This window comes from Salmo trutta, chromosome 10 (assembly GCF_901001165.1).
Source record: "Salmo trutta chromosome 10, fSalTru1.1, whole genome shotgun sequence".
NCBI lineage: Eukaryota > Metazoa > Chordata > Actinopteri > Salmoniformes > Salmonidae > Salmo > Salmo trutta.
Genome location: NC_042966.1, coordinates 10047551 through 10191729, shown reverse-complemented (window position 1 = coordinate 10191729; position 144179 = coordinate 10047551). Strand labels below are relative to the sequence as shown.

Here is a 144179-nt window from a genome sequence, read left to right as displayed (position 1 = left end):
TTTTATGGTTATTGCACAGATGTGAAGGCTGAGCCCATACAACCAACATGTAGAACTGTAGTTGAGCTTGACCTTATGGACTTTCCATAGAGGGTTTCCCAGATCTTGTGGGAGGGCCCCGCATAGCTCTAGTACACCACTAGCACACACACACACATATAATCACAAACTTACTACCCATGTTGATGCTGCCAATATGATGGTCCCTTTTAGCTAAAGGTCTTCAACGGGCCAACGCTGTCTTAACCTGTCATGTCAACCAAACACACAGACAAATAATTGTGTCTCCAGGTATAAAAAAATGCACTCATTAATGGTAAACAAGACAAACCTTCTGGCCGCGGGATGCCTTCACTTGACCAGTTGATGTGGGGGTCAGGATATATTAATTATGCCATATTTCAACATGGAAGTTAGAACCATGGCTGGCCAAGAAAACCTCTCAGTGGGCGATTCTGCATTGTTTTATATACAGTGCTAGTCGAAAGTGTGGACACACCTACTCATTTAAGAGTTTTTCTTTATTTTTACTATTTTCTACATTGTAGAATAATAGTGAAGACATCAACACTATGAAATAACACATATGGGAATCATGTAGTAACCAAAAAAGTGTTAAACAAATAAAAATAGATTTTAGATTCTTCAAAGTAGCCACCCTTTGCCTTGATGACAGCTTTGCACACTCTTCGCATTCTCTCAACCAGCTACATGAGGAATGCTTTTCCAACAGAGTTCCCACATATGCTGAACACTTGTTGGCTGCTTTTCCTTCACTCTGCGGTCCAACTCATCCCAAACTATTTCAATTGGGTTGAGTTCGTGTGATTGTGGAGGCCAGGTCATCTGATGCAGCACTCCATCACTCTCCTTCTTGGTCAAACAGCCCTTACACAGCCTGGAGGTGTGTTGGGTCATTGTCCTGTTGAAAAACAAATGATAGTCCCACTAAGCGCAAACCAGATGGGATGGCGTATCGCTGCAGAATGCTGTGGTTGCCATGCTGGTTAAGTGTGCCTTGAATTCTAAATAAATCACTGAGTGTCAGCAGCAAAGCACCATCACACCTCCTCCTCCAGGCTTCACGGTGGGAACCACACATGAAGAGATTATTTGTTCACCTACTCTGTGTCTCACAAAGACAAGGCGGTTGGAACCAAAAATCTCAAATTTGGACCGGTCTAATGTCCATTGCTCGTGTTTCTTGGCCCAAGCAAGTCTCTTCTTATTATTGGTGTCCTTTAGTAGTGGTTTCTTTGCAGCAAGTCGACCATGGAGGCCTGATTTCACTCAGTCTCCTCTGAACAGTTGTTGTTGAGATGTGTCTGTTACTTGAACTCTGAAGCATTTATTTGGGCTGCAATCTGAGGTGCAATTAGCCTCTAATGAAATTTTCCTCTGCAGCAGAGGTAACTCTGGGTCTTCCTTTCCTGTTGCGATCCTCATGAGAGAGTTTCATCGTAGGCTTGATGGTTTTTGTGACTGCACTTGAAGAAACTTTCAAAGTTCCTGAAACTTTCCGGCTTGACCGACCATGTCTTAAAGTAATGATGGACTGTCGTTTCTCTTTGCTTATTTGAGCTGTTCTTGCCATAATATGGACTTGGTCTTTTACCAAATAGGGCTGTCTTCTGTATACCACCCCTACCTTGTCACAACACAACTGATTGGCTCAAAAGCATTAAGAAGGAATGAAATTCCACAAATTAACTTTTAACAAGGCACACCTGTTAAAAAAAAAAATGCATCCCAGCTGACAACCTCATGAAGCTGGTTGAGAGAAGGCGAAGAGTGTGCAAAGCTTTCATCAAGGCAAAGGTGGCTACTTTGAAGAATATAAAATATGTTTTGATTTGTTTAACACTTTTTTGGTTACTACATGATTACATATGTGTTAATTCGTAGTTTTGATGTCTTCACTATTATTCTACAATGTAGAAAATAGTAAAAATAAAGAAAAACCCTTGAATGAGTAGGTGTGACAAAACTTTTGACTGGTACTGTACGTACTGTACATGTGTTTGCATTTCATTGAAAACACATACTTTAACTCCCCCAAACAAAGATATTTGGGGGAGTTTTACTGGCTTTGCTAGGTCTCCGGAATTGTCCAGAAGTTGTCCAGAATTGAATGACCCTAGTGTTCATTCTCAATCAAAAGAAACGTTGAGCCCCTCACAGGGAAAAAGAGAAACAAAATAAAACCTTATTAGTTGAACATATTGCACAGGTGTGAAGGCTGAGCCCATACTACCAACATGTAGTTGAGCTTGACTTTATGGACTGTCCATAGAGGGTGATTGACCGGAGCTCTATCCCTCAGTGTGTTCAGAAGACTACGAGACGCTCAATTACACTCTCGGATTAAAATGCTGAATTCACAGACTGACTCCCTCTGAGAAATACCGGTGACCTTTAGCCAACCGCCAAACTCCAAACAACAGCATCAACTAGAGATTTGCCATCGACAGCAAAACACTTCAGTAAGTCGAACACAGGTTCTCGTTACCAAAAGGGCACGAGATATAGAATTTCACAAAATGACCAAATAATATTTAGTTGTTTATTTCTGTTTTGGTTGGAAGGAGATTCATCCATTCATGCCATGTGTGCATCAGATTCTCATGAGCCATTAATACACATTAGAATAATAATAATTGTGTGTATATAGCAGCTTATGAATCATTAATCCCCATGGTTTCCATCTGGGGGTTTCTGTGGGGGGGGGGCCCCAGCGGACAAGCCAGCGCGATGAAAGAGGAAGAGATATATGGATAGTGAGAGGAAGAAACAGGGATACAGCCTACAGGGATGCATTACATTGTGAAACAGTCAATGTATCCTCTATAGCACTCACCTCTGAATATCATGTGCCATATGAACTTGTAAAGGATATCGATTTTAATTTTTTTTAATTGAATATCTATTTCATGAATATTTATTCATCGTTTTCTTTGTAACTGGGAATGGAGAACCATTAGCCGTGTTTATACCTGGTGCTAACATGCGTCCTTTGTCCTAATCTTATCCACATTCTGATTGTGTCCACATTTTAAGACCGGTGTCGACGATTGAAAGACGCATTGTGATCTAAAGATACATTGTGATCTAAATGTGATCAGATCTTCCTGCCCACCTCCGGAGCTAGTGTATGTGGATCTGGACAGTGAAACCATTCAAATCATCATCATCCCGCCCTCTAAAATCATTGACAACTGGCACCATTGACTTAATGGCGTCAATATGAGTATTAAAGTAAATGTATATTATTTTGAAAGAATATCTGTCTTATAATTTGCATACGGGGAGGGACAAGGAAATCTGGTCACAATGCAGACAGTGGATGGATAAAATTCACATTTTAACACCATGTGTATGTAACCGATGTGAAATGGCTAGTTAGTTAGCGGTGGTGCGCGCTAATAGCGTTTCAATCAGTGATGTCACTCGCTCTGAGACCTGAAGTGGTTGTTCCCCTTGCGTTGCAAGGGCCGCGGCTTTTGTGGCACGATGGGTAACGATGCTTCGTGGGGTGTCAGTTGTTGATGTGTGCAAGGGTCCCTGGTTCGAGCCCAGGTTGGGGCAAAGAGAGGGACGGAAGCTACACTGTTACATGTAGACACGTCTGAAAATGCGGACACAGTCAGAATGTGGACAACATCAAGATACAAGACACTGGATGCATGTTAGAACCAGGTATAAATGAGGCCATTAAATTCTCCACAAATGCTGAAGTACTTCTTGTGGTTGAAGGTCAAGCGAGAAAATGTTTTTAGAGCTTCATGCAACTAGTTTAATGGCGGTGATACACATTTTCTTCAGTAAGAATGAATCAGAAAGTTCACTAAGAGTGAGAAATGCCTCTCCTTAGGCAGTAGGCAACAATAGGTCATGAAGGAAAGAAAAGAGCATTTGTTTAAACAAACTAGTACTCTTACTATTGTACCCTCACCATGAATACAACATTTTCATTCTAAATGAATTCCCTCTTGAACGGTACTAATAAAAACAATGGAAATGCCTGGGGATGCCTAGAGCCTTCAGTATTTGTGGTTGAACAATTCTGCTATAGCCTTGAGTCCTCATTCACTTGTATGGTGGTTATGAGTAAATAGCCTATAGTATGCATCCGGCTCTCATTGTGTTTAAATGGGCAATCTGCGGTTGCTACATCCATTTTTGGACTTTTAAATTCATGTTACATGTATGTACTCATTGATTCTTTATGAATATAACTTATGAGCTTAGTTCAACTGTCTTACCCCATCAGAACCCAAAATATAAGCTTTTTTTTCTGAACAAACACTGTATAGTCTCAAAACATGGTTAAAACTATCATTTTGATATCATGGATGGTCAGTGCTTGTATCCATAGCTCCGTATCTCTGTCTATGAATTTAAGCTACACACAAATAGACACAGACATATATTTCAAATGAATTACAAATAAAAAGTTGAAAAGTCTTGGGAAATGTCTTGGGTCAATAAGTATTCAACCCATTTGTTATGGCAAGCCTAAATAAGTTCAGGAGTAAAAATGTGCTTAACAAGTAACATAATAAATTGTATAGACTCACTCTGTGTGCAATAATAGTGTTTAACATGATATTTGAATGACTACCTCATCTCTGTACGCCACACGTACAATTATCTGAAAGGTCCTTCAGTTGAGCAGCAGTGAATTTGAAACACTGATTCAACCACAAAGACCAGGGAGGTTTTCCAATGACTCGCAAAGGGTACTTATTATTATATGGGTAAAATTCAAAAAGCAGACATTGAATATCCCTTTAAGCATGGTAAAGTTATAGTATATATAACTTTGGGAGGCTTCCAGGCTTCCTTCCTAACTCAGTTGCCGGAGAGGAAGAAAATCGCTCATGGATTTCACCATGAGGAAAAAGGTGACTTTAACAGAGTGTGTAGCCCTTTCCTGCAATCAAATGAACAAATCACCCTCTAGTGACCTCATGGATGGAATGTTATGAATATATTTCATAATTAATACCTTTTTTTTCATTTTTCTATCTGGCGTTTCTTTGACATATAAAGTGTAATATTGTGATGGAAACTTAAAATGAAATACATTTAAACTCTATATAATACAAATATTCCAGAACATGTATTCTGTTTGCAACAAGGCACTAAAGTACAACTGCAAAAAATGTGACAAAGCAATTAACTTTTTGTCCTGAACGCAAAGTGTTATGTTTGGGGCAAATCCAATACAACACATTACTGAGTATCACTCTCCATTTTCAAGAATAGTGGTGGCTACATCATGTTATGGGTATGCTTGTAACCGTTAAGGACTGGGGAGTTTTTCAGGATAAAAAAGAAATGGAATGGAGCGAAGCACAGCCAAATCCTAGGAAAACCTTGTTCAGTCTGCTTTCCACCAGACACTGGGAGATGAATTCACTTTTAAGCAGGACAATAACCTAAAACACAAGGCCAAATCTACTCTGGAGTTGCTTACCAAGAAGACAATGATTTTTCCTGAGTGGCCAAGTTACAGTTTTTACTTAAATCTATGGCAACACATGAAAATGGTTGTCTAGCAATGATCAACGACCAATTCGACAGAGCTTGAAGAATTTTGAAAATAATAATGGGTAAATGTTGCACAATCCAAGTGTGGAAGCTCTTACAGACTTACTCACAAAGACTCACAGCTGTAATCACTGCCCAAGGTGTTTCTACAAAGTATTAACTCAGGGGTGTGAATACTTGTGTAAGTGAGATTTCTGTATTTCATTTTCAATAAATTAGCAAGTAATTCCAAAAACATGTTTTCACTTTCATTATGGGGTATTGTGTGTAGATGGGTTAGAAAATATTTCATTCAGGCTGTAACACAAGAAGATGTTGAATATGTCAACGGGTATGAATACTTTCTGAATGCACTGTACATTCAAATACAGGAAGGTATTACTAACATGTAATAATATGTATAAAGAACTTAGTGAAACTTATATGAAACTGTTTTTTATAATCAAACCTTGTTCATATCATGAATCATTGCTGCAATATTCATATCAACAGCATGAAATCACGTGTCATCCACACAGTAGGAAGCCCTTAGTTACCAAGGTTATCTTTACCAAGGGATGGAAAGATTCTATTTTAAACCAAGTCACAATAATTTGTTCATATTTAGAAATGGGATACAGTATGAGTATATGCACACTCTGACACACATTGATACTCAGACAGATGAGGAAGGGATGAAACCTTCCTGAGTGCATTGCGTCTCATTAAAAAAAAGGCCCTACTTTATCTGTACTGTAGCAAAACCAGAGAATGCTGGGAAGGCGAGGTCAGCGGATCATCCGTCAAAGAGGCTCCTCGTTGATGGATGGCACTCCGAGCACCGCCGTACCCACCGTAGCCCTAACCGGCAAAAAGGCCTTCGCGGCAACTAAATAAATAAATAAACAGGGCACATCAAAGGGATTTTCTAAAAGAAAAACAAAGCCAGCACACGTTTGTTCGCAAACACACACACACTCACTCACACACACATGTGGAGAGAGAGAGAGGGGAAAAAAAACTCAAAGAGCTGAAAACGTACACATAGTTTACTCTCCGATGACACCCAACTTGAAGAAAATACCAGACAAAACAAAACAGAGTGGCGAGAATTGTGTGTTTGATTCGATATTCGGTTTGAGAGGCGGCTCAAAGCGAGAAATTGGGCCAAAACAGATGGTTGCCATGTTCTCTTTTTCATGAAACGTACAGTAAAGGTACTTACAATCATCTTCATCCTCAATCCGCACGTCTCATATTGATGAGGTCAGTCACTATTTATCCCAGTAGACAGAAAATATCACAACACAGTAGGCTACTGTAATAATGTAGTTCCCTGTTGGTTTACTAAATCAAAGCCATCTGCTCAAGCACAGTCAAACACAACAACACTCAGAATATTGAACTGTTTAATTGCTCTAAACACCTAATAATATGGAAAGTTATCAATGCATACCATGGTGTACAATTATACTCAAATTCTGTTGAAGTTGCTATTGAAGTTGTGTGAGCCTGAAGCCTCAATGGTTGGTTAAGCGTAAGTCATTATATTGTGTTTTGGGTGAAAACACAGTCTGTCAGATTGTTGCAAATTGGAGGTAACTGTGTTGTTTTTTTCCTAGTTGTTTATGGGGTACCATGGAGCCTGTGTTCCAGGTTTGTGCTCTTGGTTTGGTTGGCTTTGAGAAGCTCCGTTGGGGCTGTATGAAATATTGAGAAAGCTGTGGACTTGTTTAACTATACTTATAGGAAACAAACAAAAATTGGACGAACTGGGGACATTTTGTTAATCCCCACAAGATCAAATGATATGGGTTTAGGGTTAGAGCTAGGGTTAGTTTTTGGGTTAAGGTTAGGATAAGGGTAAATAGGATTTTGAATGGGACTGAATTTTGTGTCCCCACAAGGTTAGTTGTACAAGAGTGTGTGTGTGTGTGTGTGTGTGTGTGTGTGTGTGTTTGTGTGGGTGTTTTCCTACATTATCAGGACCCCAATGTCCAAAGAATTCACCCAAATGTCCTGAAAAGGTAGGATAACTTTTTTCAGGTCCTGCATTTGCTATTTTAGTTAGGTTAGGGAAAATAGGATTTTTAAAAGTCACATTTTTTTACACTCCATGTTCACGAAACAAAGCTGTGTGTGTTTGTTTGTATTATGTGAGGGCAGACTGTTTAGGCCCCTGCACGCTCTTAAGAGCAGAAGAATGGATGGCCATATCTTCCATCACTGTAAACCTATTGATATGGATTAGCATGCTCTCTACAGAATTACTCTCTCTCTTCCCCTCTCTTCCCCCTTTTCTCTTTTTGTCCTCGACACCCTCTCTCATACACTTACATATTTAGCTCCCATAGATTTAATTGTGCTCTTCTCATTCCCACCCCCTTAAACTATACATTTCTTTACGCTTTTCCAACTCTCATATCATATGTATATCCCTCCCTTTATCTCCTTTCTCACCTCCTCTCTCTGTCTATCCCTCGGTCTCTCCCTCGTTCTTAATCAGCTGACAGTAGCCTGCCTGTAGTCAGTGAGCCTGGCTTAGTTTAGTACAGTTGAAAGAACACATCAGATTTCTACTGCTTTCTCTGAGGGCTGATAATATGGGTTCTCTTACCTGTTAGGAGCTAGTGAGGCGTCCCTCCTCCCTTTAAATGAACTTCAGAGGGGGGAGATTGACAGAAACACAGAGAGAGCCGGCCCGTTTGACTGGCGGCCCTGTCAAAGTGCACCCAGAGGCGCTCCCCTACACTCCGTTCCACTCCCTGCCTCCCTGAGTTGATTTGGTCTTAATGGTACAATAATGACCAGACCGAAGCAAACAGTCCTTGGTCCCCCACCCCCCCACAAGCACATACCGTAAAACATAAATTAAATGCAGTCTAAATGAATTGTTTACGAGGTTACCATGAATTGTTTGTTTGATTTGTTGCATTGAATAATCCAGCAATGACTCAAAAAAATTATGGCAATAATCAGTTTTTATTGCCAATAAGAAACTGCTTGCCATTGGCTGGTAACAGCTGAGAACTAACTGGCAAGCACAAAAACAGTCAACAACTTTGGGAGTACAGACCCCCAGAAATCGTCCGATCATCCTCTATCCTACTAACGTGAAATTAAAAACTGTAATAATTTATGTTTCACCGAGTCGTAGCTGAACGACGACATGGATAACATAGCTGGCTGGGTTTTTGGTCCATCGGAAAGATAGAACAGCTGCCTCCGGTAAGAGAAGGGGAGGTGGTCTGTGTCTATTAGTAAATAACAGCTGGGGCACGAAATCTAATATTAAGGAAGTCTCGAGGTTTTGCTCGCCTGAGGTAGAGTATCTCATGATAAGCTGTAGACCACACTTTTAAACCAAGAGAGTTTTCATCTATATTTTTTGTAGCTGTCTATTTACTACCACGAACTGATGTAGGCACTAAGACGGCATTCAACGAGCTGTATAAGGCCAGCAGCAAACAAGAAAATGCTCATCCAGAGGCGGCGCTCCTAGTGGCCAGGGACTTTAATGCAGGGAAACTTACACCCGTTGAAAAAAAAAATTGGACCACCCTTTCTCCACACACAGAGACACGTACAAAACTCTCCCTCGCCCTCCATTTGGCAAATCTGACCATAACTCTATCCTCCTGATACCTGCTTACAAGCAAAAACCAAAGCAGGAAGTACCAGTGACTCGCTCAATAAGGAAGTGGTCACATGAAGGAAAAGGAGGACCAAGTACACCCCAATTCTCATCGACGAGGCTGTAGTGGAGCAGGTTGAGAGCTTCAAATTCCTTGGTGTCCACATCACCAACAAACTATCATGGTCCAAACCCACTAAGACAGTCGTGAAGAGGGCACGACAACACCTATTCCCCCTCAGGAGACTGAAAAGATTTGGCAGGGGTTCTCAGATCCTCAAAAACTTCTACAGCTGCACCATCAAGAGCATCCTGACTGGTTGCAACTGATCGGTTTCCGACCGCAAGGCACTACAGAGGGTAGTGCGTACAGCCCAGTACATCACTGGGTCCAAGCTTCCTGCCATCCAGGACCTCTATACCTGGCGGTGTCAGAGGAAGGTCCTGAAAATGTACAAAGACTCCAGCCACCCTTGTCATAGTCTGTTCTCTCTGCTACCGCACAGCAAGCGGTACCGGAGCACCAAATCTAGATCCAAAAGGCTTCAAAACAGCTTCTACCCCCAAGCCATAAGACTCCTGAACAGCTAATCAAATGGATACTCGTACTATTTGCATTGTCCCACCCCCATTTTTACGCTGCTGCTACTCTCTGTTTATTACCCATGCATAGTCACTTTACCTCTACCTACATGTACATATTATCACAGTTACCTCGACTAACCTGTGCCCCCACACATTGACTCTGTACCGGTATCCCATGTATATAGCCTCGCTACTGTTATTTTATTGTTTCTCCTTAATAATTTTTTTTTTAATACTAATTTTTTATTTTTTAATGTATTTATTACTTCAGTTTATTGTAGTAAATACTTTCTTAACCAACAATGCAGTTAAGAAAAATAAGTGTTAAGTGCTTGTAAGTAAGCATTTCACTGTAAGGTCTAACTACACCTGTTGTATTCGGCGCATGTGACAAATAACATTTGATTTGATTTGATAAAGGCGAAAGAAAGAACTGCCGAAAATGCACAGTCAAAGAGGAGAATAATTATTCTGTCAAGGAAAAGTTTTTTATAATTTTCTTTATAGATGCATACTAACACAAAATAAATGTGACACAGTATGTAAATGATAACACTTTAGTGCAGGAAATGAAGAAATTGATTAAAATGCTTGCAGTGAATGCAATTCACTATGCTAATGTAAAAAAAAGCTATGTGCATTAAGAAATAGAAGTCTGTCTCTAATAATTGCCTGTTTTGTTCAGTGATTTAAGCAAATAAACACCCAGGCTATTATTTTAAGTTTTACGGTATGTATAGAGACTATAAGCTTGAAAAACAGAAGTGGGGCTAAACTTAACTGAAATGCATATCACTGTAATCTTTTTTAACGATCTTTCTTTAGTTGTTATTCATCTCTGTCTGTAAGTGTGGGAGATACAGGAGGGAGATAAGAGTTAGTTGAAGCACTGAGAGAGTGTGGCCCAGGTTCCTTACTGATGCAGCATAGTAATAAAGCCTGGGAAGTGTCTCTTCACCACTGAGAGCCCTAATAGCCTGTATGATGACACTTTATCTGTAGTTTGGGCATATAATCACTAAACTAAAGGGTGAGACCTCGGGGGCTCGGGTTCACCGGCTGACATTTGACATCTTTATAATTAACTCGGAAGGTCTAATATCATCCTTCAAATGACGTGCAGCTATATGCCATTTAATATGCTTATAAGCGGCATGTATTATTCAAACATGCAAATGAGACACCGTTAGAAAACAGACTTTTTGACACAGGTTTCTCCGATCACGGGGACTCTGGATATTAGTGCACAGAGTGAGGCGTGGGAGCAACAGCACTTCTGAAATGTTCGTTCTCTGCAAATGACAATAACAAACTTTTTTCCCCCCCTTTTCCTTCTTTGTCTTTCTCTTACCTCACTTTGGGTGTGTTTAAAATGCAAGAGAGTTCAGAGAATTTAAATAAGGCGCCTCTAACGATCAAATGTGATTTTCAGTTCAATGACACACACCTGTCCCCCAAGGGCGTAGGAGACGGGCAAGACAGAGAGGAAGCAGGTAAATGGGGTACTTACCTGAAGGGGTCTTTAAAGATGGCGGCGTAATCGATGGCCGCCGTTTTGCAATCTCCGACCCAACTTTGCTATTTTGTGATTCTTTTGGCTTTATTTTCACAATGCATCCGCTATAATTTCTTATAACCGACAGGAACTTTTGAACATCAGATCGGTTACTTACCTCAATGCTGGCTTCAACTTCGACACATCTGCCCTGGGCTCTTTCTGTAATTCCAACCCAATTTTGCGGATTTGCTACCAACGTTACTCTCGTAGCTGTAATATTCTCTGCTTTTCTGAAACATTGCTTTCGGACTAATACCCCCCATGGCTATCCAACATGCATCAGATCAGTTTAAGAGTATCTGTCTTGAGTTCAACTTGACTCAACTGATAATGAAACCCACTCTAATTAGTGCAAAAAACCTAGCAAACTCCTCATTGATTAACCTTATCCTGACTAACTGTACCCATAAGTATTTGGCTAGTGGTGTTTTTGCAAATGATACTCTATCAGCGATCACTGCCCAATTGGTGAGAGCGGTGATGGATTGGCCCCAACCTACGGCCGGAGTGCAGCTGCAACATTTCTTAGGATTTTCCAATTTCTATTGTCGTTTTATCCGGAGTTACAGCACCCTGGCTTCCCCCGTCAGCACTCCCATTTTGATCCATCTGGACCCGTCCCGTCAGTTCGTGGTGGAGGTAGACGCTTCGGATGTCAGAGTGGGGGCCGTCCTGTCCCTGCGTTTTGCCCTGGACCTTAAGCTGCATCCCTGTGCCGCCTTCTCCCATCACTTTAACGCCACTGAGAGGAATTATGATATATGGGAACCGAGAACTACTCGCGGTGAAGATGGCCTTGGAGGAGTGGAAACACTGGTTAGAGGGGGCAGAGCTTCCATTCATAGTGTGGATGGATCACAAGAACCTGGAATTTCTCCGCACTGCCAAGTGTCTCAATTCCAGGCAAGTTCGATGGTCCCTATTGTTCATCCGGTTCATCTTCACCATCTCCTACCACCCGGGGTCTAAGAATGTTAAGCCGGACGCGCTTTCACGCCACTATTGCCCCACTTCTACACCCTCGGACCCCGAGTCCATTCTTCCTACCTCGTGCCTGGCGGCTACCCTCATCTGGGGGGGTATCGGGTCCGTGAGGCGCAGCAATCCCAGCCGGACCCGATGGGGGGGGCGGCTAACCGGATGTTTGTCCCAGATGCTCCCCGGTCTTGGAATGGGCTCTTCCCCAGTCAAAAGCCCTGGATTAACACAGAGGTTGGCACTAAAATAAAGGACAGGGTTACAGCACACAGGGCTATCAAGACAACCCTGAGGCTACAGTTGAGGACAGGAACAAGTACAAGAAGTCCCGCTACGATCTCCGCAGAGTCATCAAACGAGCAAAAGGACAATATAGGAATAAAGTGGAATGATACTACACAGGCTCTGATGCCTGCTGCCTGTGGCAGGTGCTACAGTCCATTACGGATTACAAAGAAAGACCAAGCCATGATCTGCCCAACGATGCCTCTCTTCCAGACAAACTCAATGCATTTTATGCACGCTTCGACAATAACAACACCGTACCATGTGTGAGGGCCCCCACCCGCCTAGAGGACTGGGTGATCTTGCTCTCCGAGGCCGACATGAGTAAGGTCTTTAATCAGGTCAACACTCGCAAGAACGTGGGGCCAGATGGTATTCCAGGGCACATTCTCAGAGCATGCGCAGATCAGCTTTCAGGCATATTCATTGTAATTTTCAATCTCTCCTTATCCTTGTTGGTAATCCTTACATGTCTTAAGATGACTAGCATCATTCCTTTTCCTAAGAACTCTAAGGCTTCCTGCCACAATTTTTACCACCCTGTTGCACTCATTTATGTAATCATGAAGTGCTTTAAAAGGCTTGTTATGTCACACATCAACTCCATCATCCCAGACAACCTAGATCCACTCCAATTTCCATACATCCCCAACAGATCCATAGACGACGCAATCTCAAATGCACTCAACACTGCCCTGAACACTGCCCTCAACACTGCCCAACACCTTTGTCCACTACAAGCTCATCACTAAGCTTAGGACCCTGCAACTGGATCCTGGACTTCCTGATGGGCGACACCAAGTGGTGAGGGTAGGCAACATCACCTCCACATGCTGACCCTCAACACAGGGGCCCCATAGGGGTGTGTGCTTAGTTCCCTTCTGTACTCGCTAGTCACCCATGACTGCATGGCTACGCACCACTCCAACATCATCAAGTTGGCTGACGACACGACGTTGGTAGGCCTGATCACCGGCAACGATGAGACAGCCTACAGTCACCCATTGAGAATGTTTGGGATACTCTGGATCGACGTGTACAACAGCATGTTCCAGTTCCCGCCAATATCCAGCAACTTACAGTCTGGGACAACATTCCACCGTCCACAATCAACAGCCTGATGATGTGTTATGCTGCATGAGGCAAATGGTGGTCACACCAGATACTGACTGGTTTTCTGATCCATGCCCCTACCTTTTTTTTAAAGGTATATGTGACCAACAGATGCATATCTGTATTCTCAGACATGTGAAATCAATAGATTAGGGCCTAAAGAATTTTCAATTGACTGATTTCCTTATATGAACTGTAACTCAGTAAAATCTTTGAAAATGTTGCATGTTGCATTTTTGTCCAGTGTAGTTTCTTACTTTCTCGTGCTCTTCCTATTTCTTATTTTTATTTCTTGTGTGTTTTGTTGTACCTTATGTTATTTTTAGTGCTACTGTACGTTGATATTGATTACTGCATTATTGGGTTTGGAGCTTGCAAGAAAGGCATTTCACTGTACTTGTACACGTGACATTAGAACTAGACTTGAAATGGTCCCCCCCCAATACATTTTTTTTTTTAAGTATAATTTCAAAAATATATATATTTTAAATGTGTCCCCAGATTCGTTGAGAGATGTTGTTTTGAAAAGGCCTCCTCTGCTGCAACGTGTGTCCCTTCCCCCGCCCCCACTGACTGCTTTGTTCTCACTCTTGGTTGTTACAAGCAGTGTGGCAGTGTGTGAGTCAGAGAAAAAGCACTGTGCACCACCACCATCATTACTCACCGAACCGAGGAAAGTCATTGTTGGCAACAACAAAGTTCATTTTTTAGCAACTACATGCTTTCTCCTGGCTAGTAGCTACAGTAGTCAGATTTACATTTGCAATTGAGTCATTTTTAGCTGTGTCAGGTTTTATCTAACACTGGGTAGTTCTGGCTGTGTGAAAAACTGATAGTGAATGTTACATAATTACTGTCTTAGTCTTCATCATAGGTTCAGCAAGTTAGCAATGGATGTACCACCAGTCAAGAAGAGCGAAAATACTACTTTTTCAAAGTAGGATTCTTGGAAACTGCCCAAACACCACCCCTGGCAAACTAGCTGGAAAATTTGATTAAAAAAAAAAATTCTGTGTGTATTTATTAGGGATCCCCATTAGCTGTATACCACCAAACAACAATATTACAATGTACCTGTGTGTAGAGTGTGTGTGCGTATGCGTCTGTACCTGTTTGTATGTGTCTCTTCACAGTCCCCGCTGTTCCATAAGATGTTTTTTTGCTTGCATCAGTAACCTGATGTGGAATAGAGTTCCATGTACTCATGGCTCTATGTAGTACTGTGCGCCTCCCATAGTCTGACCTGGACTTGGGGATTGTGAAGAGACCTCTGGTGGCATGTCTTGTGGGGTATGCATCTGAGCTGTGTGCTAGTAGTTTAAACAGACTGCTCGGTGCATTCCGCTTGTCAACACTTACAAAAACAAGTAGTGATGAAGTCAATCTGTCCTCCATTTTGAGCCATGAGAGATTGACATGCTTATCATTATTGTTAGCTCCCTGTGTACATTAAAGGGCCAGCCGTTCTGACTGAACAGTAGTCCAGGTGCGACAAAACTAGGGCCTGTAGAACCTGCCTTGTTCATAGAGTTGTTAAGAAGGCAGAGCAGCGCTTTATTATAGACGGACTTCTTTATTATAGACAGACTTCCATCTTAGCTACAGTTGTATCAATATCAGTGGTGGTCAGTGCCGTTTATGATGAGGGAGGAAATGTTTTTTTTCCATAAGCATGCCCTTATTTCTATTGCAGAATATTGGATGACTGTCATTCATATTCCATTCACCCAGTTCAATATAACATCGATAGGCTTAGGCTACTACATGATGCTCAAATTTTCCCTATACCCATCATGAGGTTGCTACAACCTAGCCTATGAATGAAAGTTTACAACGTAGGTGCATACAGGTCGAGAGAGAAATTTACTGTGTAAGTCTATGGAAGGAGGTGAGAACCAAGAGCCTCCTAGGCCTCCTAAGTCAATGTACCAAGAGGAGGACGGAAGCTAGCTGTCCTCCGGCTACATCATGGTGCTACCCTACAGAGTGCTGTTGAGGCTACTGTAGACCTTCATTGCAAAACTGTGTGCTGTAATCAATTATTTGGTGACATTAATATATTTAGTATAGTTTTATCTAAAAGGGTTACCTTTCCAATTTTTTCATTTTTTTTTAAATGAAATTCGCTGAGGAGCCTCCACTGATCAATATGTTTTGATGACAGTTTACATTCCATGGTTACTCTAAGCAGTTTAGTCACCTCAACTTGCTAAATTTCCATATTATTCCTTACAAGATTTAGTTGAGGTTTAGGGTTTAGTAAATGATTTGTCCCAAATACAATGCTTTTAGTTTTTTAAATATTTAGGACTAACTTATTCCTTGACACCCATTCTGAAACTAACTGCAGCATTTTGTTAAGTTTTGCATTCATTTCAGTCACTGTAGTAGCTAATGTGTATTGTGTTGAGGCATTCGCATACATAGACACACTGACTTTACTCAAAGACAGTGGCATGTCCTTAGTAAAGATTGAAAAAAGTAAGTGGCCTAGACAGCTGTCCTGGGGAATTCCTGATTCTACCTGGATTATGTTGGAGAGGCTTACATTAAATAACACCCTATGTGTTGATCTGATGAAATGATATCAGCTTAAGTCTAGAGGGTGTATTGCATGTGTTAACTTCATGCAGTAGAGAGGCAGCCATGATTTCACTTTTGGTAATTGTGTAGTGGAGTTTGATTAATTTCAGTTTTACCTTTTTTTTATTAAATCAGTTTTGAACTGTGTATGTTGCTGGTTATTATTACAGTATAAAAACTATATTATAAGTAGAAAATATAACGTTATGTTTCAAACCATATAGTATGTAGAGCAGCAGAAGTAACCACATAGCATAGGGGAAGTGAGGAAAATACAAGGACATCAATCATACAGTAGCATAGAAAGAGTACAAAATGGTTGAATATAACCACATTAACAGTCACACTGGTATTCAGTACAGTATGAATGGTCAAGGCAAGGCCCCCCTTAGCCTTGTAAATTTACCCATTTGTAAGTTAAGATTTGTCTGTATCCTTTTCTGAAAAGTCATTAGAAATGAGTATTTAAAACCTGTGTTTCAAAAAATATTAGCAACATATGCTCTCTCAGTAGCAATATGCCCCCCACCCCATGTCAGAGTTGCTCCTACGCCCCTGTGTCCCCCTAAGACTTTGAATATATTTAAACCAACTCAGTCAAACAGGTTTTTCTTAGGAGGTTTTACTGGTTTGGTTTGAGGTGTTTGGAGTAGGTGGCCATCTTTAGACCAGTTGACCAGAGGATCTTTTTATGGCTGTGGCCGTCTCTAACAAGGGTGAAAGAAAGGACCTCTTATGTTCACTTTTGGGTTGAGTTACTTTTGAGAGCCTGGCGGTCACTGGGCTGATTCTTCACTGAGCCGGTAACCACTACACGAGCCCTCAGTCCTCACATAGGCTATTTAGGAGCAACTATGACTCTGTTCTGACCCACTTAGCTCTGAGTTGTCTAGAAAAACACATTTTGCTCTCCTGGATTGGTTTGAAAAACAGAGCCAAATTGAATGAAATGTTTTAATGACAATTATTTCACTTAAAAATATAACATTTTTACATTTACATTTTTGTCATTTAGCAGACGCTCTTATCCAGAGCGACTTACAGTAGTGAATGCATACATTTCATACATTTTTTATTCTTTTTTTCCCGTAAGGTACATGATGAATTTCAAAAACACTATAATTGTACTTAGCCGATTCCAGTAACACAATATACTGTACTGTAGCAATGTATCTTTTTTTGTCATGCTGCTATACTGTTTGTATGTGTAGTTATATACTGTACTTAAGCTGTATTAGATTTAGGGCCGTTATTTTAGGCCTGAGAAATGCACCGGGGATCGACCTGGTACCTGAATATATGTATCTGGTCAAAAACCCATCTCCGGAACCACTAACCTCACACAACTGTACCTCCTCTGTTTAAACAGCACAATACTGAGGTTCATATTTCCCCTTATATATATATTTAATATTTGCTCACTTAAAAATACTGATCATTTAAAAAAATATTGCTGTCTGCTTTCTGTTTATAAATCTTGCCTACAGGGTTCAGTGATTACATTTCAGACCGGTTAATTGTTACATGCGTGTTTAGGTTCTGTGTTATGTTTTAATGTAGCCCATAAATAATATCATTTCTTTGTGCCTCACATTGCAAGTACACTATAAAGTTGTGTAAAACAATTGCTGTTTATCTTTTTCTATGGATCTGGATACTCTTTATATATTTCTATAGTTATCTCCTTTCCCGCTGTTTAGAACTTCACGAGACCCTCTGTAAAACGGAGGCTTGAGTCAAAACAAACAAACCAACCCAACAGCCCCTCTGCATTCTGTGCTATCCCAATGCTACAGTATTTGGACTTGCAGATATCGAACGGCATTGACAAGTCTTTTTCTGTTCCTTAAAGGATGTAAACATTTGTAAATGAATGCTCACATGTGTCGAGCGGTATCAGGTTTCCTCCTGTCCGTGGGGGTTTATCGAGTGTGTCTATGGTTGATCTGCTCTCTAAATCCTCCCATGCCCTCTCCCTGGCTGGAGCTTCTCTGAGCTCCATGCTGTGCTCTCTCCATCTCCCTCTACCTCTTGCCATCTCTTTTAATACCTTTTCGTCTCTCCTCCTATTCCCTTTATTGTCCTCTTTCCATTTAACCTATTCTCGCTCCATCTACCTATCCTTCTATCTTTCTAGCCACCTGTCCATCTCTTCCTTTGACCTTACTCCTCAGTCTATCGCACTGACCTATACCTATTTGTTTATCTCTTAATATTTCTACACCTCTTTTTTGTTTTCTCTCAGTCTCTCTATGTGTCCCTATGTGGCAGATGGTGAATTGTTGACAGGACAAAATGGAAAGAAAACCTTCCTTTACTCCACTCAGGCCTCTTCTATGACATTACTTCCTGTATTTCAACATTTTCACTTGCACTTTCCCCTTTTTTATGGGGGGACTAAATAGCATGCTAATGAGTCCTCTAAGGCGCCCTAGCCTCCGCCATGCTCTAATAAAGCACACTTTCTATGGTCCCTTTTATGTGGAGAGAGGTTGGGATGCCCAGCTGAAGATGTTAGAGCATAAAAGCTGCCCCGATGTTTTAGAAGTGTTCCAATATACATGACTTGTGGCATCCTTGTTTGTTTAAAATATCCTTGTTTTTAATCTGTGAGTCAAATCCACCTGATGCTGTGCAGACTGGCTTTGTGAATCTTTGTTTCTAGTGAATCTTCTAAGGGAATAAAATCTTCAGAATACACGGCACAGCAATGGACATTGCCTGAATCTAAACTCCAAATACATGGCTCTACAATTGGCATTGGTGGTGCCTGTGGTTTGTATTCCTCCCATAGTTACCAGAAAGCTTCACTTTATGGGTTGAGTGACCCAGACAACATGAGTGGTGTGGGCCAGGCGTGACAGCGTTAAAAGAGGGACTGGACAGACTGTGATGATGTGGATTGTTGTTTGGAATAAACAAAGTAATGTGTCACAGCAACGCGTAATTCACACAAGCATGGGGACAGTACTGTGAAATATCATTCACCCATAAACAAATAACCCAGAATATTTTTTCTGACACCAGTGCCAGTGATCAGTCCAGAGTTGTCCTATTTTTTAGCGTCCAGATTGCCATTGAAAGGGTAGCTGTGTATATATGTGTGTGTGTGTGTGTGTGTGTGTGTGTGTGTGTGTGTGTGCGTGTACGTCAGAGGGCACTGTGCCACATAAGGTGCCCATGCCATGGAGAGCAGATATAGAGCATCTGAAATACAAACGTGTGAATTACCACCCCGTCTCTCCATCTCTCTTTCTCTTCATCCCTCTCTTCTCGTCTCCCTCTCACCCTCGCCATCTCGCCATTGTGCACTCTCTCTCTTTTTCTTTTACCCCTTTCTCTCGCCATCCACCCCCCCCCCCCTCTATTTCATCTTATTAATAAAGCACATGGATTGTCACCGTTATTTACCAGATATAGTCTGACAAAGAAGAAGTGGGAATTTTTACTGATTGAAGATCAAAGTGGCAAAGTCTCCTCCTCTTCTATTAGAACCCCTTAAGAACAGAGGAAAACATCCATTTCTCACACATCAATGGCGGCTTCATAATCAATTGAAAAAGACACTTGTATGGGGATGCAAATCTTATCTTTGTCTTTATTAAAGCTTTTAGAAGATACATGTCGGGATTTAATGTTATTAAATAAAAGAGGTCGGTTTTTTAATCTAAAGATGCAGAGGCGTTGGTAATGGTCTAAATCAAAGCCCAGGGACTCTCTTAATTACCAGAGGAGTTTGCCTATCCTTATTAATATTGATCAAATATACTGGGATCTGATCTCTGGGCTTATGATGCATTTGGGAGTTTGGTTAATGAACAGAAATAGAACATGGGACTCATTTCCCTGAAGTGGATAAAAAGCACAGACCCTGATGGAACAAGGGTCTCCATTTCATTATCATTAACTACATTGGCCAAAATATAACACTATCTGTGCTGTGGTTTATGAGGCCTGATTGTAGTTGGTGAGCACCGGGCAAAACATTAACCTGTGGCTTCAATGGCTTTAAAAGACATGATTGTGTGGGGATTTTGTTCTGTCTTTTTGCCCTGTTTTGGTTCAGGTAACAAATTGCTATATGCTAAAGTCAATTGCATCAAAGGAAATTCAAGGTTGTTGTCAATTGAAACCATTTTGATGGAGTGCACAACTCAACCCACCCAAATTAGCTTTTGCCGAACCACCCAAATTAGCTTTTGTCCTCTATAGGCTTGAGCACGATTCATCCACTGACACAATACAGGGAGAATATCACAAATCACTGAATGCACATTTGAACTGTAAATCGCTAGGGGCATGTTCGAACGTGTAAGTAGACAGTAAGCAAAACAGTTATCAAACATACAGCGAAACACAGGAGAAACCTTACTGGCAATTTTAATCGGGATAAGCGATATAGATAAGTAGTGACCAAAAAAGACTTGACGCCCTTGAACATATGCAATACACCTTAAAACATCATGAACGTGTAGAATTAATTAGGCGTTTATTTAATTCATATAAAAATCCTTCAGCTATAGCTTTCAAAACAAAAGAGAGGCAGTTTCATCCACCCTTGTGAAAAGCATTGATTGGTGTGAGCTTGAAGCCATCATGAATATATTGGACATAAACTTGAGGCCAATTGATTTTCCTGCATTAATTTCTTAATTAGAGTCCTGGTATGGCAACCATGAGGGATGCTGATAATATCACTGGTGGAGTTTAAACACTTGGAAAAGAGGGCATTTGGAGGATGGGGGAGCAATTCAAAACAGTAAACCAGGATACAATACACAGGCCTGGTTAAAATAGATATATACGGCCATTTTGATATGGATCATTTTGATATACTTTCAGGAAAATAAAAGATTTTGACCTAGGGCAGAAGTAATCAATATTGCAAATCATCATGCCCTTAAACTAATTCCCATGATAATAATTTACATCCCGCCAGAACTCTCTAAACTCTCCGATTACGTCATATAATCCATCATTTTGAAGAGTTATGTTCTTTTGTTTACCTGTACTGTATTTGTGCTTATTTTTAGCTCCCTGACTGTATGCACTGTGAGTCAATCTGGATAGGAGAGCCTGTATAATGACTAAAGAGTAAATTTACTGTAAATGTAAAGCCGTGTATTTTGTATTTCACGATTTGTATTTCAAAAATACATCACCTCACCCATTGCGAGTGATTCTAATGGTAATGATCCAATGGTCCCAGGTGGTGAGGGCTACCTCATTTCACCTATCAGATCCCTATGCCAAACTGTCACTGTGTAGATAAAGACTAGCTAATGTGTCTGCTGCATTCATCTTGTGGTTTGCCAGGCATCAACCATAACCCTGCACCCTTAACCTCGAAACCATTCTCTGCCTCCGCCAGTGTATAGGCTCTGATCTTGCATTCATCTGTATCTCTTCACCCACCTGCTGTTTATGAAAACACACACTGAACAAACACAAACCGGTGATAGTCACAAGTAATTGATGAGAAAATGATTTCATTTGCATTGTGAAGCATCTTATTTGACCCAAAGTCGCTATGCCATTGTGGTGGTATTGAATGCCAAGTGAATGTACAGCATAATGCACAATCGTGCCCTCTGCCAAAGCAATTACCGATATTAAAAAACATAGAGAGAAAAACATGTTTTTTTGATGGCTACAGCCATCACTTTGTAAAACAAAAATATTGTGTTATGGCGATAGAAAGTTTTAGGTTAATTAAAAAGCCTTTATTATCTTGCCATTTCTATAGCAGTAATTGAAATGTAGAGCAACAATCATAATGCCATGGCCTCAGTGCTGAGTCCTGTTGCTGGGGTTTTAATTGTTGCCTCTACATTTGAGTTCGTTATATAAAAAAAGGTCAAGAGAATACAGGCTTATTACTTAACCTTTTTCAGGTTCATTCTATACGGTGCCTTGAACATTCTAGGGAACATTCCTAAGTCTATTAAAACATTTTGTGCTTCAAAGTAGTATGGAAGCACATTGCCGACACAAATGATTTTTTTTACATGTTAATACTATCTAAAAATGTTGAGAAACATAAGTCAACGTTTTGAGATACTATTGAAAAATGTCGAGATACTAAGTCGACCCGCAAAAGACCAGTCTCAACATCAACAGTGAAGAGGCTACTCCGGGATGCTGGCCTTCTAGGCAGATTTCCTCTGTCCATTGTCTGTGTTCTTTTGCCCATCTTAATCTTTTCTTTTTTTTGGCCAGTCTGAGAAAAAATTTTTTTTCCCTTTTTCTTCCCAATTTCGTGGTATCCAATTGGTAGTAGTTACAGTCTTGTCTCATCGCTACAACTCCCGCACGGACTCGGGAGAGGTGAAGGTCGAGAGCCATGCGTCCTCCGAAACACAACCCAACCAAGCCGCACTGCTTCTTAACACAGTGCGCATCCAACCCGGAAGCCAGCAGCACCAATGTGTCGGAGGAAACACCGAACACCTAGCGACCTGGTCAGCGCGCACTGCGCCCGGCCCGTCACAGGAGTCGCTAGTGTGCGATGAGACAAGGATATCCCTGCTGGCCAAACCCTCCCTAACCCGGACGACGCTAGGCCAATTGTGCGCCTCCCGGTCGCGGCCGGCTCCGTGAGATATGGCTTTTACTTTGCAACTCTGCCTAGAAGGCCAGCATCCCGGGGGTCGCTTCTTCACTGTTGACTTTGAGACTGGCGTTTTGCAGGGACTATTTAATGAAGCTGCCAGTTGACGACTTGTGAGGCATCTGTTTCTCAAATTAGACACTCTAATGTACTTGTCCTCTTGCTCAGTTGTGCACCGGGGCCTCCCACTCCTCTTTCTATTCTGGTTGTTCTGGTTATTCTGGTTGTTCTGTGAAGGGAGTAGTACACTGCGTTGTACGAGATCTTCAGTTTCTTGGCAATTTCTCACATGGAATAGCCTTAATTTCTCAGAACAGGAATAGACTGACGAGTTTCAGAAGAAAATTATTTGTTTCTGGCCATTTTGAGCCTGTAATCGAACCCACAAATGCTGATGCTCCAGATACTCAACTAGTCTTATGAAGGCCAGGTTTATTGCTTCTTTAATTAGGACAACAGTTTTCAGCTGTGCTAGCATAATTTCAAAAGAGTTTTCTAATGAGAAACTTGGATTAGCTAACACAACGTGCCATTGGAACACAGGAGTGATGGTTGCTGATAATGGACCTCTGTACGCCTATGTAGATATTCCATTAAAAATCCGCCGTTTCCAGCTACAATAGTCATTTACAACATTAACAATGTCTACACTGTATTTTTGATCAATTTGATGTTATTTTAATGGACCAAAAATGTGCTTTTCTTTCAAAAACAAGGACATTTCTAAGTGACCCAAAACTTTTGAACAATAGTGTAAGTAAAATAAAGTTATACCAACTTTAAATTTCAAGGTACTAACTCGACATTTTTTAAGAGTAGAACATTAATGTAAGATATGTTTCTTAATTTGTAGCATTATGTGGCGATTTATTTCCATATATCCACGTTGCAGTGCTTCATAAAGCAAACTCAAATTGTAGTTGTCTAGTTTTTTAAAACCATATGACCTGATTAGAAGAAATCTGGTCCCATCATAGCCCATAAAACTGTTTTACAGCTTATGTATTTCTATTTCATACCCTATAACTAGGGTCTGGAGTTTCCCTGGTTAGGTAGCCTACCAGATCAGGGAAAACTCTGGGCCCCAGGAAAACACTCCTGTGGTGTCACCTATGAAATCACCACATAATGTTACAAATGAAGAAACATATCCTCTAACTACTGTCTACTATCCAAACATTTCGAGTTATTATGTCGAAATTTTGACTTTCATATCTCAGATGTTTTACTTAGTATTTAAAAAAAATGTAATAGTATCTCTAAATTTGTACTTACTGTACGTATCACCAAATGTTGACGTAGTATCTCAAAGTTTTGAGATAGTAACATGACATTTTTTGATAGTATCCCCCCAGAAAATTTGGGATGGCGGAAATGGGTTTCCATAGTAATGGGATTCCATAGTAATGGACTTCTGTTTTGTTTTTTACCTGTATTTCCAGCATTATCCACTAGGTTTGCTCCAGGTAGAAAATCCTAGGAAATGTTCTTTAATTTACACAAGCTGTCTCCAATGAATCACTCAATGTCTGGTTGTGAGTGAATGTTTGGTGGGGGGATCACCTAAGCAAAGGGGAGGCAAAGCTCTACGGATCTTAATTGCACAAAGCACATTATTAGGCAGGGAATACCATTTGTAAATCAGTGATTCTACATCTCATTTTGCTGAAGCTGATCCTTCCCAACAGACTCGGACATTGTAGCTAAAAATGTGTCAATTTCGGGCAGTTTAAGGGAAGAGTCAATGAAACCAACCAAGGAAGTATATTGTAGTGAACTCATGGAGTATCCCCAACCGGGACTCAAATCAAATCAAATTTGTCACATGGTTCGTAAACAACAGGTGTAGACTAACAGTGAAATGCTTAGTTACGGGCCCTTCCCAACAATGCGGAGGAAAAAATACAAATAATATACAAATAATAACTCAAGGAGTAAATACACAATGAGTAAAAATAACTTCGCTATATACACGGGGTACCAGTACTGAGTCGATGTGCAGCGGTACAAGGTAATTGAGGTAGATACACTATGTATACAAAATGATGTGGACACCCATTCAGATTAGTTGATTGTGCTATTTCAGCTGACGTGTATAAAATCAAGCACACAGGCATGCAATCTCCATAGACAAACATTGGCAGTAGAATGGCCTTACTGAAGAGCTCAGTGACATTCAATGTGGCACCATCATAGGATCTCACCTTTCCAACAAGTTTGTCAAATTTCTGCCCTGCTAGAGCTGCCCCGGTCATCTGTAATTGCTGTTATCCAAATGACGAATCTGGGTTTGGCGGATGCCAGGAGAACGCTACCTGCCTGAATGCATAGTACCAACTGTAAAGTTTGGTGGAGGAGAAATAATGGTCTAGGGCTGTTTTTCATGGTTCGGGCTAGGCCCCTTAGTTCCAGTGAAGGGAAATCTTGATGCTACAGCATACAATGACATTCTAGACGATTCTGTGCTTCCAACTTTCTGGCAACAGTATGGGGAAGGCCCTTTCCTGTTTCAGCATGACAATGCCCCTGTGCACAAAGCAAGATCCATACAGAAATGGTTTGTCAAGATTGGTGTGGAAGAACTTGACTGGCCTGCACAGAGCCCTGACCTCAACCCATTGAACGCCTTTGGGATGAATTGGAATGCCGACTGCGAGCCAGGCCTAATCGCCCAACATCAGTGCCCAACCTCACTAATGCTCTTGTGGCTGAACGGAAGCAAGTCCCCGCAGCAATGTTCCAACATCTAGTGGAAAGCGTTCCCAGCCTTCTCCATATTAATGATTTTGGAATGAGATGTTCGACAAGCAGGTGTCCAGATACTTTCGGTCATGTAGTGTATGTACATATAGGTGAGGATAAAGTGACTAGGCAACAGGAGAGATAATAAACAGTAGCAGCAGCATATGTGATGAGTTAAAAGAGTTAGTGTGAAAAGGGTCAACACTCACGCAAAATGATTGATTGATTGATTGATTGGAGACAGGTTGTGTCAATTACAGAACATTTTCTAGGATTTCCTACCTGCAGCAAACCTAGTGGAAAATGCTGGAAATACCGGTCAAAATAAAAACAACAAAATAAAATGTAATAAATAACTGTCCCTATCCATAATACGGCGTTTGTTTTTTCTTGGTACATGCAATGTCCTATTCAAAGAGCAGCTGTACGCAATCAACTGGGGAGCTATACAGCCTCTACCCATGTGAGAGCACCATTACTGTACATCATATGTTTATATATACAAATATGATTGGAAAACAATTCCACAAAGTACGAGAGAGAGACAGAGAGAAAGGGATAGATCGAAAGAGGGAGAATGGAAACACATGATTTGGACAATGAATAAATATCTTCAATAAGCCCCTCTGTATGGAAATCTCATTATCTGACCCCCCCTCCACCATCACCACACACATACACCCTTAAGTCATCAACAAACAGGGGAAATTGCTCTCAGTATGGTTGTAATTATGGGCCATTCTTCTGAATGTCATTGAAACATTGTTCCTGGTTTTCTCCTCCTGGTCAAAGACCTGCTGTTGCTTGCTAAGGAAGCTCCTGAGATTAGGTCCTCATCTCAGAAAACCATAGAGGTAGTGTGGCCCAAAACACAAGCCCATTATTACAAGAGGGATTTCCTTTTTTGTCCGAAACACAAAGTGGGAGTCAGGATAACTGTTTTTTTCCACATGCCTCTTGTGCTTCTCTTTGGACGTGGTTGTTTGTGAGATTTGTGAAAAGATTAGAAGAGACAAAAAGGCTGGTTCTCCATCAGTTTTCTTTGTGGTAATGTCTAGACCCACACCTGACCTGCTGTCAGTAGAAGCCTAATGCTACAAGCCGTGTCAGCATCTTTATAACGACTGCACATGTTTCTTATAAGACCAGAAAAAGAAAAAGGAACTTAACAATAAACTTGAGTCACTCTCCCGCTAAGACGATACTCTCATATTCTGAATGCTGACAATAAGACCACCAGAATGCGGTGGTTTGAATCGTCAAATTTCGCACTAACCCATATATAAATCTATGATGTAGGCCTCCATAGGTTTTCACTTCTCATTCAGTACCATAAAAATACAATAACACCCAACACAAAACTTCTGTGTTGTTGACCTACTATTGACCATTAACCTAATGTTTACAAGCCAGAGCTTGGCTCGCCGTCCAACGAGACGATTTCTCTGACGGACAGGAGTATGCTGCTGTGCCTTGGCTGACATATCGGAGGTGACCACAGGGCTTGAGGACAGCAAACACATGCCCTGACTGTGTACTGTAGCTCCAGGCCCTGCAGTCCTGTCTCAGGTGGGTTCTATGTTTAGAGAGCTCCAGGTCTGCTTCTTCCACTGATTAATGACTATCACATTCATTTTTGAAAAGCCTGCTGTTTGTTTTGGATGAAGGAGGCAGTTCACTTAGTTCCTCTAATATGGTTCCCACGATGCGCTGTTTTGTAACGGTGGACGGGTTGGAGACAGGCAGGTGTTGCCAGCAACCAATACCTACCGAGGTAGAAGTAGAGCTAATAAACCAGAATGTTGCCATTTCATCATGTTAGTCTGACCTGTTACTTGCACACGGCAACTCTTCTTCATATTGTGCTTTTTACTTAGAAACATTCTAATGCCAATATAATGTTATCCTTTGTACAGAGTGCGTATATAGGTTGGGGAATGAATTTATAGTGTTCAATAATCTAATCAATCTACAAATGCTTGGTTAAACAGATTGTTAAAGAAATTGTGGCATGGCGATAGTATTGATTGCATAAGACATCTGTACTCATTTATGCTACTTACTCTCCGACGTTATACTTATGTTTTCTTTTCTGTACTTTTCTGTAGGCCTAATACTTTCTGTATTTTTTCAGCTTTATGGGTTGTATTGTATGTTTGTACTGTACACTGGCAGGAAACATTAAATAACCACATTCACTAAACCAGCTTTTGAAACAAGTTATATTTCTGTGGTCCGATTTGCTTTTACAATAATGATGAATATACATCATAAAAGGATCTTTGCATAATCAAATACATTTTTAAATCAATTTCCCCATTATTGTCCTTTACACAATGTGGAGAGCCATTAGAAACACATAATTGTGGTTAACCATGTCATTATTCATATGATATAATTCATCTGAACTGTACTGGAAAAAACGCTAAAATGGTTAGCAGCGCCTCCCCATACAATGGGGGGAATTTGCAATTGACTAAATGCAAAAAAAAGGTTAAATGCCAAGTTCCACTTGTTAAAGACAGACATCTTTATATTGCTTTATTCATCTAGCTCAGAGGGGATATGGCATGAATCAAGCTGTAGTTACTATTAAACAGGGCTTTAAAATGCACATATTGTTACTATGAAAACAAGCGGTAGACAGACCCTATAATATGCTAATTGAGACCAGAGCCATTTCAGCCTGCATGGTTGAGAATATAGAGGCATTGTGGGTAATTAACCGTTTGCACAAAGAGTTTAGCATGTATGCAGAACTATCTTGCCCGATGTTGGCTGTAAGGACCACTAGGACTATTTTCACTGTAATATCTAGGAAAGAAGAGTGGGTGATCTAATACAGCAGCGTGTATTGCTGTATGCAGTGGTGAAAATGTGAGAAAATGTATAAATCCTATAGATTTGATAACACTCCTCCATAGAAAAATTACGATAACACTCCACACACCCCAATGAACCCTCAGGCACCTGCTGAGGCAATCCAGGAAAGGGCGAGCTTGGAACTCCACTGCTTTGGTCTGGTCTGTGTGGGCTCCAGGTTTGTAGAGCTGGGGAGGGGTGGGGTGCCTCTTCTCTGCTGCTACACAGACATACATGATTACCTAAGAAAAGCATCCTTATAATCCCTCCAGCCCCTACAATGCATCCTTCCTTCCTTCCTTCCTTTGCTACAGGAACTCAATAATTTGATAATATTGTGTAGGTTTCCACCATATTGCTTTCAGCTGATCCAGTCATGCCAGATCAGTGATCATATTGCAGAAGGATGTGCTTTTAAAGAAGCCTGTTCTAAGCGAGTCAATATAGGCTACAGGTTCATTATATAGCCCTTATCTCTGTCATGCAGTAGGTCTATGTGAAATAAATGTTTGTCAACACAGTATTTTGACAACTGAGCAGAAGACAGACTCAAAACAAGTGTATTATGCCATTAAAAAAAAACATTGTGTTACTATAGCTATATATTTTGTTTTTCTGGAAAAAAACATTTTATGATTTATTAAACATCACTTTTATGATTATTAAATAAAATATAGATTTCCCAGGCCTTTGGAGCCCCAGTGGACTACTCACACACACACACACACACACACACACTAGAGTGGTCTTTCTGGAGCAGCCAAGTGAGAGGTGAGGGTCAGCTATAGCCTGTTCATTAAACTGCTTATATATTTCACAATGCTTTTTCATAGGCTACCACCGACAGCTTGTTTGGGGGGGTCATCAAAATAGGAACCCTGGGCTTAAGTAGAGATATACAATTGAATAATTCAATTTCAGAATTAAGAGAAGCCTAAATAAAGAAAATAGTGCAGAAGATCAAATCGAAAGCGGTCGTTTTGTTTCTCCCCTTAATTTATTCAAACACTTGATCGCATTAATGATATTCATCTGCCGTTTGATGTCCGCGTGACCCTGATTGGAATAGAATTTGTGGCGCGAAACCCAAAGAGGTTGATAGAATAATGACTAGTTTTTGAGCTCCAGAGGTTGCTGTTTTTGAACCACATTTGGGAGAGGAAGGTGTGAAAACAAGCAGCGATAAACATTGAGGACTGCAGTCACATATTCCGGTAGGCTATTTTATATTCAATATCATTTAAGTCCAAAGAAGACTACGACAGGCAATTCCTACACTACACCGTAGTAAACTACGGTCAACTGACTGTGACCTGGTGTGGGCCTAGAGCTGTCAAGGAGTTAAGCAGACTAATCTTTTGACAGGGTACATCATTTGTTTTTACACAAACGGTAGATGTTTAGCGTGGCATTCATTAAATTGTTGTACTAAAAATGTCTAGCCAAACTTATAATTAAAACCACTGGATGACCATTATAAATAAACCTGCTCCATAATGTAATGAAACATTTCTTTCGAGTGCCGTTAAGAATTTGCACCCATGACACAAATGAGCTGTACGGTTTTTTGGTGGCATTTTTTAAATTATTTTTTTACTGTGCTTTAGAAATCTGTCAGATTGGAGAAAAGTAACTAGCACAAATTTACCAAGCCCCTGTCTGTTCTTTTATAATGAATAGGCTACAGGTTAGTCCTAAATCTCCGGCCTCATTAGACCCCTCTGCCTGTAGTCTTCCCAACGGTGTGCAGACTGTTAGAGCACGTCTGTACCTTCATCGTCGCGTCCTTTATATTTCACACTCCATGCAAATATAGGCCTATCTTATTAAGTAGAACAACATTTTTTAATGAAAATGCATAGGCTATGGATGCAACCTAATTGAGGATATAGTCTAGAATAGCAGATTATGCAATAGGATATGAAAAATGTACAACAAAAATGTCTAATATAATTGAAATATATTATAGCTTGCTTTAAAAGGGCTAAAGAAAAAAGAAGGAAATGCTTCAAGCTGTCAGTGATCAAAATGGTATTCATACTGCTTCATAGCCTACCCGAAGCAAATGTTGATAGATATAGGCTTATTCAAGTTCATTCTGGAAAGCATGCGCGGTCAACTTTTGGCCCCTGTGTCGTAATTTATCAAAATTGCTACACTGAAACTGGAGAAAATAAGGAAGTGCTCTCTACTCATTTTCAGCGGGAGACCGCCCATATATTGAATCCGTATTTACAAGTAACTCCTGTCTTTCGCTTATTTTGCTACAACAGCACAAAAGCAAACAGGGGCGCTTCACTGTCCCGCGCTCCTCACCAAAACTGCCTTTTCCTCACTCGCTTTTCTAACTGCACACTCGTCCACCGTCTTCCTCCAGCCTTTTTTCTCTCTCCCTATTTATGAAAACGTCACTTCAAGTCCCTCCCTTTTTGAATCTCATTAGTTTCTTGTGTGTTTCTCCCTGTCAATAATCCTGAATCCAGACTCTCTCTATTTCCATCCCTCTCTATCTGTCAATCAGCGCCGCCTTTGAACTGAAAACCACTCCGACCAACTTCAACTCACTCAATCCGAGCGGCTCAGCTCCATCTCCGGCTTCTTTTTCTGCCAAGGTTCCCCTCTTTTTAGTTTGTATAAACCGCCAGTGCTTGGAAAACGCCAATACAGACTCTAAACTTTAACTCGGATTCTAGATCACCAAGATCAAGGGTTTAAAACTTTGTGTTTTTGCCCCCCAAAATTGCTCGGGAAAATGCCGCAGCTCAACGGCGGTGGAGGGGACGATTTGGGTGCGAACGATGAAATGATTTCCTTCAAAGACGAAGGGGAGCAGGAGGAAAAAATTTCGGAGAACTTATCGGCAGAAAGGGATTTAGCAGATGTCAAATCTTCTCTTGTAAATGAATCAGAAACAAATCAAAACAGCTCGTCAGATTCGGAGGTAAGTGAAATAATCGGAATCGATTGGGCATTCGGTAGTTTACAAACATTTACTTATTGTGCGCGAAATGTGCAACCACGGTATATAAAAGTAATGCTTTCCCTATGTTTTTCTTTAATGCAACCCCTGTGTTTCGTTGTTTTTCAAGGCGGAAAGACGGCCTCCGCCTAGGTCTGAAACTTTCAGAGACAAAACAAGAGAAAGTTTAGAGGAGGGTGAGTTTCTGCTTGTCTGTCTCTTAGATTTGTACACAATTGCATATGAGCGTACCGAGTGGGTTTCTAGTAGAATCTCAGATGTATAAAAGTTGTCAAGGCACTTATAAAAGTTTTTCTTCTTTCCCCCCGCCATGTTAGCTGCGAAAAGGCAAGATGGAGGGCTGTTCAAGAGCCCACCGTACCCGGGCTATCCATTTATAATGATCCCCGATCTTACAAGCCCGTACCTTCCGAATGGATCACTTTCTCCAACAGCTCGCACAGTAAGTTCATTTATTTACACCGATGTGCGTACATTAATGGACACACACAATTCACGCAGCCTTGAACAAACGCACATTGACACCCAGCGAGGTGTGTTTAGCTGTTTAAATGTAGACAGAAGTTTCGCAACTTTTCATGAACTGTACAATGGCATGCATGTCGCTTGCAACAGTGTGCCTGCATGTTCCTCTGTAGCCTACAGTAAGTAGAATTCTAGCAATAGGGATAATCAATTCATTTCATCACCTCAAATAAAAAAATGGTATGCAAGGTCATGCGCACATGATGAATATTCCATTTTTTGTACACCTGTGATCAAATTATAGTACAAAATATGAACATTAATTTCAATAATAACATAGCAGTTTATAGTGGACAATTAAAAATTATTATTATTATGCTGCTTCTTCTTGAATGTATTATTCATGTTATTATTATCATGTTATTGTTATTATTATTATTACTGTATTATTATGTGTTTGTTAGGCTACCTCTGGCTCTGATTTCATACCGCCCCCTAATATAATGTTGTACTGAGCCTTCGCTACGTTGTTTTCACAACCTCATTGAAAACGTTTTTTTCTTTAACGCTTAAAACACATGACCCATTTAAACCTTTTTATCCTAAGGCAGTATAATAACACCTAACACAAGTGTCTATAAATATATCAACATACAGGAAACTCAAAAAAGCATTGAGAAAGGACCTTATAAAAACAAAGCCAATGTGTTAATTAGTTTATTTATGTAATTTGCATTGGTCAAACTGCATTGACATTAGCTGAAAGAGGCCTGTCATTGACAGTTACTTTGAATATGCAGACATTCATATTTTTACCTCAAACATTTAAATAAATTTGAAATCATTTATTTATAGGCTGGAAATTGTTTGATTTTTACATGTTGTAGCCCATGTATACCACTCTAGCCTGTAATGGGTAAACCATCGCTCTTAAAAGCATGTGCCATGTAAAACGTTATTTATAAATAAATTCATGTTATTTATTAGAGGCAATCAGCTCAGCTATAATTATGCATACTTACTCATTTACTCGCCACCTCCTAGTCCCACTGGGCAATAGCAATGCTTAGGCGGGATAATTTTATAAACCTTTTTTTTATTTTTTTATTTTTTAAATGGTTGCAATTACAAGTCATTGCTTTAGGACCTGTCATCTCATCTTACAAGGTTAAGGCAAAGACCAGGCATTAGGAAATATGATCTTACCCCCACATATACCTCTGGGTAATGAAACTGATATTTGTTTCCTCAATTTAGTGCACCACACACACCTTGAAAATGAACACACATGTGATAGACAATGTAATGCACCCTTTTGTGTCTGACACATGTTTACTTTTTAAGTATTTTAAGCATGTCTTATAACATGTCTACAAAATAATTGCACATATATGACACTTTATTTATATCTTACCGAATTATCTTGCTATTTGTATATTTTATGATTTGGTGTTTTTATTAAATGTGTGTCTTGTCCGTATTTGAGACCGTTTGACATTCTTTACCATTATTACACAGTAGTGTGTCCCTCATGTTCACAATACTGGTGCATTTGCAGGACTAGTCATCCTTTATTCCCATCAGGGCACACACCCACACTGGGTTTAAGCTGGCTATTTGTTTCAATGGGTTAGTTTCTTTTTGCACATGTTCACTATAGTGCCAGGTCCAGTGCTTGTGCACATAACTTCCACATTAGAATGTGCTTATATACCAAACTGATAAAAACAAAGTCATGGAATGCCCTTGCAGTGTAAGAAGATGCTGCTGTACTTGTCTCAAATCTGATATCAGGTCTGTGTACAGTCTACCTCCTTGTGCCCATTAGTTCAGTGGTTGTCAGAGGTAATTCAAAATCTGGAAGCTTTTCATAGTAGCCTATTTGATCAGTTTTGTTACACACTGTCATTCTGTCATTCTGTCTACTCCACCACCTCCCTGTATGTAAGATAAGATCATCTGCAAAAATAACATTTTAGAAAAACCCAGTGATCCGTGTTTAATTGGTTTACAATGCAAGGAGACGTTGCAAATGTGATCAAATTTATTGCACAATTAAACCTGCACTATAAATGTTCAGTACAGCTTTATTCAAGATCACGTCATACCTTTTTGGCTTATGATGGTTTACCTAGTGCACTAACCAAACCCTCCTCTCAGGTCGGTTACATTTAGCACCGTGTGTGTCCACCCATTAGTGTTTTTTTTGTGTGGCTGTTGTATTCATAAATGTATAGCATCAATAATTCACCTGGGCATTGATTATCTGTCTTCCCCCCTAACTAGTAAGGAAGGCTACAGAATATAACTGGTACTGTGTCTGTGATTAGAAATGGCTAGCTCACTCCATTGTTGTATGGTTCTTTGATATAGCAGGCTTTGTCGGTTGCTTTTTCTCCTCAATCCAATTTTCTCATTTGATCAAGTTTGGGTCTCATTGGTGCAGACGGTTCAGTACTATTATTTTGGAATTCATGATTTGGCATGTGTGTGCAATCTTTTTTTGTTGTTTCCATACTTTTAGACATATAATGGCCCAATGTGATATGATTGTGATGTTAGTGATGTTACAGCCTTGCCACTTGATTTCTCTTTTTTTTGTCAACTGGCCATGATCTTGACATTTTGGGCATGCCTTTCTATGCTTCCTGTGATTCCGTTACTGCATGTCTTTTTTGTGTGTGTGTGTGTGTGTGTGTGTGTGTTTGAATGTGTGGAGGTTAATCTGTCTGACCTCAGACAGCTATAACGAGCGATAGTTTGTTTTTTCCAACCACCTAAGTCTAAAAAGCTGTACAATTTGGGATAATTTAGCAATTTGACATGACGTTATGCCCAGGGTGTTAGGCCTCCTGCCCTCTTCCCCCCCTTTTCCCCTCATCCCTCCATTCCTTCTTCTCCCTCCTTTCTCAACCTCACACAAAGGCCTGCTGGTTCAGTGGGAACAGGTTGAATTGGTGAAGTGGCCTGGCCAGCTAACTCCGGGTGCCATGCTGCTCCTTGCACCTCTCTCTCTCTTTGCGTTTGTGCAGATGCTCATGCTAACATGGGGCTTTCTGAAAAGGCGACGGGTTAACTCCAGTGCTGCTGGCTAACATCACACCTCAACAGGTATGCAGAGAGGAAAGAGAGGGAGCGGGGGCTGGGCGGCCAGCACTCTGGCATAGGGCTGCAGGGCCGTAAATCCGCCGGGTTTATTTACTGCCTCGGACTTATGAATGTTAAGATATTTGACGCCACCCCTGGCCCCATCATTCCTGGGGCCTGCAGACTTTTGGCTGGGGTTTTTGGTTTTGGGTTTCAACATCTAATTATGAGTAGTTTTAAAAAGAAGCAAAAAAGAGAGAGGGAGCGAGAATGCAACACCCTGCATCCCCTGGTCTATTTCGAGTGAAAAAAAGACGCTCTCGAAACCCGTGGCGATTCCACAGCAAGCTTGGCAAGAGGACACGTATGATTGAAACAATAGCCTTTTTCCTATTTTCTTTGTTTCACTTGTATTGTTGCAGCAGTATCTCTTCTATTGTGGTAGACCCACCTATTTAAAAATGAATGGCGCTTGCCTACACAATTAATGACTTACACAATTTTTACATTTTTGGGAGGGAATGGTGGATTTGTGGCAAGATTAGATTAGATCAGATCAGCAGTGGTATTTGTACATTAGCCCAAATGTAATACATAGTGTAATCCTTTGTGTGTATGTAGATGTTCTGGTATGGCCAAAATTGTATAATTGACACATACAGTATCTTTTTAAACATGTTAGCAGAATATGCATAACAATAGTATATCATATGGATTATGTGTCTTCTGGTACAGCTCTGAATGGCTTGTCCCGGCGAGGGGAGGAAAGATATCTTAATGCGGATTTGGGGGATAGACCCACACCTTATCAAATAGGCTTTACATGTTAATAGGGCTTAATTGCAATCCGCAGGGGGTTCATGGCACTACGCGTCCACATTTAGTCTTTCCTCGCAAAATGCACTCCACATTTTTTTAGAAGGCTGTGAAGGACACGCTCTCTTTCTTTTCCCTTCTTTCTCACCCCCCTTCCACTTCTTTATTTTTCTCATCCCATGCAAGGAAAATAAAAGGTACTTATTTTTCTTGAGCTTGATAAACACCCATAAAAAGTGCAATCTGTTTTGGATTTGAGGGAGTAAAGTTGGGAAGTAAAGTTTGGCACCATTAAACTAAAATCGAGGCCTGCTAGACATTAGCGGCGCACTGCACATTCTCCAAGCTTAATTAGTCCGAACTGTAATTGTTCATGGTCTGCCAATAGGAGTAATGCTCAGGAAAAGTGGAGTTGCACTAAATCGGCCCACAGTTTTTAAAACAATAAATCACTTGCATATTTGTGTCGTGATTCAGATGGAGGCTCGACCTCTCCCATCTCGACATGTGGTAAATTGTAAAGTCAATGAATCGCAGATGTAGAGAAAGAGAGAGAGAGGGAGAGTACAGTAAGGTTTTGTTAGTGCCTAGTGAATGACTAGTAAAGATTTGCGATGTAAATATTTACTGATATTTTTTTCTTTCACTGGCAGGACTTAATTGTCTTATGCTGATGATGTTGGCAGGCTAAGCTGTGAAACCATACAAAAATGGCTCTCGGTCAGTTCGTTTGAAACGACACACAACAAAATCAGTCAGTCCAACATGTTTATGGGTGTGTTTTTAATTAGGTTTTTTAAATACTGTGATGGGAGTAGTTCCCTGGTGGTAGTGAACAGAGTTTGAGTGTAGTTTATGCCCAACTGCACAATCAACCCTGGTTTTGTTTTTATTTATTTATCAGACCTATGCAATTGAGCTTTGTGTAATAGAACTACTAATCTGATGTACAATTTCAAATGCGTGTTGTGCTGAATGCACATTTTTTATAAAAATAGGCCTCTAACTGAAATATCTAACTTTTCTTCCTCAATAGAACTGTGGATGGGAAGGCACATTGCATAGACTACTGACAAATACACTTTCCCCCATACTGCAACAACAACCCCCCCCCCCCCCCCAACCTTCCAATTCCCTATCACTGGGCCACACTGCTTTATGCTTTTCTGTCTCAAAAAACAGCATTGGCTTAGCAGCTGTGCACTGGTGCCCCCCTCTTCTCCTTCCCCTCCACTCACCCCCTCTCTCCCATGCATTTCCATAAAGCTCAACACAAAGATCTCACTGTACATCTGGAATGCAACTTTTGTCATCTGTTAAATATAGTCTTACTGCCGGCCCACAGGGCTTGGGGCTCCCTGAAACATGGAAATCAAATTATATCCTATTTGTGTGTTTGCATTTGCATCTATGTACCATATGTGTGCGGCACAGTATGTGCATGCAGTGTGCACTCACATGTTTTATGTTCTATGTACTATGCTCCCTAGATCCGAAGTATGTAAGATGCATGGATGTTCCTTGAATTTCAAGGGGCAGGTCTTAGGATTCTTTGCTCTATTGTCCTTATATCTGTCAAGTGTTCCGATACAAACGCACGTGTTGGGAGTGTTGGTTGCGTTAGCCCTGGACTGCTAGTAGAGATGTCAAGGTTTACCTTGCAGGCAATGACTCCTTAGATGATACTGATAGACAATCTCATCCTTTTATTCTATAATTCGACTGAAGCTCAAAGTTGTTTTCTCTTTCCATCAATTATGGGATCAATATAGTTTAGAGCAGGTGCTAGCAGGGGTTTGTATTCCTTTACAATAGAGCTGTGCTTTTGCACTGCAACCAGTACAAAGATAAGATGTAGCTCTGTAGTATTGAGTGCCTGTTTAAGGATAATTAGACCAATGACCTTTTATAGTGAAAAACTGTTTATGTAGCATTTTTTAAATGCATATGTAAGATAATTTACTGTCTGTTTTTTAGGTAAATAATTATTGATACTTTTATTTGTTCAATTTAAGACTAGGTATATTTATTTTTCGTCTGAGTGTGCATATTTCTGTAAGCCCATTCATTCATTATGCCGTGAGTCTCCAGCAGCGAAAGGAGTTTAACAGCGGACTGGGAGAGAATGTGGGGTTTAAGAAAAGCGGGAAATGCGTCCAGCGACGTGTGTGTGGTTCACACAGGCTGTCTGAATAGGGCGCATAATTGCTGTTAATGCCAGCGCAATGAGAGCAGCGACAGTTCCTGGTTCGATCTCTAAACAATAGTGCCCTCAGGCCTCACATCTATCTCCCCCCCCAAAAACAGCAAGACTAAGAGAAGGGGGTGTTGGGACGAGTTTATTGCCACAGTTGATGTGGACAGGCCATGTGTGTGGCTTTTCCTCTTAATGATTCTGGCCACTTCTCTCCACCTGTTTCATTGCCTCATTATCAAAATGTCGGCCCCAAAAGCGTCATCGAGTGAGAGGATTATTTGATGGTGGAGGAATTTGGTGGTGCTGGGCTTGTTTGGATTGGAGTGTGTTTGGGGAGGGTCAAAGTGCAGGGAGGCTGACATGCTTTCTGTTGGGAAAGGAGCTGCTTCTCTAACCCTTTTATGATGAGAGATAGAAGTGCTTGAGTTTTCCATGGGGGGGGGGTGTAACGTCATCATAGCTCCTCTTAATGATCATGTTGGACTGTATAATGACTAGCCATGCCAATGTGCAGCGAACACCTGTAGTAGGCCAGGCTTGTATGGATGTGTCAGATTGCTCTAGATTGTTCCACTGTGTGGAAATCTTACTCAGGAGAGCTTGGTGTTTTTGGGAGAAGTGATTATGAATCATCACCTGCAATGTCTGGTGAAAATATGTGAACCACCACCACCACCCTTTAGCACTTAATCTTCCCTATACCATCTCACCATTGTTATAAGCTACAACAAACCTACCCGTCTATTTTTAACTTCAAAGGGAAAATACATGGCATATATTAGGACATTGTCATTACAATATTAAATCCTGCATAAAAAGATGCAGCACTCTGACGAGTGTCCTGTTATGGTGATTATCTGCTGTATTTCAGATATTCACAAATGTCAAGGATTTCTGGATTTGTAAGGAGCATAGATAATTTGGTATAGTTTGTGATTGCACATTTGGATTCTGGAACTTTCACATTGTTCAAATAATCTGGACAAAAAACTTTCAGATGCGAGGGACCATTTTGTAATGTGTCACATCATGGAGAAGTGAAAGGTGATAACTCAAGTCCATGTCTTTTTTTATCTTCTAATTCAACTTTTAATTGCAGGAGGATAAGCTCTGCGGAGTGGTTTGTGTGTGTGTGGGAGCGCACTAATGAGGTGATTGTCTGCTTGTTTGCCGTTAAAGGTGCTGGATTTATAACTGCTTGAAAAGGTGAGGGAGCTTTAGAGTCAGAGCAGAAGAAATGTATCTACTAATCTCCAGATTATTGTAGGATTTAGAACAAAATGTTTCAGAGATTACTGTATGTAAAAATGCACAAGGCTAATGAAATGTAAGCCCTTTGCACACACTGTGGAATAGTGAGAGATTTTCCGGGTCTGTGCAACAATGTCCGGAAAAAATAGATTAAGAGAACATTTCCAGTGTCAGCTCTTTAGCTGCCCGTTAGAAATCTATTTACATAAAATAATATTAGCCTACCCCTCTTAAAATAGACAGCTGTCAATTTGTGTACAGTAGATAACATTTCATGAAAATTGCTGGTCACATGGGCACATGCTATGTTGTGTTCTTAGTAGGCAGAAGAGTAGATTGAATACCACATCTGACACTGTTGTGGGATATTGTATGTTGTGGTCTGTGTGTGTGAGTGGTTGGGGGGCTGTTTGTATGAAAACCATAGGTTTAAATGCCCCTAATGCATTCTACTCTCCACTGAGGAATGGTGTCAGCAGTGTTTGGGGTCAATTCCAAAAATGAAGAAATTGACTCCCAGCACTGAATGAATTGTCAATTGGCTCCCCAAGGGGTCAAAGTGAATTGAGTGTCTGTTTGGACAACTGGCCTGAGGTGGGATGAGTGGCCTTCGCTGTCAGCCAGAGGGGACTGATGTGGAATGAGGACCAAATCAACTGACAAGCAGAAGAAATGTAGCACTGTTGAAGTAGAAAACAATTGAATTCAGCATCCCAAGGTATGGGTTGAAATAATGACCTGTTGTTCACGGTGTTAGCAAGTCATATAGTACTAAGATAAATATCTACAGGGAAAAGGATGAAAGTAAAAGATGATTTTCTAGATTAGGCCTATTATAACAGGCTTGATTGACAGTCAATTGAAAGGATTTATACGTAATAATGATAGAAGACAAATATGAAGATCTTTGAACTTAAGTGATTAATGTAGTATTGAAAGTATACTAAGGGGTCTGGATTGTCATCCTGTCCTCTTGCGGGAGTGGCAGGTGAAGATCATGTGACCAGCTTCTGTGACGTCTGCCACGGTGCCCTTTAGAACGACGAGTTTCTTTACCCCCCCCATCTTATTGTTAATCGTCCCATTTACTGCCCCGGTATCTTTATCCGTTGAGCATTCTTCAAATATCAATAAAGATATATTGCTGGCGTTGTCATAACAGGTGACATTGAGTGGCAAGATTTCAGGATGGAAAATTTTCCCAGTGTTAACTCTTGATCTTCTGGTTAGCTCATCTGCCTTTGCCCAGGTGACTAGCCTATAATTTCTGTGAACAAATAAAACCCATTCAGACATTACAGTCGAGGTAAAAATATAATACACCTTTTATGGCCATGCTAAGTCTTTATTGTCAATTCAGTCCAGATTCTGTCTGTCTGTACATATTTATTTGTCTTTGGAGGATTACCCTGAGGACTTTGACTAAACACTGAGCCTGTCTCTGGTCCGTCCTGCACTGAGGCCTCAGTGGAGAGCAGCTGCTCTGGTAGGGCCAGGCGGGCGGAGGAATTCTCTGCTGTTTAAACAGTGGGTCGTCTTAGTGCAGGCCTGAAGGACCGGAGGGAAGGAAGTTCCTCTGTGTTTACATAGCTGAATTGTCCTGTGGGCCCCAGAGTGTCTAATGCACTACTGTTCAAACACTACACAAGTGTAGAGATGACCCCCACCCACACCAGTGTTCACAGCCATAGCCTCGTCTGTCTGTCTCTGTGTGTTTGCATGGTTGCCTACAGGCCTCATTTACTTCCTAGGTACCACAGCCATGGGTTGCTTCAGTCTGGAGGTTTGCATGATTGATATTAAATAATTACAAGGCTCTATTTATCTCAGCAAATGGGAGAGTTGAGAAAGGGTGGGGTTGAGACAGACAGACAGACAGATAGAAGGGCCCTTTGCTCCACCAAGGCCTTGCCTACTGGGCAGCCAGACATTGACATATGGTTGAGTCATCAAACTAATTGTTGTTTGAATTACCTGTTATGATCCGATGACAAATCTCCTGCCATTGGAGCGGAAAATGTAGCCGGGATTGGCATGATGTTAGCAAGTGTGTAAACTGCGCTTCAACAAGATGGATAAATGCAATTATTGGGCAGACCTGGAGAGGGGAAAATCCATTTAAAGTCTGTAACACTACACAGGGACCGTGGTTAATTCATTTGGCCAATTTACGGGTGATGTATGAGTGTCGGGGCACATTAGTCATGGAGGGGAGTTGGGCCTGAGTGTCAGTCTGTGTGTGTGTTCAGGGGGAGGTTGCCGTTGAGATTCACTGCTGTAAAGAAACAGTCTCCTTGGGACCAGACCCCCCTTTCTCCTCCCTACCTCCTCTCCCTCTGCCTGCCATTTCAGCAGATAATACAAATTGACCCTCAGCAGGGAAATGACAAAAAGATACACTGAGTGCAGAAAAGCAGGATTGCTGTGCAAATGAGGCGGGGAAAGGGGCTGTGGTCCGCTGGGCGGTAGAGTGAGCACCGGCAGCATCTCCATACCAGAGACTGCAGCGCTCAATCAGGTCCAGTCCACTGCCCCAGCACCCCCCCCCATTACTAGTGGTATACTGCTGGATTACTTTTCATTCAAGCAACAGTGGTGACAAGCTCACTATATAGCGTAAATATATTATGGCTAAAGAAGTGCTAGCACTAGTAGTAGTAATAGTAGAATGTTTCAAAGTGGCTACAGTGGTGTCAGTTGTAGGCCTAGCTGTTGTTGGACAACAACTCAATTACACCCCCCGACCCAGCTTGACTCTGATACTCTCAGTGAACTCAGGGGAGTTTACAATTAAGTTACAATTACAGCATGGATTCCGATGTTTACTCCAGGCACGCTATCTCCTTCTCACTGTTCTCTTCAAGAGCGATTGCCCTTCAAAACCAACTTCTCGTTTTTAATTTAATCATTGATAATTTTGGTCATAAAGTCAGTCTAGTCCAACCAACAGGGATTTGCGAGATGAAAGGAAAAAATTGTATATTGCGGAATGAAGGGTACCGTAAGAGTTTTCCTTGGGTTGGGTTTATTTCAATCATGACCACAGCTGGCAGCACCCAAGTAATCATCAATTCGGAGCTCAGCTGCACGTGAAGCGATCATAATGCCCATGGTCAATTTGGTTTGATAATCGATATCCCTATGGGGCTAGTTAGGGACCAGCAGTAAATTACACAATGTACATGGGGCATTATTTTTAAACGATAATAGCTTAATATTTCAATGACTAAAAACCCTCAAACCAACTATACACTACTGTTCAAAAGTTTGGGGTCACTTAGAAATGTCCTTGTTTTTAAAAGAAAAGCAAATTTTTTGTCCATTAAAATAACATCAAATTGATCAGAAATACAGTGTAGACATTATTCATGTTGTAAAGGACTATTGTAGCTGGAAACGGCTGATTTTTTATGTAATATCTACATAGGCGTACAGAGGCCCATTATCAGCAACCATCACTCCTGTATTCCAACGGCACGTTGTGTTAGCTAATCCAAGTTTATCGTTTTTAAAGGCTGATCATTAGAAAACCCTTTTGCAATTATGTTAGCGCAGCTGAAAACTGTTGTCCTGATTAAAGAAGCAATACAACTGGCCTTCTTTAGACTAGTTGAGTATCTGGAGCATCAGCATTTGTGGGTTTGATTACAGGCTCAAAATGGCCAGAAACAAATAACTTTCTTCTGAAACTCATCAGTCTGGAGTAGGAGTGGGAGGCCCCGGTGCACAACTGAGCAAGAGGACAAGTACTGTTGACGTTGAGACTTGTGTTTTGTGGGTACTATTTAATGAAGCTACCAGTTGAGGACTTGTGAGGCATCTGTTTCTCAAACTAGACACTCTAATGTACTTGTCCTCTTGTTCAGGTGTGCACCGTGGCTTCCCACTCTTCTTTCTATTCTGGTTAGAGCCAGTTTGCGCTGTTCTGTGAAGGGAGAAGTACACAGCGTTGTGCGAGATCTTCAGTTTCTTGGCAATTTCTCACATGGAATAGCCTTCATTTCTCAAAACAAGAATAGACTGATGAGTTTCAGAAGAAAGTTCTTTGTTTCTGGCCATTTTGAGCCTGTAATCGAACCCACAAATGCTGATGCTCCAGATACTCAACTAGTCTAAAGAAGGACAGTTTTATTGCTTCTTTAACCAGGACAATAGTTTTCAGCTGTGCAAAATGGTTTTCTAATGATCAATTAGCCTTTTAAAATGAGAAACTTGGATTAGCTAACACAACGTGCCATTGGAACACAGGAGTGATGGTTGCAGATAATTGGTCTCTGTACGCCTATGTAGATATTCCATTAAAAAATCAGCCGTTTCAACCTACAATAGTCATTTCCAACATTAACAATGTCTACACTGTATTTCTGATCATTGTGATGTTATTTTAATGGACCAAAAATGTGCTTTTCTTTCAAAAACAAGGACATTTCTGTGACCCCAAACTTTTGAACGGTAGTGTATATTGTATATTGAAAGAATTTAATGAGACAATTAAAAAATGTGCAACATGAACATATTGTCCCATTTACATTGTGTAATTTATTGACAGTCCCTATCTAGCCCCAGAGGTAGGCTATCCAATGTCAAACCAACTTTGCCACAGTCGCGCACCATTCGGCTGATGCTAATTGGCGAAATCAGGAAGTTCCAAGGCCAAATCAGGAAGTTCAGCACCCCTTTAAAGAAGCAACATTACTCAACACTCATAGAAATGTTTATTTTTATACAGTGGACCGAACTTCTTTTTGTCTCTCTCACAATCTGTAGCCTATTTAAAGTTGAAAGATTTGGCCTTCTCTGTACACAGTCATTGTCTCCCGGGAGAGAAACCACTCAACAGTTACGCAAGTCGAGCGGTATGCAAAAATGGTGGTTACAGCGGGGTGGGCGAGAGACTGGGGGAAGCGTTGGTTTATAGCTCCAAGCCACAGATTGAATCAGGGGTTTGATATCTGAGAGACATGAGAGGGTATGGCCTCTCTAGCCATGGTATTGAGGCTTTGTAAGTGGTCTTGATCACACTTAAGTGCCTCTTGGTTAAGATGTTGCTGTGTGTGTGCCTACTGTGTGTGTGCACTGTCAGAGGAGTTGTGGGTTAGTGTTTGTCACCTGACTGCCAGGCAGCGAGCTTCAGGAAACCAGAGTCACTGTGTGAATGCTGGCACTTGTTCGAGACAGGTGTCAGAGCTGCCTGCCATGGCGCCCACCCTGCTACACACACAGCAGCTGGGAGGGCAGGAGTCCATGGCTGTGGTGTGGGGTTAGGAGAAGGTATGGGGTGGAATTCTTCACCCTAATCTCAGCGGGGATTAGTGTTGTTAGCAGGCCGCTAGATGCTACTACTGTGGACCAATATTGGCATTTCATTATTTAATCCAAGGATGTGGGTTAGTTTGCATTATAGACCTTACCGTGAAATGCTTACTTACAAGCCCTTAACCAACAGAAAGGGAAAAAATAATAAAAAGTAACACAATACAATAACGAGGCTATATATCTAGGGGGTACCGGTACCGAGTCACTGTGCAGGGGTACAAGTTAGTCGAGGTAATTTGTACATGTAGGTTTTGCTGAAGTCACTATGCATAGATAATTAACAGCGTAGCAGCAGTGTAAAAAACAAATTGGGGGGGGTGTCAATGTAAATAGTCCGGTGGCCATTTGATTAATTGTTCAGCAGTCTTATGGCTTGAGGGTAGAAGCTGTTTGGTCCTAGACTTGGCGCTCCAGTACAGTCTATGACTTGGGTGACTCGGGTCTCTGACAACCGCCTAGTATATAGGTCCTGGATGGCAGGAAGCTTGGCCCCAGTGATGTACTGGACCATACGCACTACTTCCTCTCAGCCTTACGTTTGCCTGGGATGCTGTCTGTATTTTCCTCCGCCCACCACCCCCACACCTCCTCATCCTGTAACTTGGCCTGTGGCATCGCTTTGCGGACCCCCACATTTTACGAATCCCTCTGGAAGAATCCCTCAATTTCTCAACATGCCATGTGGTTGGTAACATCTAGCCATCTTCCAGAATCCTCCCTCCTACCCCCTCCTCCCTACTTCCTAGTTGCTCACCACTCTCTTGGGAGAACAACTGCTGGCCGCGCTCTGTAGGCCAACGGAATTCCTTACCCCGACTAAAAAAAAACACAGCTTGGAAGTTTTCTATATGTGCTGAGTATCGTTTTACAACATAGGACGTGCCACTAGACGCAACTGTTGTCATTTAGTGGGGAGCTGCCAGTCTTATTAGGGTCATTAGAGGGACAGATATTTTTCACAGCCATTATACTGTATATGGATTCAGACTTGGCCCAGTCTAAATGACTCAACTTGGCGAGTCAGTCTCATATATCCCCCTGAAAGTTCCTGAGCTGATTTAGCCCATGGTGCTCGGTTCTAATCGAGGAGAAGAGGTGGGAGTCGCCATAGTGTTCTTGTTGGGATGGGAAATGTTCTGTTGCATTGATGTCCTCCTTGTCCCTCCGATGGTTAGGGCAGATTTATAGCCCTCCTCCGGCCTGTTGGGCTGCACCCCCCACTAGCACGAGGCTCCAAATAAATGTCGTAGAACATGACACACCAGGGTGCAACCAATCAGGACAAGATATATACCCAACGACCAAACGAGCAGCCAATCAGCCTGGGGATTTACAACCAGTCAGACCCAAGCATTTATCTCTCAAGTTCAAGTATTTATGAGCATCGGTGCAGCAATATTTGTGCTATTAAGTTCTTGCCTAAACTAACCAGGATGTGTTTTTCTTCATTGGTTTTGGCTTTGGCATTTGTAATAGTATCAATATCGAATCAATATCGGTCGGCATCAGTGTTGGTTTGAAGCACGTCTGAGTAGCCAACACTTCGAAATGATGGGCTAGAGATTGAGATGCTTGGGGAGCTGTGGTCAGAGATGCTGGGAAAGCCGACCTCTAATTGTTCACAGAAGCCATTGGCAGGAAGAGCGAAGCATCTGCAGGGCGGACACTGAGCGGAGCTCTCTCACTGCTGGGTTTTCAGGAAAGGAGCCGAGTCCTGGGATGCTCCCCAAAGACAAACTGCCGGGCCCAGAGAGAACCCGTAAACCAAACTCTCTTCCCTCTCTCCTTTTAAGAGACAAACACTTTTCCTCACTTTTAAATTGCCCTTGTTATGTGGTTTACCAAACTAGGCTGTTGGGAGCCGACTTGTTTTGCATAGGCCCATGTTTTTTTTCTTCATGAAAAATAAGGGTCTATTTTCACTGGCACTGATTATAGTATTATAGTTTTTTTAAACTAACACTGTCCTGCACTTGTATTCTTCATTCCTTTTTGATCTCCGTCACAGATGTTTGGCAAGAGGCACATCTGCTTTCTCCCCCCCACCCCACACTTGTAGCACAAATCCTGTTTTGTGGTGTTTTTGTGTGCCATAATTTAGCAAATAACATCAGTAATGATTCAATTGGGCATAAAGTAATTGAGAGGCGGCCTGCTTGCCATCTGTCTCGTGAGATTACTGTTTCTGTGTAATTAAAAGTGTGACCTTGAGGCCGTGGTAGGATGGGCCAGTGGGCTGTCAGAACCACAGGCCCACAGGCCCAGGCTGGGGGGGCGGATGTGTCCTGTATACACACTAGTGATGCGCGGGTTTACTCATAATCCGCAGTCCCTGCAGTTATATCTGCGGGTTTAGGGTCATGAAATATTGTGTGGATGAAGGGCGGGTGGGCGTGCAGGCTGGTTGAATAAAGAGAAAACAATACCTTAAAAAATCCATACATGTATCATTCTTGTGCAATTTTTATCTATACACTGTGGTTTTCTTTCATTATTTTAGGCTATCCGGCATTAGTGCATAAGCCTAAGCTTTAGGGCCTAACTGTACGAGCGCCAAATGGCCTACACGCCAATCGCCAAATGCTTTTGGGAATGGGCAGAAAAAGTTAATGTCGATCCACCGAGGCAAAAAGGCCAATGTCAGAGTTTAATTCAATAAGAGAAAAACTGTGACATGGAGAGATGAAAATAAAGACATGGGCCAGAGAAGTAATTTTGGGGAAAGATTTGGTGAAATGATAAAAGAGGATGATAGCAGTGCAGGCTATGTTATGTGTGACGATTTTGAGCCACTATACCAATTCGACAGTCACAAGACGGGGTCTTCAAATAGGCCAAGGGCACGTCATGGGAACTGTAGCCTGCTGTTCAGATGGGTTAAATGGAAACTGAAATCTGGACACTGACTGTAGGTCTATAACCTTTCACCTCAGCCTTAATATTTACTCATGCAGAATTAAGCATATCTTGCAGTAAAATGATACACCAAATTTAGGCAAAATTTGGACTTGTGATCAGGAGTGGAGAAATATTATTTATTTCTTTCAGCATCTTATGCGAATGCGCAGTTAGATACCGTCTGAAGAGCTGCTGTCTTTATCAGCTGATAGTATTTAGTCCACAAAAATATGTATCCAAGCCAAACTAAAATCTTACCAGAAACATGTTTGGTCGGTTTCTCAGCTTTCTAATTCAGCTTTTCTAAGATAATAAAAAAAAAAAAAATGTTTATTGCATTTTCTCTCTGGTCCCTAAACATCTTTGCTCCACGAAAGTAGCAGAGATCACAGAGAACTTTACTGTTGTCAACTAGAATGACGCGTTCATTCTATCAATATGACATTATTCTGGTGAGTAAGGGTTTATTTAGTCTTCTAGGGCAACATATAAGGACAGAAGAGAAGCTGCATGTATATATTTATTGACAAGTTGACTAACAAATAGCCTTCCAAAATGTCTGAAATTATAAGCAGAAAAATATATAAAAAATCCTGCACCTCCTGTCAAAATAACATTCTGCCGTCTCTGACTTTAGCCTACAGGACATTGTCTATATTTGCGGGTTAGGGTCGGGTGCGGGCCTCAGATTTTCAATTTATCACATATAGTCAGGTGGTTGCGGATGGGTTATTAGCAATTGCGGGCGGGTGCGGGTGAACAAACAGCTGACCCGCGCACCACTAATACACACAAGTACTGGTCCATGTCAAAGCCCCAAAACCTCCTTCAATTTGGAGGGACGAGAGGAGCCCCACAAAGTCATGGTGATCCCTGTGTGCATCCAGTGTAACCACGAGAGGGCGGAGAGATAAGGGAGGTGAGGGGGGCTGAGGTGGGCCGAGGGTGGAGCTGTTTTAACTCTGATTTCACGTCTGGTTTTGTTTTGACTCCTGAGGATCAGTTTCCCTTGGACAGTGTCCAGAGACTACAGAGCCTGCTTTTTTTCACCCTCCTCTGAAATCCCAGAGTGAAGGGTCCTGTAAGGCCCGGAATTGGATTTGAGATTTTATCTTGTTGCATGTAGTAAACAGGACAAGGAGACAAGGGGTGAACTCTGCGTGTGTGTGTGTGTGTGTATGGTATGCATATTCTTTGCATCCCCATTGTGGTAACACGCCTAGATCAGAAAAGGAACTTAACAACTATATCATGATTACACATATACACACACATTCACGTACAAACACAGGATGCATGGCTGAAAAAGACATTAGACGATGTTACCAGTGTGGGCTGGATGGCGTCTTGCAATACTTCCGCTGGGAGCGGTCAGGGGGGAGAGAGAAAAATAAGGCCCAAACAAAAATAACCGTTTTAATTGCTATGGCGCAGCCACAGTGTGGCTGGCAAGGCCCGGGTGAGGTGGCACCAGCCATAGGGGACCATGACCGAGACTGGGCGAGGCTCCAGGGAAATTACAGGGTGCTCAGGGCAAGAAATAGAGCCGGCGGCCTCCACTGCCTGCTACCCCTTCAGCAGTCCGCCTGCTCCACTTCAGCTATCATCCCCAAGTGCTACTGTTGCCATCTCCTACCACTTTCCGCTCACTGTTTCATATTGCTGCTCCAGAGATAATTGGAGAAAGGTACTCCCACATACACAGCGTCTTCCTTCAAGGTATCTTTTCAAAGTTACTTTGTTTCACGTAGTCAGCGTTTCAGTCAATAGACCTGTGTAGCAAGAGGCCTAGACATTCACAATGTGGAAAAAACCCTCCATACTTTCTAGAGTAGCAATATTTGGGCTATGTTTCTAGATTTGAGGTCCTCGTTTTTTTGTTTTTTTTCCCCTTTCAGTGTTTTGTTGTACTCTGTGCTTATTTATTCTAGCCTCTCAGGCTATCTGTTTCTCTTTCTCTCTGCTCTCTCTTTCTTTCTGCTTCACTCTCTCCCTCTTCCTCTCTCCTCCCTCTCCCCCTCCTATCTCACACAGTATGTGCTCTGATTACCTCTCGAAACTGGCAATAAGTTGATTGCTTTACAGAGATGATGTAAGCCCATGCCCTAGGGTACATCAGGTTGGATTTCTCCTGCTTTATCTTGTAAAGCCTAAATTAACAGCTGGTTTGGTTTGAGTTCTTCTGGATCTGACTAAAGGATTAGGCTTCGTCCTCATGTGAGTCAATCTGGTTTGATTTATTGCAGGTCTATCAAAAAAGATCAATGGGAGTCCTTTTGAAAGTAAATCCTTAATGTCATCATTGGGATTTTTTTTCTCTCACACTCTCTCTTTCTTATTCTCTCCCTCCCCCTCTGTCCTCATCTATCCTCCTGTCTTTTCTTCCCTCTAACCCATCGTTGATAAGGAGGGAGCTAGCGATCTGCCCTGTCGATGGTATTCTGTTGTATCACCGGATGGATTTTTCTCTCGCTCATTAGCTATCCATCACGGCGAGGCAGACTGAAGCCGAGCTTTAGCAACACAAGCCCTGATCACACCCCAAACGTGTCACCTTATTTATTTATTTATTTTTTTAAACATTTTAGTGCATTCACCCATTTCTGTATTTTCTCCACAGTTCAGCCATCACTCAGATATGCTCTAGTATGGCTACAGAGCCTGAGCACTAGCCTAACTTTTGTGTGCTTAATTTCTCTCTTGCTGTATGCACTATTTCCCAAAGAAATTCAATGACGTAACCTAACTATTTTTTTAAAAGGTCAATGAAAGCCTGAATGTCTTATACTGTAGATTGGACGTAATGGTTCTGCATGTGAATGAATAGCAACAAAGGCCTTATCCTTCAACTATTCATTTTCAATGGGAAGTGCCCCATCTGTTTTGTGTTTACATACAATACCTTAGCACTTGATGCGAGGGAATAATTTGTAGTTCTATCATAACCTATACGTTCAGCCACTCACATTGCCTAGGCCTACTCGTATTCAGACACACACAAAGACATGGAAATGCAAAAAGTCCAGATTGACCTGGCAGCTGTTGCGAAACAAGATCCAGCCATGTTATATATTCCTCCCTCTCCCCTTCTCTCTCCCCTTCTCTCTCTCTCACTCTCTCTCTCACTTTCTTTCCAGTCTCACGTTCTCCTATTCCTCCAACAACAGGCTCATTATGTTGTACCTCCAGTCTTTTTTCCCCACTCCCTCTCTCAAGGCCATGACTCTTAAGGAATCTGTAACTTGAAGAATAGGGCTGTGGCGGTGACCCAAGGGTAGATGGACAAACACAACTGACATTGATATTGGCTGGGCATTTAGATGTGTGTGTTGGGCGTAAGACTGCTTGTGAGTTGATGTGTTTGTTTGTATGCTATGCAGTGTTCTAGTTGGTTCATGGATGGCAGGGAGAGTAGTTTCTCAGAGTTCTCTCAAGGATGGTTCCTTGTTCTCCCAATCAAGGGGGGAAAAGTGATGGGGGAAAGATTGATACAGTTACATATCAAATCAGATCAAAAATCAAATCACATTTTATTAGTCACGTGCCAAATACAACAGGTGTAGACCTTACCGTGAAATGCTTACTTACAAGCCCTTAACCAACAGTGCAGTTCAAGAAATAGAGTTAAGAAAATATTTACTAAAGGATCAGGATATTATATTGGAAGATATATCGTATCATATCGTTTTGGCAATATCGCAATATCATTTTTGCGCTAGTTGGCTGTACCTGCACAAAAACTTATTTTTAAATAGGGAGACAATTTGTTTTCAGCACTTTTATTTCCATGACTGATCAAAACGAGTTTTCTCATGGCTGTCTCTTGTCCCTCTGCGGAAGACATATGGTGAGAAAGATGTTTCCAACATCGAATCACAACAAAAATTGAGTATCGAATCGTAATACATATAGAATTGTGAGAATCGTGGGTATTGCAATACATATCGTATCGGCACCAAAGTATCATAATAATATTGTATCATGATGTCCCTGGCGATTCCGAGCCCTGCTTTTCATCCATCCTCAACCATACACCTCCCTGAGGTGTCCTCTGCCTTTCGCCACTCTTTTTCTTTGGTTAGGTTTTGTGTGTGTGTCTGTGCACGCAAGTGTGTGTCTGTGTGCAGCAAAAGCTTGGGGCCGATCGATGTCAAGTTCAGGTGTGTCCTCCTCGCAGACTTGGCTAGCTGGCAGACCAGGGGTGGAGGGGCTGTGGGGGGAGATCGACGGGATACGTGGGAACGAAGGGTTTGCTGTCAGCCAGCTGGACCTCTTAATCCTATAGCCTTGGGGAAAGGGTGTGTGTATGTGTCTAGTAAAGGTTTGACAATTTCAGCACACCTGCTACAGTATTTGGCCCAGCTGAGCCCACATTTTGTGTGTGTGTGTTTGTCCATGTCCCGTATTGTGTGTGTGTCTGTGCATTTAATCTCCACTGTGTTTGCTGTAGTCCTCACTTTAACAGCACACTGTATATTTATGTAGAGACGACACAGCCTCACCCCCTTGATGTTCGAAAGGCGATGGGGGTTGGGGGTAGGTACTGCACGGCTGGTTGGGGGATTGGGGGCAGGGTAACAAACACTGCCAGTACCCCCCCCTCCCCCAGTATCAAACAAATGTCTATTCTCTGATTCATACACACATTATTTTCACCTCTCATTGTAGCTAAAACAACATAAGAGAAAGCAGCCGATTGCATCATCTCCCGCCGTTCATTAAAAGCGAAAAATACTATTTAGCCACATTCCTTGCAAGCTTGCTCTCTTTTGCTCTCTCACTCACACCACTCTTTGTCTCTCCCTCTCCCCCTTTCTCTGTCCGTCTCTTTCTCTCTCTCTCTCTCTTTCTCTCTCTCTCTCTCTCTCTCTCTCTCTCTCTCTCTCCCCTGTCTCTTCCTAGCTTGCTCTCTCTTTTTTTGGCGTAGACTTTTGCATATATCACAGGCTGGCAGACTAAGAGCCTGGGACTTCCCCACGCCACACTCCAAGCCTTTGATCCTTTGCTTTGGAGGTAACATCAAAAGGAGAGGCATAGAAAGGCAGCTACTACTGTGAAGTTCAATGTTCAACTTGATGGCTTGGCTGAGGGCTTTTTTTCTCTCCTCCTCCTGCCGCTGCACTGCTTCCCTCAGCTGACAAAAACACACAGTTTGTAGTCAAGGTTTTTTCTAGTCCATGTTAACCTTTATGGAACCTATCTGGAACACAACAAGAACCAAAAAGCACCTCATGAATCTGTATCTACATCTTTTTTTGGTTTATATATAGGTTTATTCATAACCCCTGTATTAAGGTGTGCAGTGTAAATTATTGCCCATGCCAGGACCAATCATTTTCTTAATGCTTGGATGACATGCAGCTCCCAATATTGCAGTGGGTTGCGTCAATGCTGGGCCTCGTTGGCGGATGGGTTCAGAAGAGAGGATAATACTCCATATTGTTTGCTACACGCATGTTCAGATGTATTCATCTGCCTGTTGTTTTTTTTATCTGAGAACTGTCAGAATGTGTTGAGGGGAGGAGAACATCCAGCCTTTCAGGTCCCGTGTTGACTTTGGCGTGCGAGGCACACTATTGTGTTCACTCACTGGTAAACAACACATAACTGATTTAATGATGAACGCTTAGCTTATTATCAGCATCAGTATCTCAAAAATGATCCCTTCGAGGGAGAAAACTATTTCAGAATTTAGCTTATTCTGAATGTGGCCATGTGAAATACCACAAAACTAGTGAGAATATAGGATATATAAGGGCTAAATGGTATAATATAGTGAGACTCTGGCGCTACGGTAAAGTATTTTTTCCTCTCTCTCTTTTTTATCTCTGTCTCATTGCACCAATTAGTAAAGACTTGTGGACTGCTCTCTCTCCTCTCTCTCTCACACATGCACACACACACACTCACACGTGTCATTAGCCCGCCTGCTGTAACGCGGGCGGTTGTGCTGAGCTCTACCTTATCTCCATGTCAATCACAGCGTGTGAACATCAGTGTAAGGATCTCCATCCAGCCTGGCTGTCAGTGTGTGTAACGCCCGCTTTGGCCCCGAGCCGCACCTCCCCAGCTAATAGATGCAAAATGAAACTGATCAATAGATGGCCTCAGCTCGTTATCGACGTATTATCATGGTGTGGGATTTCTGTCTGTTTTTAAGGGGCTCGTAGGAGAGCTATGAAGAAGGGAGTAACAAAGTGTTTTCAGATGTACAGTATATCAGCTCATTGGTGACAAAAATAAATCATTTTTTATTTTTAAGATGATTTTATTTATTTTAAAGTATACAGGGCAGAGGTCACAAACAGCAGGCTTTCTCACACTTTCCTCTGTATCTTTCTCCCTTTCCACAACATTTCCCTTGGCTGGGGGAGACAACACCTAGGAAAACCAAACAGGGACATTTGTAGCAAAGCCAAACAGGGAGTTGGTAAAATACCTTATTAAAGATTCATCAATAATTGGCTTTTGTGCCCATGTTTGTGTGTCGGTGGTGAAGGAGAAGGTCTTCAGAGTCAGACAGATCACCCAGTGATTAAGCAAGGCTGTAATTTGCCGTGTGTGTGCACAAGACAGAGAGGGGTGTGTGTGCAAGGGGGGAGTCATTGGCAGTTGATTTGGAGGTGAGGGGCGGGGGCGCCTGGGTGGGGTACCGAGGGACAGGAGACGGGAAGGAGAAACACCCACGCAGACACAGCCCGGCCCAAGTAGCAGCCTTCCTGACCCTCCCGGGGTCCTATTGTCACGGCAGCGTCCTCCATTTTAATGAGCTCCAATAACCACATCCTTATGACTTATTTATTTATTAAGCCGCGACAGTGAAGAGCTAGTTTCCTACTGCTATATTGTGTGTGTTTAATGGATGAAAAATAATTATTCCTGTATCACAGTCAATAAGATAATATGGCCCTCAGGAACGGCAGATTAGTTGATGTGTTTAAACTAGGCTTAATCTGACTCAATGGAGGTAGGAGGATGTTTTCTGTAGGATACTGTATTAGTACTGAGTATTGCAGCTGCTGTAGCGCAAACTGTCTTCACAGTTTTGGAGGTGTAGGGCTCCATGCCTGTGTCCTGAAACCATTCATGTGTCCTGGAACCATTCTGAATTTTGAGCTGGAGCCCTGGTAATGGGTCTCTGGCCTGCACAGGGAATGGGCCTCATGAATATGGAGTCTAAACTGCTCCAAGGTGTGTGTGTGTGTGTGTGTGTGTGTGTGTGTGTGTGTGTGTGTGTGTGTTGTGTGTGTGTGTGTGTGTGTGTGTGTGTGTGTGTGTGTGTGTGTGTGTGTGTGTGTGTGCAAATGTGTGTGTGTGTGCAAATGTGTGTGTGTGTGCAAATGTGTGTGTGCAAATGTGTAAACCGCATTTCTGTAGGTTGTGTGTTGAAACGGTGTGTGTATGTGATTCCTTTGTGTTGGTTGAGGGTGTAGATGTGTGATGGTTGAGTGTTTTAATGTGTGTGTGTGTGTGTGTGTGTGTGTGTGTACTGTATGTATGTTGAAGCCTTTGTGAGGGTTGAGTGTGTGTGTGTATGTACAGTCGTGGCCAAACGTTTTGAGAATGACACAAATATTAATTTTCACAAAGTTTGCTGCCTCAGTTTGTATGATGGCAATTTGCATATACTCCAGAATGTTATGAAGAGTGATCAGATGAATTAATTAATGAAGTAATTAATTACAAAGTCCCTTGTTGCCATGCATATGAACTGAATCACCCAAAAAACATTTCCACTGCATTGTAGCCCTGCAACAAAAGGACCAGCTGACATCATGTCAGTGATTCTCTCGTTAACACAGGTGTGAGTGTTGACGAGGACAAGGCTGGAGATCACTCTGTCATGCTGATTGAGTTCGAATAACAGACTGGAAGCTTCAAAAGGAGGGTGGTGCTTAGAATCATTGTTCTTCCTCTGTCAAACATGGTTACCTGCAAGGAAACACGTGCCATCATCATTGCTTTGCACAAAAAGGGCTTCACAGGCAAGGATATTGCCGTCAGTAAGATTGCACCTAAATCAACCATTTATCGGATCATCAAGAACTTCAAGGAGAGCGGTTCAATTGTTGTGAAGAAGGCTTCAGGGTGCCCAAGAAAGTCCAGCAAGCGCCAGGACCGTCTCCTAAAGTTGATTCAGCTGCGGGATCGGGGCACCACCAGTACAGAGCTTGCTCAGGAATGGCACCAGGCAGGTGTGAGTACATCTGCACGCACAGTGAGGCAAAAACTTTTGGAGGATGGCCTGGTGTCAAGAAGGGCAGCAAAGAAGCCACTTCTCTCTAGGAAAAACATCAGGGACAGACTGATATTCTGCAAAAGGTACAGGGGTTGGACTGCTGAGGACTGGGGTAAAGTCATTTTCTCTGAATCCCCTTTTCGATTGTTTGGTTGCATCCGGAAAAAAACTTGTCCGGAGAAGAGAAGGTGAGCACTACCATCAGTCCTGTGTCATGCCAACAGTAAAGCATCCTGAGACCGTTCATGTGTGGGGTTGCTTCTCAGCCAAGGGAGTGGGCTCACTCACAATTTTGCCTAAGAACACAGCCATGAATAAAGAATGGTACCAACACATCCTCCGAGAGCAACTTCTCCCAACCATTCAGGAACAGTTTGGTGACGAACAATGCCTTTTCCAGCATGATAGAGCAAGCCAAAAGTGATAACTAAGTGGCTCGGGGAACAAAACATCGATATTTTGGGTCCATGGCCAGGAAACTCCCCAGACCTTAATTCCATTGAGTACTTGTGGTCAATCCTCAAGAGGCGGGTGGACAAACAAAACCCCACAAATTCTGACCAACTCCAAGCATTGATTATGCAAGAATGGGCTGCCATCAGTCAGGATGTGGCCCAGAAGTTAATTGACAGCGTGCCAGGGCGGATTGCAGAGGTCTTGAAAAAGAAGGGTCAACACTGCAAATATTGACGCTTTGCATCAACTTCATGTAATTGTCAATAAAAGCCTTTGACACTTATGAAATGCTTGTAGTTATACTTCAGTATTCCATAGTAACATTTGACAAAAATATCTAAAGACACTGAAGCAGCAAACTTTGTGATAATTAATATTTGTGTGATTCTCAAAACTTTTGGCCACGACTGTACTGTATATATGTGAAGGTTGAGTGTGTGTGTGTGTGTGTGTGTGTGTGTGTGTGTGTGTGTACGCATGTTCTCTATCTGAAGAATGTTATTGCTTCACAAGGTGAGTGTATGCTTCTTCTAAAGGAACCTGCTTTCTTCCCTTAAAATTTAAATATAATTATTCTCCAACCCGATGGCCATGGAACTATATAGTTACCTAAATAGTTACCTAAATTGACAGGTAACCTTCTTGTTGTGTCAGGGTGATATCCATCCAACATCACAAAGCCAATCATCATCAACCTACTCAAGGTGGCTGCAAGTAGAGGCTCCAGGGCTCTAGCTCAACCTTCAACTTCTTATGTTATACTTTTAATATGACCACTTCTCCTAAACAAAGTCATGCATGTACACACAATGTGCACCTATTACCCAAACTTTTCCTACCACAGAGCGAGCTCCTTGCGTAAGGGGCTCAGACACACCTGCTGTGCTAGCTTGCTGAGCTCACGTAGTCGCTAAGTAGGTCAGTGTGTACGAGAATCCACCGGGCAGCAGGACTTGGATCTGACCTGAACTTCTCATCTCAGCCCTGATCTCACTCTCTCTCACTGCCCACACTCACTGTGTTGCTCTGGGCTTCTGTAGACTAGTGTTGCAACAATAATAGTACAGTCATCAAGCAGATGCTTTCATCCAAAGCGACATAGTTTACAAATGATGTGTATTTACTATTTGCTGGAATATGTCTGGGAAGAGGCCCATACATAGACATTGACATTGAGAGATGGGCGGTGGAGAAACGTGAGAAGTAACAGTCAGAGAACTGGAGACAGAAGCTGAGATCGAAGCAGTACCTGAGAGCAGAGCCAGCCAGGAAGGCCTGATGTTAAAGATGCCTGTGCTGTTCATTAGTCTCCCGGTTCTGTCGGAGGAACAGCAGGCCCTGCAGTCCTTAGCCTCCCAGCACTATTTATAGACAGGCCCAGCGATGCCCTTAATGACAGGGAGGCAGAGACAGGGGAGTCAGAGAAGTACAACACTGTTTACTTTCTGAGTCTGTATGCCGTAAATCCACCAAGAATTTGGAGTCTGGGGTGATGTCACATCCTTGGAGAAGATGTGAGTGCCCCAGTATGTCTGTGACTGGTCTTTCTTCTTCCAAGTGGGATTGGATTACTGCAGCTCCAATAGCCAATCAGTTTTGTTTCCCATTGGTTCAGATGCTTTTTGTCTTTCAAATGGAGCATTTTACTGCTGTTATTGATTTTTGTTCATTCCTTAGTTTAGTTAATATGTGTTGCACAATCTTTAGAAACTTTCCGGCAAATCAGCTGGTGTTTGAATAGCGCATTTTGTCCACACCTGTTAAGTAAACAGTGTAGGAGCAAGACTGCACATATCTCATGAACCTGTGTTTGAGACCAGAGTTAACGTCCAGAACAGGACAGATAACGAAAGGGTTCAGGGACACATTTTGAGAAAACAAAGAAAATAATCTATTCCAAAATAAAAATTTTTTTATTGAAGAGTACAATGTCTCAAACTCTTTTGAAACCAGCTTGGCTTTGGCCACGTTGTTTTCAGACAGTTCGTAGAATATGTTTAGAGGATGCAGGAGGCGGGACCGGGGGCCTAAAAAAACGTCCATATAAAAGTGTCAGGTTGAGTTTATCTTGCGCGAGAAGGGGGAGTGGGGGGGTTGGAGTGGGTCGACGGCCCAGCGCTGTCAGGGCCTTGTGGAATCCCCTAACGGTTCTGGCTTTGGAGTAAATACAGGCCCAGCGGACCCCTTTTCCCGCCCCGGGGCACACAAACCCCAGGCCTTCCCACATTCCACTTTTATTTTCCTGCTTGCAAAACGCCTCTGGCTATCAGAGCTGGTGGGACTTTTTTTATTTACTCATAAAATGTGTATTAGAAGAACTAAATCAGTCATGAAGAGCCCTCTCTCGTCGACTAACCTTCTCTCAGTTTTGGTTGGACTTTCTTCCCTCTACTCCCCTCACTTTCTGCCTGCTTATATCGCTCTTCTTCCTTCTCAAATGTGTGGTGTATCCTATAGATTGGGAAAAGGTCTCTCTTTTGACCTGGGGGATTTCAAAGGATCTGGATTGCATTATCCCCCCCAATTACAGAAAATTACTGTTCCCGCCCGAACAATTGGGTGTATGTTTAACCCCTGCACCTGTGGCCTAGACAAAGGAACCCACAAATGTCAAGAAGGAAACACAGTCGCCCATCATTTTCAAGTATTATTTGAATGTAGCAGCTGTCCTTAGAAGAACATGAAGTTAACTAAACAATACTCTTCCTCAGACCATAGTCGAACTCAACCCCAATAGGACATGACACTGGGGCACTGGGATAGTGGGATTGACTCTGTTTCGAATGGGTCTCTCACTTGTTTTGGGCACAGCAAACACAAATAAAGCTCTTTTAAATTTGTTGTTTGATTTGGTGTAATCTGCAAGCTGTCATTCTGATCCCGGGCCCCTGTCCCGAGGGTGTTATTGGACATGATGAACAGTTAACCACAGTGTGTTCTTGTGTGTGAGCATGTGTTCAGTAATGTGTGTGTGTGTGTGTGTGTGTGTGTGTGTGTGTGTGTGTGTGTGTGTGTGTGTGTGTGTGTGTGTGTGTGTGTGTGTGTGTGTGTGTGTGTGTGTGTGTGTGTGTGTGTGTGTGTGTGTGGGGTGAACATGCATGTCTCTTTGTGCATGCAAGTAGCTTTATCATTATCTTTAACTCTGCATTGTTGGAAAATAACCCGTAAGTAAGCATTTCACTGTTAGTCTAAACCTGTTGTTTACAAAGCATGAACCATTTTTTATGTATTTTTTATTTGAGTATATGCGTACATGCATGTGTCACTGTGTGAATGCACATGTGTTGCTCCTTGTAGCCTACATGTCAAAGTGTGTGTTTATGTATGTGTGTGGTACACGCCCACTGCTCCTACTGTATGTCTGGATGGCGGTGGCTGTGTCATGGCTGCACTATGAGGCAGCAGCCCACACGGCCACAGATGGGCCGGGGATCTGCCGAGGTCTCCGGAGCAAGACCCAGGCTCCATATGTTGGCTGTAAATCCGAGCTGCTCTCCCCTCTTTCCCGCTCTCTCTCTCTTCCGTCGATCTCCCCCTAACATTGTTTACGTGGCAGGAATGCCTCTGGACCCCGTTCGGCCTGAGACCGAGATTCACTTCATCCTCTCTCGCAGGCCTGCTGGGAATATTCCCGGTGTTCCAAGCCACTTTGGCACGTTAGGAGACCTATTTGTCTGATTGGGGAAAAGCCTCTGCTGTTAATCCAAACAAATATGAACAAGCCGGTATGTGCCGAGGCTCGGGTTGCTTGTAATAAACACATCAGATGGGGTTTCAACAAGAACAGGTTTCACAGCATTGACCACCTCTAGAATTCAGGGTAGCTGACTCAGTGTACATAGTTTATAGCTAATAAAAGTGCATGAGAATATTTTAATGGATTTGATTTGCTTAGCTTATTTTTCAATAAATACATTTTGGGAGTGCTTTAGTAACATTATGCGTTAGACTAGTGTTAATGACATATGTATCAAAGTATTTCAGGTTAAAATGTTCTAGTAGTCTATTTGTTCTATATTTGAAATAAGAGTCCTCTCATATTCCAAATCAAATATTCAGTACTATCACCCAACTTATGGTGTGGACATGTGAGGATGATGTGTGAGCACTCACAATGCACTCTGTTGTCTCCCGCTGTGTCCTTCTGTATAACGGATGGCACTGGGTTAGCCTCAGCTTCTTTGCATTGTGATGAAAGTTAGTGTGTCTGGGTCACATTCAGCAGCTCATACCATGTCAAGCTGAACTTTTGCATCAGTCACTCAAATATGGCGAGCAGACAGTCCAGCAGTTGGACCTTGGTAGTGAAATGTGGGGGCTTGGGGCTATTTTTTAAGACCACCCTCTTTCCCTCTATCACTCACTCTCACCCCCTTTCTAACCAGTTTGCTTGTCACTATGGGAAATCTCCAGGCGAGAGAGGGAGAGTTCATCCCTCTGTAAGGATTTAGAGGACTCCCTTGTCTTTTACTTCATCAGAGACAATTGAGTCATTCAGCTCCCATTGTGGGGCCCGGCGAGGCGAGGAGGGGCAGAGGGGGAGCGAGAGGGAGGAGAGGGGGAAGCCCCTGATGCACAGTGTGTACTCTGGGTGGCTCTTAGGGGCGAGAGATGGGGGGATGGGGGTAAAGGGAGGAAGAAGAGGTGGGGGGCGAGAGAGTTATCCTGGAACGCCGGAGCAATTTGTCACATTGGAATGGCTCTTGAGTTACCAAGGGGGCCCTAATAGTGGGAGAGTTTTTTGGGTGGGAGGAGGAGGAGCCGGGCGGCAGAGAGGGGTCAGGGGTCACGGCCTACTCAAGCCCAGGCGACGCATCCGTCAGTAGGCGTTGGAGGGGAAATGGGGAGGAGGTGGGGTCGGAAAGCTTGGCACTCGCCTGGGCTCCGTTCTCCTTGGCATGCTTGTAAAACCTCCAGGAGGGATTAGCGTGTGAGAACATTTGCAATAGCAGGCTGAAGTGGAGCCGCCTGTTAGGGCATGTGCACTCTTCCTCTCTCTGCTCCAGCGCCACACTCTGGAGTGTCACCTTTCACCCCCCACCCACCACCTCAAGACAGAGGCTTAAGGGATGTCCCCTCACTGAAGGCCTCCCTGCGGTTGTGTCTGAATATTTGTGTGCATCTGTGTGCTCAGCTTGGACAATCATTTGGCAAGTCTAGTCTATGATAAAACCTTCCCATGACTGGAATCAGAATTTGTAACCTGCCATCCACCAGCCCCTCTTGCACCAGTATAGGCTGTCTTGAGCTACCTCATAGATAACAGTGGTACCATCACTCTCAACACTCCACCCCCCTTCATGGCAATTAATACCCAATATGGGTGGTCTGTAAAAACCAAAAGACCACAACACTGGAGCTTTACAAGTCATACTTTCTACCCTTCGACGCACAAACAAACGCAAACAAAGACAGTTGCAGTAAAAGCCTTGTGGGGGTCATAAATGAGTGGTTGTGGAGCCAGCCAGAGGACGGGAGTCAATAACTCCCTCAAGCACAAGCCACAGCAATGCACCCTGTGGTGAACTCTCTGCTAATTACCACTGATTTAGCCACGGTCTCAGGAAAGGTCGTGACACACACACAAGCACACACACAAATACACACATGCCACATGCTCGCAAACACAAACTCTTGCTGATGTAGTAACAACCACAGACAGGCAGATGCACACAGCAACACAGTGTAGAAGTGTACAGATTTATTCTAGCACAGGCCCATACTTAGAGGACAGAGACTTGCTCTGGACGAGTTCTTTGGCCAGAATCCTAGCTAGCCCAGCGGTTGATGTTCCGATTGCATCAGAGGCCAAGATACAAGGCCAACTTGACTTGTCAGAATTTTCCTTTGGGGGGGGACCCAGTGTGGTATGAGGCGGCATCTTGTGTTTCTACTAGCCAACTCTAATGACTAGGGCTGTGACGATACCAGTATTGTAATATTTGTTTCCATGGCAAAAGTGAAAATACGAAGCAGACCAAACTCTTTGGTACTTTAAAAACCTGTTGTATGTATGTGCTATAAATAAATAAATAAATAAATGTGACTCTGGATGACAACATAATGATGTTTGTTTCCAACATTAGGGCTGTTTTCCTTAAGAAGTTCAATCTGTTTTGTGTTTTGTTTCCTTGCCACGATACTAATGATCGTTCCGGCCCTACTAATGAACCCCTATTTCTTTCACTCTCCTTTTTCTCTTTCATCTCTTAATTTTGTCTTATTGGCTTGGTGTCTGTTTTCCTACCTGACCTTGTTGCGCTCGTTTTCTGTTGCTCTCCCTGTGTATATTTAGTTGTTGTTCATGTTACATGTACATCAACTGTACAGGGTTTTATAGTTCTTTATGACAGTGTATTTTGCCCTCAATATTTGGACTGTCTGCATTCCCATCAGTTTGTGCACAGCCCCACCTGCAAATTCAGGGAACTCCTGTCACTGTTGGACATATTGTTTGCTTACCTATTTGAATGTACTCTCTTGCAGTAAGCGGTATGGAAAGGTCTTACACAGTGTGCCCTGCCATGATATTTAGTAGTTCTATTTTTCACACTGTACAATAAGTGCCTGTTTCACCCGGTTGACCCCCCAGTAACTTAACTAATGTTGGGGGCCTTCTCTGAGCGCAGGCAGCTGAGGTGACCTCAGTCTGTACCCCCTCCGATTAGGTGGCCTTGACATTCGTAAGGGAGACTATGTCACAGCTGATAGCAGGGTCATCCCCTAGGATCACTGGGCCAGAATGGAGTGGGAGCATTAGCTATAGCAAAGGGCAGGCACAGCAAATAGATGTCTAGAAGGGAAAGCATTCAGCTGTGGGTTGTGGAATGAGTGGGGGGGATATTATGCTTTGCATTATAATGTTATTGCATTATGAGTATCCTTGAATCCTTTGAAGGTACATTTTGTCAATATGACCTGTTGACAAGGAAGATATTGGTCACAATACTTAAGATGCTAGGCTTCTTCTTTATGATGGTCTTGCCCCTGTAAGGTTTGTCTTACAGTGGTTTAGACTTTGCTCTCCCTGATGGCTTAGCTCATAATTCAGAGCAACTGTTCTTCCTCCTCCTTCCTTCCTCGTCAGTAAACGAAATATGGTAGACTATGTCGCCAAAGCAATTGGCATATCATCTGATTTAAAGGGCTCTACCAAATTTATGAGAAAATGGTCTATGTCTCGTGTAAGTCTCTCGCTCTTTCTCTCTCTCTCTCTCTCTCTCTCTCTCTCTCTCTCTCTCTCTCAATCTCCTGCTCTCTCACTCCCCCTCCTTCCCTCTCTCTCTCTCTCTCTCTCTCTCTCTCTCTCTCTCTCTCTTTCGCTCTCAATCTCCTGCTCTCTCGCTCCCCCTCCTTCCCTCTCTCTCTCTCTCTCTCTCTCTCTCTCTCTCTCTCTCTGTCTCTCTCTCTCTCAATCTCCTGCTCTCTCGCTCCCCCTCCTTCCCTTCCCGCTCTCTCTCTCTCTCTCCCCCTCCTTCCCTTCTCTCTCTCTCTCTCTCGCTCTCTCTCTCTCTCTCTCGCAATCTCGCTCTCTGTGTATGTGTCACTCAGGCCTAATAAAGCCAAATCAATCATTCACTGGGAAAGTCACTAGGTGGATTCAGACCCATAATAAGGGCCAGTGGATCCACAGTGCACCGTTTTATGAGGCTGAGCAATAAAAGTCATTCAAGTCACCTGGAATCTCAGAGTGGTCACATTTATGACATCAAATCATTCTAAACCCATAATCCACATACAGTAGCCTTCTCAGGCATAGAAGCAGTGATTTAGCTTACCTAAGATTTGGAACGGTTCAAATTCTCGAATGCATGCCCTACAACACAACTACTGTATCCCGTTCAAACTGCAAGGACATGTAGTTCTCTTTTTTAATGTTTATGTATGATATCTGTAATAAATGGTTTCAATCTACTATAGTAGTTTTTTCTGACTAATATGACACCGAAAACATGTTATGAGGCAAAACCCACCATGTGTGTCACCCGCTATGGGATCCCCATCTGCTTGCTTTTGAGTTTGTTTTTACTTTCTAAATCATGTGATCACATTTAGAATGTTGATTCCTTTGTGTTAATGTTTTGGCTTTTAACTTTCTGCATTGGTAACATGTTTTTCTTTCTTTGTCCATTTTGTTTCTTTCTCACCATACAGTACCTACAGATGAAATGGCCCTTGCTAGATGTTAACCACGGAAGTCTTCAAAGTAGACAAGCACTTAAAGATGCCCGGTCCCCGTCACCAGCACACATTGTTGTAAGTAACCTCCTCTTTATTCCTTTACATTTCTCTATCTCCTTTTGCCCCTAAAACAGAAATACTACCCTTCTCCTGTATCCTGTATTGTATACCTCTGTATACCCTCTTTTTCCAACACAAAATCTGTTGAATGGATGTCAGTGACTAACTGAAATACCTAGAGACCAGGGTTGGGATCAATTCGAATTGAAGGCAGTCAAATCAGGAAGTAAACAAAAAGTACAATTCAATAATCAAAATGTTTTTTTATTTATTTTCAATGACTTCAATAAACTGAAAAAATGTCTGAATGTTAAATTCGAATCACTTCCTGAGTTGACTGCCTTATTGAGCCTGAATTGAGCCCAACCCTATTATATGCATTATATTGACTGTATTGATTGCGTAAAGCCAATTGTAAGGGAAAGCTCACTCTGTGAAAGGGATAAGCTGGCAGCTGTAGTGGAGTTGCCAAAGTGGCAGATGGCCATTGCTCTTTGGACGGCCACGCCGCTTCCGACGCAGTGTGTGTGGCGACACAAGGCCCAACCCAGTGCTTACTGTACAGTAGAGTTTGCAGATGGATAATTAGCTTAACCTAATAGGAAAACTATGGAGATGACCCACAACCTCAGAGCAGGAATGTTTACTCTTCTGACTTTATGAGCATAGTGAAGGAGGAGCTATAGCCACATTGTTAACTAACCCACGCTGTTCACTTTCCAAAGAGCATGACCGCCCTGAGCCCGGGCTGGCTACGTGACTGGACAGTGATAGTCTAATAGGGTCCATGTCAATATTTAAAAAGCTAGTTCTCTATTATTAACAGATTTGTCCATGTTTGGCCAATGTAAAGGTGGTATATAATGAAGAATATAAAAAGGTGTGGAATAAAAGTTGGTGTTAGTAAGGTGACTAAAAGTGAGCCAGTATTGGCATGGTGGGTAGCATTGTTTCTAGAGTTGTAATTAGGATAGTTGAGATAACGCCAACGTTAAAGTTCATACATGGTCTCTATACAATAATATCGGACATACACTTAGTTAAGGCTACACTATAGACCCATTGTGCATATGAGTGTCTGATTGATTTAGACTTAACCACATAGCTGACCCCGTGTTGACCCATGGAGCGAATATGTGTAGTCAACATTTGTTTAGGTCATGAGTTTTACACAAGGATGTGAATATTTAGTGGCTTAAATGATGTTAAGGAACTGTCTCCACATGAGTCACTGTTGGTATTTGATAAGTAGAGCTAGTTTTTATGAGCCACAATAAAAAATACTATCATCAATGGTTTCCAGTTCAACAGTAAGAGAAAGTTGGAAAGCCAGCCCTCTTGGTCTTTTGCCTATTTTTGCTAAGTAAAGCTTAAAATAGTCCGTTTTTTAAAGCAGAAACCCTGTCAAAAGTTTTGCTTAAGACAAAGAGATGGCGATGACAGTGCTCTAACGAACACAACAAGCAAACTCAGTAGGACAGGCCCTCCTTATTCTCAGAGAGACGCCAGTGTTATTTTTATACCGTAAAGTTCAGGAGGCCCAACTTGCCTGGTTATTTTAAGACACCATTTCCTCTGAAATCATTAAGCTGGTAGGAGGCAGTTAAGCTGCAGGTAAATGCTTCAGTTTTTATTCCTCCATGAGTCATATGGCTTTAAATACTTATCACCTCACATCTTCCATTGCTCCTTCGTACCGAGGGTTTTAAGAGTTTCGTAAGATGACGTCCAAAACATGGTTACAGTTAAAATGCTTCGCAGTCAGAATGCATTAGCATCTTGTTACTCCAGCAAAAGCGTTTATCTTCATTGTTTATTTATTTGTTTGATAAAAAACGTGGGAGTTGGTAAGATCAGAGGTGTTGCTGCACCTGAATGCACTTACTGTTAGTGTAAGTGATCAAATTGAATGTGAGATGAAGCTTTTATTGTCTTCTCCCTCCTGCCCTCCATTTATCTCCAACTGAGGGGAGTTTTATTAGAAGTTTCCCTGATTTGCATCGTACCAGTGTTAACGGATAGACAGATTGACAGATCGGTTTTGGCGACTCTGGCAATGCCAGACATAACACTTTGGCCCTTCGTATCTCAATCAAACCCCAATCCCCCCCAACCAACATGGTCTATATCAGTGGTATTCATAGTCGGGGGGTGCAACTCCTAGTGGGTTTGTAGGGAAACTCCCAAACAAATTAAGTTTGTACAGATTATTTTAGGGGACAATATACGTTTGAGAAAGATACCTTTGAAAATACAATTTTATTGAGCAAATGTTTACCTATTTTTTTTGGGGGGGGGGCAAAAAATGTATACAGATTATTTTATGGGACAATACAAACTTTTTTTGAGAAATATAAATTAGAAAAATTACACTTTATTGAGTAAGTGCTTTCATTGGTTTCTTTTATAATAGATGAAAATGTAATGAATTCAAGGTTATTTGTTGATGTAAAAATGTATTTTATGGTTGTCATTAGATTTGGGTGGGGTCGTGAGAAATTCTTGCAAAAAAATAAAATTGTCCCCAGAAATTCTTGCGGGAAAAAATGTCACGTTCTTGAAAATGATCGGACCAAGGCGCAGCGTGAGTATAGTTCCACATATTTAAGTGAAACTAACAAAACAAAATAAAACTTACAAAGACCATGAGGACGTATGCCCAAACACACTAACAATCAATATCCCACAAAACACAGGTGGGGAAATTGCTACCTAAATATGATCCCCAATCAGAGGCAACGATAAACAGCTGCCTCTAATTGGGAACCATATTAGCACCAACATAGAAATAGACATACTAGATCACCCCCTAGTCACGCCCTGACCTACTACACCATAGAGAACCAAGGGCTCTCTATGGTCAGGGTGTGACAAAATGGGGTCCCAGGTGAAAAGGTTTCAATGCCACTGGTTTATATGTTCCTTTACATCAGCCCTCCCAAGTAAAAAGAATAATATATATATATATATATATATATATTATTGTTGGACATAAAATACTGTAAAACCACCAGCAAATCAACTCCAAGTGATTTGAATTATGGAAATCTGTTCCAAAGTATTCTCAAGCATACTAGAGATACAGGTAACTGCCAAATCCAAAATAAAGGAAACACCAACATAAAGTGTCTTAATAGGGTGTTGGGCCACCTCGAGCCAGAACGACTTCAATGCACCGTGGCATAGATTCTACAAGTGTCTGGAACTCTACTGGAGGGATGCGACACCATTCTTCCACTGGAAATTCCATAATTTGGTGTTTTGTTGATGGTGGTGGAAAACGCTGTTTCAGGTGCTGCTCCAGAATCTTCCAGAAGTGTTAAGATTGAGATCTGTTGACTGAAATGACCATGGCATATGGTTTACATCGTTCTCATGCTCATCAAACCATTCAGTGACCATTCGTGCCCTATGGATGGGGGCATAGTTATCCTATGGTGGCATAGCCATGGTAGCCAAAATAATGACCAAAATAATAACCTGCCCAGCATTTTTATACATGACCCTAAGCATGATGGGATGTTAATTGCTTAATAAACTCAGGAATTACACCTGTGTGGAAGCACCTGCTTTCAATATACAGTACTTTGTATCCCTCATTTACTCAAGTGTTTCCATTATTTTGGCAGTTACCTGTATATATGATCGTATACAAATGTAAGCAAGGTTTGAAATTAGTATGTTTTAGTCAAATATTATATCTGTTTGGGCTTCTTGCGGTCAATTTTCATTCTACAAATCGACCCATGGCTGAATGTAGTCAATGATCCCTGCTTTACGTAATCCCCTTATAAAAAAATGTGGCCGTAAACAGTCGTTTCTTTTTGCTTTCAAGTGGGAAAAACACCTGGGCACCTTGACCGATCTTTGGCTTGAAATGTGCCATCTGCACCGTAGCGATAAAAGCCAGCCGATAGGCACCAGCGATAAGGAGAGAGCGATCCGAAGTTCAAGTGACCCTTCAACAACTTCAGAAAGTCAGAGAGAGTGAAATAGTAAATAAGACAAAAATATAAAGTTTGAGATATACATACAAATGCTAAATTGAGCAATGAGAGATGGAGAAGGACAAAGACTGATGGACAGATAGACAAAGAGATGGAAATAGACATAGGGGCAGATACACATAGAATCAAACAAAAACATACGGTCTTGTGTAGAATCTATGGATAGGTCCGTTTCTGGGGTAGAAGTAGGTGGAACTCTTGAGGGTCAGCCATGAAGGGAAAGGAGGAAGTGACCTCACAGGGGCTTGTCGTTACGAGGGCGTGCCCCTCTCCTCCATGCCTGCTAAGGAGGCATGCCTGGCCCTTTGATGTGTCTGACCGCCCCGCGGGGCAGCCTCCAAACCGCTGCCGCTGAACTTTTAGACCATTGGCAGAAAGTTATTATTTATTTATGTCTATTGATGTGTATTTTTTTCAAAAAGAAACCCAGGGAGAGACATTTTTGTCTTGTGCTTCACATAGTCAACAGTCTGAGAGAATCTTGTATAAAATAGCCCTCAGTTCGTAGAGTCGTATGCTACAGTATCTTCATTTGACTCATTTTCATACACACATAAACACAGTCAATTCTCAAAACTCAATGAGTTGACAGTCATCTATAAAAAAACTGAAGGTTATCCTTTCTTGTTAAATTGTTGGTGCACCAAATACAGTAGGCCTACATCGGCTGATGTATTATGCCATTTTCCTAGTAGCTTAGAGGTACTCGAAATAGGATTTGTTTTGAGCCACGTGACAGATTTTTGATTTGTTACGGGATCTGTTTCGTGTGTGTGTGTGCCCCCACATCACAGCTGGCAACTGCTGCTACTCAAGCAGGACATTGCTGTGTCCCAGTAGCATAACATGGTGGTGTTCTGGTCATGCCATTTCTTTACACATTCAAGTTGAGAAAGTACTTTACATTTCAACTCTGTAAGGCAAGAATTGTGTAAGGGAATGTAAGAAAGGGTACGTCACTTGTTGTTGGCTTTAAAATATTGAGTCATCTTCTAACTCAGTCATCGGACAACGTAAATGATAGGCTGTCAGTTTTTTTAGGGGGGTTTGGGGGGGGGGGGTAAAATAACACTCCAGGCCACTCTTGAGGTCTAAAACTAGATAGAAAGTATGTAGAAATTATAATGGACCTTTACATTTTCAAATAACTGTCCTCCTTCTGGCCTTCAAATAACTTTTGATGAACAAATCAGTTCAGAATTTTGAAATCCCAATGTGGCCCTCGAGCCATAATTTCTGCCCACCCCTAGGTTAAGTGATGAATAACCTAAATTAGAGGCCACTTTAGAGTTACTATTGTGGTGCAAGTCAAACATTTTTGACAATGTTTCTTAAATTGACATGCTGGGAACTGGGGCAGAAATATGCATATGTTTGCGAGCAAGAGAGTATGCGCACACATACACACACACTCCACACCACACTAGTCCTTTCCTCAGAGTCTGTTCAGGCTGGACAATGTCTCCATTGTTTTCTAGGCTTTCACTGGCAGCAGGGGACGGCTGGAGTGTTAACCATTTCCTAACCAGGCCTCAGTGTAGTGTGTGTCCGTGTTTGTGTGTCAGGAGCAGTGAAGAATGGAACTTGAGGGAGTATAGTGTCCTGTTGTGTGCCTACTCCCAAGTGTATGATAATGAGTGTTGAGTAAGTGATGGAATCTGACCATTACATCTATGTGTGGCAAGACCTCCCACCTGAACCAATGAACACTTGGCTTTCACGTTTTAGGCCAATTTGTCTCTCCATAGAAAAGTGCACTAGAACAAGAGCTACAGAATGGGAGTGGGAGTTGGCTTGAAATTAAGTCTCCTTCCCAATTTTTCAAAAAAGAATAGATTTGTTCAGGAAATGCCCACAATGACTTCTCAGTCCCCCACTGTGGCTAAACAGCTTGGCCGGTCATCCTTAGAAAAGACATGGCCAGTGGTCTCTTGTCCACTCCACGTCCATCTTTGTATGTTGAGAAACGTTAAATAAAGACAAGTCTCCTCCCTATGAATTGCAGTCCACCTGGGCTGTACAGACAATAACTCTGTGGGTTGGAAGCCCTGGTGGGAGAGCCTGGCCTCACTGTTAATGAGCGCCCCCAGGGTCACAGACTGGAGACACACTACCCTCACTGTTTATGAGGGGAGACCTCTCTCTCTCCCTCTGTCTCTCTCCCCCCCCCCCTCTCTCTCGCTCTCTCTCTTCCTCTACCTTGCTCAGATAATCATCCTTACTTTAGTCTGCAAGCTCTGGGTAGACTGAGCAAAGTCAGTGGTAGCATTATCACAGAAGAATGCAATGCTGTCTATTGTTATGGCAGTAGTGCTCTAGACCAGAGCCCCTTCGGCTCTTCTGTTGGTGGGAGACATGGCCTCACCCTTAGACAGGGGGCTTTGTGCCTCTTCTGGCCACCCAACAGGCCTTGGCCCTGTCCATTGTCTCAAACCAGACGTTGCACTGTCATGCTGACATCATAACCATCTTGGGGGCCAAATGTGAGACCAGCTGAGACGTGTGTCAATCATGGGAACTGTGACAAGAGTGGGTAATAGGGGTTTTCTGTTTCACTCAGTGAAAACCAATCTAGACAAAGTCATTGTTTCTCTACAACACTGAATGTCCAGTTGTTTACAGACTTCCCAATGACAGTCAGTGTCTGCTGAGCAGCCAACAAAGGAATGACTGAGCAAGCGACAGTGGAATTTATAGGGATTTATAGAGGAAAAATTCCGTCCAGATTCTGACCTGTAATAGTGCGTAGCCTAGTTTGTTGTACCTTTTCCTTTATTGTTCAATATTTTTTCCTCGGGAATGCACTCTAGGCCTCATCTGATTGCAGGAAGAAATGTGAATAGCGGCTTTTATACGCACATGAATGGTTGAGAGATCATTTGTCCTTTTTACCTCTGGGTGGTATTTAGCATTTATGTAGGCTAACCCCTGTAAACTTAGGCCACCCTGGGTAATGGGCTGATCTAGACTGTGTTTGTGTGCGTGCAAGCAGTCACAACGATAACCACTGTATATACTGTAATCCTGTTGAGAGGAATCTGTCTCCAACGGGGTCAAGCAGTCATAGGGTCAAGCACACAAGACTTATTGACTTTTGTGCAGAGTAGGCTAACCTGTACAGTAACATTATGTGTGAGGTTTCAGTACTGTATATGGTGAAAACACTTTGTCATAACTAACTTAGGTGGTTCAGTAGTTTTTTGGGGTCTGTGTGTTTGTGCCTGAATGATTGTGTGTGAGTTTTTTTGTAAAATGATACATGAACTCTTCATCTCCTTCCCTGTTTCTTTTCCCTTTTCCTCTTTTTTCCTCCCTCTTTCTTTCCATGCATTCCTCTCCTGATTTTAGAGTGATGTAAAACATGATTTGGCTGTTAGCTGCACACCTCCCTAATGCACAGGAATACATCTCCCCATGTTCACCCTAGTGCAAGCTGCATTTACTTAAGAGCCAAAGAAGGCGATGTCTTTGAACCAGCAGCGAGAACAGCTGAGAAACTCCAGTGTATAACAGTATAACAGCCATGTAACCAACCCAAAGCCAACCCATATTCTCATATTCTCTGTGTAATGTGTGTGTATACGGATAGGCATGGCACCCTGGAGAAAGCTGAGGTAGCCATAAGGAAAGGAAATAGAAGGTTAAATAAATGAATAGCCTAGCTAGTGAAAAAAAGCATTAGGCCTATTTCTTTTGGAAAGTGAAAACACACTGCTTTACATTCATGTTCCTGGTAGGCTAGGATGATGTGTGTGTGAGCTGATATAATTGTGTGACTCGGGAACGTCCGTCTTTGCCTTTCAGGGGCCCTTCTGCTTGGAATTCCCCGGACAGTCAGATCTGAGCCTTCACCAATTTCAGTTGGTGAGAACTTTGAATTCCAAGTATCTTGTTAGCTGGTTGATGATGCCAAAATAACAACTGACAAATTATGATGATGTTGATAAAATAAAAAAAAGTAATAATAACAACCATAATCCAAATGATAGCCTAATCATGCTATGTTGTTGTGTTTGCTACTGATTCAGTGCTGCTACTGCTGTGTTGTTGACTTGCTTTGTTGCTCTGAAATGGCAGCTGGTGCAGATATGTCTTGGATACTTTTGACAGCCTTAACCTACTGACCTTTTAGCCATGGTTTTCACACTAAATATGTACTCATGTCTTGTGCAACACATACATTCCTAGTTCTCTGACAATCCTGATTTCCTGAGATGCTTCTAAAAGACTGTGAACTGTGTTCTGTAAGTAACTGGCTTGTAACCCACTAGTGTTGTGATACTTGATGTAGCCCAGCTCAGGTTGCTGACTGTGCTTTGTCTCTGGTGTAGCTAACATCAGATGGTTTAGAATGTTTATTCTTAAGGTAGCATTACGGTCTCCATCGACAGGGATTGTGCCCTTTGGCTTTACAACAGTGCCAAAGTGTCTATTGATTTAAGTCTCTGCTGTTTGAACATGGTATATAATGATGCTTTCAGGTCCATAAAGGTTTCTGTCAAACAGTATAGGTTAAATCCATTTGAATTCAATCACTTTTGACAGCATCCTTTTTGATTTAAATAAAACTTTGCTTACATTTTGCCCATGGAAGAAGTGGTCAGAAAGGGACTTTTTGGACCTGAATGCCAAAACATTTAGGAGATAAAGGTGTTTCAAGGTGACCCATTTCGCATACCCCAACTCAATTGTTTATCTTTTCCAGTGATGAAGACATGGATGTCTCATGGTATGGCCATGAGACATCCATGTCTTCATCATTGGAAAAGATAAACGGTTGAATTTGATGTAATTTAAAAGCTTGCAAACAAGGTTGTCAAACTATTTAACAATGTCTTGGGGGAATTAAAATGTAATACTTTTTTACCTTAAGGTCGATTATCTAAAAACGCATAAACGAGAAAAAAATCATTTTCACATACAGTACCAGTCAAAAGTATGGACACACCTACTCATTCAAGGGTTTTTCTTTATTTGTACTATTTTCTACATTGTAGAATAATAACATATATGCATTCATGTAGTAACCAAAAAAGTCTTAAACAAAACAATATCTTTTTTTTATTCTTCAAAGTAGCTACCCTTTGACTTGATGACAGCTTTGCACACTCTTGGCATTCTCTCAACTAGCTTCATGAGGTAGTCACCTGGAATGCAATTAAATTAACAGGTTGCCTTGTTAAAATGTAATTTGTGGAATTTATTTCCTTAATGCATTTGAGCCAATCAATTGTGTTGTGACAAGGTAGGGGTGGTATACAGAAGAAAGCCCTATTTGGTTAAAGACCAAGTCCATATAATGGCAAGAACAGCTCAAATAAGCAAAGAGAAACGAGAGTCCATCATTACTTTAAGACATGAAAATCATTCAATACGGAAAATGTCAAGAACTTTAAAAGTTTCTTCAATTGCAGTCGCAAAAATCATCAAACGCAATGATGAAACTGTCTCATGAGGACCGCCACAAGAAAGGAAGACCCAGAGTTACCTCTGCTGCAGAGGATAAGTTCATTACAGTTAACTGCACCTCAGATTGCAGACCAAATGAATGCATCACAGAGTTCAAGTAACAGACACATCTCAACATCAACTGTTCAGAGGAGACTGCGTGAGTCAGGCCTTCATGGTCGACTTGCTGTAAAGAAACTGAAGGACACCAATCAGAAGAAGAGACTTGCTTGGGCCAAGAAACACAAGCAATTGACATTAGACCGGTGGAAATCTGTCCTTCGGTTTGATGAGTCCAAATTTGAGATTTTTGGTTCCAATGTGTCTTTGTGAGACGCAGAGTAGGTGAACAGATTATCTCCGCATGTGTGGTTCCCACTGTGAAGCATGGAGGAGGTGTGTTGGTGTGGGGGTGTTTTGCTGGTGACACTGTCTGTGATATATTTAGAATTCAAGGCACACTTAACCAGCATGGCTAAAACAGCATTCTGCAGCAATACGCCATCCCATCTGGTTTGCGCTTAGTGGGACTATCATTTGTTTTCCAACAGGACAATGACCCAACACACCTCCAGGCTGTGTAAGGGCTGTTTGACCAAGAAGGAGCGTGATGGAGTGCTGCATCAGATGACCTGGCCTCCACAATCACCCTACCTCAACCCAATTGAAATAGTTTGGGATGAGTTGGACCGCAGAGTGAAGGAAAAGCAGCCAACAAGTGTTCAGCATATGTGGGAGCTCCTTTGATGTCTTCGTAGTAAAATAAGGAAAACTCTTGAATGAGTAGGTGTGTCCAAACGTTTGACTGGTGCTGTATGTCAGGGGTCGGCAACAGTCGCCAAAACCGGCCCGCAAGCGAGATAAACATCACCAGGAATTCAGCTAAAAATGAATTTTATTTAGGAAATCTGTTCACCAAGTTGTCCCACAAATTAAAAAAGAGACGTGATCGTGTCTCAATGTAATGAAAGTACGAAATTATTATTATTTTCAAATCCAATCTCTTTTTGGGCTTTGTGGTCAATTTGCAGTGTACAAAAAAATCATCCTATCCCTGGCATATGTTGTAGCTTAGACCCTACTTTACATAATCGGTTGAGACACTAAATGCTCTTGAATACAGGGTGGGCGTCATTTCAAACACAGAACTAGAATTCATAGAATGGACTTATCCCTTCAGACCACTGCAATTTAGCTGGTACACCATTTCCATTTCCATTTAGTTGACAATTTAGCTTCTAATTGCTATCACAAAGATGGCCACCGGTCTACCCACCATCGAATGTTAACTTTAATGGTCATGTCTATTCTATTATCTATATTTATATGATTTCAATAGGTTTCCTATGGAGGATTGACAGTATAATTTAAAACAACAGATATTCCCGTTTAAGTCAACATTGTGGCTGAATCCAACCATCTTTGTGGTAACGTTAGAAAGTTGACATTTCAGATTTATTCCCATTTTAGTATATTTTTCAGCCAAAACATGACGCCTACCCTGCATCCAAGAGCATGTTGTGTCTCAACCGATGGCGGCACATCACAAAAACCTCAGATAATGTAAAATAGGGTCTAAGCTACAACATGTGAATATGAAAAAAATTGGCATCTACACATTTTTAGATAATTGACAAAAAAAGTACAAAAAAAATGTTATAAAAAATAAATTCTGAAATGTTTTGACAATTAAATTGTATCAATAATTATCAATAAATATCAATATCTTTTCCAATGATGGACATTGTCTCATGGTATGCAAAATAGGTCAACTTTGAGGACCTTTGTCTTGGCATTCAGGTCCAAAACATCACTTTCTGAGCACTTCTTCAATGGGCAAACATGTATTGAAGGTTTGGTTCAAATCAAAAGGAGTGCTTTGAAAAAGTGATTGAAATCAAATGGATAATGTATATGTTGATCTGAATCTCCATCAGTTCTGAGGATTTTGGTAAACATTTGTCACACATTTTTCCAGTCTTTTGCTGGAGGACTGTACTCTGTATAAATACAAATTTGTTTTTGTGTTTGAATTACCATCCAGGAGAGAGAATCTTTCTGTTCTATTTTAATCTACAGTTGTCTTGAAGAGGATTCTCTATTTTATCAGCATCTGTGGTTGAATGTGAGCCAGCAAGAAGTTAACTAGAAAATGCTGTGCGTGTGTGCGTGTGCGTGTGTGTGTGTGTGTGTGTGTGTGTGTGTGTGTGTGTGTGTGGTCTAAGTGACTGTGTGTGTCTGCCTATGTATTTATGTTGGCGGGGGGGAGGTCGATGTTGAAGACAAGGGACTCGGACGAGACAAGGCTGTCTAGCTTTTCTGAATTGTTCTGCTGTTGTCAGAAGGTGCTTAGAGCCATCCAAGGACCATGAATGGTTTGTTTCACATTTTTATATTACTACCCAGTGTCTCATTTAACTATGGTGTCCTCCTTGACGGACCCAAACAGTCAGGGTTTGAATGGATGGGGACATAATGGTTAGCCTTGGTCTGCAGAGCTGACTGCTGCCAGATCAGTGGGTTAGGCTAGATTATAGCTCATGGTTGCATGGTTAGCCTGATGAAGGGAGTGACAGGAACGGCGGGACATGGGTTGTCATTGAGGAGCCAAGAAGAAAACACATTTTTGTATCCTTTGAAAGGACCCCGGACTCTTGAGTTGCCTGCTTGAATTCCTCCAGCTTATCAATTGCTTGTTGATTTTCCATGCTCCATCAAGACCGTTTTGGTAATAAAGTCATTGCACTTGGAAAAACACTTTTGGAAACAACAACCTTAAATGTCAAGTGGAGAGAGATTTTCCTCCTTCTAGTTTTCCCTCCCTCCCTCCTCTTAAAAGTGTCTGCTAGAACCTGTTTGACTAGGTAGGGCAGGAGCTCTGTTGGGTGTGTCTATGTCTGTGTTTCTGTGTGAGTGCGTCTTAAATATGTGTTTGTCTGCATATTCTTTAGTGTCCGTGTCTCTCAAGGTTTAGATGTATGTGTGCCAAATCCAATGTAGGTGTGTGTGTATGTTTGTGTGCTAGATAAGCAGTCTCAGTCAGGTCAAGTAAGGTTGTCAAGCACAATTGTGCGTGTGTGTGTTTTTGGTTTTACTATCCTTGTGGGGACCAGCAGTCCTCACAAGGATAGTAAAACAAGGTACATTTGGACAAGTGGGGACATTTCGCAGGTCCCCACAAGGAAAAAGGCTATTTTAGGCTTAGGGGTTACGTTTAGGGTTACAATTAGGGTTAAGGATAGGGTTAGGGCTCAGTCACACCAATAGCGTTTGCTGGCCAAGAGTACTTAGCACCTCTGAACATAATTTGCGAACCGAATGCACACTGATTTTACATGTAGTATCGAGTAAAACATTTAGTCAGTTAGACGTCTACAGCGGGTGGTCCCGTTCAGCGCACTGAACGATAGGCAGGCGAACGCTAGACCCACATCCGGTGCGATGTGTGCGAGTCTTTAGGGTTAAGGTTAGGGAAAATATGATTTTGAATGGGAATCTATTGTTTGGTCCCCATAAGGATAGTTAAACAAGTGTGTGTGTGCGTGTACTTGAGAGCAGAAAAGGAAAGACAGTGATGGTGGCACTGATCTTTTTAAAATAGCAGCTTAGGTTTGCAGTTGTCCCTAAATCATGGTACAATGTGCAGACAAAGTTCATTTGTCATATTGGTCTTTAAGAAACTTAGAAAATATCCCACCTCATCCCACTACTTATTTTCCAAATAATGATAATTTACTATAATTTCTATATCCCCCTGCTTGACCAATCCTCTCTCCCTCCTCCACTTCCCAAGTCCCACATCTGATTCTTTGGCTGGGTTGTGAGTGTGTACTGTATTAGTACTTGAGGCCGTTTCACAGGGAAATTTGTTTTGACAGAACTCCAGGTGTCTCATTGTTGGAACTGCTATGGTTCAACAGATTTACCAATTAGTATTGGGCTGAGGGCATGGTTGGGGTGGGAAGGGGGGACTGGGGGCAGAGGGAAGGGTAAGTATGGAAGAATTGAAATGGGGAGGTGGGATGGGATGTTCCGGGTTGGATAGAGTGATGGACTGAGATGGGGGGAGGAGGAGGAAGAAGAAAGGGGGGTCTTTTGGAGGGTCTTGTGGCTGGAGAGAGAGAGGGACACTGAGCAAGTCGATACGTGACCTCCTTTTCCCAGCGGAGGAATGGAATGACTGGTTTCAGCTGAGTGACAAAGAGGAGAAGAAATAGGATGGGCGGTGTGAAGGAGGCAAATGATGAGGAGGAGGAAAAGGAGGCTTAGGCTTTAACTTAACAAGTGGCCTATAGTCCAGCCTGATACCCCCAACAAAGGATGGCATGTTTTCTTCTTTTGCTCTGTCAGTTAGTTTTTGTCAGTGTACTGCAAAATTGAGATGATTTGATTTACGCTAACTCAAGTGGGCCTCAGTACACAATGTATTGACTCAGCAGATCCCAATCTTTGGAGAGAGTTTTTACACACATCCGTTCCCAAACCAATGATTTGTTTTTATAGAAACCTCCTCTGTTCTCACATTCTTACTAGGCTAAATTGTGTGGGATTATAGACAGAGGTGTAACTTTCTGAAACTCTTTGTTTTTCCTTCAGAACAGCCTGCCCCTTTTCCAGGAAGTTTTTATATGAACTTTGGAGAGTAGGGTGAAGTGATTTAGAGAATATCCCTAGAGTCGCCTGTAGAATTTAGAGCACTGTTTGGCTCCAGAGTACAGTATGTGTTTGAGTGTCCATCATGACTCTGGTGTTAGCGCTCTATGAAATCACTGCAGGAGCTTACTTGGTCAGAAAGTTAAAGGAAAAAATGTAAATAAAGACTAAAGTGATGAACCCTCTAGAAATAAGGTCGTAAAGATTTCTCATTGAGTACTTTGACATGCACGCTAATACTTCTATATTAAACTGATTATGGCAGTGGACAGATTATGCAAAAGTACCGTGAACACCTTACTTTGTTTGTCTTAATTGGCGTAAGGTCAAAATCTAAGTAAGCATATTCTAATTAAAACATCTGGTTTTCTGAGCAATCTTTCATACTATTAGGACATGTAAACACCTTAATCGGCGTCCAGCGGTGTATTTGATCTGCTCATGTGCTAGCACCAGCCGAGTGAAGTGTGTTCGGAACAACTGAATGTATGTGTCTTAGAAGTAATTTTCACACTTTATGTCCGAACTCAGAATCAAATATGCTTCCCAAAAATAACATGTTCGCTGAAGTAGAACGTTTATATTGATTGGCGATTTTCTACATTTATCAGAGTGCCATCAGGTAGCCTGATTTCAGATGTGTCCATTTAAACATGATTATTAGGGAAATTGTTATTTTTGCAAAGCATACAAAAGTTTTAATCGATTATATCAATCTGACTATCCACAATAATCGCTTTATTGTGTGCATGTAACCGCACTCATTGAAGGGACAGTTCACCCAAATTACAAAATCACATATTGGTTTCCTTACCCTGTAAGCAATCGATGGACAAGGTATGACTGCAATCCATGTTTTGGTTTAGCTTCCCTGGCACTGTTTCCATATTAGCATTTGTGTCACAAATCCCATTCGAGTCATGGGACTGATATTAGCATATTTCGTTCATCATATCCAAGTCATCCGAAGGTATCTAAAATTGATTGTGAAGCTCAACAAAGTCACTTATAGATGATTTGAACATAATGCGTGAAGAACGCTGACATTGGTCCGATGACTTGCAGGAGAAATGTGTCACAAATGCTAAAACCTTAGCATTTGGAAACCGGGCCAGGGAAACTAAACCAAAGCATGGATTGCTGTCACACCTTGTCCATATACTGCTTACAGGCCAAGGAAACCAATATGCTGAACTATCCCTTTAAGGACTATTTATTGCTGTATCTGGCTGAAAGATGTCCGTAGGTTAGGGTCAAATAGCAGTGGAGCCCCTGGCTGCACAACTCTAACATTCTACTGCAAAGCCCATCACATATACCTACGTATATAGTGCTACAGTCTGCTGTCCTCTTGAATCACCGTCAGACGCTCAGCACGCTCTCGCCTGCTAATCCACTGTTTGGACTGGCACAGCGCCCCTTGTGTTGGAGCACCCATCCCCTGGCTGGTTGTTTGCCTGACTGCGGTAGCCACACTTTGGGGTGAGAGATTTTTGGGTGGATTTTGGAGAGGGGTAGGGCGCACTGGGGGTGTACGGAGAGGCGATGAACCCCACATCCCCAAAGAGCAATTTATTGCTACAGTTGAATGCACTGTGGCAGTTAAAGTTTAACACCTCTTTCTCTCTCTCTCTGTGTGTGTGTGTGTGTGTGTGTGTGTGTGTGTGTGTGTGTGTGTGTGTGTGTGTGTGTGTGTGTGTGTGTGTGTGTGTGTGTGTGTGTGTGTGTGTGTGTGTGTTTGTGTGTGTTGGCCGGTGGAATGCTGACTGTTTCCAGGGAGCCCTTAAGCTGCCCTGAATTAGGTTTAGTTTCCCTGCTCGTACGGCAGGAGAGCGGGTCGGGGGATTAGTTAAGAACACTCGGTATCTAATTCCTGAATAGTTTTGCATTGTCCTCCTCCTTCTCTTTCCTCAAACCTCTTTTATATTGTTTTCACGTGTGTCAGCTCAACCTGAGCGAGACTAACCCCCAATTTATTTTATTTTGTTCTTCTCAGCGGTTTCAGTGAAGACATCTCTGAACTTTCTTTATTTGTTTGGCTGTGTTTTTGATGTTTTCTTCCGCAGTCAGTGTAGTCGATGATGACTGAGTGCCGGGCTCTTCTTTTGTCTCGTCTGAATCCTCAAAAAAAGCTATGAAATTTGACTTGAGACTATTTTTCTTCCAAGTCAGTTTCTCTCTTAGGTGTTTTTTGTTGTTGAATAGTTGTGAAAATTTGGAACGGCTCAGACCGAGGCAGGTGATTTGTATTTGCATGCCTCTGCAGGTGTGCACATGCTTTTTTATTTAGTTGTTTTTCCAGCCCTCTAAAAATCATCTCTGATTTAAATGGCTTATTAACATACCATTTAAATCAATCAAGGTGAAGGAGAAACATTTTACATTTTACGTCATAATTGCCATACATGTCTGGGAAACATTGCCCAATTTCATTGAAATATGGGCACGTTGTTATGAAAAATCTGTTAGATAATATAGTTAGTGGATACACTATTATATCTGGTGATGGATCAACAGATCTGCCATGTGCACCAGGCACTGGCCAGACTGTCAATAAAAGCGCAAGAGCACAAGAGTTGCAACCTGGGAAATAGGACAAAATAATGAACCCACCACCAAAGTCTGCAAAGTCCTCAGCATTGGGATAGCTGTCAAAAAGCAAAAAAAGCAGTTTACTTTTCATACATTATTAACATGATCTAAATGCATTATTTGTGCATTTATTCATTCATTTGTCTTGTTAACATCCTTTGTGAGCAAAATAAACAGCACAGATGTAGAGTGGCTGTGTGACAGGTGTGTGTGTGTGTGTGTGTGTGTGTGTGTGTGTGTGTGTGTGTGTGTGTGAGAGAGAGAGAGATTTGAATAAAAACCTGTGAGGCATTGTGATTGGAGTGAGACAGGCGTGGTTTTGCGGACACGCGACAGGCTCTTCTTTACAGGCTCATTAAGGGACAGTGAGGCGATGATGTCGAATCTGCGCAAGTTTTACGGGCCTGCCTTCTTCTTTGAACACTGTCGCTCTGTTATCTGTTACATGCTCTGTTCCTTCGTAACAAGACGTCCCCCCCTCTTCCTCCTCCTCTTCATGCTTATTTATTTTGTGCTCGGCAGAAACCGAGAAGATGCGGCTTGTCCGTAGCATTCGGCAGCTTTTGTTGTGTTTTCCTCGACTTTGTTGGAAAGCCCAGCGTTTGGGCTTTTTCCCCTCACACGTCATGGTGAACGGAGATTTTAATTGGAACTTTTGGCACTGTCTCCATCTTGCGTTGAAATGGCAGACAAGTGACTGGCTGTTGGTGTGGCCGGCGGGCGAGCTGATTGGTGTGTAGCGAGGCATGGATAAATCAACTGGCAGCCTGAATAGCTCAGTTGATTCTCACTGGTATTCATTGAGACCATAGCCGTTTTGTTTTTTTTAAAATGGGATTCTGTCTTTAGAGAAGAGTCTAAAATAACAGACAAAAGAAAGAACGCTTCTTAGTTTTATGAAGCATGACTCTTTCTTTTGTTTTGCAGTGCAATGTACTCAAAACTGGTATCCAATTTATGTTTGCAATTAAATGCAAAAAGTATGCATTAGCTATTTTTTTTGCTATATCACTATGATACAGTTTGTTGATAAACTGCTAAAAGGGCAGACTCGGAATAAATAATAAGTGACCCTTTTGACATGCTAGACTAGACGGCTGCTAAAACGCTGGTTTAGCTCTTTTTGGCTACTGCTCCTTGCTGTAGCTAATGCGGACCACATGCTCCGTTGCATCTGCATAAGCACACATGTTTTAACTACAGATGACCCTGCACCGTACAGAGCCAGTCCTACTATACATATAGTACAATACGCTAAAGGCGAAGGAGTTGACAGGGGAGTATCGCCGTGTATAGGGGGCTTGAAGAACAGGCTCAGATTGAAGTCATTGTAATCCTCCTTAAAATGATGTGGGTTTGTGTCTGGCTGTGTGTGAGACTGATTCTGCCGGTGTGTGTGTTCGTGCCTGTTTGCAAGTGTGTGTGGGCTATCTATCTGGGCTGGTAGTCAGTGCTGTGTAATTACCTGGAAGGTTGCCACTGAGCCCCACTGGAGCAGAGAGGAGTAAAGCTGTGTCTTATGCAACGTGGGGTCACTTACACTAATGCCCATCTGAGCTTGAGTAACTAGCAGTAAGACCGATAACTTCTGTTTTGTACCAGTTGAAGAAAGGGAGATAATGACAGAGAAGCAACGGAGAGAAAATTGGGATGGATAGAAGGTTGAAAAAGACGCTAGGAAATGTGTGTCAAATTCCTCCATCACTTGTACCACGCTCGGTGGTGATCCATTAGCCGCAATGCCAACGGCTCGCTTGTCTCTCCTCTATTGTGGCCCACCTTCTTCTGAGAGAACGTGCTTGATGCCCACGAGCTCTCCTGCATCTGCACAAGCCTGTGTGCTGTGCATGCATGCACGCCGTGGTGTGGGCCTGCCTCTCTTGCTGTTTTAATTGTTATATCTCCTCACCCTTGATATGAGCAAAAAGGGAGGCCTCGGCAACGCCTGGGACTTCAAAGGCTACCTCCCCCAGTCTTACAAGTTGCCCGTCTCTTTGGAGGAGTAGGCTCCAGAGAGTGAGGGGGTTTGAGAGGCGGCACCGAGTCCCGGCTGGAATGAGTTTGATGGGCTAATTGTAGCCCCCAGTGGACACAGATGTACATCACAGAGAGGACTGGCAGAGTGGAGAGCACTGGATAAGAGTCTACAGCTCTGCTAATCATGGGAATGAATGGAGACGGCAGACACCCACCATCTCTCTTTCCCTCTCTCTCTCTCTCTAGTCTCTACCTTACCCATCGTTCTGCCCATGCTGTCTTTTTTCTCTGTTTCCCTGGCTCTCTGTATCTTGCTTCATGATGGGGGAAAATAAATGGACGCTGCAAAGACTCCCTCCGTTCCTCTCTTTCTCCCTCTGCTGTCAATCTTTCTCTCCCTGTCTCTCCATATCTTATCATCTCCAGCTCCCTGCACTCATCATTTGTTGAATAGTTGTGCTCTTCTTTTATGCTTTTCCGTGTGTCTGCAGTTTTGTATCATCCAGCGTGTGAATGTATTTACCTTTGTCTACCATTAAACTCCATAGGGATAGGTCACGTGCTGGCACATTCTGATGATCTCCTATCAGCGTGTAATTACGCTACTTGCCGTTGGTCACTACGTTTAATGAGCCCACTGTCCGTGTGGAATCTGGGTATGAACTCTACACAGCGCAGAACAAAGGAATTCCCAGACAGACGCACATCTCTGTCTACTATAACTACTACCCCTACTACCAAACACCACCACTGTAGCGGTGATCAAAAAAGAATCTCCTCAGCTGTGAACTGTTCTTTCTTTCTTCCCCCCCCAATCTGCATCAAACAGAAATCAATAGATGAAACTTTGAAGCGCATGTATCAGTTTTTCTCCTCCTTTCTTCCCCCCTCCTCTCTGGCGGTTTAGTACACTACACCACTTGAGTAAAGCACAGTTAAAAGGAAGAATGGCGCTGAAGATGACACCGTCAAGGAAGCGCCTAGTGTTGGGAAGGGCCCCGGCTGGGAAAAATCAATGGAAGGGAACACTTCCACACACGGAAACAGCACACAGGGAGTGAGAAAGGATATATTCTTTTTTTTCTTCTTTTTTTCAGAAAATTATATACTTTTTTTACCCAGAGAGAGAGAGGAGAGTAGTAAAAACAACTTCAGGATATCAAAATCAGTTATTTTGTGAGGTTGAGTTGTGCGGTTAAGGTTTGTTTTATCCAACTGTGAGGAAGCGTGTGTAGCTAGCTGTCTTTAAGGGCTCTTTTTGTTGGGCCACAGAAAATCTACTCATGGCATGTCCAGGGCACTCAGTGGGCATGGATTCCATAGAGGAGGCAGGGGATTAGGTTGTGGATACACAACAGTAAATGCCTAAGAATGCCATAAACAGTATAGTACAGACTTTAATTTGATATCGAGCTGGAATATTAAGTTGTACTGTCATTGTGACTGACACAGTTGGCAACACTGTGGTGCACTATTAGAATACTATACCCCAACACTGGGAAGGATGCCTACTGAAGGGGCTGGTAGAGAAGCATGCTCACTTTCCAGTTTTTGTTGTTGGGCTTCCTGTTTTGAAAGCCATTAAGAGCAAATTGCCTCACAGCAAGAGGCGAGATAAAAAGCCCTCGTCTTTTGAAACATGTCCAAGCGCAAAACATGACGAAGACGGAACGATAGCGATCTGTAAACATGGGGTCGGACGAAAACGTGGAAAATGTTTTTGATCCGATGAAAGCAGCGCCAGTGTTTTGTTTCATCACAGCTGTAGTATTTAGCTATTTAAACATAAGTATCCCAGGGAATGGTCACATAACTCCTGTATGGACCCCCTCCCAAATTGGTTTGTGACATCTGCATTTCAGGCGTTTTTGCTGTCAGATTTCAGCATTTATAGACTACTACTTTTATCATATATTGATCGATTTGATAAATCATCTGTCGTAAAAATACAGTTTAATTATTCAATTTTAAGTTATTTATAGTTTGATCACTCAGCATTACAGTATAGCTTAGCCTGGCGCACAGTACTGTCTGACTGCTAGTACGACCTATCTCACCTCAAGGATAGAGCAGCTGTTTACAGTACTATCTCTCTCAATGTGCCAAACGGGGTCTTACCCTGATGATGTAATCACCAGAGCATCTGAGGTCAGCTCACCTGCTGACCCCGGGCTGGTTAAAGACGAGTCTTGGACTGACAGCAAATATCTTTGAACCTGGTGAACATGAACCTTTTTTGTTATTCCACACCTCCACTGTTTACATTGGCAGCCGAGTCGTCTAGTTGTCTTTCAGTTGTCTGTTTTTTTTTCCTGACGTCTACTGGCATTTGCCCTTCTCCTCGGAGTAATGGCTCTATTCTCCTCAGCCAGCCTGGCTGTGTGCAGTGCAGCAGTTTGGTGCTGTTGTAGCTCCCCCTGCTCCCCTCACTGCCCCCAAGCCTGGCCAGCTTTTGCCTCTTAATAAAACCGACAGGCTCTAATTGGACTTAATTGCACCCTTCGGGTGTCGTCAAATGGAGTGTTGCTAAACAAACTGCAGGATCTGCAGGCAGGCCAGCACTGAAGTCTATGGGAGTGTATCAGGGAATACAGCAGTGGAGGCTGCTGAGGGGAGGACGGCTCATAATAATGTCTGGAATGGAGTATAATGGCTGGAATAGACTGAATGGAATGGTATCAAACACATGAAAACCATGTGATACCATTCCATTCACTCCATTCCAGTCATTATTATGAGTCATCCTCCTCTTAGCAGCCTCCACTGGAATACAGTACATAGGCCTAGGCCTACGTGTGTGTGTGTGTGTGTGTGTGTGTGTGTGTGTGTGTGTGTGTGTGTGTGTGTGACTGTAAGTGTGTTGCTGTGAGTATATGAGTACATGCATGGGTTTCGTTGATGTACTAGTGTGTATTTGCATGATTGCAGAGTTGTCTGAGGGTGATTTAATAGTGGGAGTGTATGGATGCAAGGTGTGTCTGAGTGCGTATGTAAGTGTGAGCAATAGGTTGTGTGTGTGTGTGTGCTGTATTTGTGTGAATGCTGAGTTTGGAGGCTGTAGCAACACATTCCTCCCTCACAACAAGCCAACAAAACAAGAGAGCACAAGCCTGAGAATCTCCCACATTCAGTCAGGCAGCATCACCTGAATGTGAACCTCTGTGTCGAGTTTGACAGTAAAACCGAGTGTCTGTGACTTTTGTGGAAGTGCCTACAACTCCAGGTGTCAAAATGCCTTTTAAATCCCTGCTAATAGAAAAAACAAAACAAACCTCCCACAGTAGGCCCCATGTCTCCGGGTAAAAACATGAAGCGCCGCTGCCTGGTGTGGCAGCCATTTTGAGCTACTCAACCCGGTGGCACCGGATCCTGGTTAATGGATAGGGGCTTGATGTAGGCCTAGGCTCCCCCCCAGGACGGTGAGACGGTGGTGGACATTCTCCACAGTGGCGTCTCTGGGGTCACTGAACACAATTGATTGAGAGCTCCGGATTCAATTCAATCATTGAAATGGCAAGGCCAGGCTTGTGTGTGTGGCACCGCTGACCCCGAAACCTGCAGCCAGAAAGGAGATAATCACATTGAGCTGAGCGCAGGGCTGCCTGGCTGCTATAGCCACACGTCAGCGGGGCTCGCTCTTCTGGGCATTTGTTCCTTTTCACCTCCTTCTCAGTTGTTTATTCTCTTTTATCCCACATTGTAGGCCGAATGGGTTGTTGATTTTCAGATGCCCACGTGTAATAAGAGATAGGCCTATTGCGGGTCATTAAACAAGTATGTAGGATCTTAATTATGTTCACATTAATTATTATTTTAAAGATTTTACAAACAAGCGTCGCTTCGTGTGGAGCTGTTGGCCTTGTACAGTGTGTGCGCATGTGCCCGTTTGAGTGCGACACACTGTTTAGTGAGGCTTTCGGGCCGACTGGTTGTGAGTTGTGTAATGATGCAGTGGGTATGACAGAGCCCATAAAGTCTAGTGGTGTGTGTATGCTCAAATATATGTGTGCTTTTTATGTATGTGTTTCCAGTATGCATCCTGCTCTCTGACCCAAAAGCATTCGCTCTGTCCCATCTCTCCACACCCCTTGGTAATGTGTAGGTCCACTGTTAGAAGGCAATAGTGTGTGTCTGAGAGGATGCGTCCTCCTGCACGGCACCCCGGCATTAGGCACAACACACACACACACACACACACACACACACACACACACGCCTCAGTCATTTCAGTGCTTTGTCACCCTCTAATGATAGCTATCCATCAATGAGATGGGTGGTGCTGGGGAAATGAAGATGGATTGAATTAGCGATGTTAAGTGAGATGGTTGGTGCGTTGTGGGGAACCCGTAATTACAATGCCAAGAGTACTGAACCCCTTCTACCAGAGGGTAACCTTAACACGTTTGCACCAGTGTTAATTACAAGGCATTTTATACGGGCAGATTCACCTCATGTAGTTCCTAATAGCAAGTGACTGGAACAGTCTTTTAGGGGGGATTAGCTGTTGTGTGTGGGGGGGGACTGTGTGTGTGTGGTAAGATGGAGAGTGTGGAAAGGTGTGAGAGATGTTATTTTTTTCTTCCAAATATTTAACATAATTATAAACAGTAGCTACCAAATTCTAGGACGAATACTAAATCGACCAATCATATTGGTGTCTCGTGCCATTTTCTGACCCCCACACTTATGCACCTACGCATTACACTGGATCATGTTTATTTGCCTATCTGAAAGTACACCATGGGCTATCAATGAAGAACATATGACGGTGTCAGGAATCATGGGAAGGCAGGGTAAGACCAACCAGCATAAACAAACAAGCAGACAGGGTCAGATCAACACAGCCGTTTTTTCAACTCTGTGGGAAATAGAAATTGGGCTGAAGTGTTTGTAATTAAATAAGTTGTGGAAACTCCAAGAATTGGCTTAATTTCATATTGAGACACATGACTCTGGGATCTTAGCGAACCAATTAACCCTAGTGCAGCTCATTAAAATGCTGCTTTCATGGCAAGGAGCAGCAACTTATCTGCTAACACGGGACATGAAAGCGCACATTTGTAAATCCCAAACTCTAAAAGTAATTGGAAAGGTAGATACAAAAGGTAGTAATCAAGTGACACGGCCAAACTTTAATGGACTGGATATAGAAGTGATTATAAAGAGTCACGACTCTACAATTGATCGCTAGTTTTGGTCTCAAATAAGCACGGTCTGTGAAGAGCATTTAACTAAAATAAGCAATGTTTGTTAAAAAACACCAGGAATATATAGACCTAGACCTATGAACACTTAAAAAACGAGAGTCAGGGTTAGTGCTTTGTGTATGTTATTGGTTATCCTGACCTGGATGCCATGTATTATAGTCTCGAAAAGGAAAAATATTACCACCGTCTCTTGCCCATGTCATTTTCCTTTCATAATACATCCTTACTTACAAAGCAATTCACATCATGGAAGTGTACTGTATCACCAATTGCGCCACACAAAAGAAAGCTGAATTGCTTGCTTGTAAAATGCATGGAATTGAATGAATTGAACAGAATGCCATGGTCCTCTATTATTGCAACATGTTTTAATAACTCCTTAGGCTAATAAAAGATGTTAGTATAAAAAGACAGCATTATTTACATCTGTCAATGTACAGGTAATGGGAAAAATATGATGGAGATCTCTTCAAAAAATAGTTTGACTTGATAGTGGTTGATAGTTATGTTTTGTGAAGAACAACCAATGTGAATTCTCCCTTACAATTGATGCCGTGGGAGATGTGCGGGTGGCCCTGATTGAAGCACTCTCTGCTAGCATAGCAAACGCCATGCCGTGGTCGCCCAGTTTGTCTGTTTTTCTACCTCATTGAAAGTCAATTTGTGTCACGTCACAAGAACATTACTGTCAGTCATTACTTGACTTGATTATAGTAATTGTGTGTGCTTGGACCTGCTCCTTCACCTAAAACAGTATTACAAATCACTTACTATGAGTCCTTTTGTAAGGTTTTTATTAAAACAATCTAATGGGTTAATGGTATTTAGAGGCGCCACTCAGCTTTGTCCATGCAGAGGTCTTTATCTCACTGTCTGTGTATGTGTGTGTGTGGTTGTGCGCGTCATCAAGCCTTACACACAGCCGCACAAACAATCTCTGTCATCTGCATCAAAATAATTACAGGGAGATAAACAGAACCATTTGACCATTTTCACAGTGATCTAATCTGCAACAGGCCTGTGAAAGCACATGGGAAAGATGATCAAATCCCTGCTTAATGGAAATGATCACTTCTGTATGTTCAGCATTCATCTAGCAGAGGTATTACAAATGCACCTCTACTCATTTCATTCTGCATTTAGCCAGCTTGTTTGTTTTAGCCATATTTACAATGTTGTACATAGAAATTCAGGTAGATGTGTCACCATACATTTAAAGTTGTGTTCTTCCGTATCAGTGTGATTTATAGCCTATAGCTACACCTCGAATGGATCTAACCTCATTAAAGGCCTTCTTTTTGAGGTGCGGACAGATAGTGGACTCTGATGGACTAGGGGAAGTGTATTGGTTACAGCCCTTTTGCTCTACGCCACTCGTCTCCCCATGGCTAGAAGGCAAATAGCATCCGAAATCTGATTAGCCCCATTATAAAGAGTGATATTTTCATCCCGATGATTCTCGGCACTGTCAGAGCACTCCACTGCTTCAGTGCCGGGAAAAGCCTGCTCTTTTGACAGATAGTAGATATCCCCACCGTCGCTTGTTTGGACATCCCTGTCTTTTGTGACGTGGAAGAAAGACGGGCAAGAAAATAAAAAGCAACTAAATAATGTCAAAAGATCATAAATCAATGGGCCGGAGGAACATGATCCGCGCATCTCTGTATGTGATCGGCCCTCTCCCCCATAGCATTACGGGTGTCTTTCCGCAGCCACTAAAGTTGCTTTTGTTCACCCCCTCGGAGATGTAACTCAAGCATGAGGAAGCCGTCTGACGATTTTTGGATATCAGCAAAAAATTGCCTTTTACTTAGTTTATTGGGTTACATGTTCATCAATGTTGCGAAAGGGGAAAAGTTGAGCTAAGAAATGTTTTTTTAATGTGCAGGTTCATATTTCGACACACTTTGTGACGTGATGTAAAAAAGCAGGAAATTATCAATTGAAATGAGTTGATGTATGATATTTAATATGGTAATATTTTTTTTTATAGCATTTCAAGTATCCAGGATCCAGTAAGGGGAAGGATATATTGCATTTAAAAGCAAGGTTAAACTATGAGGGGGTGTGATACCATGCCACATACATTGCAAGACTACTTCTCAGTACAGTGAATTTTGGTTATTGAAGTCTTCACTTATTTAGACTTTAATTTAAGATAGGATTAGGGTAAAAACCAACTCAATAAAACTCAATAAACATATTTTTCCCTCAGATTTGCCATGTGATATGATATCTGGTGTATTTAATCACTATTTTAAAATAAAAGTAGTTGTTAAATCATTATACAGTCGGTCTATATTTGTATTTGACAATAGGTCAGTTAAAGGGTTATTTTTATCTGAGACTCCATCCATCATAGGAAAATGTTACATTTCTTTAAAATTGTTATTTTCCGGGTTGGATTTGGCATTACAGGGTTTCAAGTTCTATGGAGGAAGTTGTGAGCTGTTATAATGAGAGAGGGAAAATGCGGCACCACTATGCTTTGTGTTGCCCGCTGAGGCCGAGAGATAGACACAGGATTAAAAAAACACACAAAAAACAATTTCTGGACATTTCTAGAAGATACGTTTAATTTCTTTGCTATTTGGAGGTCTTCTTTGAAAATGCAATTGTAATGAACACATTCAGAAACCGGAGAATAGATTTACCCTCAGCTTCAAATAAGTCTGTTATCGGACTCTGTCATTCGCTCCTTCCCATTTTCCAGCTGCTAATTGATGTTTTTGATGTTGCCGAGAAAATTGAAGAAAATGTCATGTGTGAACCAGTGCGGAAGTTAATAAGATTGACTTCGTTGACTGAATTCACAATGAGCGAAGGAGAGGCGTGTAATGGGGACCACTGCGAATTCGCCCGTCCGTCTTTGGGGGGGATAAAATCGACAAACTGCATACTATAGACCCAAAGTGGTCGATATGGAGAGATAGAGCATTTGGGATGGTTCTCCCCCCTAATCTGGATCTTGTTTTTTTGGGGGGGGGGGTGTTTTGTTTTCCCACTTTGCTCTATAGAGTTGCTGATTCGTGCGCATAAGCAGCTGTTTATCCAGAGGGCTTCTGCCCCGGACCAGGCCCAACAATTCTGTGGAATCGTCTCCCAGGGCGGCCTCCCCCCTGCTCCAAACAATGCTCATTCCTAATGCTGTTTTGAGTCTGAAAAGCCACAGAGCTTTAAAAAGGTTAGATTAAGATATGGTTAAAAGATGCACCGATATCAGTTAGGGTCATTGCATATGCTTGGGCGATGTGTAACAGAGCTCAAACCCAAATCCCCTTGAATAAAAGGATAGAAGCACCACCATGGTAGCTCCATCTTGAGCCATTTATCGAGTGTTGGCTGAAAGCCTAGTGCAGTCCATTGTTCTAAAATTCTCTCTGCATATATCGTTGTTTTATTCTTTCTCTTTATGTTCCGACTTTTTTTTCACTCCATTTTATTTCTTTAAAAGTATTTATTTTTCGATTGGCATTACGGTGAGGTGTAATGGGGTTCTGAGTTTTTAATTAGGGTGCGGATTAGCCGAGTTTGGTTCAGCGCCTCTGATTATTTCACCCGGCCTTTAGGGGACTGAGCTAAAACCCTAATACGGTCAGTACCCCCAAGCAGTCCTCTTTTTGAAGACACCGAACAAAAAAAGTGGCCTCCGCTAGCGTTCGGCCCTCCGAGGATCATGGGTAAGGGACATTATTCTCGGAATAGCCAATTAATTCCACTGGCAATGATCGGTTTGCGCTTCTTCCCCCCACCTCTCCAACCCCCCCACCCTCAACTCGCCATTTGAAATGCTAACACAATGAAATATTTTTCTATTGGTCCGTGTCCCTCGGCTAAGCCACTGCCGCGGGCAGAGAATTTAATCGACTGATGAGACCAGAGGCAGGCCCGATAAAAAGGTTACCTGTACGTGACATACACTCCAAGTAGCTAGCGCTACCTTGAACTCGAAAGTTCTGTAACTTTTATTTGACTTTATATCGTTAGTGAGGCCACACTTGTGTTGCAGTGGAGGCTAGAAATTAAGCAAGGCTTCTAGTTACTGTTGCCACATTACTGAAAAACGGAGCAACGTGACTAATTCTTTATTGAGCGATTTCCTTTGTTTGATTGCGTCGTTTCTCCCAGAACCGTTTTAAATTATACAAAAATGTTTTAAAATTGGCTAGATTTTCAGTAAATGAGCTTTAATCAAATAAGATGCTTTATAGTATATAATTTTTTTGCATACTTAATGCAGCTTATCATAGCCTCTTGATTGAGACAATAATTTATAGCTCAATGAAATGGGTACTTCCGATTTGTTATGAAAATGGAAAAAAAATTGCTTCTTAGCAGAAACTCATCTTCTATTTATTGTATTTTAATTTCACTCCTATTAACTCCTACTCCTATTAACAATACAAGTTGAACAGCTGAGAGGTTTAAATTGATTTAATGTATTATTATTATCAAATGGAAATAGAAATTAAAACAATATTATACATTTTCATGTTTGCAAGTCATTGCACTGACACAAGCTTTGTCTGGCTGGACTAGGTGAGATTACAACAGTACAGGTGCACCTGTCACATTTGAACACTTCAGGGATGGGTAAGGTAGGAAGGAAGAGAGGGGAGGAGGAATTGAGGCCCTTCTCAAATTGTTAGTTAAAGATATACTGGCACGGAATAGGTATATATGGTTGCTGCAATACCCCCCAACCCAATCTCAAATCCACACACACACACACACACACACACTCTCACACACACACACACACACACACACACACACACACACACACACACATACACTTTGCTGTCTAGGAGGACTGAGGCAGGTGGCTCCCCATGGCTGCGGCTTCATGACAACATGCCATTAGAAATAGCAGGCCTGTTGATCAATCCTGCCGACATGACAGCTCCGCCGCGAGGCCTGGCTCTTTGAGTGCCGGCTCTGCGGCAGCTCCCTCTCCCGTTTCTCCCCACTAATTGGTGAAAGTTCTCTTATATATGCTCGTGGCACAGGGCTCTTTTTTCCCCTCCTCCTCCTGCTCCTCTTCTTCTTTTTCTCCCTCTCCTTCTTCTTTTGCTTTTTCTCTCCTGCCTCTCATGCCTCTCCTTCCCCTATCCACCCCCCAAACATCTTTTTTTTGACTTTAACATTGTCACAATGGAAATGATAACTTTGAGCTATATATTGCAAGTGGGTTAAGAAAAGGATGCGTGTGCCGCAGGCGTTGTTCGTTCTGCATTTACTGCGGGTGTTGCACAGCTCCGATTTGACATTGACTCTTGGCAATATACATCAATGCGAGATAGGAAGCATAAAAACATTGTCAGGTGATCTTACTTGCAAGGAGAATGCGGTCATGAACGTTCTAGCAATATTAATTGCACTTTTATATTGTCAATTCACTTGATACTGTTTGAAATAGAAAATCTAATTCCAATGTTTTGTCATTCAATGTCATAATGTCATCAAAATTGAAACCAATGTAATTATTGCCTATAACAACAGCTGCATAGCAGCATAAGTATTTGAATTTATTCAATTCATTGTATAATCCCTCTCTTTTTTTTTATCAAACAGAATTTAGTTGAACAGTAAAAAATGTCAAAACAATTGTCAGGAAATTTCTCTCTGTTGCCTGCTGACTGTCACGGTAGCGTGGCGGCTGCGTTTTAATCCGACGCCGTCTCTCCCATCAGTCTTTAACACCACCCACTCTAGAATCTTCTCTGAACTAAATAAATGAGTGCGAGAGGGGAGAGATAAACACACATGAAATGTTTAACTGTCTCATATTTGTCATCTGTTTACACCTCTTAATTAAACAGACACAGCTTAGCCCTGGCACTCCAAGTGCAGCCACACACACACTTATACACACACACACACACACACACCTTTTGAGCACTGGAGCCTAAGCGCAAACACTGTCCGGTCCTTCATTTAGCCATTCATATTTACTTTACTCGGCCCTTGTGGGTTAGTGGAGGATTGGAGGCAGAACCAGTGGGGTTTTTTAAAACCATTTTCCAGCCGTTCTAATAGTGGAATGGAGAGAGACAGCAGATAGAGCTTCTAGTGAGTGAGTTAGACACTGCTTTTTGTGTTATGTTATTTAAAGTAGGCTCTATAGAGGGTTTGCCCGGAAAATATGGTGTTCCGTGGGCATGTCTGGATTTGTTTATATCTCAAAATGTAATTGTGATTTAGCATGAACTGAAAACATTAACTACTACCTCCACCCAGTGGCACAAAAGGAGAAAAGAAAATCCCAGGTACGATTGGCGTTCTGCAGTTTCTAATATGGGTGTGAAGATTTTCCTTGGGAGGGGGGGGGGTTTCGCCACACAATAGCAATGCTATATCTTATCCTTACAATATTAAATACTGTAAATTCGGTCATGAGATTCCCTTCCTTATCAGCAGTGAATTTTAATGGTGACATCTTTAGAACCGGCAGTGTAGCCGACATGAATGTGTATTTTTTTGATGCATCGTAGCATGCAGTCAAACAGTGTGTGTGTGTGTTTTCATGTAAGTGTTTGTGTGAATCAGACAGGAGATCTGCACCACTGTAAAAGCTACTGTATTCTCCATGTTAATCATTCCCTTGAATATGCGCAATTAACAGTGTGTGGTTGTACAGTAGTGCTGTGCCAGTTCTCCAGGCTGCCAGAGAGAGATGGAGAGAAAGAGAGAGCCGGTACTGAAGCCCGGGCCTCGGGTGAGTGGGAGAGAGGAGAGTAGAAGAGAGAGGAGACGAATTGGGGGGTTCCTCAGAAGCCCCTCTCCAGATCCGAGGCAAGGGGGATCAAAGTGGCTTGTTTTATGTGGCTCGCGCGAGACTTTGAAGTCCCCGAGTCACCTACAGCACTCACTTCATCAAGTTCACTAGTGTCTTAATAGCAGATCAATAAGTTTCAAAGTCGGAGAGTTAATTCGATACTAGTGCTGATGTGATCACGCTGGGCCACAGAGCTGCCTGCTCCCCTCTCCTTTCCTCTTTCCTTCTACTCACCTAGATTGGACCTGTTAGAAACTCTCAACATGCATTAAGACATGGAGTGGTTTTCTACTTGCTGTTTAATCTTAAAGACAGGCCCCAGTGAACACCTAATTAATTGGGCTGTGTGTCTGTGTTCATGCAATTGCAATGTGTTATTGTATGCTAAAATTATAATTGATATTATTATTACTATTATTATTATTATGAATGTATGCTCAAGTAGACATATAGACCAGCATTTGTCAATCTCAAATTGCCAAATGCATTGTAAGGAACACACAATTGTATTTGTAATATTAACCATATCTTCATTTAATATTGCTAAATTGGTTATATTTTACAGCTCAATTACAACCCAAGGTAAATTAAAACTCTAAATATAGCATTTGGTCTTTTTTTTTTTATTGACCATGATCATACATTTTTAAAGCTTACAATATCAAAATATGATATTTTAAACTCATTGTGAGGTCAGATATAATAAAGCTCTTATGAAAATTAAAGGTATATACTGCAAAGTTATCTAAAAATAAAAACACCCGAAAACAATCACACCAATGCCTGCGGCTTTTTGAGGCGCCGTAAAATGTTGATATTGAGCGGTCCTGTGCTGCTTTCTTCAGTTCAATAGAAGACACTACCATCTGTATTTTGGGGTGGTAGTGCCGCTGGGCTGTTGGAGTCGGATCAGCACCTTGAGAACAAAAGCCCAATTTTTTATGTTCATCTAAGGGTTGCTAATGGTATTAGGGGTCCTGCAGGGTGGTCGACAGGGGCCCGACACCCCAAGGTGTGCCCATAGCTTGACCCCCGACCTGCACCAATTCACAGGGCCGGTGGCATTAATGCCCCACATCTGTCATTTTTCGTACACCCCCCTTGGCGCCTTTTTACTATATTTCAAAGTTGTATTTTCCATGAAAAGATAGAAAGAAATTCCAAACGTGCCCTAAAAAAAGGTTCCTATTTGGGTCGACCCCTGACGGATAACGGGAAAGGAAAAGCAGGGAAAGCGGCGAAAGCACCTCAAAGAATGGTGAAAAGAACCGGTATCGCACTGTAGAGTTCACTTTCTGTTTGTTCAAAATCTTAAGCCTCAAGCGTGAGAAGACAAAAAAAAACAATTGTGTGTGATCTGTGCTTTTTTCGCTCTTCAAAAACATGCAAAAGCAATTACAATGGATATTGGATTAAGAGTAGGACTGAACTAAATGGCATGTTACCTGGCTAATTTCTCAGCGAGTCAGGTGCAGGTAAGAATGCTGTTGATTAAGGCACTGTATTTAAAAATATATATATATGTTATTACGAGTTGGATTTATTCTGGCCAGTCTCGATTAGAAAATATGTGATTCTTCAGACATGTTGTTTGATATACGTCCCGGGTTGTAGGTACTGTATTTCAGATTGTTGGGAAAAGGTTCCTTAGTTTGAACTGTAATGGTGTAAGCGGGTTGTTCTGATGGTGTAGGGAAAGGGTTTCCCGGTTTTAGTTGAAATGGTGGTAGCGGGTGGTAGTGGAAGGCTGCCTGTGTGGTCCACGGTGATCGGCACTGTGTCGGGCTCCGCGTAGAGCGCTGGAGGTCCAGGTTTTTGATTAATGTTTCATGTCAAATTTGTGCAGGAATTATTTACTATTCTGTGTTTATATCTCTCATTCCTCTTCATTCCAACTCATGTTAGAAAGCCCTGAGGAAAAAGTATTCCAGAAGGAGGGAGAAATGTTAATTAGAATTCAGATTCTATCAAAAAAATTATAATAGTACTTGAATCATAATTTTTGACTGCTGTCACAGAAAATATTTGTAATTTGTGGTTTCAGTCCTTTCAGTAAAAACGGTTAAAATCGTGAGTCAGAATATTTCTAACATCCTTTTTTTCTGACGTTCCTCCAGCTCACGCACAATGAAATCTTGCTTCATTAAAAGTGTATTAATCTTGTCTCTTGTCTCCAGGGAGGCACCTTAAGATGATGTTTTGTCTTTTTCTTTAAATTGTTGGAGGAAAAAAATCTCCCAGATTTGGTCCCTGTCAGTCAGAAATAATTGTGTGCTTAATCTTGTCCCTGATGGATGACTTGGAGTTCAGCAATGGGCCAGCTCCAATGACAAATACAATATTAATATTCATTAACTGCTTTGACAATGCTAATTTTGATGCAGTAGTAAAGGGCCTTCCAAAGTTAGCGGCCAAAGCATCAGAGCTGCGCAAGGTGGCAAGATAATTTGTGCTGGTTTACTGAGCTGAAGGCTTTTAAAGTCTTAAGGAAGGAAAAAAAGCTAGGTACCACAAACAAAATAAAAGAGAAACGGAAAAAGTTCACACGCATTGGAAACCAGGACTGCAGAAGTAATACGATCAAGAGACGGCTACAAAAATTTGACACCTCCGATGCCTCATCTTTGAGCAAATATATATATTTTTTAAAATAAAAGTTGCAACCAAAAAAAAAGAGTAACATGGTAAGTCAGCACATTCTTGATTTTGTTTAATCTTTTTGATCTTTTAAATTATCGCCATTTGAAGATCAATAGTAATTTTTTTCTGCTATGGTTAAAAGGCTCACAGCGGTGGTATGGTGGATGGTCGGATCACGGCTTTAAGAGTGGGCTTCCTCTCTTCAAGCCACCAGTTGTCCGGGCTTAATTTCCTATTGCAAGTTCGCTAGGAACCATACCGGCTTGTTTCAATTTCTTAGTGTTTTTGTTATTGTTAACTGCTGTTGTTGGCTTGTCTTCTGGCTTTGTTTGACTTTGGAGCCGGGGCTGATTTTTCTTTTCTGTTGTCTTTAGAGATTACAGGGAGACAGTGGAGGTTGCAAAGCTTTAACAGTGCGACTGGCTCTTTTGTTAATAAATGTCTGGTTGGTCTTTTTGGTATCGTATTTTACTGGGTCTCTTCATCAAAATCTGTGGCTACCGGCAGGCAGGACCAGGGGGCAATTTGGCCATAACACCACACACTCGCTGCCCGATCGGATTACTTTCTTTGGCTTTTTAAAAACATTTATTTTTGCCCTGTGTTGTGTTTTTTGACTTTGCGTTTTATTTCGTCCTACTCCTAGTGAATGGAGCGTAGCTAGCATTGAGGATTAATAACATGACGAGGGACACCCCACTGCTTGAGTTTAGCCAAGTTAGGGAAACTCCTATAGAAGACTCGAGTACCTTTATGTCTACCAAGCCGCGGAAGGATAGCCTCTCTCTCCCTCTCCCTCACTTCTTTCTCTCAATTCTTTTTGTTGTTCTTTCAACTTATCAAAGAAAGAGAGATGGACACAAAGGAGCTTATTAGGGGGGATATGAAGATGGGCGAGGGGGAGAGAGAGGGACTCCTGGTCAGACGTGGAGGAGAGCAACGCTGCCTGAGAGTGTGTGTGTGAATGAATGAGGGGGCTGAGTGTGAACAGCCCAGTTTGGCCGCTCGCTCGCTCTCCTCTGTCGGACCTGGATGGGCTTGCCATCGCTGGCTGGTGCTCGACCGGTCCTTTTCCCTCTTCTTTGGGCTGGTGTGTTATCGACTCAGCCGATCAGGCGTTTGGTTTGCGAGGGGCTGCCGTAGATGAGGTGCTGCCCCCCAGTGGATTAGTGGATGACATGGTGATGGGCGTCTTGTTGAAGTCTGTGCGCTACCATGAGCGCCAGCATGCTTGTTTTAACCAGGAACCGAGCAGCATCCCAAATACAGCTCTTTTAAATGGTAAGACTTCAACATTATTTATTATCTCCTGTGCTTTATTGTTCAACTAATGTAAGTTGGCTTGTCTGGCTGTAAATATTTTTTTTTTTATTGGAGTTTGTTGACATTATTGTATGTCTTCCATTTGGCAATTTCTAATAGTTTAGTTGCTAAGTGACAGGTTGAAAGGCAGTGTTTGATTGCTTTGTCTGACAGTCTGACATGGTCAACTTTAATTTAAAATTATATTTATTATTTTGTATTAATATATTGATCATAAATCATATAAATTATGATTAAGGTAATGAAAATAGTGAAGTGCATTGTACTATTAATAACTAAATATCAGGTCTTTTTTATTCAGTTTCTTATGTATTATTTTTTTTTATACATTTTAGTTGTTGTTATTCTCAAATAATTTTGAAATATGTATATTTTAATTTAATTTTAAATCATGAAACTCAATTTGTATTATCTGTAAATATTCTATTAAATCAATTATCATGGTATGTTATCACAAAACAATGTGCCTAGATTAGGGGCATCTCTTTGAGTGTGTGCCAATCATTTTCATTTTGTGTCCAGTCTTGTATTCCTCAAAGTTAAGTCCAAATGAGCAGGATTTGTAACGGTCGCCATCCATTGTTGTCCATTCCGGTTTCCTCTCTTTCGTTTCTTTTCTTGCACACTTTTTGGTCTAGTGTGTACACCGGAGACAGTGGAGTGGGATAGAGGGTCTTTTATTTCTCTCTTTTTTCAGAGGGGTCGTCTCTCCTGTTGGTCGCACTGTTGCCATTGTGGCCGGCTGATTGGGAGCTGTCCATCATTTGCGGGTGAACTGGCAGTTTACTTAAGAAAGTGCACGTGGGACAAAGGAGGTCGCGGGAGTGTGGCGGCCGAGCTGAATGGAGGGAGGGAAGGCAATTAGCCGCCACGTTGTTGGGGCTCTTTTACTTGTCAAGCCGGTGCCTCGTTGCTTTTGTGGGAGCCATGTAAAGGACATTCCCGGGGCTTTGTTTTGGCATTAAGGGCCTCTGGCGAACGCCAGAGAAGAGCAGGGCAAAAAAAGAAAATTGAAATAAAATATGGGGAAAAAAGCCATGCCATGTTTTTGTTGCTTCCGTTGTTGTCATTTTTCTACATCTTATTGTTGCTCAGATATTAAAATATGCTTTTTCAGTTGCCCCTTTTTTTAATGTATTTGTTTTTATTTAACCTGGCAAGTCAGTTAAGAACAAATTATTATTTACAATGACGGCCTACCAGGGAACAGTGGGTTAACTGCCTTGTTCAGGGGTAGAACGACAGATTTTTACCTTGTCAGCTCAGGGATTCGATCCAGCAACCTTTCAGTTACTGGTCCAACGCTCTAACCACTAGGCTACCTGCCACCCCTTTATTGCAAATATATTTTTGATTCATTGTCACCAGGTAGGTGACAATGTGTTTGGAACTCTACCTACTTTTTTGTCACTAAATCATATTGAAATGATAGATTTATTAAAAACCACAATTGTATATTTCCTTTACATTCAAAATATCAAATTAAACCTTGGTGAAGCAAGTTCTTGTGCAATTAGTTAATCGCCCTACTTGTTAATTGGTGAAAGGCACATGTCCTGCATTTGCTTGCCCTGCTCTAAGGCCCTGGAAGTGGTAAGAGCCTGGAAAGCGCTAGGGACAGGAGCATGTTTGTGGGGCCCAAATATTCAGAGGAAATGATCTCAAGATGATAATGTTTCAGAGACGGAGGACAGAGAGAGCAGTAGGGGGTATGGAGGCTTTAGGCCTTGCGTAGTTGATCTTCTCACACAGAGAGGTCAGGAGGATTTAACAGTGGAATCCTTCACCCTCCCATCTTCAGTATTATTGGACAGAAAAAAAACAGAAAAGGAAAACAGAAAGAAGACCCCACGTAGATGTCACGTCCATGTCAAAATGAAGACAAATACATTTCTTTCTCGTATCCTCCTTCCCCCCTGAAAAGTTGGGTTGGAGAGGGGACTGTCAGTATCACATGGATAAGTGACTGTTCGCTACACTTTGCTGAGCCTGCCCTCCCTTTGTGGATGTTGTGTCTTGTTCTTTTTTCTCCCCCTCTCTCTTTGTCTCTTTCCTTGCTCACTTTACCTTGTTGTAGCCAAAGCTTTTCAAGCTGCCAGTTCGACTCTGGGCATCCTGGAGGGACTGCAGAGCCCACACACACACATACACACACATATACAAGTGTGCAATCTGGGAGTTTTGTAATAACAATATTTTTGTTGTCTATATTGTTGTGTATTTTTTTCTCGTTTGTTACTTGTGCATTGAGAAGCAGCACTTTATAATTTTTTTCTCGGTTCGTGTTTTCGCTTTCATTTCTTGTGACCGGCACAAACTTTCCTGAGAGAGGAAGCTGCGAGGAGCTGCTGAGAGTGGTGGAGGAAGCTGGGGGATCCTCATGCTGTTTTGGGGGAGGTAGGGGGGCAGGCTAGGCCCCAGACCCTGAGCCACATCTGAGCCACATCTGAGCCACATCTCAGACACAAATGTCTGTGGATCCTCCAATCATAAAATCCTGGGAACAATGGGCCACTCGTGTCGCAATGAGGATGCCTCGGTTTGAGGGACACACACATGCCCAGCCGCACACACTTCAGCACTTTGGGAGAAGAAGAAGTGAAGGCTAAGAAAAGACAAAGAAGAAGAAGTGGAGGAGGAAAAAGAGTGTGAAGAAGAAAGGGAAGGCCAGTGGTTTTGAACGCTGTAGTGAGGGAGGAGAAGTGGGGGGCAGGTGAAAAGTAAGCGGGGGGTCATGTACCCGAGTGAGGGCGTTTTAGCGGGGCCGGAGGAGAGGGGAGCCAAAGGAGGAGTCCTTGCCCCCGGGGTCCCCCTCCTCCAGCAGATCGGCTGCTGGCATCTGAATCTCAGTGGCTGGGTGAGTAAACCACACTCCCCTACCTCCTTTCTCTGTCTCTCTTCATCTCCCTTTCTCTCAATTCCTGTTCTCCATCACTTTTTGATTATGTTACCGTTGAACTTTGAGGTTCAGATGATGGTTGTTGTGATTAAGGGGGAGCCAGATGGGTATTCCCTCTCCTGTAAGTGCAGGCTGGTGGTCATCTGCTTTAAAGCTTTTTCCTTTCAAATATTCCTTTTTGCTTCAATTTTTTTTTTAGGTGGCTGTGTATGTTTATGTGCGGGGAGGGGGTGTTCTTGATCTTGGCGTGTGTTTGGGAGGTGTGTGTGGGGATATGCTAATGAGCAGTGTACATTTACAGAAACAGGCCAAAGACAGAAAGCAGCATTTGCCATTTTGTTTTAAATTGCTATTCAAATCTATAAACAGTTATTTACTAATGAATTAAAATGAAAATAGTTAGTTCAGTATTACTTTGTATTATTTATCAAAAGATCATACCTTATTATCCAACTGAATAGTAATTCCTAGACAAAGCATTATTTGATCATGCTCGCGTCTAACCATGAAATGGAAAATATAATTGAAATAACCCACAAATTAACATATTCCTCTCTTAATTTTGCCGTCTAATTCAAAATTATAATTGCCTCCTCTTTCAACTGAAAATGTAAAACGCTGATTGCATTTCAAAAGCTGATGACAGAACTCAGTGTAGCTCCTGCACTGTAGTATCACTGCTTCTAGACACCACTTCAACTCAGGTAGGAAAGCTCAAGAGATGATTACATTCTAATGGGGAAATGTAAACACACAGCACATTGCTCTTGTATAAAACTCAATATGAAATACATTTTAGACAATTATTTATTAAAATCACGTTGACAAAGTTATATAGAAGATATATTGCAAAATGTAAATTTGACAAATGACAGACTTCAGTATGTATGAATGAATGAAGAGAGAGAGATGGAGAATGAGAGCACAGGCTTTGGCCCAGATACATTTTTTGTTAGGTCCTGTGATCAGCAGCAAGCATGTCACAGAAGCAAAGTGAATAGATTAACTTTTAAATATACTGACTCGGTCTCTAGAGCAAGATGCCCTTGGAGTGGGCTGATTTTTTTTCTCCCTGTCTGGAATAGCAATACTGATCGCCTGGCGCTTTCCTAAATTCTTTAATTTTTTCCCCAACACAGCATTGAGATATTACTGAGATTGTATTTTAGTGCAAACACAACAGTGAGGGTTGGTTCCACGTCTAAATATGGAAAATGTTGATGTATTTAATGCTGCAGAAATTGTCCAGTTTTAACTCAAATATGGTGATCTAAGTTCGTGTGTGTATTTTTATTCTGACACTGTACACTCTTAGGAAAAAAAAGGTGCTATCTAGAACCTTAAAGGGTTCTTTGGTTGTCCCCACAGGAGAACCCTTTGAAGAACCCTTTTTGGTTCCAGGTAGAACCCGTTTGGGTTCCATCTGAAACCAAAAAGGTTCTACCTGGAACCAAAAAGGTTCTCCTATGGGTACAGCCAAATAACCCTTTTGGAACACTTTTTTCTAAGAGTGTATATACAGTATGTTCATAGAAGATTACGCTTTAAGATATTGTATTGGTAAAGAAACCAACACAAAATGGTATGTAATGTGTTTCTCTGCTCGTTTGACCCCAAGGTCTTGCATTAATGAAAATATAGCATCGTTACTAGGATTTGATGTGTAACCTACGATCTGTATCTTTGGGAATGTTCACTTTGATCTCCATCACTGCTAACAGTGAGATGGAAAATGTAGTTACTGGCAACAGAGATGTGATATGGGTGTCGCTTGGAGACGATAATATTTTGCCTGGAGCGGGCACTCTTAACGCCTTAGAGGTAAACTTGAATGTTTTATGAAAATAAATCCTATCACGCCAATAAAACCTATTGTGATAGTGGACAATAATTTTGATGTTGCCATGTGTTTTGTTTTTGCACTTATCAGATAATGTAAAAGTCTACACACACAAACACACACACAAGCTCCAATCATTCCCTCTCTTTCTCTCCCTCCCTCCCACTCCTCCTGCACAGTGTGTGTTTTCTGCATGGTGTCTCTGTGTGTGTGCTTGGATGCGGGCCACTGGCACGTTTTGGGAGGGGATCAGTGCCCTGGCAGCTTTTTATGCTTGCTCTGGAATTTGTGGGCCTGCGAGGACCCCTATCCATCACTACGCTGTCAGCCCCCCCCGGTCCCCCTGCCCCCCTCACTCAACTCCACTACAGCTCATTAGAGCCTGCAAGGCGTTGTGACAACTCATCATATCATGAGATAAAGCATGGAGAGACGTGCAGGGGCCACAAGGTCGCCACCTTCACATTTAGTCTTGAAATTGCCCTGCAAGGTGCCACCAGGCAGAAATGCAAGGCCAACAGCTTTTCCCTGTCCTGCTTTTCTCTCGCTCTCTGTCCTCCTCCTCTTTGTTTCTGTCTCTCACAGAGTATCCTCTTGTAACTGTCATTACCACATGCCTGTGGTGAAGCAGCTCAAAAAGTGATTTGACAAAGTTTGATTTGTTTCGTAGACTAAATGATAAGCAATATTGTAAAAACCAAGTTATTGACTCAAATGTACCATTGGAACGTGAAATACCACTTGATAAAGGTCACGCTTTATTTTCAGATCCAAAACCATGGTCAGTTGAACCATAAAGAAAGAGGATACCTAACCAACTCGGACAAGTTGTGTCCGCCCTACATCAGCCCCATTGCATGAGTGGCTGATGGGAATGCCTAGGGGTCAGGGGTCGGACAATGATGCTGAGTGAGTGTGACACGGCCTCTCCGTGGCAACCAGAGGGCCTGCACACAAACACACAGTCCCTCTCTCCATCCACACAGCCCAGACACTAGTGAGGTCACCACCAGGGGTCAAGACCCTGATACTGCGACTGTCACTCGCACCAAGGGGGTTCAGCGTACGCACGCATACACTCACGTGAACATGTACGCTCTCACAGACACACTCTCTCGAGGAAAAACAGTTGTCTTTCTTGGCAGTGTGAGTCTTTTTATGTATATATTTCTAAAGTACGCTACAGTGTGTGTTTGTTTGTGCAGAGGTGTATGCACATGCCCTAGTACTACAGATCTTCTGTAAAGGGTTTAGCCATTCAGCAGTTGGAATTTCTGCGGGACGCTTTCATTGAAATGGTTAATCAAGGTCAAGGAACTGTAGTGTATACAAATTCATACAATTGTGTGTTGATTGAGTACCCGTTTTGAGCGCACACGCGCGTGTCTGTATGCACTTTCTTGAACAGCTCTCTCGTGATTAGTCTCCTGGTATATTTCTGTCTATAGTAATACTGAAAGTGGTGGGAGTGATGGCAACAGGGCCAGGAAGTCGGCTTTGCTCCTTCCTTTGTAGAGAAACAGAAAATACTCCCACGTAGTTCCTTTGTTTAGCATGTGTGCTTTGTATAATGCTCCACTTGTTTGAGGAGCTGTGGTGTGATTCCGTCAGCGCCTGTTGTCCGAGGGTGTTAAAAGCAGGTGCTGCACCGAGGCCTAGATTCATTTTAATGGGGGAAAAAAGCAGGTGCTGCACCGAGGCTTCATTTTAATGGAAGAGGTGTGTGTGTGTGTGTGTGTGTGTGTGTGTGTGTGTGTGTGTGTGTGTGTGTGTGTGTGTGTGTGTGTGTGTGCGCACGCAGTGTAGGCTATATCTTATTTTTTGGGGGGGTTGGGACTAAACTGTATTGTTGATATGGTGTGAACCTAGCCTGTGTTTTCTGCAAGGCCTGAACTTCAGGTGTGATTGGGCTCATATCAGTAAAACAAAAAATCATCCCGCCTCTCTCCATGGCTGTTCCACTTAAGCTCTGTGCATATGTTACAGTCCATATGGGCTCTGCACTGTAGGTGTTGGAATCTGGTATGAGTCACCTGTTCTCTCTGTGAAAGTGCAAAAGCTTAACTTATGGGCTTGTCAGTGACGTCTGGACTCTAGGGCATGTAGAGGTGTGTGTGTGAGTCAACTTGACCCAAATGGAAGCTGCACAAAATGTTTCACTCTCACACCCCTCTCGCTGCATTGAGGCATTCTCCAGAGTTGTTTTAGAATAACTGCACTGAAAAAAAATATCATTACAAATACTTCAGAATACATTTATTATTTCGTCTTGATACAGACTAGCCTTCTCTGTAAGGCAGCAAACCTCCATTGCTGATGAGTGTTTCTCTCTATGGGTGACATTACACCTCCCTCTTTCCTCCCCCCTTCATGGGGTGGTTCTAATCCTCCCCTCAGTCACACAGAGAGAGGCTGGCCGCTACAGTAGCCAAACAGCAGTATTGTCCGCATGGCCCAGAAGCCATATAAACTGGAGCACTTGCATTGTCTATTATTTGCCTGGCTCTGCTCGGGGCTTCTGAAATGGAGGCCTGTTAGCCCCATGTAAATCCCTCTCTACATCTCTCTCTCTCTCTCTCTCTCTCTCTCTCACAGCTTCGCTCTCTCTATCATGCTCAAACAGTCTCTCTCTCTCCCCCTTTCGCTGTCTGTCCTTCTCTCTCTGCCATCTCTTGCTGTCTCTCTCCCCCTTTCGCTGTCTGTCCTTCTCTCTGTCATCTCTTGCTGTCTCTCTCGCTGTCTCTCGCTCTTAATGCAGACTTGGTGGATGGGCATTTTAAACAGTCTCTCAATGGAGACAAAATAACTAATTTAAATGGCCTCTAAAGCCTTTCAGCAGAGGGAGAATTGACAACATTCTTTCACATCATTACTGAAGGGGGTAGAGGAGAGAAGGCCGTTTGGGGCAGCCAGTGCGTTTTGCTCAATGGCTACCTCGTCAGCTGTGTTTGGCAGCTGTCATATCCCCATCTTTCTTTATCCCTCTGTTCAAGATTTTTAGATTAGATATGGGGACTGTGGGGAAGATACATGTTGATTTGTGTCTTGTATTCATTTTAACGAGTCGTGTACCACAACCAACCCCCCCCCTTCTTCTCTCACTCTCTTTCCTCCCTCTCTCCTCTCGCTCTCCAGTCTTTTGAGCTCAGGGCTGTGAATGAGTCCCCAGAGTCTCTCCATGTTTCCCAGTAGTTCTACTGGGTTCATTAATCTTTCATTGGGACCATGCGGTGTGGAATGCCACCCCTCTCCCCCCCTCTCTCTCTCTCGCCTGGCGCTACCCTTCCCCCTCCCCTCTCCTCTCTACCCCTCTCACAGCTCCACTGGAAGGGAACTTTACCCACTCCAGCCTGGTACAGTTCAGTTCAGACCAATCTGGTTGTCAGTTACACAGAAATGTATCTCATAAATTGCTCACAGTTGGTTCAGCCTGTGGAGATGATGGATTTTCAGCATTAAGCTCTGCACACGTGTCTTGCCTAGGGCCCTCAGCTTTGCATTTGTATAGTTAAATGAGAATAGAGTCCATACATTATCCCTCCCTCCCTCTCCCACTTTAATGCATTTCAAAGTCTATTGGAAAATTGCCACAGCCAGGTTTTGGGTTGGTGCCTCGCCATGGTTAGGGCTGCTAATGAGTGTGTTTGGACTGCAAGAGTGCAAATTGAACTTGTGAAGGGAACATTACCCACACCCCCATTGCTCCTACTCCCCCCCTCTCTCTACACACACACATACACACACCAGCTAGCTCACTCTCCTTTTCCCCAGCACACATCAGCCATGTTACCACAAGCCTGATTAGTGATGCCTCTTTGACTGCCGAGGGACAGAATATGAGTTGAAGAGCAAGACCAGCTCACCGCCAGTGGTTTAAACCAGAACACTAATCTGGTTAGTGTGTGTGTGTGTGTGTGTGTGTGTGTGTGTGTGTGTGTGTGTGTGTGTGTGTGTGTGTGTGTGTGTGTGTGTGTGCGCGTGTGCGTGTGCGTGCGTGCGCCTGGAGAAGGGGGCTGAGCTCTGGTTAACATGGCCCATGGCGGAGCACCCCTCAGCTTAACTGTAATCTTTGGGTAATTGAAAAAGGGGCCTGGGCCACTTAGGAGCACAAAGAGAAGATTACATAGCTAAAACTAATTTGGCAAAAATGTAGAAATGGATTTTCTCCCCGCTTTTATTACAATGCCCCCCTATCCTCTTTACCTCCCCTCCTCCTCTACCCCCCTCCAAAACCAGACCCTGGGGGGACAGAGAGGGGAGGGGTAGAGGGGTGTATAGCAGAGTGAGGAGAGGGAATCAGTAGGGTGAAGCAGTAAGTGAGGGGTTGGATGGTAGAGGATTGCTGACGGTTGTTATAATGGGTGTGGATTTTACACATTTGGTGGTTTGCACATGATCGATCTACCCCCAGTAAGAGGCCCCCTTGTCATGCAGCCCCAGTCCAAAACTAAAATGACAGCCCTGCGTCTGAGATAGCATTACTGAGTCGCGGAGTGTCGCCGCAAAAGCGTTCTTAATTACCAAGCACACTATGTTCACTCTGCTCTGGTGGTTTGGCGCTCCGAGGGGGTTGATCATTTGATGGCTCTCAATTTTCTAGAGCTTTCTGAGCCATGTTGTAACTCTACTGCAGGCGCCTGCCATCTCTACCCCTAACCCAAATATTAATACACTCTCCTTTTGTTTTATTTTCTCCCCCTCTCCCCTCCTCCTCTCTCTCCCTCTCTTTATAGTCTAATAAAGTCCCAGTGGTACAGCACCCTCACCACGTGCACCCGCTCACGCCTCTGATCACCTACAGCAATGAGCACTTCACACCAGGCAACCCCCCTCCGCACCTACAGGGAGACGTGGACCCCAAAACAGGTAAGACAGAGAACATACACACACTACACTACACTACACAACATTGATGCCCCGTTTGGGAAGGGTAAAAATGGTTGGGAAATGGTTAACACTCCAGCCACTGTTCCAAAGACACACAGTCCTCAAATCCAAATAGTGATATTCCAGCAACTAACATACAATAGCCACGAGATCTTCTCCCAAGGTCAACAAAAGAGAAAAAAAAATGTTTCTTTTAAATTCCTGAAATGAACACAGAAGAATTCTCATTGTTGTCCACATACAAAGGCTACCACTGCTGCCTATGCAACCACACACACACAAATATAGTTTTATTTATGGAAGATATAGCCCTTACAAAGCACAGCATTGCAGGGCCTTCTTTCTCTGACCAGGTGTGTGGTATTTGAGGGCAGACAACAGTCAGGGCTACTCAGACAGAAAGCTTCTCTCTCCTTATGGCTGTGCTATTGTGTCTCTGGTCCTGCAGAAGTAAGCCTGTTGATTTGGCTCTGGCAGGGAGGGGAGGGTCACTATTTCCTCTCTCCTCTGACACTACAGGAGGAGGTGGGTGTGTGTAACTTCACATGCCTGAATGCTTCTCTCCCACACACACACACACACACACACACACACACACACACACACACACACACACACACACACACCATAGCATGTGCCCCATCCGTCTGACTGAATTTAAATGTAGCATTCCTTCATGTTAAATGTCCATCAGCAATAAACATTTTGACGTAGTAGGTCAACTCACTTTCAATATGTTGTACATAATATTGAGGTAATGTTGAATAGCTTTGAAGGGTCTCTGGTTGTTTTGTTAGGGTTTTGAGGTAATAATGGTCTCTTATTATGATTTTCCTCAGAAAAGGGTGATAATGACCCAGCTGCTGTTTAATGTGCCAGTTAATGGTCTGCTTAATTGAGCTTAGTGTTTAATTAATTAACAAGCTATATTAAGACTTCAGCACTGGATGGCAATGGAGAGCGACGTTACCCTCCTCAGCTACAAATGTGTAATTTTTTATTTGATTTATTTAACGAGACAAGTTGGTTAAGAACAAATTCTTCTTTACGGTGAGGGAAAAAAGTATGCTGATTTTGTACGTTTGCCCACTGACAAAGAAATGATCAGTCTATAATTTTAATGGTAGGTTTATTTCAACAGTGAGAGACAGAATAACAACAAAAAAATCCAGAAAACGCATGTCAAAAATGTTATAAATTGATTTGCATTTTAATGAGGGAAATAAGTATTTGACCCCCTCTCAATCAGAAAGATTTCTGGCTCCCAGGTGTCTTTTATATAGGTAACGAGCTGAGATTAGGAGCACACTCTTAAAGGGAGTGCTCCTAATCTCAGCTTGTTACCTGTATAAAAGACACCTGTCCACAGAAGCAATCAATCAATCAGATTCCAAACTCTCCACCATGGCCAAGACCAAAGAGCTCTCCAAGGATGTCAGGGACAAGATTGTAGACCTACACAAGGCTGGAATGGGCTACAAGACCATCGCCAAGCAGCTTGGTGAGAAGGTGACAACAGTTGGTGCGATTATTCGCAAATGGAAGAAACACAAAAGAACTGTCAATCTCCCTCGTGGAGTTGCAATGATCATGAGAACGGTGAGGAATCAGCCCAGAACTACACGGGAGGATCTTGTCAATGATCTCAAGGCAGCTGGGACCATAGTCACCAAGAAAACAATTGGTAACACACTACGCCGTGAAGGACTGAAATCCTGCAGCATCCGCAAGGTCCCCCTGCTCAAGAAAGCACATATACATGCCCGTCTGAAGTTTGCCAATGAACATCTGAATGATTCAGAGGATAACTGGGGGAAAGTGTTGTGGTCAGATGAGACCAAAATGGAGCTCTTTGGCATCAACTCAACTCGCCATGTTTGGAGGAGGAGGAATGCTGCCTATGACCCCAAGAACACCATCCCCACTGTCAAACATGGAGGTGGAAACATGCTTTGGGGGTGTTTTTCTGCTAAGGGCACAGGACAACTTCACCGCATCAAAGGGACGATGGACGGGGCCATGTACCGTCAAATCTCGGGTAAGAACCTCCTTCCCTCAGCCAGGGCATTGAAAATGGATCGTGGGTGGGTATTCCAGCATGACAATGACCCAAAACACACGGCAGACCTTAATCCCATAGAAAATCTGTGGAGGGAGCTGAAGGTTCGAGTTGCCAAATGTCAGCCTTGAAACCTTAATGACTTGGAGAAGATCTGCGAAGAGGAGTGGGACAAAATCCCTCCTGAGATGTGTGCAAACCTGGTGGCCAACTACAAGAAACATCTGACCTCTGTGAATGCCAACAAGGGTTTTGCCACCAAGTACTAAGTCATGTTTTGCAGAGGGGTCAAATACTTTCCCTCATTAAAATGCAAATCAATTTATAACATTTTTGACATGTGTTTTTCTGGATTTTTTTGTTGTAATTCTGTCTCTCACTGTTCAAATAAACCTACCATTAAAATGATATACTGATCATTTCTTTGTCAGTTGGCAAACGTACAAAATCAGCAGGGGATCAAATACTTTTTTCCCTCACTGTACAATGACGACCTGCCCCGGCCAAACCCTAACCCGGACGACGCTGTGCCAATTGTGCGCCACCCTATGGGACTCCCAATCACGGCCGGTTGTGAGACAGCCTGAAAACGAACCAGGGTCTGTAGTGACACCTCTAGCACTTGGATGCAATGCCTTAGACCACTGCGCCACTCTGGAACCCTTACCGATCTATAACTTTTTATAAAAATTGTTCTCAATTAGTTCGGCATCGGTTTTTAGAGACAAACCCCAGTGAGGGTGTGTCTACTTCTTGGATGCACAAAATGTTCCTTAGGCACCTGTCACTGAACAATGTCTATGAAAACCTTCCCATGGGGCCGATTTTCAAATACCTGGCTTGGCCCTGTGGCTTTGGGTATGACACACACCAGCAACACACCGGCTGTGGACGGATTCATGGGGCCAGGGTTAGTTCTGCAGTACTCTTCATCTGGGTCCACTGTGGCCATATTGGCACCAGCCAAACAAAAACTGCTCCACAGCTGCACTGATATGCAGGCCAGGCAGGACCACTGTGAAAGAATGCACCAGAGCAAATAAAAGTCCCTCCGCTGTGCTGTCTGCCAGTGGAACTCAAACACTTCCTTGTCATGTTTTAACGCTCAACACCAGAAAAATGGAAAAGCCATAATTTCCTCGCTTTCGACATTCCTCCTTTTTTTTATGACAAACCTTTGGAGGCCTAGTGTTTTGGGTGGCTTGTCTGCGTGTTTTATTTGCGTGTTTTATTTGCCTGTCAGCTGCCACAGTAAGTGATTGCGACATTGGCAAATGTGTGATTGTTTCGCAGTGCCCTCTGTAGGACATCTCTGCCACTGTGCATCAGATGGGAAAACTACATAATTTCTGTCTCTGTTATTAAAAATGTTAGGAGGAATAGGATGAACTAATTCTGGTTAAAAGAAGCTGGAAACCAAGGGCCCCTATTTATAAGACCTACTTTACAATGTCATAAGCATGTCATAGATGTTATCGAAAGTCATAAATCAAATCACATTCTATTGGTCACATACACATATTTAGCCGATGTTATTGCGGGTGTAGCGAAATGCTTGTAAGAGCCTATGTCAGATAAAGACAGCTAGGCAAATACAACACTGTAGTGTCACCCAGTATATTAGCTATGAAACAAGCTGGCCATTAATAACTTGCAGAGACTGTTTATAACATCCCTTCATTCATGCTTATGACAGTAAGAGAACTTGTTGGGTTTATATGAAGTCAAACCCTGTTTATCCCCCCCTCTTTCTCTCAACACGTTATGACACCGTACCGCCAGACTCAAACAGCTTTGATCAGGACGTGTGATTTAGCACTGTGTACATGTGAGCGCAACCGCTCTTCCTCCTCCTCCTCTCCACCCACCCAGCTTCCTGTGATGTCGACTCTGTTCATTATGAAACTCACAAAGGAGGAATTTAACACTGACTGATGTTTCGGGGTCCATCCCTCTCTCCCTCTTTATTTGTCCCTCTACCCTTGCTCTCTCTACCTTTTCTCTCTCTTTCTCTCCAGGAATTCCAAGGCCTCCACAACACCCAGACATATCTCCCTATTACCCTCTATCGCCTGGCTCTGTAGGGCAGCTCCCCCATCCGCTAGGCTGGTTAGTACCACAGTAAGCAACATTTTATTATCCTCTTTCTCCACTGTCATCAAGCATGTTTTTTATTGCTCTACAGCTACAATGTTTATAACTATGTCTAGATGTAGATCTATTTAGTGGTTTGGATCATTAAGTATATCGTTACGGTATAAAATCAGCATCCCTAATGTAGATGATGTAATTTAGCAATAAGGCCCGAGGAGGTGTGGTATATGGCCAAAATATCACGGCTAACAGCGGTTCTTATTCATGACGCAACGCCGAGTGCCTGGACACAGCCCTTAGCCGTGATATATTGGCCATATATCACAAACCCCTGAGGTGCCTTATTGCTATTATAAACTGGTTACCAATGTAATTAGAGTATTAAAAAGAAATGCTGTCATACCCGTGGTATATATACCACGGCTATCAGCCAATCAGCATTCAGGGATAGAACCACCCAGTTTATAATGTCAAATGGTTCTCCGTCAGAGGCAATGTCAAATGGTTTTGTTGGGTTTTCTAAGAGCTTGATTTCTGTATTTTCCTGACTGGTAACATCATAAGAAGAGCACATAGGGAAAGCTCGGTATCCACTTATCTCAAACTCGGCCCTCTCAGTTTTGATCAAGCACTGATTTGACTCCTGGCTGACCACTGTCTCCAGTTTATACATTCTGGCAATGGACCAACTACTGGGCCTCAGAAGCACACTGCGGCTTCCTAACCCCCCTCCCCTTTGCTCCAGCCCCAACTTGCTTCTTTGTGGCAAATGCATTTTTGCATTTCTCTGTATTGTCCAATTAGATTAATGAACCGTGATTGCCCGTATTTTACCCACAATTCCACACGGGGGCTCTCCCCTGGTAACTCTTGTCAACACTTGTTAATATGACAAAAGGCTACAAATTAAGCTCTGTTAATTTAATGTTTTCTCACCGCGATGTAAATACCGGAAGAGGCCCCGAGCGCAGCCACGGCACCCTTTGATTTGCTGCACTTTATTTTGGTATAAATTTACATTCATTATTGTTTGTCTTTGGATGTGTAGACCTCAATTAGCGTGATGGCTCCATTAAAGAGTCCCGCGCTTCGTCTTTAATTATCACAACAAAACACCTAGTTCCAGCTCGGGGAGGAAGGGGCTCCCTCTCCGTCGACACCGAGCGAAGGGTTATGAAATTTAATTAGCCATTCCTATCAAATTTGTGGTATTCAAATTGTTCGGAGTTTGCCTCTCCTTTGATCCGCACTCTGCAATCCCCTAGATTTTAGTCCTGATCAAATGAGAATAAAGAGACCTGCGATCGGGGGGAGAGGGCTTTACCTCCTCTCCTTCCATCAACCATTTCTTTACCTCCCTCTCTTCCCTTTGTTCTTTTTCCTTCTCCTAGGCAAGGTCAACCTGTTTACCCAATCACAACAGGGGGTTTTAGACACCCCTACCCGACTGCACTCACTGTCAATGCATCCATGCAAAGGTGAGTTGAGCCTTGGGAGATACACACACACACACACACACACACACACACACACATAGGAGGAGGCCATGACACGGGTGCACACACAGGCGTCACACACAGTCTGCGTAAACTTCTCCCTTAAGGAGAATGCACACTCTCGTCTCCGTGCTCAAAAGGCCAATCCTCCAGTGTCCCCCACTATGTGTTGAAATATTAATTATATTTATCACTTTCTAATGAGGCCCCTGAAGAACATTTACCCTAGCTGCATGTCAGCCACATCTGTAATGAACGGGGCATGTCCTAGTTTTTAGCCACCAGACACATTGATAAATAAACATATAGACATTTAAATGGAGAGAATGATGTAGACTGGGGCTTGACACTTGGCTAATGCTTTGTTGGGTCCATTAGAGTCCAGCTCAAGAGGAGAGCTGTGGACTCAAGTGGACCCAGGGGGGGCACATATGTTTGTTGTTGTTGTATTATGTGTTTAACTTGGCATGGCTCCCCCGGGGGCTGTGCTATAATTCTCTGCATTGTGTGGGAAGAGGGAAGAGTTAACTGTGGATGACAAGTACCCCATGATTTGTAGGTTCAGAGTCTTTTCGAAAACGACAACAACAAAAACAAACAATTCCATATGGCCGCCCCTCCCTTTCCCTTTTCCCCTGTCTCTCTCCCTCTCCCTGAGCCCAGAGCAGTATTCACAGGCATTTCATTGCAGGCAGCTGGAGGGTTTGGAACGGTGATGGTTTATAGTTTTGAGGGGAGGGGGGAGAGGCAGAGGCCTAGGGAGTATGGGGAACAGGCCAAACTTCAGTTTAATTACGTGCTGATTGGAAAAGCAGCTCCTGAGAGTCGACTGTTCAGACCTCTGTGACGTTGATGGATAAGTGTGAGCAAGGGAGGAAAGGAGAGAGAATGCAAAAGAAGGGAAGAAGAGAGAGGGAGGCCTCGAATAGGGTATGGAAAGGTTAATGTTGTGAAATAGTACCTCACACCCTCAGAACTTTGACATTGAACACGTGTGCACTCGGGTTACTTATCCCCACCCTCTCTCTCTCTCTCTCTCTCCCTCACACACACACATACATGCACACACACTCTGACATGGCCTCTTGGAACACTCCTTTTAATTAAAAGGAGAAAAGCAGTTTGATCTCACACTTTCTGTTAAAAAGAGAGGCTAGGTGAGCCAATAGCTCTTCGTTTGTTATTTTTCTTGGTTAGCCTTACATTGAAACTATATACCTTCACGTGTATTCTTCATTAATGCACATTACCTACATACTTAGGTTGATAGTTTCTATCATTGATGGCCACCCCTTGATCCAGACTCCCTTGTGGCTTTAGGAACAGACCCAACCACCTTCACAGTTCAATGTAGCACAGCCTTGTTTTCCATATGTGGGTGTCATCTGTGTAGCAGGGTTAAGATGGGGCTAATTTCTCCTCTCTATCCCTATTGGGTCCCTCTTCCATTCCAGCAACCCCCCTGAAGCAGACCTTGCCCCCCCCCCCCCCCCCCCTCTCCCCATCCTAGCCCTGGTTGCCCTGCTCTCAGGTACAGGCAGGGTGCGTCTGGTGTCTGGTAGAGCACAGGCAGCCAGACTAACCAGGACCTGGCAGCATCTAGTGGACCTGTGTTTTAAGTGACAGCTAATTCACCCCTAATGACGGCCTCTACATTGTGATCATCTTATTTCCAGCAAGGCTAATTGAATCTACTGGATGGGGGATTGGCTGGGCTGTGGGGCTGGGGAGAGCTAATGCGTTCTGATGAGCCCTAATTGAATTAGCATAGCTGAATAGGTGGAGGTCTCCATCTCTCTGGAGAAAGGGACTTTAGCATGTCCTTGTTATAACTTCCACTGGGGAATTGACAAAAAAAATGATGTCCGATTGGGTTGTCAACGGCGTAGAGAAATGGCACAGAGTAGAAAGGTTTGGATAATTGTGTATATGACAGGGTTTCGGAAGCAAAAAAAAGTTTTTTTGTTGAGAATTGTCTCTTGGCTTTAAAAGGGCTTTTCTTGCTTAAATATGGCACAAGACATCCAGTAGTTATAAAGTCCAGTCCATGTCTAATAACTACATTTAGATGTCCTGATCCTGTATTTTACTGGCTAGCCAGATCTTTACAAGAGAACTAGGTCTTCAGTACTAGCCCCTAGTGCCACATACCGGCCCAATTAGGATGCAGAGAGCAAGTCTGGCTCTCGTACCTTGCACCCACTCAATGAGCACCTTACACCTAGGTCCTGTTAAAAAAATACATTCTCTGGAAGGGGGAAAAAAAGGCAGAGAGAGAGCAGAGTCAGTCGAACGGAGCAAATGAGAGACATTATTTTGATAATGGGATTGGAACCGTACAGGTCCATTATCTCTGGCGGGCCCTGTATGTGACAGGTGGGGAGAAGTGTAAACCCCTCGCCCCCCTGCCCAATGCCTGCGCTTTGATATGTTCCCCCCTCATCGCTATCTCTCCCTTCCTCCCTCGCTACCCCTCTTTTTTCCTGCGGAAGGGAAAGCGCGCCGGCCGAGTTCGTTATCCTGTACATTAACCAGGCACAGGGGTACTTCCTCACATTGGCAATTAAATGGCACTGGCTGACACTGGGCCTGCGTTGCAGCCAATGACCCACCCCCCATCCTTGCCTTTCAGATTGAGACATAGGAGCCTGGGGGTTGGCTAAATTGGTCCAAGGCGATGTTCTGTTCTGTGCTGATGAGGCAAGATGATGATGCCCCCGCACATCAAAGGGATGGCCGTCATGTTTAAACCATAACCTGGGCCGCGCGGTGGCAGCTGGGGCGAGGGAGGGGGAGTGTGGATGTGGTAAGGCGACAGGGAGCAGGAGGAGGAGGAGGAGGAGTGTAGAGAAGGAAGAAGAGAAAAAAATTGGATGCTGGAACAGAGGAAACTTAACAAGAGCACCAAGAGAGAGAGAAACAGTGAGAAGGAAGGAAAAAGAGAGAAAGAGGAAGAGAGAGAGTAGAGGAAGTGTGGCGGGCTAATGATGAGTGATCCGCAGCCACTGCCACGGTCGCCTCAGCAGATGACATGGCGCAAACACAAACGTGTCAATGATGAAGGGAAGAGAGAAGAGCAGTGGAGGAGAGGAGTGAGCAAGAGAGAGGGAGGAGGGAGGGAACACTCCCCAGAGATCGCCTGCAACAGAAACGAGTTGTTCCTGGCGAGTTTATGCTCATCATTATATTCTGGCTCCGAGCCATGCAGCCAGACATAGCCAGATAATGAGCTGTTTAAAAAAATATATAGAATATTCCTCCTTTTTTGCCCTTCTTCATCCTCCACTCTTTTTCTATGATTTGTGAACGGTCATGCATAGCTGAGATATATACTGTGCACACACAGACACACTCATACAAATAATCTTACACACACACACACACACACACACACACACACACACACACACACACACACACACACACACACACACACACATACACACAGCTCCATAGATGCGGGTTATTGCCCTCAATCACTGTAGCTGTGGGAGATGATGAAATGATTCTACCAGTATTATGAAGATGTAGAGGGGGGAGATAAAGAATGATAACACTATTAATAATTCTGATCTAGCATGAGGACAGATAGAATAGGCCTAGGCCTAACACAGTGATGCACAGAAAAAGGTGCCTTGCCAATGGTTAAAGATAAAGTGGTGCACTGGGACTGGGATTTGACATCAGCTCACACAACGGATTGGCACAAGACTCCATAGACTTGTAGTTTGTCACATTGTAAAGTGGGGCAAGACATCCTGGGACCTGTATTTGTCATCCACAGTCCGGAGAGAGGGGTGGCAGCACTAAACACTGAATTCACCTTGGAGGAAAGGGGAGCCAAGTCACTATTTTGTCTCGGTTATAGAAGCAAGTAAGGATTTTATAGAATCCATTACAAGGACACATGTAGTTGAAGTGTCTGTATGGACCATTTTGGCTTGTCAAAGATAAACCTTCAGTGCAATGGCTGCCCTGTCTTTCTATTTAACACTCTTCCCACTCCGACACAAAAACAGCTCTCTTTTTAAAATGAATATACTATATGAAATATGACTCATTATGATGTGTAGCGTGTGTTTGCTGTGTAACAGTTTCGATGTGATTGTGAGATCTACATTCTGTGATACTTATGGGCCGAATCCTTTCTTGATAGACGTGTGCGAAACTCAAGCGTTTGTGTTAAGTCATGCATTGGACGTCAATGAGAGATTTGCGTGAAAATCGGACTTTCATGCTCGGACCTCAAGGTAGGATTCGGCCCTGTATATATGCACATCTGTATGAATGTCGAGTGAGCATATTCTGTTTCTGTTTGTGTCTAATATGTGTCCATCTTCCATTTCACACGTGTCCACTCTGACGATTTACACAGTTTTCTGTCCTCCAGGTTCCCTCACCACATGGTCCCCCCTCACCACAGTTTGCACCAGACCGGCATCCCCCACCCCGCCATCGTCACGCCCAACGTCAAGCAGGAGTCCTCCCACAGCGACATAGGCCTCAACAGCTCGTGAGTACACACACCTGGTTGTTTTCACCATTGTAAACTAAACAGCAGTGTAGTCAAACTTGGCACTGGTATTGTTGTTCAAAATTCTACCATTACAATAATCTGTTTAATACCAATTCTGGGTATTTGCCAACCATACAGTACTATACTGTACACACTCCACAGGAAACACCAGGACTCGAAAAAGGAGGATGAGAAGAAGAAGCAGCCCCACATAAAGAAGCCGCTGAACGCCTTTATGCTCTACATGAAGGAGATGAGGGCCAAGGTGGTGGCCGAGTGCACGTTGAAAGAGAGCGCCGCCATCAACCAGATCCTGGGACGAAGGGTGAGAGAGAGACAGCACAACTATACAGAGGCTCACTCACTATACAGATACAGCTTGGTAACTCCCTGTACAAGGGACTATGAATGAGGGAAGATATCCATCCACCGCACACACTGTGTGGTTTAGTTGACTATAGGCCTGCTACTGGGTCTGGGAGACAAAGGCAACCTGTCTTATTTTGTCTCTACCTCTCACAGCTCTTGGCTGAACACGTTCATATTTACTGTTGACAATTATAGTCTTCTCGCCTTGCACTCATCTCTTTGTATTTTGTCCTGTCCCTCTCTCTTCCCCTCCCTCTCTCTTTTTCTGTGTGTCTGTCTGTAGTGGCACGCCCTAACACGAGAGGAGCAGGCGAAATACTACGAGCTGGCCCGGAAAGAGCGACAGCTTCACATGCAGCTCTACCCCGGCTGGTCAGCACGAGATAACTATGTAAGTTTTTAAGTTTTCAACATGTACATCCTGTACTTCTCCCCTCACAAGGACATGTGCCTGGGATGAGTGCTCTTACTGTTCTGTCTGAGCTGAGAGTTCACCTCGCTAGCCATGCCTGCTGTCTGTTTCCCTAAGCACCTTAGTCGATGGAATCACCAATATACTTTACAGTAGATATGTTGGGCTATTTAAACAGGGTCTAAAAGCCCGGAAATGCTGATGCTGAAGGAAGTTTCTCTCCCAGCGTTGGTGTGTCCAGCAGTACAGGTTGACCAGTGAAACTCTGACTCCTCTCAGCCTGCCCAAAGCATTGTGCACAAATCTGACTCCCTCACTACAAACCAACAAAGCCTATATATAAAATGCAGCAAAATAAAAGAAGGGGGAAAAAGTACAAAAAGTGAGAAGGGAAAATTCTGTTATGGCCTGCAGTGGCAGTTAAAACCAGCGGACAGAGAAAGAGAGAGAGAGAGAGAATGAATGAATAAATAAATAAACAGAAATATGGGCCCCGTTTTTATTTCATGTCTCGGGTCTTCTGCAATATAATAACTAAGGTTCCTGTCTATTTCTCTTCTTTTGGCGGGTAACCAACAGGGCAAAAAGAAGAAGAGAAAAAGGGATAAGCAGCCAGGAGAGGGCAATGGTAAGTGAGCGCCAATTACCTCCTATTAGAGGAGCCCCATCATGTGTCAGGACTGTGTGACATCTCACAAGATAAAAGTCTAGCCCGTTTTTTTTTTCTTTTTGTGTTGTTGTGCCTGGCTCGTTTTTTTGTACATAGTTATGCTACCCAATGCAATATTTAAATGGTAGACTTGCTTGTTCGCCCCCTCCTTCCATTCCCCATCCCCTCCCCTAGCGTTCCCCAGCTAATAACATTGAATATGCATGACACCCCCCCCCCCCCCACCAGCCTCATCCCTCCTCCTCACCCCCGCCAACATCACCCCTCTCCACTTTGCCCCCCAGCATTTATGATACTGTGATATGTGTTTTGAGAATGTGAAATTTAAGCGTTGTGAGAGCCATTAACTGCCAGTGTTGTGTGTGTCTGTGTGTTATAATGCCTGTGCCCTGCAGATAGACTGTGCTTGTGTGTGTGTCTGTGTGTGTGCGCGTTTGTGGGTGCATGTGTGTGTGTGTGTGTGTGTGTGTAACTTGGGCTGCCCCTGCTTGTCTGCATGCATGCACACAAACAAACAAAAATCACCCACTTCTTGAAATTAAGGAGGTTTGCTAATTCTATTATTTCTTCATTTTATATTCTTATTATTCACATTCTTCTGATAATCCATATTGTGAGTTGAGAAGGAGAAATGCGGCATATTAAACTGTATTTTACGCTCGTTTACGTGACGGATCCCCTCTTGAAGGCCTCTCTATCTGTTCTTTTTTTCAGAACACAGAGAATATTTTCCAAACCCTTGCCTTTCACTCCCTCCGATTACAGGTGCTAATGTCATTTTGAGTCTTAAATTACTAACTTGTTTTTTTTTCTCTTTTTGTTTATCATGTATTTATTTATCTATGTATGTGATTTATATTCTATTTAAAGTAATTTTACTAAGCTAAATACAATATTTTGAAGGATGTTATTGGCTTTGTTTGCTTCTTTCTTTCTTAAAATGTTGCTTATGTTTATTTATTTGACCATTTTATTTATTATACTAGCAAAAGTCTGTTTTATTTTATATACTTACACATTTATTTAATGATGCTTCTATGTTAAAGTAATTCATTCCAGAACAATCTTCCCCATTTGGCCAAATCAATATGTAGTATATATTTCTAGCAGTGACTGTAAAAGTTAAAGAATCTTAATGTTGAGTTATGACCCAGAGATTTGATATCAGTCAGGGTAAACCTCCTTAATCTATTTGCTTCAGTAGCTGCACCTGTTCCTTTCCCTGGGCCAGCATGAGTTGGGCCTATTCCCTTTCTATGCTGTCTCTGCTCAAACTAAGGCCTGTATTCAAACAACTCACCACAGGATTCCTCCTTTGACCCAAGTGTAAACTTTGCTCTACATTTGATTATTAAGCCATTATGGCTGCGTTTACACAGGTAGCCCAATTCTGATATTTTATTTTCCACTAATTGGTCTTTTGACCACATCAGATTTTTTCACATTTTCAGAGCTGATCTGATTGGTCAAAAGACAAATTAGTGGGGGGGATCTGAATTGGGCTGCCTGTGTAGAGCCTATGGTAGAGTTCTAGAAGATTACACAACAAATTGTTTGTTGACAGGTCAAGGTAAAGGAAAACTTTGTGTCAGTTGTTTGAATTCAGGTCTAAGTAGACGTGCCCTTGCTGCATTCAATAGGGTTCAACCCTTTAATGCTTTCCCTGGCAGGGACTAACCCAAACCTTCCCTTATTTTAACAGTCTGATACTGCTGCCTCTTCCTACCTACCACCTATACCCTCTCCTTTTCGAATATGCTGATAAAAAGATAACTATGAATGGCACTTAGCAGAAATGTAATCAGGTCTGCATTATTTCCCCCATCGTATTCTCCACCTTAAACAAATGCGTATTATCTTTTTATTCGCTTTTTTTAACTTGATCCTTGCACATTTATGCATTTGTTTACTTTTTGCCTGTGGTTTGATTTGACTAATGTCTGAAACACTAACCGTGTCTTCTGACAGTCCTTTTCTATAAAGGCATACTGCACAATTACTTGCATCTTTTTAATTAGGGGGGGAAATAAGATAAATATGCCACGATTTCGAGACTCGCAGCCTCACTGGTTTACGATTTTTCTCCTTTATTTTTCTCCTCTTTCTCTTCCCCCCTTTTTTGTTTTTCTTCCTCTCTGCTGGCTTCCCTCCCTGTTGTGGCATCAGACCTGAGCGCTCCTAAGAAGTGTCGAGCGCGCTTTGGGCTCGATCAGCAGAATAACTGGTGTGGCCCGTGCAGGTGTGTATGGTGTGTGTGGCATGAACGCCGGGGCCAGGTGACGGCTGTTCTCTGAGCTGGGACTTCCTCCTTCCCTCCCCGACTCCCTCTCTCCTTCCTTCGCCAGGCTTTCGCCACCTCCCAATTCTTCCTCCAACCCAGCCCTGCCAGTTTGGCCTGCCTCTATCCACTAGTTTTATTGGTGTTTGGGAACAGGGTTAACAGGGTATGTGTCAATGTGTGTGCGTGTGTTTGTCTGAGTGGTGTTTGTATATAACTCTAGATTCTCAACATATAGATGTGGGGTTGGGCGGGTCCTATAGGGTTTATTCTCTTTAGGAATTAGCCACAATGAGGGGCAGGACTCATCAGATGGTAGACTGGGTCTGAGGGGAGTTGGAGACGTGATGGCCTGGTCTGTGTGGAGGAAGTCCCAGTGTTGACAGCCCAAATCTAAGCCCTGCCTACATGTGTTGTCTGTCAATGACGTGTCCATTTTCTGTGTTTTTGTATTGTTTGTGTGTCTACCTCTTTGGCTAACAGATGCAAATACCCCAAAGAAGTGTCGTGCCTTGTTCGGGCTTGACCAGCTGAGTTTATGGTGCAAACCATGCAGGTATACCCCTGTAGTATCTATGGGAGGACAACCGTATAGACAACCACTTCCTTCTCTTACGTCTTCTCAAGACATCCCTCGAAAATATATGTATTATGTTTTCTTCAATGTGTTAATTGATGGCCTTCTTTTATCTGTTCCTTTTCCTGATTGCGGATTTTTTTGCTATAGCTTCTCTAAGCAAGTCATTTTACTTATTTTCTTTGAAAACTTGAAGCCCAGTGGCAGAAAATGGATTTACTAGCGTTGTTATTTGTACACTACCTCGGCGATAACAATAACATTGTAAAGTAAGGTCCCGGTTGCAACATTGTAAACAATCAAATTTAGGAGACCATTGGGTATTTTTGTTGTAATGTAATTTTTAAAACACATTTATGGTTTCTGATACATTCTTGTGCCAAGTTGAAAGGTTGAAATCCATTTTCTATCCAGGCTGTATGTAAGTGCCTGACATCCTAACTGTCTTAAGTGTCTGTCTGAATTGGCCCTCTTGATAACCTTGTCATGCTAAGACTTGGCCCTGCTTCTCAGAGGGCACCAGAGTGACTTTCTTCTATGCCCTCTTCCTCCTCCTCCTCTTCTTCTTCCTCCAAACTCCTCTCTGATAACCCGTACTTAGTCCCTACATGTTGTCTTTCTGTTCTGACACAAGCAGTCTTTGAATTGGGAATATTTTCATGGTAGGTATTTGTTTCTGCTAAGTAATACCCCTCTCTGTGTCTGGCTTGCACTGTGTCCCCACCTCTACCCTGACCATTGTGACATGCCGTTTGGTACTGTGTATCACTGGTCAACCCAAGGCATGCGACCTATCAACACATTTCATTTTTGTCATTTTGTTTTCGATATTGATCTGGAGTTATTACACCGGAAAGATTTCTGCCGTTTTGTCATTGCCTCAAAGAAAACAGGATATTGAGTGATTTTACCGAGTCACTTTTCCCCTCACATTTTATGAGCTGTTATAAACGTTGAATTCATATGGCATTCAATTGAAGTCAACATCCAATTAAAGTAATCCACAAAGCCGTTCATACAGCTGAACTCTTTTAGAAATGCTCCACACTCAGTTTCAACAGTAACAAGTACTTTACTGTAGATTTTAATTAATACGTTGATCACATTGAGAAAGGGATGATATTCTCACAGTATTTCCTGATCTAGTCCATGAACGTAACGGGTAAATGATGAGCCAGGCAGCAACAGGGTGCCAGAGGGCCAGGCTTGGGAATAGCCAGGGATAATTCCTGCTTCGTTTAAGGAGCCGAGAGGTTAACAGACCTCACTGGGATCCATTTCCTGAAAGATGCATCTGGCGTAATTCCCCTGGAGACGGAGAAATCAATATGTTACACAGGCACATACTATCAATCGATATGTCTGTTCAAAAATGGATATTAGCTCATTTGTAGCAGTTTGACAGGCAGTTATCAGTTTAGCCTTGACAGAGGAAGAGACACAGCCTAGCACTGGCAGACTAATAGCATAGTACGATGGTAGCTAACAGTCAATACCACACAATACTCATACAGGGTCTTTGACAGCCAAGCAGACAACTCAACCCAACTCCCTTTCCTTGCTTTTCAGTTGACATTTCCCTGTGGTTTACTCTTTCTTGTGTGTCCATGTTGTGTGCCTGTCCTCTTTGTGTAATTGTTCAGTCACAGAAGTGCTTGCCTTTTTTGTTCAGCATGCTATCAGTGTAAGGTATATGTGGCTGTCCAAATGTCTGCTTTTCTTTCCCCATTCTCCCTTTCTCTTCATTCCTCTGTTTTATCAGTTCTCACTGATCGATCTCCCCCTCTTTTTTCCACCTCTTTCTCTCTCACACACTGTTTGTACAGGCAGGTTATGACTTGACAAACAGGCCATACCTTGATTGAACAATAGAACAGAGATGCTGACATTTCTCAAAGGCTAGCTGAACCAAAGCATCATTTCTTTCAGTCACTTCTGCCCTTCTCCTTCCTTCCCTCCCTCCCCACCTACAATTCGTACTGTTCAAATGTTCTTTCTCCTTCTTGCTCATTGTCCCTGTGAGCTAGCAACACAGTCTGAACCACAGTGTATTTGCCCTTCAGGCAAGCACAGTCCTTGTGATAAGGAGTTGTTGTAGAGGTCAGGGTAAGATGAGGTGGGCAGAGGCTCCCTCTCCCTCCCTCCCTTCCTCCACCCCAATTGAACATAGCACACACACAGCCATCTCAGATACAAACACACACACACACACACATGCTGCAGGCATGCCAGACAGGGGAGGGTCCAAACCCGAGCAGAAATGCAAACATGACGCCGTTACCCTTCATACTCACACATATGTCTTAGGGGCAGGTGCAGCATAGTGTGGATCCCCCTGAACTCTTACCTCTGCATCCAAACTCTCCCCTCTAAGGAAAGGAGAGAGAGCGAGGTCAGGATAGTGGAGGGATGGGAGGAGAGAGAGAGGGAGGGAGGACTAGTATTTCAGAAGAGCAGGGTGATCCCCGGCGGTAGCTCTTCACCAGGGCCAGCTCTTTGTTTCAGTCAAGATCAGAAGTCTGTGAGGAAACGTTTGAGAAGAAAAGAAGCCCGCACACTGCTCTTGATTGTATCACTGCTCTTTAATAAGCTTTACCTATCGGCCTTAAGGCCTTCATCAGAGCTTTTGTAAGATTAAAATACTTTTTAAAATAGAAGAAAGAAAAGGGAGCTGTTATAGATTTGCCATAAAAACCATTCTTCATCCTTCTTTATTCTTCATCCATTTCTCATCCATCATTTTCATCATCCTGCTGCCTCTCCTATTTCATTGTCCTGTCTGTCTGTTCGGTGTACTGTGTTGTACTGTATATGTCCTGGGAATCTGAGAAGGCCACTTGTAGCCTTAATCCTCAGCCAGGCTGTAGTGGTGGCAACCACTTAAATGCACCAGAAAACAACAATCATTTAAGGCCCAGAAATAGGTTTTAGATTGAATCTTTAAGACACTGATGGTATGCATTATGCAAATAAAACAAGATGGTGCATTTAAGTTGACTGCTAAGGCTCAGCTATTGCCCAGCAGATTGCTGTCAGTTCTGGGATGTCATGCTAAAAAGCATCTTTCTCTGTCCCCCATCTCCAGGAGAAAAAAAAAGTGCATTCGCTACATCCAAGGTGAAGGCAGCTGTGCCAGTCCTCCCTCTTCGGACGGAAGCTTACTAGACTCCCCCCCATCCTCCCCCTCCTCGGTGGCCCCCTCCCCCTCCTCGAAAGAGTCCAAACCTCAGACTGAACAAATGCAACCTCTCTCACTGACTATGAAACCGGCCCACCAGCCTCTCCACCACCCGCACCTCCTGGCTGGGCATCCTCCTCCGCCATCTTTGGTTCTGCTGGAAAACTCTGCTGCTGCAGCGGGTAAAATGCCTGGCGCAGCCCACAACGGAGCCCATGACCACGGCAATGTCTCGTCCTCGCGGCAACCGGGCTCCTCAGGCGCCTCCCTGGCCAGGCCCTTGGCAGCATCGCTGTGTCATTCCCACTCGCTACACCCCAACTCCACGGCCCCTCAGCCTCTGTCGCTCGTGACCAAGTCTATAGAGTAGCCCCCCTCCTTATTCACTCCTGTCCTTCCTTCCTATTTTTCTAGCTCTGCACACCTCTATTCGGGCCCTCTTTCTTTTCTATCTTTTTGTCTATTTCTGTGCCATAAGGCTTTGAAAATTAGTTATTGTTTTATCAAAGTTCATTGGTCAATATTTGACCCATCATTATCAAAAAATATATATAATTATTATAATGAATGAATAATACAAAGAGCTGTAGAGTATAGCTTTGGGAATCTGCCAACATTTTCTTAACTTTTTTTTAATTATTTTTTATTTTGTAGTGTTAAACAGTGCAACAGAAAATTGTTATGTAGTTCCACTTAAACATGTTTAAATGACAGATATAAAAAGCTAGGTTAGATGATTATTCAATGAGCCCTTTTCTTGAAAGAGTTGGTTCTCCTTCATTATTTGTATTAAATACGAGCTTGCGAACCAATCATTTGACACCCGTACAAACCCTGGAGGGCATGAGGATCGTGGAGACACCTCTCTTACTGAGGAACAACTTTAATTGTGATGTTACTTGTTCTTCTTTAAATGTACAGAAATATTGGTGTGTGTGTGGGGGGGGGTATTGTTTTAATGTGCATTGTTCCATTACATTGTCTTTTTTGTTGTTGTTTACCTTTGGGGGTGGAGTCAGGTGGGGTGGTTGGACTTGGAGGGGAGACAGGGGGAGGGCTATTGGGGTGGGTGGGGGGGTTGCGGTATTCAATACAAAATGTCACAACGCTAGGACCAGTAGTATTTATTGCTTTAGAGATTGCTTGTTGTATCTTGTATGTTGTCCCTTTTTAAATATTTTCTTTTCTTAATACATTGTATAAATATTTTTTCTTAACGTAAGCAACTTATATATAAAATGATCCATTTTTACAAGGAGGTTTTAAAGGTAAATCTTTTTGTTGTTGTTGACAACCTGGATTCCACCCAATGTACTGTGTAGATTTCACGAACAGAGGTATGCACAACTTCATTTCAAGAAATGCGTCTATAAGCCATTTTACAAAAGAAGAAAAGAAACTTGAAACAACAAGGGACAGTGGGTACCGTGTCTTCAGTAGTTTGGGAAAGTGTCAAAGCCCTTCTTTTTTATTGCACAGTCTCATCTCTACCAGACTGTAGATTTGTGTACAGATTTTCCGTGCCAAATTTTGTGATAATTTTCTCTCCCCCCTCTAACCACGCTGTAGGGTTTTTCTGTTGTTGATTGTTTTTTGTTTTTTAAAACCATACTTTGCTGTGACGTTACATAGATTGCTATGTATGTAGTATAAATGTTGCTATAACAAATGTGTTTGGTAGCAGATTGTCAAATATTACAATTTAAACTGATTAAAAAGACGGACATCATACTGTATAAACCCACAAGGGCCAAATTATGTATATTAGGAGGTTCATAAAAAACTATGAAATAACTACAAAAAAATACACAAACTGCCACTTTTAAGTACACAGCTACATATAGGTAGATAGAAAAAATAGGCATGTTGATGTTGCAAGAGGCTGTAAAAAAAGCTACAAGAGAATCATCCACTCGGTACCATTGTAGTTGACATGACGCGACTGTAACCTGTCGATTTCTTCTCTGGTTTATTAAGATGCTAATGATGAATAGTTTGAATGTTTCCTTAACGGCTGTGATGTTCCTGTTCTATTTTATGCTCTTATCTTTTGTTTAATTTTTTGTTTTTTTCCCTGTTATTTTAAATGGTTCCAAAACCATGTTTTTGTAATGAATAAATGTTTATGCTGTACAGTCTCTGTAGCATGCAGTTCTGTATTAATAAAAGCGACTTAGTATGTGCAGATAAATCTGTGTCTAACTTTTGTGATAGAATATGTGAGTGCAGCAACAAAATAAGAGATCGCAGTAGTGTAAAGGCACAGCCGCAGGAATTAGGGGTGCTGAGGGTGCAGCAGCACCCCCTGAAAAATCGGAATAAAAAAAATATTAATAAAATATTTTTTTAAATGACAACAAAAAAATGTGCACTGGGCCTTTGTTAGTATTAGCGGACCAATATAGACGTCTGTAGCTGGGCCATTTTTATTTGTTTTGCATGTCCGTTATGGCAAAAAAGGTAGTATAATTAAGTACAGTATCTTGCAGGATTCAATAGTTGGAATTGTAAGAGTTGTTGCCCTGTCCCTTTCTCTGCGATGGTCATTTTAATGGAATCCAGAAAAAACTAAACCCTGTCCTCAAACATTTACATCAAAAGGTGCAAAGTTATGGGCAAACACACAAAACATCCACATCAAATTAAATATTTTTCTTGATCAAATAACATGTAAAACAACCACTTTTTGTACAGTATTAATTTTCCATCCTTACAAACTACTTAATGTCAAAGTACATTTGTGTATTGTACATAGGCTGGTCATCTAGGTTTGTGCCTGTAGACTTTCCATCACCATGAAAGGTACTTTGAGACATCAAGTGGTTTGTGATGATGTAGCTCAGTTGGTAAAGCATGGTCCTTGCAATGCTAGGGTTGTGGGTTCGATAACCACATGGTGACCAGTACGAAAATGTATGCACTCACTACTGTAAGTTGCTCTGGATAAGAGCGTCTACTAAAATGGAAAAGGAATGAATAGACCATTTCAGTTTTCACATTGAAATAAGTTGCATTTGCAAAGTATTTCAAGAAGCTGGAAAACATACAGTACCAGTCAAAAGTTTGGACAAATCTACTCATTCAATGCCAAAAGTGTGGTAGTCTTATATAAACGGACCAATATAGATGTTGTAAGCACGGGCAATATTTTTGTCTGCATCCCCCTGTTGGCAAAGAAAATCGCTGGACCCCCACCCCCAAACTACACTGAATAAAAAATATAAACTCAACACGGGGTGTTGGTTGCATGTTTCATGAACAACAAAAAAATCACTGACGTTTTCCATGAGCACAAAAAGTTAATTTCTCTCAAATGTTGTGCACAAATTTGTTTACATCCCTGTTAGTGAGCATTTCTCTTTTGCCAAGATATCCATCCACCTGACAGGTGTGGCATATCAAGAAGCTGATTAAACAGCATGATCATTACACAGGTGCACCTTGCACTGGGGACAATAAAAGGCCACTCTAAAATGTGCAGTTGTGTCACAACACAATGCCACAGATGTCTCAAGTTTTGAGGGAGCATGCAATTGGCATGCTGACTGCAGGAATGTCTACCAGAGCTTTTGCCAGAGAATTTAATTTTCATTTCTCTACCACAATCTGCCTCCAACGTCGTTTTAGAGAATTTGGCAGTACGTCCAACTGGCCTCACAACCGCAGTACATTAGAGTGTCTAGATTGAGAAACAGACACCTCACAAGTCCTCAACTGGCAGCTTCATTAAATAGTACCCGCAAAACATCAGTCTCAACATCAACAGTGAAGAGGCGACTCTGGGATGCTGGCCTTCTAGGCAGAGTTGCAAAGAAAAAGCCATATCACAGACTGGCCAATAAAAAGAAAGGATTAAGATGGGCAAAAGAACAGACACTGGACAGAGGAAATCTGCCTAGAGTTGTAACATAATTGTGCTAACATAATTGCAAAAGGGTTTTCTAATGATCAATTAGCCTTTTATGCTAACACAACGTGCCATTGGAACACAGGAGTGATGGTTGCCGATAATGGGCCTCTGTACGCCTATGTAGATATTCCATAAAAAATCTGCCATTTCCAGCTACATTAGTCATTTACAACATTAACAATGTGTACACTGTATTTCTGATCAATTTGATGTTTTTTTAATGGACAAAAAATTGGCTTTTCTTTAAAAAACAAGGAAATTTCAAAGTGACCCCAAACTTATGAACGGTAGTGTGTATATAAACTCAGCAAAAAAAGAAACGTCCTCTCACTGTCAACTGCGTTTATTTTCAGAAAACTTAACTTGTGTAAATATTTGTATGAACATAACAAGATCCAACAACTTAGACATAAACTGAACAAGTTCCACAGACATGTGACTAACAGAAATGTAATAATGTGTCAAAGCGGGGGTCAAAATCAAAAGTAACAGTCAGTATCTGGTGTGGCCACCAGCTGCATTAAGTACTGCAGTGCATTTCCTCCTCATGGACTGCACCAGATTTGCCAGTTCTTGCTGTGAGATGTTACCCCACTCTTCCACCAAGGCACCTGCAAGTTCCCAGACATTTCTGGGGGGAATGGCCCTAGCCCTCACCCTCCGATCCAACAGGTCCCAGATGTGCTCAATGGGATTGAGATCCGGGCTCTTCGCTGGCCATGGCAGAACACTGACATTCCTGTCTTGCAGGAAATCACACACAGAACAAGCAGTATGGCTGGTGGCATTGTCATGCTAGACGGTCATGTCAGGATGAGCCTGCAGGAAGGGTACCACATGAGGGAGGAGGATGTCTTCCCTGTAACGCACAGCGTTGAGATTTCCTGCAATGACAACTAGCTCATTCTGGTGTGCACTGTGACCACCGCCCCAGACCATGATGGACCCTCCACCTCCAAATCGATCCCGCTCCAGAGTACAGGCCTTGGTGTAACGCTCATTCTTTTGACGATAAACGCGAATCCGAGACAAAACCGCGACTCGTCAGTGAAGAGCACTTTTTGCCTTTCCTGTCTGGTCTAGCGACGGTGGGTTTGTGCCCATAGGCAACGCTGTTGCCGGTGATGTCTGGTGAGGACCTGCCTTACAACAGGCCTACAAGCCCTCAGTCCAGCCTCTCTAAGCCTACAGTCTGAGCACTGATGGAGGGATGGTGCGTTCCTGGTGTAACTCGGGCAGTTGTTGTTGCCATCCTGTACCTGTCCCACAGGTATAATGTTCGGATGTATCGATCCTGTGCAGGTATTGTTACACGTGGTCTGCCACTGCGAGGACGATCAGCTGTCCGTCCTGTCTCCCTGTAGCGCTGTCTTAGGCGTCTCACAGTACGGACATTGCAATTTATTGCCCTGGCCACATCTGCAGTCCTCATGCCTCCTTGCAGCATGCCTAAGGCACGTTCACACAGATGAGCAGGGACCCTGGGCATCCTTCATTTGGTGTTTTTCAGAGTCAGTAGAAAGGCCTCTTTAGTGTCCTAAGTTTTCATAACTGTGACCTTAATTGCCTACCATCTGTAAACTGTGTCTTAAAGTTCATTAATTGTTTACGGTTCAATGAACAAGCAAGGGAAACAGTGTTTAATCCCTTCACAATGAAGATCTGTGAAGATATTTGGATATTTGTTTTTTCTTTATTTTTACTACTTTCTTCATTGTAGAATAATAGTGAAGACATCAAACTATGAAATAGCACATATGGAATCATGCAGTAACCGAAAAAAATATATATTTGAGATTCTTCAAAGTTGCCCCCTTTGTCTTCATGACAGCTTTGCACACTCTTGGCATTCTCTCAACCAGCATTTCAATTAACAGGTGTGCCTTGTTAAAAGTTAATTTGTGGAATTTCTTTCCTTCTTAATGCACTTGAGCCAATCAGTTGTGTTGTGACATGTTTGGGGTGGTATACCGACGATTGCCATATTTGGTAAAAGACCAAGTCCATATTATGGCAGGAACAGCTGAAATAAGCAAAGAGAAACGACAGCCCATCATATATACTGCTCAAAAAAATAAAGGGAACACTTAAACAACATATCCTAGATCTGAATGAAAGAAATAAATCTTATTAAATACTTTTTTCTTTACATAGTTGAATGTGCTGACAACAAAATCACACAAAAATAATCAATGGAAATCCAATTTATCAACCCATGGAGGTCTGGATTTGTAGTCACACTCAAAATTAAAGTGGAAAACCACACTACAGGCTGATCCAACTTTGATGTAATGTCCTTAAAACAAGTCAAAATGAGGCTCAGTAGTGTGTGTGGCCTCCACGTGCCTGTATGACCTCCCTACAACGCCTGGGCATGCTCCTGATGAGGTGGCGGATGGTTTCCTGAGGGATCTCCTCCCAGACCTGGACTAAAGCATCCACCAACTTCTGGACAGTCTGTGGTGCAACGTGGCATTGGTGGATGGAGCGAGACATGATGTCCCAGATGTGCTCAATTGGATTCAGGTCTGGGGAACGGGCGGGCCAGTCCATAGCATCAATGCCTTCCTCTTGCAGGAACTGCTGACACACTCCAGCCACATGAGGCCTAGCATTGTCTTGCATTAGGAGGAACCCAGGGCCAACCGCACCAGCATATGGTCTCACAAGAGGTCTGAGGATCTCGTCTCGGTACCTAATGGCAGTCAGGCTCCCTCTGGCGAGCACATGGAGGGCTGTGCGGCCCCCCAAAGAAATGCCACCCCACACCATGACTGACCCACCGCCAAACCGGTCATGCTGGAGGATGTTGCAGGCAGCAGAACGTTCTCCACGGCATCTCCAGACTCTGTCATGTGCTCAGTGTGATCCTGCTTTCATCTGTGAAGAGCACAGGGCGCCAGTGGCGAATTTGCCAATCTTGGTGTTCTCTGGCAAATGCCAAACGTCCTGCACGGTGTTGGGCTGTAAGCACAACCCCCACCTGTGGACGTCGGGCCCTCATACCACCCTCATGGAGTCTGTTTCTGACCATTTGAGCAGATACATGCACATTTGTGGCCTGCTGGAGGTCATTTTGCAGGGCTCTGGCAGTGCTTCTCCTGCTCCTCCTTGCACAAAGGCGGAGGTAGCGGTCCTGCTTCTGGGTTGTTGCCCTCCTACGGCCTCCTCTACGTCTCCTGATGTACTGGCCTGTCTCCTGGTAGCGCCTCCATGCTCTGGACACTACGCTGACAGACACAGCAAACCTTCTTGCCACAGCTCGCATTGATGTGCCATCCTGGATGAGCTGCACTACCTGAGCCACTTGTGTGGGTTGTAGACTCCGTCTCATGCTACCACTAGAGTGAAAGCACCGCCAGCATTCAACAGTGACCAAAACATCAGCCAGGAAGCATAGGAACTGAGAAGTGGTCTGTGGTCCCCACCTGCAGAACCACTCCTTTATTGGGGGTGTCTTGCTAATTGCCTATAATTTCCACCTGTTGTCTATTCCATTTGCACAACAGCATGTGAAATGTATTGTCAATCAGTGTTGCTTCCTAAGTGGACAGTTTGATTTCACAGAAGTGTGATTGACTTGGAGTTACATTGTGTTGTTTAAGTGTTCCCTTTATTTTTTTGAGCAGTGTATATTTGTAATGCTTTTAACAATATATCAGTGAGGAAATGTTTTTAAAGACACAATTAAATACATAAAGGCATCTTAAAGAGATACAGATGGATTGTGAATTGGATGAAACCGCCTAAAATGTCACAATGCCTGCCTTCCCTTACCATGACACCTTGGGTCAAGGACGATAACTCCTTGAGCTCAGTTTGAAATGACAAGAAAGAATTAGCTCAGTTTGATTAAAGAACATTTTCACAGTATTCTCTCCTCCAAGTCTCGAGAAGTGGCTTTATTCAGTGAGGCTAAAAAGACGTGCACAAAGCCAAGTTTGAACTGTTACTCCGATGGTCCATTTTTTATGTGTACTTATTTGTTAGGTACCCATACACAACAATATCCCAAACCATGTACCAGTAATAATTATACATCACACCATGTCAGGAAGAGCGGTGTATATTGTAATGTTTCTCTTGTTTAAATCTTTAGCCTGAAGTACCTTTTCATTCAACTCTTCCTCTATACCTACCACCTCCTTTCAGTACCAAAACCACTTGTAACACTTGGTTATGTGTAGGCCTACAGCCTCCCAAGTGGTGCCGCGGTCTGAGTCACTGTATCTCAGTACTAGAGGCGTCACTACAGACCCTGGTTCGATCCCAGGCTGTATCACAACCAGCTGTGATCAGGAGTCCCATAGGGCGGTGCACAATTGACCCAGCGTAGTCCGAGTTAGGGGAGGGTTTGGCCAGGGTAGGCCGTCATTGTAAATAGGAATTTGTTCTTAACTGGAATTAAGTTAACTGACTTGCCTAGTTAAATAAAGGTTAAAATAAAATGAATATATCATAGTACTGTATTCCCAAGTTTTTTAAAAAATTTGTACAAATGAATTAAAAATTAAAAGCTGAAATGTCTTGAGTCAATAAGTATTCAACCCCTTTGTTATGGCAAGACTAAATAAGTTCAGGAGTAGAAATGTGCTTAACAAGTTGCATGGACTCGTTGCATGGACTACCCCACACAATTATCTGTCAGGTCCCTCAGTCGAGCAGTGAATTTCAAACACTGATTCAACCACAAAGAACAGGAAGGTTTTCCAATGCCTCACAAAGGAGGGCACCTATTGGTAGATGGGTAAGAAAAGAAAAAAGCAGACACTGACTATCCCTTTTAGAATGGTGAAGTTATTAATTACACTTTGGATGGTGTATCAATACACCCAGTCACTACAAAGATACAGGCATCTTTCCCAGTGGCAGTTTTAGCATGTAAATCTTGGGGGGGAACGTAACTTTTTTTTATGCATGCCAGCACAACGCTAAATAATACATTAATTGCACTGTTACAATGACAAACGGTGCCCACAAACTGTTTGGGCCTACATAAAGCTGTCCCAACAGCAGAGCTTTCTTTTCAGCACCATGGAGTGAATCCTTACCACTGCTACACCTGGCTATCAGCGGAGCCTTGTCTGGCAGCGAAACAGTTCATTCAGCCTGGTTTACTGCCTTTTTTAAAAACATAGCTGATATGGCTGACTTGCTTAAACAAATATGGTTTCTACTGACAATTGAGATGTACAAACTATGGCATAAGGGGACGACAAGCAGATAAGAGGCAATCCGTAATTTGGTTAAGACATTAAGGACTTGTCAATATAACTATTTGTTCAGCACTTTTGAAATGTACAGCGACAGAATTCAGAACATTGGCCGTTCTTACAGTGTTCTCCCTGTACACCCAGTCAGAACCGTAGGATAAATAAAGGGGCCATGTAAGCAGACAATGAAAGCTCTTACAATATTTGATGATGACATTAAGACAGGCTAGTATAGGCTACATGTGCACCACCAAGTCAGAACAGTAGGCTAAGTTATGAGGGGGAAAAGGAGGGTGAGGCACATGGGATACTTAGGGTGAGGCACATGGGCTACTAACAGCTCACTACACAATATACACTTAGTATTACTTTCTTAGCTACAGTATACACTGCGTGCACAATTATTAGGCAAGTGAGTATTCTGATCTTATCATTGTTTCTATTTACATTTTCGATCTCCAAACCATATAAACTTGAATGCTTATTGGATTTAATCATTTTCAGGTGATATGTATTTGTGTAATGAGGGAGGGTGTGGCGAACGTGGATAAACACCTTATATCAAGGTGTGCATAATTATTAGGCAGCCTCATTACCTCAGGTAAAATGGGCCAAAAAAGAAATTTAACTGACACTGTAAAGCCCAAAATGTCAAATGCCTTTCAGACGGATGCGACACTCTTTAAATAGCTAAACTATTGAGGTGTGACCACCGGACATTCAAATGTTTTGTTGCGAATAGTCAACTGGGGTGCAAAAAACGCATGGGGAAGAAAAGGCGCAAATTAACTGCAAAAGACTTGAGAAGAATTAAACGTCAAACTACCAGGAACCCATTATCCTCCAGTGCCACCGTATTCCAGAACTGCAACCTACCTGGAGTGTTCAGAAGTACAAGGTGTCAAATGCTCAGAGACATGGCCAAGGTCAAGAAGACTGAAACAAGACCACCACTGAATAAGATTCACAAGTTGAAGCGTCAAGATTGGGCAAAGAAATACCTGAAGACAGATTTTTCTAAGGTTTTATGGACAGATGAAATGAAAGCGACTCTTGATGGACCAAATGGATGGGCCCGTGGCTGGATCAGTAATGGACACAGGGCACCACTTTGAGTCAGGTGCCAGCAAGGTAAAGGAGGGGTACTGGTATGGGCTGCTATCATTGAGGATGAGGTAGTTGGACCTTTTCGGGTTGAAGATGGACTGAAACTCAACTCCCAAACCTACTGCCAGTTTCTGGTAGATTCTTTCGTCAAACAGTGGTACAGGAAGAAGTCCTCAGCATTCTAGAAGGCCATGATCTTTATGCAGGACAATGCTCCATCACATGCATCCAAGTACTCCACTGCTTGGCTAGCCAGCAAGGGCCTCAAAGATGCCTGAATAATGACCTGGCCCCCTTCCTCACCTGGCTTAAATCCTATTGAGAATTTGTGGGCCCTTCTCAAACGTGAGATTTACAGTGATGGAAGACAATACACCTTTTTGAACAGCATTTGGGAGGCTGTGGTTGCTGCTTCAGCGAAAATTGACCGTGAACAGATCAAGACACTGACAGACTCCATGGATGGAAGGCTCATGGCAGTTATTGAAAATAAGGGTGGCTATATTGGTCACTGCATATTTTTGAAAGGCCAAAAATGTTATATAATTGTAGTTTTGGGTTACTTATCTGTTACACTTACTCTAAAAATGGAGAATATACAAGTGAGTTGAGAGAAATTATTTTTGTAATTTAGTTGCCTAATAATTCTGCACCCTAATAGTTGCCTAATAATTGTGCTCACTTATGTATTTCCCTGAGAAAGACAAAACTCACTTTTCCTTTGTTAAACATTCAGGTTTGAGGTTCAATAAGATTTTGGATTGACTGAGAGCATTGTGTTTGTTCAACAATAAAATGAATCCCGAGGAATACAATTTGCCTAATAATTGTGCACGCAGTGTACATATCTCTCTGGCATGTTACATCATTCATGCAGCAGCATACAACACATTTTTGGACAGGAAGGTGGTGTGACGTTCCTTCTTGTGGGCAAATTTTGTCATTAAACTTTGCCATCAAAGTCTGTCATTCTCTGGATTGATGGTTAGCCACTGATTCCTTCCAAACCACTCATTGTTGAATTTGCGATTTCCAACTTGTTGTGTAATGTTTAAGTACAATGGGCGATGGGCGATGAGCACCGATAAGTTTTATCTATGAGTTCTCTTCCTATGACAAGGACTGAAAAGGATTTGCCAGGAGATTTGTCGACGTGATTCCATATTTTTTTTATTTCATCCATATTAGAATAAGGCTGTAACGTAACAAAATGTGGAGGAAGTTAAGGGGTCTGAATACTTTCCGAATGCACTGTATAAGTGAATTTGTCGAAATACTTGACACCTTCAAATGTGGGAACTAGACACATGAAGTGCTTTTCATTTCTAAACGATAAAAGAGGCAACGTATGAAAATACCCTCAAATAAAAGGTGACATTCTGTACTGTTGCCTGATATGAAACATTTGATCTTAAACCCAAAATGCTGGAGTATAGAGCCAAATTAAGTTTTCGCTTCACTGTCCAAATACATACGTAGGGGAGTGTATCTTATCAGTAAGTAAAGGCTCAGAGGAGTGTGGTCTGTTTGCCGGTTAACAAAGCCCCTTCATCCATGGCCACTTAACATAGTCACAGTCCTTCTATCATTGCAATAAACATTCCTATTTCAAGGCTGCATGGAATGGAGGGCGGCGGCGGGGGGGTTAAGTGAAAGAACCTAGTGAGTTGTGTCTATGTTGTCAGTCTGTCTGTCCCTTGAAATGATTTACAATGTCCTGAATTAGCTAGCCATTATACTACTGTAACTTCACACACACACACACACACACACACACACACACACACACACACACACACACACACACTCTCTCTCTCTCTGAGTGTACAAAACATTTGGAACATTAGGTAATCCATTCGCAGACGGATGCACTGTCATGAAGGGACGCAACTGATTGACGATGGGCACATGTACTCCTGTGGTTCTCTCCATACCCTTGTCCTCCCATCACCGTGAAACACTATGAACCGGGATTCATCAGACCAGGCTATGTATTTCCAATTCTCCAGTGTCCAGTGTTTTCATTCCTTAGCCCACTGCAACCTCAGTTTCTTGTTTTTTGCTGAAAAAAGTGGAACTCTCTGTAAGGTTGTCTGCTGCCGAGTTGTGCATTATTCGATGGTCTTTGGGCACGAATGTTGTACTGGACTGTCAGTTGACTATCTGTAGCCCGTCTGTTGCTCTGCCGAATTTATGTCAGCCTCCTTTGTCCTCTTTCATTAATAACCCATTTTCGACTACTGGCCTGCCGTTGGCTGGATATCCTTTGGGTGGTGGACCATTCTTGATACAAAAGGGAAACTGAAAAAGCTTGAAAAACCCAGCAGTGTTGCAGTTCTTGACACACTCAAACCGGTGCGCCTGTCACCTACTACCATACCCCGTTCAAAGGCACTTAAATATTTTGTCTTTTCCATTCACCCTTTGAATGGCACACACACAATCCATGTCTCAATTGTCTCAAGGCTTAAAAATATATATTTTTTAAACTGTCTCCTCGCCTCCACTGATTGAAGTGGATTTAACCGGTAACATGGATAAGGGATCGTAGCTTTCACCTGGATTTACCTGGTCAGTCCATGTCATGGAAAGGGCAGGTGTTCTTAATGTTCTGTACACTCAGTGTATATTATTCACATTTCATTCAGAATTTCTCTTGACTGAAACTCACTCTTGACCTTGAGGGGACCATTGATTCGACCTTTGATTTCATTCTTATTATTTTATCCAATTCCTTTCATTGCTATTTCATCGGTATTTTGCCTTATTTGAAGTATTGCAGTTCTTGGTATTGGTATTGTAAACAAACTGCATTTTATTTTCATGCTTTTGTCCTGCTTTGGTATATGAATATCAGTCTAACTTCAGTGGATCAAGATGATTACAGTTGTGTTCAAATATGCTGGCATCCTTGCACACTTTAAAATACATTAAAGAAAAAAAAAATTGTGTTCACATATGTATTTGTTTGATTTACAATTGCACAGGGCCAATATATATATATATAACTGAAATTAAAATGTTTCACTTCAAAGTCAAATGGCCTGGACTAAATTAATTATCAAATACATTTTGATTTTGCCTGTGGTAAATTGCAGGTGCCGACATAGCAGTTAACTACAAAAAACCACAGGACAGAATTGTTTTTTTGTTGAAATGCGTTACTTAACACATCTGTGTAGACGTTTACTTAGATTTACAGGATAAAAAGCTTGGTGTACCCGAGTAAAGAAAATGGTGTCTTTTAAAGTAAGCTGGTGTGGAGGGGACTGGCTGACGATGTAGGGTAGGTCCATGCTGCAGGCAAATATACAAATAGCATAGAGCCTGCTTAAATCTATCCCCTGACCTACAGGGACTGAAAAATGTATTGTTGTCTGTCCTGAGTTATTAAAACGAGCTGAATAGGGTCTTGTGTGACCCCTATTCAAGTGGGACGGCGAAGCTTGTAGCCGTGCGTGTTTCTATGGCTGCAAAGTGAGAAATGGATCACACTTTATCCCCACAGATTGTCTCAAATATTGATATTCATGCTAACTAATTGGAACCCCTGACAATGCAGAATATTCCCCCCCCCCCCAAAAAAAATGTGATTGTTTGTCATTAACTGTTGTGGCATATTGTGACATTGCTACAACCGTTAATGAATTCCAAAGTTACAGTAGAACCGAGGTTGACTGACTCTTGGAAGAGACAGCGGTGTGTTTCTGTGGCCCTTGTAAAGGGAAAGGGAACTTTCTCACCTAGTCTGCGCCCACTTAGCTTTCCTGGTGGACAGGTGGCTGAGGTGACACCTTAGTCCATATCAATGACAACTGGATCATGAAGAGGGAACAGAAATGAAGAAGATGCGAAACGAAAGGGGGAAGGAAAAGGCAGACGGTACAGTGTGATCATGGCTGCATCCTACTTTGTGTGTGTGTGCGCGCGTGCGTGCGTGCGTGTGTGAGAGAGAGGGAGAGAGAGAATATGAATCTCAAGAGGGTGGAAGAGAGAGAGGACGAGACAAGGTAGAAATCCCATGGAGATGCTGTGTAGCTTTCTAATGATTTGAGCAATGCCTTCGCCGGTAGCCCAAGAGTCCTAGACGACTTGACTTTGATTGGAGACAACTGCTGTGCCATTGAGGAATCGTGTGACAGCTGTAGAACGCTTCACTAGTGGAGTGTGTGCGGTGTGTATGGTGGGGTGAATGTTTGGTAGTGAGGGCTTTAGAATGTACAAACATTAGAAGTGCCTGTCCCATCTTAATTCCATATATTTAATCTAATCTATAATCATTTCTGGATATTTTAATATGTCAAATTCTCTCACTACTTTTATTTTGCTTGGCCTGTACATTTGCACTCACATACTGTCTGTTGCCACTTCTTCACATTTTTCTTTTTTATAATTAACTATTTATCCTTTTTCAAAAAAAATTGTTTCATTTGATTTACAACTGCACAGTGCCACACTTTTTTTCCTCTCACTTTAAAGTAAAAAAAAATAAATAAAAAAACCTGGACTAAAATATTTCGAATTCAGAAGAATTCAAATGAATTTGGTTGGAGGCAGGTGATTCTCATTACCGTGTAATTGATCTGATCTGTGGTAAATTGCAGGTGCCGTACAGGGTAGAAATAGCCATTCAAACAGTTCTGAAAAGTGAAAACAACATTCTACTCCATTGTAAAGTGCAAGGGAGAGCAACTGTCATTGAAGAGCATCGTTGGAACAGTTATTTGAATTGGAAGGTTACTGGAGTGTTTTGTGTTCTCTTATGTTAGATTGGGTGCGAATTTCATCTGTTTTCATTCATGTATCTCCACTGTCCTGGCTCTTGTTACGGTGATGTGGGGAGGTTTCTATGTTTTCTGAGGATTTCTCTCTCACAAAGATACTTCTATTCAGACAAGGGAAATCATTCTATGGTATTTTGTAAGGAGGCAACTGTCTTACAACTTTGGGAAACACGAGGCACACAAAAGATGAATATGGTAGAAGGTTTTTACATTTTGAAAAACTATTTTTCAATCTAAAAAATACTGACCACCCAATACAATCGGAGATTTGGAACAATATAGTACACAATGCTTGCAGAGTATCCTACAGTCTGTCTTTTACAAGGACATGTTAATACGCACAACAATAAAGTGTTATTTGATAAGTATTCAACTGACAAACAGACACACAAACATGCGCACACACACCTGCATATACAACATATACACAAACAGAATGTGTACGCTTGCGCCTGTGTGTGTGCGCATACGACTGTGTATGTGTGTGCGTGTCACCTTCCTCTCCCTGCCACAGTCCCTAATGATGGCGGTGTGTAGCCTATAGTGAGCTAACTACCCTCACAGTGGAGCGAGCCCCCAGGCTAGTGCCACATCTCTCCGTCAAGGCCTTCCTTCATCCTGTGTTACACCGGCCCACTCAAAAGACAGGAACACATACACACTCTCAATGACAAATAATTCATAGCTGCCTGAAAGTTTGCCACACTACCTCATTAAGCAGGTGTTGGAACTCTGTGACATTCTGAGACAGTATAATACAATCCTTGGCTCGGTGGTTTTGAATGGCCGTCTCGCCAAAAAAATAAAAATGGATATGTTGTTTTGTCACCTTCAGAATTCTCAGGGTAAATCCAACTTTAACAAATAAATAAATAAATCGTGCATCTCTATAAAAGGTCCAGATATAATACCTGGAATCACTCCCAATTTTTTTTACTTCAAATTTCTTTTGTATACGTTACATACCTTCGTTTGCACATGTTTCGTTTACACTTCACCAATGACCACTCTTTGATTTGTACTAAATGTGTTAAGTAGTCTTAAGGCCACAATGATAAACGCATGAGGCTGAGGTCAATGGAGGTTATTAGAATCACATGACACCATCACTTCTAGCGATGTCCTGCAGATGTGGATGATGCAATGATGACACGGTGAACCTTTACGTAATATAAGGTGTCGCAAACTATAATCACCTCAGCCATTTACCACAAAGAAATATGCCACGTTTCCTAGAACACGATGTAGACTGGAATGAATAGAGATAGCTTCTTGTTATTGTAAGTTGTAGTCCAGATACATCTCAGACAAACCTGCACAAATAAATCCTGAACAACCCCCGCTCAAATACATAGGGATTTATTTGGTTGTAATGAAGACGCTGTCTCCCAATCCAAACGTACATGTTGAGTTTGATCCTATACTTTTGGACACATTGATTTCCCCCTTAGCCACAACGGTCGAGTGCACAGCTTCAGTCGTACAGGCGAAAACTAGTCTCTTTGATTTCATCTGCAAAATTGAAGACGAGTGAGGCGGGTGGTGGTGTGTGGATGAGGGCATATGGGGAAGATGGTAGGGGCGTGGGGTAAAGGGGGGGGGGGTATGGGGGGGTTACGTGGATCTGAGTACCTTTCCAACACTTTCCAGAATGCGAACACATTCAGGGCCGTCTGATTGGGCCAGAAACTGTTGGGTTGGGCCAGAAACCGTCTGATTGGGCCAGAAACCGTTGGGTTGGGCCAGAAACCGTCTGATTGGGCCAGAAAGAAACCGTCTGATTGGGCCAGAAACCGTCTGATTGGGCCAGAAACCGTTGGGTTGGGCCAGAAACCATCTGATTGGGCCAGAAACCGTCTGATTGGGCCAGAAACCGTCTGATTGGGCCAGAAACCGTTGGGTTGGGCCAGAAACCGTCTGATTGGGCCAGAAAGAAACCGTCTGATTGGGCCAGAAACCGTCTGATTGGGCCAGAAACCGTTGGGTTGGGCCAGAAACCGTCTGATTGGGCCAGAAACCGTCTGATTGGGCCAGAGCCAGAACACGTGTGTAAAGCAGCGGTTGGTTTGACAGTTCATCATTGGCTTTGATGCTCTGATTGTTGCGAGACGATCCAATCACTGATTGCTTTGTTTTGTACAACGCCTCTTGTGCCCCTCACCATCACAAACGACTTCAATGATGGCAGTCTCAGACTAAAGTATGAGAGCAGCAGAAGAATTTAGTGTGAGTCGTCGGGCTAATTTCAAGCATACCAAATTTCGGAAATTTCACATATTATAAAACGTTCTATTTTCACATACCCAAATGGCCTACTATTGAGGACGCAAGTACGGGTATCTGGACACAGTCAGTCTGTCTCCCACCCACCCCCTCCAAAGATAGTAGAGGAGACAGAGGAACACATTCCAACGTGATATAATAGTGTCCAGATGTATTGAGCCAGTACTGCTCCTCATCATCTGATCTGTGAGCTTGAGAAACCTCAGACATGGCTCCTCTCCTATCTGTCACAACTGCTCTGGGAACTAAGCAACAAAAGTTCCCCATTTAGGGACTGTGAGTAGACATTTCCAAAGGTTTTCCACTGCCAGAGTTCTTTTAATCTTAGAAGATACTGGTGGAGTTCTCTACCCCCCCCCAACCCTCTTACTCTGTTGTACTATTCCACCGACTTTGACCTGATCTGTTGTTATAACAAATTCATGTCACTGTCACCTCGGCACATCTGTTCTGGCTTTAACATGCACCGTACAGTACATTGTACAATAGAGCAAGGGCCTGAGAAGATTACAAAGCAAGATTTAGACAAAGTTTAAAAAAAAAAAAAATCATAT

The 144179-nt window shown here is 42.5% G+C and overlaps 1 protein-coding gene across 32 annotated transcripts; it reads left to right on the top strand.

Annotated features, from left to right (window-relative positions):
- Positions 1-30777: 30777 nt before the first annotated feature.
- On the top strand, positions 30778-127160 carry LOC115201081 (transcription factor 7-like 2). Of its 32 annotated transcripts, none has more exons than XM_029764346.1 (16): positions 30786-31423; positions 31572-31638; positions 31780-31904; positions 64342-64443; positions 72240-72299; positions 108526-108658; positions 112757-112859; positions 114224-114310; positions 118704-118841; positions 118983-119169; positions 119497-119604; positions 120190-120253; positions 121010-121060; positions 122462-122534; positions 123752-123812; positions 126236-126323. In XM_029764346.1, the coding sequence occupies exons 1-15, from the start codon at positions 31235-31237 to the stop codon at positions 123792-123794; spliced, it is 1530 nt and encodes a 509-aa protein (XP_029620206.1). In that variant the 5' UTR covers positions 30786-31234; the 3' UTR covers positions 123795-123812; positions 126236-126323. The 32 variants fall into 32 exon arrangements, with proteins under 32 accessions (XP_029620189.1, XP_029620185.1, XP_029620186.1 ...); XM_029764352.1 differs by having other exon boundaries at positions 30788-31423; positions 123788-123812; positions 126236-126316; XM_029764351.1 differs by having other exon boundaries at positions 30788-31423; positions 123785-123812; positions 126236-126314.
- The last annotated feature ends 17019 nt before the right edge of the window (positions 127161-144179 follow it).

What these genes read in the sequence shown, in the direction of transcription:
- LOC115201081 (XM_029764325.1), top strand. Translation starts at nt 31,235, where the DNA reads ATGCCGCAGCTCAACGGCGGTGGAGGGGACGATTTGGGTGCGAACGAT. An exon ending in ACAGCTCGTCAGATTCGGAG is followed by an intron (nt 31,424 to 31,571) that starts GTAAGTGAAATA and finishes TTGTTTTTCAAG; the next exon opens with GCGGAAAGACGGCCTCCGCC. An exon ending in AGACGTGGACCCCAAAACAG is followed by an intron (nt 108,659 to 112,756) that starts GTAAGACAGAGA and finishes CTTTCTCTCCAG; the next exon opens with GAATTCCAAGGCCTCCACAA.